Source organism: Anabrus simplex, chromosome 4, assembly GCF_040414725.1.
Source record: "Anabrus simplex isolate iqAnaSimp1 chromosome 4, ASM4041472v1, whole genome shotgun sequence".
Classification (NCBI taxonomy): Eukaryota; Metazoa; Arthropoda; class Insecta; order Orthoptera; family Tettigoniidae; genus Anabrus; species Anabrus simplex.
In genome coordinates this window covers 450,862,251-451,006,429 of record NC_090268.1, presented here as the reverse complement: position 1 = coordinate 451,006,429, position 144,179 = coordinate 450,862,251, and positions in this window count along the sequence as shown.

Below are 144,179 nucleotides of genomic sequence, written 5' to 3'. Positions count from 1 at the left end.
CGTGAGCCACCCGATCCCTGCTGTGAACGCGCCCGCCGTGATTTGAAAGACCGGCTTATTTGTGGTGTAAACCCTGGAAATAGAGGCCGTGTGACGAGTGGTGAAATGTTACCCATTTTGGATTACTATAAGATTTCAGCTGTGAACGAGTTCCCCAGGATGTCGGACTTGTGTGGACCAGGGATGAAGGACTGCACGCCCGCCTCCAGCCCCGGGGTCATGCAGCACTAAACTCCACCATGGGTCTCCCGTGGAAGGAAAAACAACGGCCACCAAACAGATGAGTGATGTCCAAATCTGATTTCTTAAGCAGGATAATGTAACCGGGGTTAGGATTAGCTTTATTTTGTAAATATCAAAATGTTGTAAGATAATGCATGTCCTAATATGGAAATTTTATTGATCTTTATAATGTTGAAGTAAATTCAAGGAAGCTGAATTCCCGGACGACCCATTTTTTTTCTTAGTGATTAGCTTATCGTGAGGGTTATATTTTTAGTAATATGTACAATGTCCTAGCAAATATGGGAACAAGGTTAGGAGAATATTTGAGTTACCCTTAGGGGTGGTTGGAACAATAATGCTGGCGAGCAGGGAAAACCATAAAATGTTGTTAGTTACTGTCCCACGTGGCTATCGTATATGCCGGGGAAACTCATGGGTCAGTCAGACAATGCATGCCTAGCTTACACATATAATCAGTGCATGTACAGCAAGAGAGAAGAAATCCCGACCGGGAGAGGTATATGCTGTGTTATTTAGGTAGTTGTGAGGGACCACGTGCAAGTCTCCCGTGATTTTTTATTAATTGGCCAGAATTGTTTGGAGTGTTTTTTATCTATAGCCGGGGTGAGACCCAGAGGCAGGAGTCTCTAATCTTTGGTCAAAAGATTTAAATATATATATTTCCAGTGCGAGGAGCGAGGAGTATGGAAAAAGTGGACTGAGGAGTCATGAGAGACCTATGCCCAAGGAAAGAAGATACGCGATATGAGACGTAATGAGAGGGCCGAATGCCCGAGGAATTTACGATGAGATGAGTTAGAAGTGATCGTGCCCACAGTCGGCGATCAGCGGTAATAATGAGAAGGGAGAGAATAAAAGTGTATTTCTTGGGAACTCAGCGGTAAGATGATGTAAACAAATGAAATGGGCCAGGGATATGTGCCCCGGCTGGCCATGGTAATTGAGAGGGGTCAGGAATCTGCCGTGGCTAATGAATGAGTGATGGCTGGAGCAGCGAATGACCTTCCCTTCTTTTTTGTTAGTATTTGCTCCTCGCCCCCTCACGACAGAGCTGGTCCCGCTGTGCTATTATAGTTAAGGTTTGAGGCTATGGGCTTCCCCCGTAAGTTACTGCTGTTTAACTGGTCCAACTAAAACACTGCCGGCAATGATAATATCACGCTGATTTAGAAGGTATTTAATAAATGAGTAGGGATCTCCCCCAGATATCCGGTGATATGAGACTGTAGCTAGTCTAGGGATTTTCAGAAATCCACAGTACCTCTCGGTCGGGAGTCGGCCAGTTCGATCCTGGATCAGGATGGCTCCCTTGGGCGAGCTGCTCCAAGCTTGCGCCTTGGGCCGGAAACAGTGATAACCATGCTGTTTCTTTCTAGGAATGGCTCTCCTGTATGCATGAAGTGTATATATATATATATATATATATATATATATACACTGACTGACAGAGCAAATGCAACACCAAGAAGGAGTGACCAGAACTTTATGCCAATTGCAGGGTAGACTGTCGTCACTAAGGTATGCTCATGATGTGAAATGCGCCGCTGTGCTGCGCACGTAGCGAACGATAAATGGGACACGGCGTTGGCGAATGGCCCACTTCGTACCGTGATTTCTCAGCCGACAGTCGTTGTAGAACGTGTTGTCGTGTGCCACAGGACACGTGTATAGCTAAGAATGCCAGGCCGCCGTCCACGGAGGCATTTCCAGCAGAGAGACGACTTTACGAGGGGTATGGTGATCGGGCTGAGAAGGGCAGGTTGGTCGCTTCGTCAAATCGCAGCCGATACCCATAGGGATGTGTCCACGGTGCAGCGCCTGTGGCGAAGATGGTTGGCGCAGGGACATGTGGCACGTGCGAGGGGTCCAGGCGCAGCCCGAGTGACGTCAGCACGCGAGGATCGGCGCATACGCCGCCAAGCGGTGGCAGCCCCGCACGCCACGTCAACCGCCATTCTTCAGCATGTGCAAGACACCCTGGCTGTTCCGATATCGACCAGAACAATTTCCCGTCGATTGGTTGAAGGAGGCCTGCACTCCCGGCGTCCGTTCAGAAGACTACCATTGACTCCACAGCATAGACGTGCACGCCTGGCATGGTGCCGGGCTAGAGCGACTTGGATGAGGGAATGGCGGAACGTCGTGTTCTCCGATGAGTCACGCTTCTGTTCTGTCAGTGATAGTCACCGCAGACGAGTGTGGCGTCGGCGTGGAGAAAGGTCAAATCCGGCAGTAACTGTGGAGCGCCCTACCGCTAGACAACGCGGCATCATGGTTTGGGGCGCTATTGCGTATGTTTCCACGTCACCTCTAGTGCGTATTCAAGGCACGTTAAATACCCACCGCTACGTGCAGCATGTGCTGCGGAGGGTGGCACTCCCGTACCTTCAGGGGCTGCCCAATGCTCTGTTTCAGCAGGATAACGCCCGCCCACACACTGCTCGCATCTCCCAACAGGCTCTACGGGGTGTACAGATGCTTCCGTGGCCAGCGTACTCTCCGGATCTCTCACCAATGGAACACGTGTGGGATCTCATTGTACGCCGTTTGCAAACTCTGCCCCAGCCTCGTACGGACGACCAACTGTGGCAAATGGTTGACAGAGAATGGAGAACCATCCCTCAGGACACCATCCGCACTCTTATTGACTCTGTACCTCGACGTGTTTCTGCGTGCATTGCCGCTCGCGGTGGTCCTACATCCTACTGAGTCGATGCCGTGCGCATTGTGTAACCTGCATATCGGTTTGAAATAAACATCAATTATTCTTCCGTGCCGTCTCTGTTTTTTCCCCAACTTTCATCCCTTTCGAACCACTCCTTCTCGGTGTTGCATTTGCTCTGTCAGTCAGTGTATATCTGTGTATGTGTAGAATTAATGTGCATATATTTTTGAGTTCAAACAGAACCTTTGTACAACGTTGCGTGGTCTTGGTGATAGATGAGGAAATCAGGGGTTTAGCTAAATGATATGTGTGTTTGTATGTGTATTATGCAAATGCTTCTTTTAATATGGTAATTATGTAGCGTAGGCCCCGGTTATTTTCGTGCTAAGAACAGGAAGTAATATGTGAGTAGGGACATCAGATCATCTCACGGTGTGATCGACAGAATAATATAAAAAATGTCATGAACGGTATGAACTAATGAGGAAAGATGAACGATAGAAATCGCAAAACCTCAATTACACCGTTATGCAGACGACGCCCAAGGGCGATTCATATTTTAAAGTGATCAATATTTTCTTTTCCTCCCATATGCGGAGAGTTCATTGTATAGAGTTGTATCAATTTCTTTAATATGTCATATTTCAATAAATTAGTATTCGTAACCCCTATTTTATGATTCTTGTCATTTGTAGCAGCGCTAAGCAGTATCCAGTAGGCATTTGAACCCAGAGATCCTACTTTCATATTATATACATAAGGCTCCATCTTAAGTATTTGTTTCTTTTTTTTTCTTTCTTTCGAACGTACCACTCCCCAAGTGCTCAGGCTGCCGGGCCAGCACAGAAAGTAGGAAGGGGAGCGGTTCGAAGCTCATTAAGCAATTCGACCCGCTCTTCAATCCAATTTCATCCGTAGGTGTTTACCCCGTTACGTGGAGGCATTCTTATGCGTGGGTCAACCATTCGAGGCCCGGAAGGGTGTAATACATACATACAAACAAACATCCATAAAAATGGTCTAGCATCCAAGTTTTAAGCTTGATGGTTTCCTTTTGAAATATGCCGGTCCTGACAGTGGCCATCTTGAGGGTTGTTTCCCCTAGTTTTCCCGCACTCCTTCCAGGAAAATCCCGGGATGGTACCTTATTTGAAGTCCTGGGGTACCTATTCAAATCCTATACCCTGGAAGCTAGTTATACACCGTAGGTTATCAGACAAATTCAACAAATACCTAAGTATACCTGGATGATGGCCAATATCACGCAAGCCCCTGAAATAAATTTAAAACAACAAACTTTAGATATATAAGATGGCCGGGCAAAGTAGCTCAGACTGTTGAAGCGCTGGTCTTCTGGCCCTAACTTGGAAGGTTCGATTCTGGCTCAGTCCGGTGGTATTTGAAGGCGATCGAATACGTCAGCCTCTGTCGGTAGATTCACTGGCACCTCAGAGAATTCCTGCGGGGCAATATTGTCAAGATATGCAGTTCTCATATTTTGACAACATTTTTGGAGAAGAATGGTGTATGACTTACAAGTAAATAGGCCTATTTGTTTCCTGCATTATATCGTACATTTATTGACTAGCTGTTTTGGTGAGTTATAGCCTACATGGGTTCCTCTTTTTCATCATAATGTAAATTATGTTACTTTTTAAGAATAGTTTTGTGAATGGTTCATCGCATTAGGTTTCATTAACACAGATATAGTTTGATATAGCCTGAGCACTTAGAAGTATTGAACAATTTTTTGTGTGTATGCTTACCCATATATACTAGTTGATATGTTTTACGGGTGTTAATTGAAAGCGTGTTTATTACAAGACTAGCTGATCGTGATTTTTATTTACGTCTCGTGTACATACAATACAATAATCTACTGTCAACTGTTTCGTCATTATCTATATCAACTGTCAACATACAAAAGTAAAATTCTCTAATTTGTACATGGTCATAATCTTCAACATCCTCCCCACCCTGGTCGGTCGATTTCTAAGGGAACGACCAGCTGCACTGGTCTTGTGACCATTGAGCGATCCGGGAGCTGAAGAATGACTGTTCGGATTCTGTCATCTCGTTCCTCGGTGCAGTTCACAAATTCGGCCTCGTTTCCACGCCAGTCTAGGCTTCAGATCCTCTTGTAAAAGTACTACATCACCTATCCGTAGTTCGGTTTCTTTTTTGATCTGCTTCACTTCGTGGTAACTCCTTAATTGAAGGAGGTATTCCCTTTTCCATCTTTGCTCAAAGTGTAAGATTAGCTTTTGTCTCTGTCTGTACACCTTAGTCAAATCTTGATAGATGGAAGTATCTGCTGTACTTGGAAGAGATATCAGCCTTTCTCCTATGAGGAAGTGTGAATGTGTCAGGATATCAGAGTTACTGTCATCTACGGTAATAGGGCGCGAGTTTAGAGTGGCCTCGATCCCCACCAAAATAGTATTTAGCCCTTCCTCGTCTACTTGAGCTCGTCCGAGTATCTTCTTGAGGCACATCTTAGTGGACCCTACCATCCTTTCCCAGAAGCCTCCCCACCATGCGGCTCTTGGTACTATAAATTTCCATGTAACATGGTGGTGTGCCAAGTGAGTTTGTACTCTTGAATTTTCTAATAATTCCTGGAGTTCGGATATTTCTTTGTTGGCGGCGTGAAACGTTCGAGCATTGTCTGAATACATGGTGTTCGGAAGTCCACGTCTTCCTACGAAGCGCTGAAAGGCAAGTAGGAATTTATCAGTTGACAAGTTAGTTGTAAGCTCGAGATGAATGGCTCTTGTCGTTGCGCAGGTAAACAACACGATGTAGCATCTCTTCTCTGCAGCTCCAGCCTTCACGAACAACGGGCCTGCAAAATCTACACCACAAACGGTGAATGGCCGTTGAAACTTAACACGGTCCATTGGCAAAGGAGCTTCTATCTGTTCACATCTCTTGGCGTGTGTTATTTTGCAGGGAAGGCATGAGTAAATGACCTTCTTGATTACTTGCCTAGCCTTCAAAATCCAGAATTCACGACGCAATTCTGATAACACAACACGAACTCCCATGTGATGAAGTCTTACGTGCGTTTCTTGTATCAATAATTTAGTGAAATGATGAGAGCCATCAAGAAGTAGGGGGTTTCGCTCATTCTCGGAAAGATCTGCAAACTGGAGCCTACCACCAAGTCGAATCAGGTTGTCTTCTAGAAGTGGATGGAATCGTGCAATCTTGGATGTAGCCGGTACCGGTTCCTTTCGTGTCAGGGCAGTAAACTCTGTACAGAAACATTCCTCCTGAACTCGGCGTATCCAGTAGAGGCTTGCAGCTTCTAATTCTGTGGTTGTCAAATGGCGTGGATACTCCACTCTTCTCCGTGTCACCTCCACGAAACGTAAAATCCAACAGGTGATATGTATTACCTTCCAATACGAACTATATCGTAAAATATCTATCAGTGATTCATTGGCACTGATTACAAGGACTTGAGGGTTTGCCTCCTTGGATTCGGGTAGTGATACCTTCTGACGTGAGATTTCCTGTGGCCAAGAAGTGGGAGCCTCAGCAAGCCATTGTGGTCCATTCCACCATAATGAAGAGGAATTTAGATCTGTCGCTAACATTCCACGCGTCAGAAGGTCTGCGGGGTTGTCTTCACTGGGACAATATTGACACTGAACCGGCGACAGATAGTCTTGAATTTCTGTCACGCGGTTGCATACGAATGTCTTCCAGCGATTTGGGTCACTCCGTATCCAACCGAGGGCCACCATAGAGTCCGACCATAGGGTAGCTCGCGTGCTGTCAAATCCTGTTGACTGGCAAAAATATTTCAAGAGGCGGGAACCTATGAAGGTAGCCAGAAGTTCTAGTCGTGGGAGTGTAATCCTTTTAACTGGAGACAATCTGCTTTTACTGCAGGCCAAGTGTATTGATATATTATCGTCTGTTACCGTTCTAGTGTACAATGCGGCTCCATATGCTCTCTCAGAAGCGTCACAAAACACATGGACATGCGTAGCGTTTGGCATCTGTTTACACATTCCAATCCACCTCGGGACGTTTATAAGTGACAGCTGTTTGATGCTCGAGATCCAAAGTTGCCATTTTAAGGCTATATCCTGTGGAAGAATCTCATCCCACTCTATGCCTCGACACCAAGTATCTTGGAAGATTAACTTTCCAACAATTGAGACGGGTGAGAATAACCCCAGCGGATCGTAAAATCGTGCTGTTCCTTGTAAGAGCTGACGTTTCGTGGTAGGAATGTGAGCTAGCTTTTCAGTAATTTCTCGATGATCGAAAAGGATACAGTCCAATTCTGTGTTCCACCTGATACCTAATACTCCAGTTTCTTGTTTGATATCTCGTCTCTCAGACTGCCATACGCTCTTAAGTGTTTCTGAGTTCGTTGCCCATTTATCCATTGGTAGTCGTATGTGCCTGAGCATGGAGCTTACTTCGTAATATAAGCTTATGACCCCATTGTCGTCGTCAGCACCAGCAACGAAGTCGTCCATAAATGTGCTCTGATCTAAGAGTTCTGCTGCTGTGGGGTATGTGTTACTGCACCTTGAAGCCAGTTCACGTAGAGTCGCAGATAGAAGGAAAGGACTGCACGTAAGACCAAACGGTAGCCGCGTGAACCTGTACGTGACAATTTCATCTGCTGTTTGCCAGTTACCATCTTCCCCCTTCTGGACGTGATACCAGAAAAATCTGGTTAAGTCTCTGTCTTTTTCATCTAGGTACAGTTGCAAAAAGGCTTGAGTTCCATCTCCGACTATTGCTTTTCGATATGTACGAAAGCGGATTAGCGTTGACAGAATTTCAGGAAGGAGGTTTGGTCCTGCTTCCAGAGCGTCGTTAAGAGATGGCGAGTCTCTCTCGTGTGACGAAGCGTCGAAAACAATCCTCCATTTGATAGCTCCATTCCTCTCTTTCTTGACAGCGTGGTGTGGTAGGTAGAAAACATCGCTTAGATTATCTTCTGCAGCAGTCATTTCAATATGACCCTTCTCAATATAGTCAGTCATTTGTGAACAGTACATTTCTCGAAACTCAGCATTGTCGTGAAGTTTCCTTTCAAGTGATCTAAAGCGATTCTTGGCGTTGACGCGGTTTGATGGTAAGATAACTTCCTGTTTTCTGGGTAGAGACACTACTCTCCGCCCCTCTTTCATACGAAATGAATCGTGAAACTGTTGAAGAATGGTAGCGTCCTTCCTAGAAAGTGTTCTACCTTGCTGCTCTCTTATTCCCATGGTCTCTAAATCCCAGAATTGTCGCATGCTGTCATCTTTAGGTTCAAATTCTTGACTAGTATGAACATGATTTATAGCGACATGATGGACTGTGATTCCTGACTTGTTTCCGCTAAGAACCCAACCCAAGTTAGACGGGAGAAGTACTATGGACTCAGAAAGGCGTATTGGTTGGCCATCTCGGATCACCTTCCAGTAGTGATCACCACCTATGAGAAGTTCAATAGGGAGGTCGCTTTTATTGTCCTTGGGGTCTGCTAATTGCAACGTTCCGGCGCATGATAAAGAATAGACATCGTGTGGAACAGCAGGATGCGGGGAATACTTGTTTTCGCTCTCGAAAGCTGTTATCATTATATTAGTTTTCGACCACACGCCACTGATGTTAAACTGGACAACCCTACGTGTTGTAACCGTGTGTCGATCACACTCAAATGCCGTAACAGACAGTTTCCTTTTTTCGACAACAGTAAGCTTGAGCTGATCCACGAGGCTTGTTTCGATAAAACTGGACTGACTTCCAGCATCTAAAATACACCGTGTAAGTTTGGTCAGTCCAGTCGGGCCAGTTATCCAAACCCGAGCCGTTTGAAGATACGTGAAGTTGGAGGGCGTGCTTACATCTATCTTGCCCACCGCTACAGCTTCTCTCTCATCTCCTCCACAAATTGACACGTGGTGTGTCTTCTTGCATATGGAACATGATACCTTATTCTTCTTCGCACAGTCTTTAGAGTGATGGCCTCGTCTAAGACAAAGGAAGCATCTGTTCGCTTTCTTCAGTTTTTCAGTTCTCTCCTGGTTGTTCGTTATTGTTTGACAATCTTGACCCCAATGACCTCGATTCTCACAAAAAACGCAATACGGTTCTGTGACTTGTTGGATATTCTTTCTCTTCGGCTTGTTAGGTCTGGTGTTAACATGGAGAGCCGCTGCCGTCGGAGTATAAGTAGTCGAAAATGGCCGCTCGCAACGTATCTTCTGCGTAGTCAAGGCACACTCCACCTCTTCGTTCAAAAACTGCATTAGACGCGATATACTGCTTTCCGGTATTTCCAACCTCTTGGCGTTAAGTAGCCATCGGCGACAAAGATCGTCAGGAAATGCGCGAAGAATTTTAGGGGCTAGCAGTTTTCCATAGACGTCTACATCTTCACCTAGTGCTGTCAGCGCTTGAAACCGTCGGTGGCACTCAATATACGTGGCATTGAGAATCTCAGGACTGTCGGAATGTGCAGGTTGCAGATGCTCCAAAAAATCCAGGTGGGATTGAATAATTCTGTTTTTATCCCCATAACGGGACTCCAGAATCTTCTTCACCTGTTCGTAAGTATCGGCCGTTACTGATATTCCATCCACCAGATGTTTGGGTTCACCGTCGAGATATCCTCGAAGGAATACATGTTTGTTTATTACCGATACCGCTGAGTTCTTGTCCACCGAAGCCTGAAATTGCTCCCAGAACCGTGGCCATGATTCTATGTCTCCTGAAAAGGTCTCTATTCTAATAGTAGGAAGCTTAACTTCGGAAGTAGCTATGGGTGATGTAGTAGTAGCTGAGCAAGCATGTGCGTCTTGTGAATTATTTGCCTTTATAAGTTTATTAGCCTTCCGCATTGCACGTTTAGCACTGTCTATGTAATTTTCACAGACTTGTATATCCTCGTCATAGTCGTCGTTCTCAATCAGATCGTGTATAGCATCATCTAGAACGATTAAGCTCTCAAAAGTGTCTTTAAGGCGTTCCAAGCAGTGTTCTACATCGTCCAGCGCCGCAGTATCGCTGAAATCATTTATCTGTTTAGTAAAACGTGTAACGTTGGAACGCTGAGTAGTGCGTTTCCTTTTTAGCTTGTCAAGCGAGGACTGAGACATTCTTTCTTGTTAGTCGGTTAGTGTAATAATGTTCCGTGAATTTTCTCGTGACGTGTGTGACAATGTGTTTTCTTTTGTAGTTACAGAAATGCTCAGGAGATAGCGCTAGTTGTCACCCTGTCGTTGTTATATTCTCCTAGAGATTATGACCTCTTTGCAGGTTATATGATAACAACATGGCGGCTAAAATATATTGCAATCAAATATAGTATTTTGAGATGATTGAAAATCAAGGAGCACTCAACCGTGTAAAAAACCAAATTTTTAGTGCTCTAACAACATTCAAAATAGTATTAAAACCGTGTAAGTACTTATCTGTTCCCTTGTCGTAGTGAAACGTAGGTTGACGAAGGGGCCGATAGGTACAGTTTCACAAGTTTTTCAATCAACACCTTATTACGTATTACACAAGATTAAAGATTGTTGTATGTTATTTTCTCCTGTATTCCGTATTCCCGGGGTTTCGGCACCATGATATGTTTTACGGGTGTTAATTGAAAGCGTGTTTATTACAAGACTAGCTGATCGTGATTTTTATTTACGTCTCGTGTACATACAATACAATAATCTACTGTCAACTGTTTCGTCATTATCTATATCAACTGTCAACATACAAAAGTAAAATTCTCTAATTTGTACATGGTCATAATCTTCAACACTAGTGGCTGATAACCTAGATATTAGGTTGTTGTGTGTGAGTTCATGCATGATAATGGCTGATAACCTAGATGCTAGGTCCTGTAAAACAATAATTATCAACATGCATGACTATATGGTACATCCAGGTCTATGAATAAGTGTGATGGTGGTGGGGAAGGTTGTTCTTAGGGGCAGAACCTTGAGGTTATCAGCTGCAAGTATTAGTACTTTCAAATTTTCTTTGACGATAATTATTCTAGGTGTAATGTGGCCACCTGCATAATTATCGGCCACGTTTCTCGATTTACGAGACTTAACCAGCTAAATAACAGAATTATTAAAAATGCAGGTTATTGTTATATTTTGTCCAATTTAATATTTCCAGAACTGTAAAAGTATTTTAAAAAGAACTATTTTAGACAAATATTACGGATTAAATTCAACTTATGACATTATAAGATAAGTAACTAAACTAGGTTAACCACGTAAGGCCTAATCACCCCCACGTATCGCTTAACTCATATGTATACACACCCAAATATCACACATATGACTTATAATGATACTTAACACTTTTCTACAAAAAAGAAAGGAAATATTCCAAGGGCATTGCGTTTATCACCATCTTCAATAGTTTAAATGAATTAATCATATGGAACACACTTAAACCCGGATTTAAGGAAGACCACCTTGTTTTGCCAAATATCAGCTGATCGCTCAGAGATTGATGTTGGTGCCACGCTTGCCCGGTTTGTATGCTCGAAGGTTAGTCTACACCAAAGTTATAATAAACAATGTTAACGAAACTAAGTTAATGAACAATGTTAATGAAAACGTAAACATGTTAATAAACTGTTGTTAACAAACTTCTTCAACGTTGTGTCCACATCAAAATAGCTGTTTGTGAGGTTGCAATGGACAGGGTGAAGAAGCAGAAAATACTTACAGCTGCAGTTTCCATTATTTTAGCGAGTACTATTAGAGGAAACGCAGACGGAAAGTGTGGAAAGGCTTATGTCAGAACTTTTAATTCATCATACAGATTATCGGAAAGCCGGCTCCACGAATGACAGGCAATATTTTATAGGCGCAACTCGTGACTCGGACATTTCAATTATACAGGGTGAAGGGTAATTCGCGCACTCGGGCGTCGCAGAGCGACTCCTCACATGCCAGCAATAAAAAAAATGTCTCTTACAAAATTTCGTCTTGCGAGTATATCCGGCGGAAAAACGACGTTGAAGAGTAGCAATCTGGCAACACTGTAACCAGCAGAAGTTAGTCGTACTGTACAGTTGGTGCAGTGGATAGAGTTTTGGGTTAGCATGCAGGAGGTCGAGTGGTCCATCCTGGGTTGAGGCGTTCGTTTGTTATTTCGTAAATGTAGTCCAGGTGGTATGGTATCTGACATCTTAATCGTCAACAGCGATTGCAGTGGGTCCTCTAGAAACCATTTGCACTTACATACTACGATCCTAGAAATGGACGAACAGTCGTTTTCATTGGTCAGCTTTGAAAGGCGCCCTTTCCACGTCGTGGGCGTGAATTTATTCGCACCACTTCATCTACTACATGCGAAACCTGTTGGTTTCAAGTAGTATAATTGGACAGTTCTGCGGCCACCACCACCACAGGCTCCCAGAGGCCTCCTCCACCACCACCACAGCCAGAGGCCTCCCAGATGCCTCCTCCACCACCACCACAGACAGAGGCCTCCCAGAGGTCTCCTCCACCACCCACTGGAAATTTGAATTTGTAAACAAAGCCACGTGCTTTTTGACAGCTATCATCGACAACAACGCATCGCTAAACTCAGTACTGCCATCTTGACGGGCCTAAACCTCAGTGGTACCAACTTAACCTAACTAGCGCGAGGTAAACAAATCCACGTGTTTTTTGACAGCCACGTGCTTTTTGACAGACAACAATGCATCGCTAACCTCAGTACTGCCATCTTGAAGGGCCTAAACCTCAGTAGTACCAACGTAACCTCACAAGCGCGAGATAAACAAAGCCACGTGCTTTTTGACAGCCACGTGCTTTTTTGACAGCTGTCATCCGCCATCGTTAAACTACAGAGCACCGTGCTGCCCTCTTTATCGCAGTAGCTGCAAATTCGTCACCTGTCATCCGCAGTGCTGCCATCTTGGCGGGATTAAAACCTTAGTGCTACCAACTTAACCTCACTACCTCGAGAAAAACAAATCCACGTGCTTTTTTGACAGGTGTCATCCGCCATCTTTAATCTATAGAGCACAGTGCTGCCCTCTTTAGCTACTTACCTTTGAAATGTGGTGGCGGATAATTTGAAAAGTGCTTTTTGACAGCAGCCATCTTTGAGCAACGTGCTGCCCTCTTTAGCTAGATACCTTTGAAATGTGGTGGCAGGCAATTCCACATGACAGCAGCCATCTTTGATCAAGAGAGCACCGTGCTGAACTCTATGTGGTGGCGGCAATTTGAAAAATTCTACATGCTCTTGTTTGGAAACAAACTCACGCGCTTTTTTGACAGCCGTCATCCGCCATCTTTAATCAACAGAGCACCGTGCTGCTATCATGCGGGGAATTTCATCACCTGTCATCCGCTATCTTTAATCCACAGAACACCGTGCTGCCCTCTTTATGACATGTAGTAGCGGGAAATTTGAAAAGTTCTGTTAGCTATCATCCGCCATCTTTAGTTAGATACCTTTGAAATGTGGTGGCGGCAAATTGAAAAATTCCACGTGCTCTTGTTTGGAAACAAACTCACGTGCATTTTTGACAGCTACCATCCGCCATCTTTAATCAACAGAGCATAGTGCTGCCCTCTTTAGTTAGATACCTTTGAAATGTGGTGGCGGCAAATTCCACGTGCTCTTGTTTGGTAAACATAGCCACGTGCTTTTTGACAGCTGTCATCCGCCATCTTTAATCCAGAGAGCACCGTGCTGCCCTCTTTAACGTAGTAGATGTAAATTCGTCACCTGTCATCCGCAGTGCTGCCATCTTTAGCTAGATACCTTTGAAATGTGGTGGTGGATAATTTAAAAAGAAAAATTCTACAGCAGCCCTCTCTCGACGCTAATTGCATAAGATGGCGGCTATACATGACCCCTTAAGGGTGCTTACGCAAGATGGCTGCTATACACAGGTTCTTATGAGACGTCCTTGGGATGCTTGCGCAAGATGGCAGTTATACATGGCTCCTTATGAGATGCCCTAGGGATGCTTGCGCAAGATAGCGGCTGCTATTATGGGACGGCTTAAGGGTCCTTGCACAAGATGGCTTGAGACGCCCTAAGGATGCTTGCGCAAGATGGCGGACACAAGATGGCGGCTATACACAACTCCTTATGAGACGCTTTAAGGGTGCTTGCGCAAGTTGGTTGCTACTCTCATGAAGAATGCTAGCTTAGAGGCTAGCGGCTCGTGCTAGTTCGATTCATTAAATTTAGGGCTTAAATGCAAAATGTTAAATATATCGAAAACGGTGCATCGTAGAGCAAAACGGACAAAATTTTTCTGCCTAATACCGAGGTTCGCAGTATGAGGAACAAGAAAACCATACTCTAATGATGGGATCAACGGTTCGGTTCCTACTTAGGCCCTTTGGCATTTGCTCTGTTTTAGCTTGTAATGAAGCGAGTCTTCGTAACATGATCAGGTCTAGCTATGGTAGAGAGTATAACGTACCGCGCTGGTTCGATTCATTAAATTTGGAGGCTTAAATGCAAAATGTTAAATATATCGAAAACGATGCATCGTAGAGCAAAACGGACAAACGTTTTCCGCCTAATACGTAGGTTGGTAGTATCAGGAACAAGAAGAAACATAGTCTAATGATGAGATCAACGGTTCGATTCCTACTTAAGCCCTTTGGCATTGGCAGCTATCTATTTCCACAAGATGGTGGCTGCTCTTATGAGACACAAGATGGCTTGAGACGACCTAGGGATGCTTACGCAAGATGGCGGACACAAAATGGGGACTATACATAGCTCCTTATGAGACAGCCTAGGGGTGCTCGCACAAGATGACGGCTACTCTTAAGAAGAAAGCTAGCTTAGAGGCTACTGCGCAAGATAACAGCTGCTGTTATGCATGCGGTGGAGGGCAATTTGAAATTCTATGTGCTTAATCAACAGAGCACCCTGCTGCGCTCTTTAGCTGAAATGTGGTGGCGGAGAATTTGAAAAATTCTTTTGACAGCTGTCGTCTTTAAACAATGGCGACTATACATAGGCTGTTAAGGCCTTATCTTTCTCCTCCTCCTCCTCCTCCCCCTCCTCCTCCTCCTCCCCCTCCTCCTCCTCGTCCTCCTCCTTCTCTACCTCCTCCTCCTCCCCCTCCTCCTCCTCCTCCCCCCTCCTCCTCCTCCTCCCCCTCCTCCTCCTCGTCCTCCTCCTTCTCTACCTCCTCCTCCGCCTCTTATGTCAAGGCATAGCTTTATATCGAACAAGTTTAAACCTGCATCGCGAAGGCAAGCGTGTGCAGCGATAACATTATTGTGCATGTTTAGACTTTCGAAACATAAGAAGAGTAGAATCAAACGCTGTACTCCATACGACATGTGATCAGAACATTGATTGATGCGTTCAGAAAAACAAAATAAGTGATCAAGACTAGAATCGAACCCTGTACTCAATACATCATGTGTTTAGAATATGTCAGGGGATACCCTTGTTCTAAGAAGATCAGATTGAAACATAACAAGACTAGAATAGAACACTGTAATCGATGTTGTTAACTTCAACATGTGATCAGAACATTGATTGATGTGTTCAGAACACAAAATAAGTGATCATGACTAGAATCAAACACTGTACTCGATACAACATGTGATCAGAACATTGATCGATGTGTTCAGAACACAAAACAAGTGATCAAGACTAGAATCGGACACTGTACTCAATACAACATGTGTTTAGAACATGTTAGGGGGTACTCTTGTTCTAAGAAGATCAGAATGAAACATAACAAGACTAGAATCGAACACTGTAATCGATGTTGTTAACCTCAACATATGATCAGAACATTGTTTGATGTGTACAGAGCAAAAGTACAATTTTGATGATTTGCTTAGTGTAAAATCAAAAACTATGGAAACACACTGTGCACATATCGCGTAGCTAACTCGCTCAGTAAGCAATATTGCAAAACTACAACTTCAATGATTTGCCTAGTGTAAAAATCAAAAACACACTGTACCCATACTGCGCAGCTAACTCGCTCGGTAAACGATATAGCCAAAGTAAAACTTCAAATTATTTACCTTCCATCATTCGTCTTGTGTGAAAATCAGTCGAACAACTTATCGCATAAACATGTAACATGAAATATCAGTCAATCTGTTGGCATGGGTTACAAGCATGTAGCTTATGCGGGAAGTAAAATTAAACAGAAAGCTAGTGCTATAAGAAATACTCTGCTTACATTTAAGTCCCTAGCTGTTGAACAAGTTATTACATAAATATGTAACATGAAATATCGGTTCGGAAACATATTGTTTCAATCTGTTGACATAGATTACAAGCATGTAGCTTGTGAAGGCGAGGGCTACTATGCAAAATGCTAAGCCGAAAAAAATGGTGATAGGGTATGGAACCCCGGGGTTACATCTTATCAGAAGGGCAAAAAGGATGAAAGGACTCTTCCTCCTCCTTACCGCACATTCCTTGTAGGGCTAATTGGCTAAAGTGCTAATGGGAAATAGGGCTAATGGGCCAAAGGGCTAATGGGCTAAAGGGCTAAAGGGCTAAAGGTCTAATGGGCTAAAGGGCTAATGGGCTAAAGGGCTAAAGGGCTAAAGGAGCAACAACCTCATCGATCGCTATCAGCAAGAACGCTTGTACTTTGTTAAGTGTAGAAAATTAATCTTTATTGGTAAATGGTTTTATGTTCAGAACAAGGAATGGAACCTAGGGGTTACGTCTTACATAATAAAATCCCTGAGGTGCGATGAGTTACGTTTTTATAACTAGTGTTTGGAACACTGAACTTTTCAAGATGGCAAGAGTGAGGTTAGCAATGTTCTGTTGTTGGATTTTAAATTCCGCGCTATAACATGCATAAGGTGTTGCGTGGTAGCGCATTCATCTCTCAATGTCTGATGAGATCATTGCTTTAAGATAGGAAAGAAATCTACGTGTGGTAACAGGAAGCCATAGATGGTTCTTTCCATTGTTTCCTCTTTGGTAAATAGGTCGATAATCTCGTTGTGTATTATTCCTACGTGACCTTTAGAGAAAGTGACTCTGTAGTAGGAAGCATGATATCTCTATCTCCCTGTACCACTGTAGTATTTTATCTATGAATATGGCGACTACAGTAGAATTAAACTAACTTTGTGGTTTTGACAGATGCGCGAAGGCATGTGTGCAGCATAGCCGACTGCAATTTATGGACAAGAGAACAAGGGAGGACAAGTTGGAACAAAAAGCTCATAGGTTGCTTTCGATGACTGCTCTGGTTACGTAGGCAACGCTTCACTTTCACGTGCATTCGGGCTGTCGCCGCTTGATATCAAGATCACAAAGTTAGTTTAAGAAAGCCGTAGAAATGTTTGACTTGACGCAGATCTTGACTGCCCTTTACTAGCTCACATGCTTTCTATGAAATAGATGTGAGGTATTCTAAAATAAAACATGAATAAATTTACATTAAATATAGTTTTCCCTTTCTTTTTCAGAAACTTTGCTATCTATTTCCTCCGCGTATTTAGACTGACTCTTACTACCAACAATTCTATGAATCTTTCTGTTTCAGACTGGCGGATTACTGTATCCCTTTTTATCGTGACATGCAGATAAAGGAGGAATTCATAAAAGTAGAATGCAGAGTGAATAATAAAGAAATATATAAGGATTATCATGCCTTTATCATTCCGAAGCCGGAGGTGGAAAAGCGTTGTAAAGAAGCTTTGTCGAAAAGTGGGGTGGATACAGGAGATCGACCAAGCGTGCTCATGTTAGGTCTCGACAGTGTATCACGTCTCAACTTCCACCGACAGATGCCACACACTCTCCTTCAACTCCGACAGCTGGGAGCCATCGAGATGTTAGGCTACAATAAAGTTGGTTACAGTTCCTTACCGAATCTAGTCGCTGTTCTAGCAGGTCTCAGTGAAAAGGAACTACGGAACTCGTGTTGGCCCAAGCAAACATCTTCGTTTGACTATTGCCCTTTGATATGGAAACGTTTTAGTGAGGCTGGATACAGAACTGGATTCGGTGAAGACGCTCCTTGGATGGGAATGTTTCATTATGAAATGGTCGGTTTTGTAAAGCAACCAACAGACTACTACATGAGACCATATAGTAAACAGGCCGAAGATGACCTTGGTAATCCGAAACATTATGTTTTGAAACTGTGCGTTGGTTCGAGACTGACAGCTGAAGTTCTTCTTGAATATACTCGTAAGTTCGCTCGTTCGTTAGTGTCAGTGCCGTCTTTTGGTCTGTTCTGGGAATCAAGCCTAACTCATGAGAATTTGAACGATGCTGGTTTAGGAGATGATCTATATGTCAAGTTCCTGACGGACATGAAACAGTGGGAAGTTTTAGAAAATACTGTGCTGATAGTGATGAGTGATCACGGTATGCGATGGGGTGGTATTCATGAGACATATCAAGGACGCATGGAGGATCGACAACCTTTTCTGTTTTTTGTTTTTCCTGCCTGGTTCCGCGAACGGTACACGGCAGCTGTGGCTAACGTTGAACGCAATGCCGAGCGTCTTACCACACCGTTTGACCTGCATGAAACTCTAGCAGATCTCCTTCATCCAGAGGAACTCCTTAATCAAGCAGCGATACGCCGTCGTTCGAACGAATTGTTATCTGCTGAAAATCCTCCACGGGGCATCAGTCTCTTTCTGCAGCTACCCGTCGACCGCACTTGTCCATTAGCTGGCATAGATGCTCAGTGGTGTACCTGTCAGCAGAGTGAACCTGTGAAAAAAGACAGTCCGCTGGTGCTAAGGTAATGTTTTAATGGACTTGCTTATGTATTTATTTATTTAATTAATTAATTTATTTATTTAACGTGCGTTGTGCCCTCTTTTGAGGTATTATTGGAGACCTACTAGACGACATCCATCCACACGGTACAGTAAATTCCCGATTATTCCAGCCAATGAAGGGCAGAACATGCATAAAAAACCGAAAAGTATAGATAATCCAGTGCAATAAAAAAGTATAGAATAAGTTCATCTGTATTCATGGATTCGGTGATAACTTCTTTCGCCTTCTTTATTTTTAGTTGAAATACTGTAGGAAACTCTTAGGCCGCGTGCACACCGAGCGCGTTTCACATAGTGTGTCGCGTGTAGCGTGAAATGCTGTGCATAGCGCAAGACGTGCTTGCTGATCACACCGAAAACTCTATCCGTGCTCTCAGCTTAGTTTGGAGCGAGGCGTTTTAGGGTGGTCACAGATTAATGCCGCTATCCAAGTACACTAGAAACAGTTTACTGATGGATAACAGTTATCTAAAATTGAAAATTAGAAAGAACAATCGAAAGTGGGTTCATTAATTTAATGAAGAACGAATTAATTTCGGAGAATTCCATCGTTTGTACAGAGGTGCAAGACTTTATCGCGATAAATTTTATGATTACTTAAGAATTACAAAAATACCTTTGACCTTTCAAACCCTGCAACTGCAATTTGGCGACAAGTAGCAGAGAAGTATTGGGAGAAATTCAATTTTCCCAATTGTCTAGGAGCACCGGGCAGCAAACACGTCGAAATTAAATTTCCGGCTAAATCACGCTCTTTATATAATAATTATAAATAGCATTCAGCAATATTGTTACACTTAGCATACACAATACCGTCGTAACAAAAGTGGAGTAAATGTGTGACAAATATAATTCATAAACAGAAATATTTACTTCCAAGCCCACTACTAGCCTGCAGAGTGATATTCTTCATGTCACCACCCTCCATTGGCAAAATTATTACCCGATGTTACAGAATCTGGGCGATTCTACGCACTTTGTCACAAAGTGTTCGACTACATGGCTAAATGGTTACCGCACTGGCGTTTGGTCACAGGAATCAAAATTTGTAAACTCCATTGGCACGGGGGCTGGGTGTATGTGTGTATTCATGATCATTTCATCCTCATCACGACGCAGGTCACCTACTGGCGTCGATTCAAAAGACCTGCACACGGCAAGCCGAACTTTTCCTCGGACACTTCCGACACTAAAATCCATATGCAATTTCATCCTGTCACAATGTTAAGCCCAGTAAAGTGTGACAGTAGAAGTAATATTACTGTATATGTTTACTGTAGGAATGCGATAAAACTGTTGTAGATAATTAAGTCCACTTATTTTGCAAAACGGTTACATTTTTATATTTTTGATGTCTTGGGTTCCATATTTCTTCTCTTTGAAACACTGCATGAATAATTTCTTCTTCCATAGCTTCAGAAGCAGCTGGGTAACGCTAAGCAATTAACTAACACTGCGCGTTGTCTGGCGCTTCGCTTAGCTGTGAGATATGCGTTCAGCGCAGCAGAGCGCGGACGTTATGCTTAGCGTTGAGCAACACACGACAAACTATGCGAAGCGCGCTCGGTGTGTACGCAGCCTTAATATCTAGAATTTTTAAACGTTTACGTTCTGACTAACACTGTTCCATATAAAATCCCCCAGGTTTCTTTTTCTTAAAATTGTAGACAGTTTATATTTCTGTTCCATCATCTGCCTTCTCCCTCTGTGTGTGGGGGGGGCGGTAGAATACATCCACGGTATCCCCTGTCTGTGTAAGAGGTGACTGAATGAGAGACCAGGGGCTGTTAACCAATAAATGCGCAATTTAATACTTCTTTCATTTTTTTTGCCATTCGAAAAGTAATGTAGAATATTTTAAAATGTTATTTTAAAAAGATTTGTCAGTTCAATGTAAAAAAATGAGTTTCGAATGCTTTGTATATACAAGTAGCTACCACACTTCAGTCTTGGGGAATGTCCAACAGTCACGGATGCACTGAGATGAACAACACTTCACTGTGGTTGATTACCGCGAAAAGTCTTGAAACAAAAGGTTCTAGTTTATCTTCAAAGGAGGAATAACGCACATGTTTACAAAGAGAATTAAAATGACAATGCTCAACTATCTATAGTAGGACCCATGAGAGTTGTAGTCTGACAGGTGAGCGGCGAAAGCTGTAACTACGAAGTACGGTGCGTTGTCATAGTTACCTCCATTTGCGGCCTAAGTGTAGGCCTAGGCCTAATGCAATTCATTTACCCTTGACCGGTTCCTAAGCTCGTGTTAATAATTCCAGCATTTAAGACAGAACACGACATTATCGATATATATATAAACGATTTCAAAATCACTAACAAAAACATCATTCTGACGATAACCTCGACAAATGAACATATTAATTACAGCATAGAACAACACTACCCACTTCGATAGCTTTTATTATTTAACGCCGATTGTTAACGGTACCTGCACGATTCAGGAATAAACTACGGTGTAATAAACACAATAGGAAGACGATACTTCATCGAGAAAAGAAATCAGTCAGAATATGAATGACAGTAATGGAATTAAGGAGACATTTAGACTTCCCCCGCTCAGAAAATAGCAATAAATTGCACAGACATGTAATGTACACAAAGCACTGAACCGAAATATTAGTAAAAAAAGTACTCACTGCTCTGCCGACAGCAATCAGTAATCTAGAAGGGGCTCTATCCCATCCATATCCTCTCCTGGTCGTTGTCACTGTCACCTTCACATTCATTTTCACTTTCACTGGAGCTTGAAGAACTGCCTAAGTGAATAATTAAATCATCCACTCCACTGTCAATACATCCTTCCCGTTTCTGCGCCTTTCTCTATTTCCACCTCTACATGTCCTGCGGCACCCTCGCAGTTTTCCCGGGTTACCTGACCCGACAAGTCTTGCGACCTCTGCCATGGTGAATGTTTTGTTGTTGCTGGCAACATAATCTTTTACTTGAGCCCATATGAGTTCTATGGGATTGAAGTAGCAGTGGTTAGGTGGTAGCCTAATGACATTGTGACCATGTTTCCTAGCAAGTTCATCGACATAATACCGAGGAATGACACTCAAAAGAAGTCCCTTCGTCATAGTGTGGTCTACTTCCATGCCATGCCTAACGAGCCACTCGATCATTTCATCCTTTCTGCACGACATTGTAGGTGCCTTGTCTATCTGAACAGAGTGCTATGGGGTTGTCCATTATAATGACACTGTTGGACTTTATGTTTGGCAGTAACTGTTGTTCGAACCACTTTAAAAACCTATCGTGGTCCATATCTTCATAGTAATCTCCAGTTCTTTTCGATTTAAATAGTAAGAGAGCGTTGGTTACAAAACCGTCACACGTCCCGGCATGCATGATTATAAATCTTCCTCCATTTCCGGTAGCACCAACCATAGTACCTTGCACCGTGCCGTCAGTCCATCCCTTTGACTTCGTGTGCCCAAGTTTCGTCAAGCCATACGATATCCCTAAAAATTTGCCCCGAATTTTCTTTAAAAGTTCACATCTTTTGGAAACAATGTCACCTCTTTCGAGTAAAAGAATTAATTCACCTGTACTCGAAACCGATTTTGTGTAATAATCTCTTCTTTCTCCGTTTCAGAGAGGACAGCGGGATATAATAAGCATACACACGGCGACGAATAGCATCCTCCTGGAATGAATCAATGTTCGTAATATTCGCGCACCTAGGCCTATTTTTACCTGGAGTTGTTAATTTCTCTTCTGGGGAAGTGAATTTCTGCTGTGAGACCCTCCAAACAGAACTTTTGCTAATTCCCATGGCTCTGGCAGTGCCTTCCTGAACTTTGTTTAAAGGTATTAGAGGAGATCCTGTTTCCTTAATACTGTGTGCTTCCATTTCAAAGAAATCCCGCACTGACATAATCATTTCTCTTCCCTGGCTTCGAACAGTCACACCTCGACCACTTGTATTTTTAGCGTTTCTTTTGACTTGGAAGTCATTGTTAAACACTCAAAAGAACCGATCAAGCAAAACTACACGGATTCTTAACAAATAAGAGAGTACTTCACACTAACACTATAGTCACAGTACAAGACCGCTAACATCTGCAGACGAAACAAAACTAGGAAAACTGAACAACTAGCACCTAACATAATATTCTGAAAACGAACACATTAAGCAGCAACAACTAGCACAGTACCACTGAGAGCAAGCCAACCACGTGGTGATAGCGTCCTAAAATGTTGCAACTCTGTTATCGTTGCCATAGCAACAGACCTTTTTCGAACAGCGTTAGTCAACTTCTTCTCGCCTGTGGCGCTGAACTCTCATGGGCCCTACTATAAGAGGTCCGCCTGCGTAGCGTAACGGTTCACATTATTAGCTGCCGTCCTCGGGGACCTGGGTTCGATTTCCAGTACTGTCACAAATGTAATAATGGCAGGAGAGCTGGTATGTGGTCCATGCAGCTCACCTCCAAAGGGGGTGTGCCTGAAAAGAGCTGCGCCACACGAGTTCACTCTACTTAACTATCTAAGAGGATGTACAGCATGAAAGTAAATTTCCTTTGCACATAATCAATGGTGCACATTTAAGGGTTAATTTAGTGTGGGCTAGTGACCTAGCCGAGGGGGCAGTGGACAGCAACAGGGGAGGCTTGAGCTCCAAGTGGCAGGTGCTCTTGCGCTCAAAGCCACGTTTCTTGCATCTCTGTTTTACAGAAATCGGCAGTTACAAGCCACCATCTGAAAGACCTCAAGTTCAATCTAGAGGAGGGAAGTATCACACCTTTTATGCTGAAACCTAGGAAGAAATTCCGGTGGCAGAAACGGTGCACTATAATAAAACCATATCAGAATAAAAGCTGCTAGTTTACACTCCAAGGCCCGAAATCTCTTGCGAAATCGCCAATTTAAATTACAGAAAAATGACACTTCAACTTATTGGCTGGACTGCTTACCTGAAGGTCGGGCGGGGAACAGGGAGAGTGTAAGAGATCAGCCAGGTCGGTTAGGAATCTAAGTGGTTGACATAAAGATAGCTATATATTGACTTTCAGTTAACCGCGAACGAATTTGTAATGCAAAATGTGAGGGTAGTTTAGAAATCGACAGGAGAGTCACTGTTCGTGAGCGAGAGGTTCTAAATCCTGTTAATAAAGTTGGGTTTGTGTTGAGGCATTTCCATGAAAAAGTGTTACTTCTACCGAAATATAATCTCGAAAGAGAAGGTAATAGGCTAAATATGTGATAGAACCCACTTGAAAGTAATTACTCAGGAGTTGACCTAATTGTACATGAGTAAGCCAATGAAAATAGCGATCATAAAGCAGGTGATATTGCGGGTTCGTGTGTGAGTTCCAGGCCACAACCTGGTGATACAAGCCAGTCACGCTGCAAATCCTCTAGTTCTCATTACGTTGCGAGTCCATTAAAAATATTAATGCATAATAATGATTACCGGAGGAACGCCGTGGATTTCCGGCTGAATGAACACGCAAGAAGCGACGTTCGTTATCTCATGTCCGCAGAAACGTGACAATGTTATTTTTTTTTTAATTCTGCTGAGTAGTTGCGTACGCTGAGTCCAAAACGTGGGTTACCACTAGACTTAGGGTTACCCTTTATTGATGATTGGTTTAGTGAATGTCAAGCCTTTTAAGAGTTTTGAGCTGCAGCCAAAAGCCAACGGAGTAGCCTGCTGCGTTATCAAGGCTGTCCTGGCCTCTGGTACTGTCAGTAGTCAAAAGCTGATTAGTGGAGATGGTAGCCTATGGTTTAGCGAATTAGAGTCAGGCTTTGTGGCTAAATGGATAGAATGCTTGCATTTGGTCCTATGGCCCAGATTCAGTTCTCAGAATCAATCCCCTCGTACTGTTAATTCCCCTAGCTGGGGACTGGGTATTTATGACGTCTTCGCCGTTCATTTCATCCTCATTAGGTCACCATCAAACCTATACAGATGCCATGCACCATTATTATTATTATTATTAAATACAAATTTTGAATTTTACCCCATTACCAGAGGTCGTACGTATTGTTCACTGATTTATTAACTTTCTCGGGAGATCAGCGGTGGTGTCCGACCCATGATCACGGGTTCGATTCCAACTAACAAAAGAGAACACTACACCTGAAAAATTGCATTTCATTTTATCAGATCTACCTCTAAAAATAAAATTATGTTACTCTTATAACAGCAGCCCTGTCGTGTTTTCCTACAAGGATATCGAAGTAACTGGAGTGAAATATCAGCATTGTGCTATCTATGAGTATATGTTGAGGAAGTATACACTACCGTTCATTAATTTCAATACACCCAGTAACTGAAATCTAGTTCTCTGAAGATAAGGTCTAATACCGTGGGTACGGTTGAGGAAGCGAAGGAATAGTGCAACAGTTGTACACATGTCATGATTTTTGTTTGTGGTCATCGAGATACAACAGTACCCAACAAGCAACGTTGTGTACGTATCGGATATGTTTGTTTACCTATTTGCCGATGGACGCCGCATTTGGTGCACCTGTGCTGTTCCCTGTAGTGATGTGATATCTGCAGCGAACGGCAAACATTGTTACGATACATGACATGTCAGTTCCTTCGTGACAGCTGAAGTGTGCACATCGCTAGTATGGCTCCACGAGTGAAGATATCCATAGAAAAACGTGCAGCAATAGTAGCAATTAGCCAAGCAGGTTTATCTATTCGCCAAATTGCGAAACAGTGCAGTGTGTCCATAGGGGGAGTGCAATACACCCTTCACCGCCAGAAGACAACAGGTAGCAATAAGGATATACCACGATAAGGACGACCTCGTAAAACAACTAAAAGTGATGACAAATATATCCGAATTACCAGTAACAGAAATAGATTCAAAACAGAGCCCCAAATTCGTGCAGAATTGGTAGAAATGAACACGACAACAATATCTGTTGCAACAGTAAAAAAGGAGACTGATTGAAGCCGGGTTGAATGGATGTGTCATAGCAAGAAAACCCCTTCTAAGGCCAATAAATAAACAGAAGAGACTTTAATGGGCTAGAAAACGTAGTAATTTTACATCGGAAGACGAAGGTGTTATTCACCGATGAATCGAAGTTCGAGACTTTTTGAACCAGAAGGAGAACATTTGTTCGCCAATTTGTAGGGGAGAGGGTAGCCCGGCAGTGTGTTCTACCTACAGTTAAACACGGTGAAGTTTCTATTATAGTTTGGGGATGTTTTGCCGCAGATAGAGTTGGCGACATTATGAAAATAGAAGAGTGTATGGATCAGAAGCAGTACCACCGAATACTTCAGTATCATGCAATACCAAGTGGATTGAGCTTAATAGGGAAAGGGGTCACCTTAAAACAGGATAATGACCCAAAACATCGGTTGGCATACTGTACAAACTACATTGCATCAAAGGAAAAGCAGAAAGTACTGAAAGATATGGCACGGCCGTCCCAAAGGGCGATTATAATCCCATTGAAATGGTCAGGGATGGAGTAGACAAACGTATCAGGGAAGGAATATCTCTGGAATATTGTTAAGGATGTGTGGAATCGTATAGATTCACGATACCTACAAAAACTGATTGACCGCATTCCTCGATTTTGTGAGGCTGCCATTAAATCGAAATGAGGATGCTTTGATGAAAGTAAAATATAATGATTGTGATTGTATTTGATTTGTGTTGTAAATCTGAAATACATTAATGAGCGGTGGCTGTTAGTTAACAGTGGCATGCCTATCCCTCCCGTCCCCGCACCTATCCAGCAAGGGCTGCAATATCTTTCTCAGATGCCTTACTCTCAGAAATACGTCCGACGTTTTATCGCATTGCTTTCAAGTTTTGTAAAAGGAACAGTGTGTCAGATGCTTACCTTATAATGTGCTTTAGATTTCCACCGTTCTCAATTGAGGTTTGGGCTTCACCAATAGCTTCGGTAGCCCCCAGTAGACGCCATTGCTGCTGAGTCATCTATCCTCGCTTTAAGGATTCTAAAAGAAGAAGACATGAGAGTAGGTCTTCGCATTTTCATGAGAACTCAGCAGCGAAAATACATTTCTTGTGCATCATAATCATGCTCGGATAAGTCGATCCAAGGAAAATAATATAAAATCAATAGCAGGAAAATTACGAAATTCGTATCTCGCTTCCATCGTCACGATTAAGTAGAAAAGGATAAGATTTCTTGAAGCTTTCGGAGAGCAATTCATCCGTTACACTCCCTCCGCTTCAGCACATACCTAAGACTACGGCCATACTTACGTGTTTTTCACGCAGCTGGATGACATGCAAGGGAGGTGGCCACACTTGCGGTTTGTTCACGCTGGATTTCTGCGTGTTTTTCACGCAGCTTGACAACGACACGTGGCAACACTTGCGTGTTTGTATGGCGTGATTTTATTAGTGTGTTGTATATTGTGAGTAACAAAATATCGCCATTGCTAGGCATTCCATTTTTAAATAACTCCATTGTTGCGTTATGTGCTGCGTTGGTTGTTCTTCGTCGTCGTCGGCGTCAGAGAAAATATTGGATCTATCCTATATTAAGAGACAGGTCATCCAGTGGACAATTTGTGCTCCTACCATACCTGCCAACCCTTCCGATTTACCCGGAAACTTTCCGGTTTTTAACTCGACTTCCGATTTTCCGATTTATTTTTACTTCTTCCGATTTTTGACTAATATAACCTCTAGTACCGCCAATACCCTTCCCCTTCGATGAAGGATAAATTCTTACGTACTTGTGTAATTTACGAAACCTTATTTTCAAGCGTATTTATTTGTTGCTTTATTTCGTGAGTGTTTCGTCCGTCGCCTCCGTGTATCGTGTTTCCTGCACACCACAACAGCGTGTGCGCTTTATGCAGCTGGGGATTCGGGGCGACAATCGTCCTGCAAGCCAGAGGCTAGCGCGCGCTAGCGACTCAGTTAATCGGGACGAAAGAACGAGTTTATTGTGCTGTTCGCGCGCTGTTGACATCTTTTCTGTGCACAGTTTCGTCGGAGTGGTAGGCCACGTGTTTTTCCCCCTCTCTGTCAAAGTCGTTTGTTAATAATGTATGGGACATATTGAATTGTTTTGCATGTGGTAGTTTCGCGTATTTAAGTGCATAATTTTAATGAATTTAATGTTTTTAAGGGGGTTCTTGTCGGTGACAGTTTCTGGCATTTTCTTTTCTTGTTATGGCCAAAAAATATAACAAACGTTATCTCCAAGTGTTCAGAGATACCTATAAATTTCCGTTCATTTTACCGTCTAAGGGAAACTACCGTATTTTTCGCGTAATTAACGCCCTTGCATAATTTACGCATCCCAATAATTTTTGGTCCAAAGTGGAGAAAAAGAAATGTTAACGTATTTGACACAACCACAACTTCGAACATCCATCACTCAGCTCCGGATGCGTTTCGAAATAAAGATGCCAACTACTCAAGTAGCAGGCTTCCTATCGCGAAGCAGGCATTCCACACATAACTTGCTGTTATTAGCCGTCAGGAAATCCCACTGCCCTAGTTTTACGAGTGTTTCGGGTACGGGACCTTCTGTGATCTCAAAATTGTTTGTCAGTACACAGTATTCCAGTAATACTATATCATACAAACTCGCGGTGATCATTTACGTCGAAACATACGGGAATAGAGCAGCAGGCAGCAAGTATTCAGTGCCCAAATGAAACGTACGCTACCCCGGTAACAGAAGTGCACTTCAAGCGGCCAACAAGTCTCCCAAACCATTTCGCGGACCAAAAAGCGGCAACTTTCTGCAAGTAGAGGATTATCTGCTTAAATATATGATTTTGTTGGGCAATGTTGGATAAGCCGTTTCTCACGAAATGCTGTATTTTAAAGAATGAGAAATAGCCGCGGCACATGGAATCAGTGTCTCGGATTTGAAGGTTAGCCGAGGCTTGATTAATTTTCTGAAGAGAAATGAACTTTCTCTTCGACGAAAGTAGTATAATAAGCGGGTTCGGGCGCCTCCTCCGCCGCCCGCCTCCTCCTCCGCCGCCGCCTCCGCCGCCGCCCGCGGGAATTTTGAATTTTGGCAGGAAATTTTAATTTTGGCGGGAGATTTGAATTTGTAAACAAAGCCACGTGCTTTTTGACAGCTGTCATCGACAACAACGCATCGCTAACCTCACTGCTGCCATCTCGACGGGCCTAAACCTCAGTAGTGCCAACTTAACCTAACTAGCGCGAGGTAAACAAAGCCACGTGCTTTTTGACAGCCACGTGCTTTTTGACAGATTTGTAAACAAATCCACGTGCTTTTTGACAGACAACATCGCATCGCTAACCTCAGTACTGCCATCTTGACGGGCCTAAACCTCAGCAGTGCCAACTTAACCTAACTAGCGCGAGGTAAACAAAGCCACGTGCTTTTTGACAGCCACGTGCTTTTTGACAGATTAGTAAACAAAGCCACGTGCTTTTTGACAGACAACAACGCATCGCTAACCTCAGTACTGCCATCTTGACGGGCCTAAACCTTAGTGGTACCAACTTAACCTAACTAGCATGAGGTAAACAAAGCCACGTGCTTTTTGACAGCCACGTGCTTTTTGATATATTTGTAAACAAAGCCACGTGCTTTTTGACAGACAACAACGCATCGCTAACCTCAGTACTGCCATCTTGACGGGCCTAAACCTTAGTGGTACCAACTTAACCTAACTAGCGCGAGGTAAACAAAGCCACGTGCTTTTTGACAGCCACGTGCTTTTTTGACAGCTGTCATCCGCCATCTTTAAACCACAAAGCACTGCGCTGCCCTCTATATCGCAGTAGCTGCAAAATTCGTCACCTGTCATCGGCAGTGCTGCCATCTTGACGGGTCTAAACCTTAGTGCTACCAACTTAACCTAACTAGCGCGAGGTAAACAAAGCCACGTGTTTCTGACAGCTGTCATCCGCCATCTTTAATCTATAGAGCACAGTGCTGCCCTCTTTAGCTACTTACCTTTGAAATGTGGTGGCGGATAATTTGAAAAATGCTTTTTGACAGCAGCCATCTTGCATCGCGAACCTCAGTGCTGCCCTCTTTAGCTAGATACCTGTGGTGGCAGACAATTCCACGTGACAGCAGCCATCTTTAATCAAGAGAGCACCATGCTGCCCTCTATGTGGTGGCGGCAAATTGAAAAATTCCACGTGCTCTTGTTTGAAAACAAACTCACGTGCTTTTTTTCTGACAGCTACCATCCGCCATCTTTAATCTATAGAGCACAGTGCCGCCCTCTTTAGTTTGAAATGTGGTGGCGGCAAATTCCACGTGCTCTTGTTTGGAAACAAAGCCACGTGCAGCTGTCATCCGCCATCTTTAATCAACAGAGCACCGTGTTGCGGGCAATTTCATCACCTGTCATCCGCCATCTTTAATCCACAGAACACCGTGCTGCCCTCTTTATGGCTACTACCTTAAGCACGTAGTAGCGGGCAATTTGAAAAGTTCTGCTAGTTATCATCCACCATCTTTAATCAAGAGAGCACCGTGCTGCCATCTTTACCTAGATACCTTTGAAATGTGGTGGCGGCAAATTGAAAAATTCCACGTGCTCTTGTTTGGAAACAAACTCACGTGCTTTTTTGACAGCTACCATCCGCCATATTTAATCAACAGAGCATAGTGCTGCCCTCTATGTGGTGGCGGCAAATTCTACGTGCTCTTGTTTGGAAACAAACTAACGTGCTTTTTTGACAGCTACCATCCGCCATCTTTAATCAAAGAGCATAGTGCTGCCCTCTTTAGTTTGAAATGTGGTGGCGGCAAATTCCACGTGCTCTTGTTTGGAAACAAAGCCATGTGCTTTTTTGACAGCTGTCATCCGCCATCTTTGAGCACCGTGCTGCCCTCTTTAGATGTAAATTCGTCACCTGTCAAACGCAGTGCTGCCATCTTTAGCTAGATACCTTTGAAATGTGGTGGTGGATAATTTAAAAAGAGAAATTCTACAGCAGCCCTCTCTCGACGATAATTGCATAAGATGGCGGCTATACATGACTCCTTAAGGGTGCTTACGCAAGATGGCTGCTATACATAGATGTCCTTGGGATGCTTGCGCAAGATGGCGGTTATACAAGGCTCCTTATGAGATGCCCTAGAGATGCTTGCGCAAGATGGCGGTTGCTCTTATGAGGCGGCTTAAGGGTCCTAGCACAAGATGGCTAGAGATGCCCTAAGGATGCTTGCGCAAGATGGCGGACGCAAGATGGCGGCTATACACGACTCCTTATGAGACGCCTTAAGGGTGCTTGCGCAAGATAGCTGCTGTTCTTAGCTTAGAGGCTAACGTGTCATGCTAGTTCGATTCATTAAATTTGGGGGCTTAAATGCAAAATGTTAAATATCTCGAAAACGGTGCATCGTAGAGCAAAACGGACAAACTTTTTCCGCCTAATACGTAGGTTCGTAGTATTAGGAACAAGAAAAATCATAGTCTAATGATGAGATCAACGGTTCGATTCCTACTTAAGCCCTTTGGTATTGGCAGCTATCTATTTCTACAAGATGGTGGCTGCTCTTATGAGACACAAGATGGCTTGAGACATCCTAGGGATGCTTACGCAAGATGGCGGACACAAAATGGTGACTATACATAGCTCCTGCATGTGGTGGAGGGCAATTTGAAATTCTATGTGCTTAATCAACAGAGCACCCTGCTGCCCTCTTTAGCTGAAATGTGGTGATGGATAATTTGAAAAATTCTTTTGACAGCTATCATCTTTAAACAAAGGCGACTATACATAGGCTGTTAAGGCCTTATCATTCTCCTCCTCCTCCTCCTCCTCCTCCTCCTCCTCCCCCCCCCTCCTCCTCCTCCTCCTCTACCTCCTCCTCCGCCTCTTATGTCAAGGCATAGCTTTATATCGAACAAGTTTAAACCTGCATCGCGAAGGCAAGCGTGTGCAGCGATAACATTATTGTGCATGTTTAAACATAAGAAGAGTAGAATCAAACACTGTACTCGATACGACATGCGATCAGAACATTGATTGATGCGTTCAGAAAACAAAATAAGTGATCAAGACTAGAATCGAACAATGTACTCAATACATCATGTGTTTAGAATATGTCAGGGGATACGCTTGTTCTAAGAAGATCAGATTGAAATATAACAAGACTAGAATAGAACACTGTAATCGATGTTGTTAACTTCAACATGTGATCAGAACATTGACTGATGTGTTCAGAACACAAAATAAGTGATCATGACTAGAATCGAACACTGTACTCGATACAACATGTGATCAGAACATTGATCGATGTGTTCAGAACAGAGCAAAAGTACAATTTTGATGATTTGCGCAGCTAACTCGCTCGGTAAACGATATAGCCAAAGTATAACTTCAAATTATTTACCTTCCATCATTCGTCTTGTGTGTAAAAATCAGTCGAACAAGTTATCGCATAAACATGGCTGAAAAAATCGTGATAGGGTGTGGAACCCAGGGGTTACATCTTATCAGAAGGGCAAAAAGGATGAAAGGACTCTTCCACCTCCTTACCGCACATTCCTTGTAGGGCTAATTGGCTGAAGGGCTAATGGGCAAAAGGGCTAAAGGGCTAAAGGGCTAATGGGCTAAAGGGCTAATGGGCTAAAGGGCTAAAGGAGCAACAACCTCGTCGATCGCTATCAGCAAGAACGCCTGTAATTTGTTAAGTGTAGAAAATTAATCTTTATTTGTAAATGGTTTCATGTTCAGAGTTAAGGAGTCTCATAAGGAGTCGTGTATAGCCGCCATCTTGTGTCCGCCATCTTGCGCAAGCATCCTTAGGGCATCTCTAGCCATCTTGTGCAAGGACCCTTAAGCCGCCTCATAAGAGCAACCGCCATCTTGCGCAAGCATCTCTAGGGCATCTCATAAGGAGCCTTGTATAACCGCCATCTTGCGCAAGCATCCCAAGGGCATCTATGTATAGCAGCCATCTTGCGTAAGCACCCTTAAGGAGTCATGTATAGCCGCCATCTTATGCAATTATCGTCGAGAGAGGGCTGCTGTAGAATTTCTCTTTTTAAATTATCCACCACCACATTTCAAAGGTATCTAGCTAAAGATGGCAGCACTGCGGATGACAGGTGACGAATTTACATCTAAATAGGGCAGCACGGTGCTCAAAGATGGCGGATGACAGCTGTCAAAAAAGCACATGGCTTTTTTTTCCAAACAAGAGCACGTGGAATTTGCCGCCACCACATTTCAAACTAAAGAGGGCAGCACTATGCTCTGTTGATTAAAGATGGCGGATGGTAGCTGTCAAAAAAGCACGTGAGTTTGTTTCCAAACAAGAGCACGTGGAATTTTTCAATTTGCCGCCACCACATTTCAAAGGTATCTAGCTAAAGATGGCAGCACGGTGCTCTCTTGATTAAAGATGGTAGATGATAACTAGCAGAACTTTTCAAATTGCCCGCTACTACGTGCTTAAGGTAGTAGCCATAATGAGGGCAGCACGGTGTTCTGTGGATTAAAGATGGCGGATGACAGGTGATGAAATTGCCCGCAGCACGGTGCTCTGTTGATTAAAGATGGCGGATGACAGCTGCACGTGTCTTTGTTTCCAAACAAGAGCACGTGGAATTTGCCGCCCCCACATTTCAAACTAAAGAGGGCGGCACTGTGCTCTATAGATTAAAGATGGCGGATGGTAGCTGTCAGAAAAAAAGGACGTGAGTTTGTTTCCAAACAAGAGCACGTGGAATTTTTCTATTTGCCGCCACCACATAGAGGGCAGCATGGTGCTCCCTTGATTAAAGATGGCTGCTGTCACGTGGAATTGTCTACCACCACAGGTATCTAGCTATAGAGGGCAGCACTGAGGTTCGCGATGCAAGATGGCTGCTCTCAAAAAGCATTTTTCAAATTATCCGCCACCACATTTCAGAGGTAAGTAGCTAAAGAGGGCAGCACTGTGCTCTATAGATTAAAGATGGCGGATGACAGCTGTCAAAAACACGTGGCTTTGTTTACCTCGCGCTAGTTAGGTTAAGTTGGTAGCACTAAGGTTTAGACCCGTCAAGATGGCAGCACTGCCGATGACAGGTGACGAATTTTTGCAGCTACTGCGATATAGAGGGCAGCGCAGTGCTTTGTGGTTTAAAGATGGCGGATGACAGCTGTCAAAAAAGCACGTGGCTGTCAAAAAGCACGTGGCTTTGTTTACCTCGCGCTAGTTAGGTTAAGTTCGTACCACTAAGGTTTAGGTCCGTCAAGATGGCAGTACTGAGGTTAGCGATGCGTTGTTGTCGATGACAGCTGTCAAAAAGCACGTGGCTTTGTTTACCTCATGCTAGTTAGGTTAAGTTGGTACCACTAAGGTTTAGGACCGTCAAGATGGCAGTACTGAGGTTAGCGATGCGTTGTTGTCTGTCAAAAAGCACGTGGCTTTGTTTACAAATCTATCAAAAAGCACGTGGCTGTCAAAAAGCACGTGGCTTTGTTTACCTCATGCTAGTTAGGTTAAGTTGGTACCACTAAGGTTTAGGCCCGTCAAGATGGCAGTACTGAGGTTAGCGATGCGTTGTTGTCTGTCAAAAAGCACGTGGCTTTGTTTACAAATCTGTCAAAAAGCACGTGGCTTTGTTTACCTCGCGCTAGTTAGGTTAAGTTGGCACTACTGAGGTTTAGGCCCGTCAAGATGGCAGTACTGAGGTTAGCGATGCGATGTTGTCTGTCAAAAAGCACGTGGGTTTGTTTACAAATCTGTCAAAAAGCACGTGGCTGTCAAAAAGCACGTGGCTTTGTTTACCTCGCGCTAGTTAGGTTAAGTTGGCACTACTGAGGTTTAGGCCCGTCAAGATGGCAGTACTGAGGTTAGCGATGCGTTGTTGTCTGTCAAAAAGCACGTGGCTGTCAAAAAACACGTGGCTTTGTTTACCTCACGCTAGTGATGTTAAGTTGGCACTACTGAGGTTTAGGTCCGTCAAGATGGCAGCAGTGAGGTTAGCGATGCGTTGTTGTCGATGACAGCTGTCAAAAAGCACGTGGCTTTGTTTACAAATTGAAATCTCCCGCCAAATTTCAAATTTCCCGCCAAAATGCTAATTTCCCGCGGGCGGCGGAGGCGGCGGCGGCGGCGGAGGAGGAGGAGGAGGCGGCGGCGGAGGCGGCGGCGGAGGAGGAGGCGGGCGGCGGAGGAGGCGCCCGAACCCGCTTATTATTCTACTGACGAAGAACAACATTATGCCAAAAGATGATGAATGATTTCAACCATTGTCATCGCTTTGTGATTGAGAAACGCGAAATGAAGGAATATTTGATCTCCCTTTATAGGAACCGCACGTCAGACGCCAATCAGTTTCCGTACGCCACAAAGTCGAAGAATCGATGAGAAAGGAACATATAGTGTTATCGTACGCGCTATCGAAAGCCAAAAACAACGATGTACTGCAATGCTTGCTGATGGCAGAAAGGTTACACTTTACATTGCTCTACAACGAAAAACAATGCCTAAAGCAAAATTTCCGCGAGTGATCCACGTTCGTATTCAACAGAAAGGATGGATGGACACATCACTCGTACAAGATTAGATACGAACGGTTTGGGGTAATGTAGCAGGGTCCCTTCTTCGATGCCCGGCCCTTCTCGTGTTGGATAGTTTTCTTTTTTTTTTTCGGTATGCCATTCAGGTCGTATTTTCAGCTCGTAATGAGAAGAATATTATCTAGTGTCGGTACTTGAAACCCACGTGTCTAACTTACCTGATGTACCCTATTTGACTTTTCAGAAAAAATCTCACGCCGGAATTTTACGCTGTATGACGATAATCGCAAATGAGTTGAACTAATTGTCTTTATATTATATTTGATGTATCTTTTAAACGTAAATGAATTATAAATAATTTGTAAAGATCTGAATTCCGTGAATAATTTACGCATCCGCAGTTTTCGCCTGTATTTTTCGTCAAAGAAGGGCGTTAATTACGCGAGAAAATATGGTATTATGGATTTTGTTGTGTGTGTCGGTGTGACATAAATATTATTATTCGTATGTAAGTGTCATAAATGAGAGTGATTAGGTACATTTTCTTGTAACCCTTTTTATGTTTTCTTAGTTTAAGATTTTAAATTTAATGATCAATTCGCATTGTAACTGTAGGTATGTATGCCTTTTATCCTGAGCTATTTTCACGTAGACTGTGGTGAAATATGCATGATGAAATCCAAGAATTAAAAAATCTTCCTATTTTTGTGTTCTAAAAGTTGGCAGGTATGTCCTACACAACAAACTAAAAGACAACCAAGATAAATTTCTTGAGTATTACAGAATGTCCGTGACCTCATTTGAACTGCTTTTCTGTTTGTTGAAAAATGCTATCAGCAAAAGAAACACAAGGCTGCGGGAATGCATTCCTGAGGAAGAAAAACTCGCATTGACATTAAGGTAAGTTTTTATTATTTTCAAATTCAAATTAGTTTATAAATGATAGGTAATGCTACATTACAAACATACTGTTTTTTTGTTTACTTATGACTGGTTTGGAGTCTTGGTCTTACAATTGAAAGAGCGATATGATTGAGTCCTCATCGGATATCTCTACGGAAGATGATATGCTGATTTGGTTGAGAGGTGAAGGATGCTCAATGTCGGCTAAAGTAGGTGAAGGGTGGGATTCGGCTGTAGATGTGTCGTAGCTAGGCGTTTGAGGTTCAGAAGGTGTTGTGAAGGACTGCAGAATTTGAATATATTCTATTTGGAAATGCATTTCATCGGAGGGTTTCAGCTGCTTAATTAGTGGAAGTTGAGACATAAGGAACATTTCATCCAGATGAGGCCTTTGTGGTGTGGGCTGACGGGCATTTTCTTTGAGGACAGTGAGGATATCTTGTTCAATAGTATCACGTCTTCGTTTGGTTGTGATACCTTTAGTTCGGACGTTGATCTATGTGATGGTCATCCGCCATCTTTAATCAACAGAGCACAGTGCTGCCCTCTTTAGCTAGATAGCTTTGAAATGTGGTGGCGGCAAATTCCACGTGCTCTTGTTTGGAAACAAATCCACCTGCCTTTTTGACAGCTGTCATCCACCATCTTTAATCCATAGAGCACAGTGGTGCCCTCTTTAGCTACTTACCTTTGAAATGTGGTGGCGGATAATTTGAAAAATGCTTTTTGATAGCAGCAATCTTTAATCCAGAGAGCACCGTTCTGCCCTCTTTAGCTAGATACCTGTGGTGGCAGGCAATTCCACGTGACAGCAGCCATCTTTAATCAAGGGGGCACCGTGCTGCCCTCTTTGTGGCGGTGGCAAATTCCACGTGCTTTACACACTCACGTTCTTCTTTCTGACAGCTGTCATCCGCCATCTTGCATCACAAACCTCAGTGCTGCGCTCTTTAGCTAGTTACCTTTGAAATGTGGTGGCGGCAATTTGAAATATTCTATGTGCTCTTGTTTGGAAACAAAGCCAAGTGCTTCTTGACAGCTGTCATCCACCATCTTTAATCAATAGAGCACTGTGCTTCTATCATGCGGGCAATTTCGTCAGCTGTCATCCGCCATCTTTAATCTACAGAGCACGGTGCTGCCCTCTATGTAGTAGCGGGCAATTTGAAAAGTTCTGTTAGCTGTCATCCGCCATCTTTAATCAAGAGAGCACCGTGCTGCCATCTTTAGCTAGATACCTTTGAAATGTGGTGGCGGCAATTTGAAAAATTCTATGTGCTCTTGTTTAGTAAACAAAGCCACGTGCTTTTTTGACAGCTGTCATCCACCATCTTTAATCAATAGAGCACTGTGCTGCTATCATGCGGGCAATTTCGTCAGCTGTCATCCGCCATCTTTAATCCACAGAGCACCGTGCTGCCCTCTATGTAGTAGCGGGCAATTTGAAAAGTTCTGTTAGCTGTCATCCGCCATCATTAATCAACAGAGCACCGTGCTGCCATCTTTAGCTAGATACCTTTGAAATGTGGTGGCGGCAAATTGAAAAAATCCACGTGCTCTTGTTTAGTAAACAAACTCACGCGCTTTTTGTCAGCTGTCATCCGCCATCTTTAATCTATAGAGCTCAGTGCTACACTCTTTAGGTACATACCTTTGAAATATGGTGGCGAATAATTTAAAAAGAAAAATTCTACATCAGGCATCTCTCGACGCTAATTGCACAAGATGGTAGCTATACATGACTCCTTAAAGGTGCTTATGCAAGATGGCCGCTATACATAGGTTCTTATGAGATGCCCTTGGGATGCTTGCGCAAGATGGCGGTTATACAAGGCTCCTTATGAGACGCCCTAGAGATGCTTGTGCAAGATGGCGGTTGCTCTTATGAGGCGGCTTAAAGGTCCTTGCACAAGATGGCTAGAGATGCCCTAAGGATGCTTGCGCAAGATGGCGGACGCAAGATTGCGGCTATACACGACTCCTTATGAGACGCCTTAAGGGTGCTTGCGCATGATGGCTGCTGCTATTATGAAGTAAGCTAGCTTAGAGGCTAACGTGTCGTGCTAGTTCGATTCATTAGATTTGGGGCTTAAATGCATAATGTTAAATATCTCGAAAACGGTGCATCGTAGAGCAAAACGGGCAAAATGTTTCTACCCAATATCTCGGTTCGCAGTATGGGGAACACGATATCACAAGAAAAACATAGTCTAATGATGAGATCAACGGTTCGGTTCTAACTTAGGCCCTTTGGCATTAGCTCTGTTTCAGCTTGTAATGAAGCAAGTCTTCGTAACATGATCAGGTCTAGCTATGGTAGAGAGTATAACGTACCGTGCAGGTTCGATTCATTACATTTGGGGCTTAAATGCAAAATGTTAAATATCTCGAAAACGGACAAAATTTTTCCAACTGATACCTAGGTTTGCAGTATCAGGAACATGATAGCATAAGAAAAACATAGTCTAATGATGAGATCGACGGTTCGATTCCTACTTAGGCCCTTTGGCATTGGCAGCTATCTATTTCTACAAGATGGCGGCTATACATAGCTTCTTATGAGACAGCTTAAGAGCGCTTGCACAAGATGGCTGCTGCTCTTATGAGACGCCCTAGGGGTGCTTGCGGGAGGTAGCAGCGACAAGACGATGACTATACACAGCTGCTTATGATACGGCCTAGAGGTGCTTACACAAGATGGTGGCTGCTCTGATGAAGAAAGCTAGCTTTGTATCGTGCAGGTAGTTTTACAGCACTATACCTCATACCTTTGAAATGTGGTGGCGGGTAATTTAAAAAATTCGACGTGCTTTTTCTTCACAGCGGCTATCTTTAGACAGTAGCGGCTATACATAAGCTGTTAAGGCCTCCTCTTATGTCAAGGCATAGCTCTATCGACAAGTTTAAACCTGCATCGGAATAGGTAGAGTAAGCACGTGGTGCAGTGATGACGTCATTAAGCATGTTTAGACTTGCAAATCACAGAAGAAACGTAACAAGGCTGGAATCGAAAACTGCACTCTATGCCGTTAACTTTATAATGTGATTGGAACATTGATTGAAGTGTTTAGAACACTAAATAAGTAGAACCGAACACTGTACTCGATACATGTGTTTAGAACATGTCAGGGGATACCTTTGTTCTAAGAGGATTAGTTTACCGCACATTCCTTGTAGGGCTAATACGCTAAGGGGCTAATGGGCAAAAGGGCAAATGGGCAAAAGTGCTAAAGGGCTAAAAGGCTAAAGGGCTAAACGAGCAACAACCTCATCGATCGCTATCAGCAAGAACGCTTGTACTTTGTTAAGTGTAGAAAATTAATCTTTATTTGTAAATGGTTTCATGTTCAGAACAAGGAATGAAACCTAGGGGTTACGTCTTACCTAATAAAATCCCCGAGGTGCGATGAGTTACGTTTTTCGAACTAGTGTTTGGAACACTGAACTTTTCAAGATGATAGCAGAGAGTTTAGCAATGTTCTGTTGTTGGATTATAAATTCCGCGCTACAACATGCATAAGGTGGCAGCCTTGAGGTTTACTGCCGTAGAGATGACAAGAGTGAGGTTAACAATGTTCTGTTGTTGGATTTTAAATTCCGCGCTATAACATGCATAAGGTGGCAGCCTTGAGGTTTACCGCCGTAAAGATGGCAGCAGTGAGGTTAGCGACGCTCTATTGTCCTTCAAAGTGAGGTTAGGGTTCGTCAAGAAGACAGCTGTCAAAAAAGCACGTGCCTATGTTTACCAAACAAGAGCACGGGGTCGTGACGTCACGGTCACGTAGTATGCTGCCTCAGCATGCAAAGTTCAATGTCTACACCTACGTAGTAAACATTCTGCTATATTCACAATGTTTTTTACACATAACTATTCTTTATGCGTAAAGTTCATGCACATAGGCTATGCTAAGATAGCAGCACAAACACATGCGAACTTTGTACATTCTAATGGAATAAGTTTAGTACTGCGTGCATCATGGATACATGATGTGTATACGCATTTAAACATGGCTATACTTAATGCTGCTGCTTTGCTTACAAGATTTTTATACATTGCTATTCTTTATGCTTTAAGTTCGTGCACACACAAGCTATAGTCGTACGCTCTGGCAGGAGAAGTTTAGAACGATATTCGATACATACATTATCGATAGGTGATGTGTACACGCTTTGGAACACAGCTCTTATTTGTGCTTTAAGTTCGTGCACATGGGTTAGGGATACACAAAAGCGATTGCTACATGCTCTAGCGGAAGAAGTCTAGTACGATAGTCGATGCATGTAAAATCGATAGGTTATGCTAAGATAGCAGCACACTTGCACGATTTTAGCACAATCTAGTGGAAAATGTTTAGTATGATAGTCGTTTCGTGCAAAATCATTAGGTAATGTGTACACGCTTTGAAACAAGGCTATTCTTTGTACTTTAAGTTCATGCATACAGGTTATGCTAAGATAGCAGCACAATCTAGCGCAAGAAGTTTAGTACGATATTTGATGCGTGCAAAATCAATAGGTGAGGTGTACACGCTTTAAAACATGGTTATTCTTCGTACTTCAAGTTCATGCGTATAGGTTAGGCTAAGATAGCAGCACGGTCTAGCGTAAGAAGTTTAGTACGAGGGTCGATGAATGCAAAATCGATAGGTGATGTGTACACGCTTTGATATATAGCTATTCTTTGTACTTTAAGTTCATGCGTCTTAGTTATGCTAAGATAGCAGCACAATCTACGTGAAGAAGATTTGTACGAGAGTCGATACATGCAAAATCGATAGTTGATGCGTACACGCTTTGAAACATAACTATTCATTGTACTTTAAGTTCATGGGTATAGGTTATGCTAGGATAGCAGCACAATCTAGCGGAAGAAATTCAGTACGATATTTGATGCATGCAAAATCAATAAGTAATGTATACACCCTTTGAAACATGGCTATTCTTTTTACTTTAACGTCATGCGTATAGGTTATGCTAAGATAGCAGCACAATCTAGCGGAAGAAGTTTAGTACGAGAGTCAATGCATGCAAAATCGATAGGTAATGAGTACACGCTTTGAAACATGGCTATTCTTTGTACTTTAATTTTATGGGTATAGGTTATGCTAAGATAGCAGCGCGATCTAGCGGAAAAAGTTTAGTTCGATGGTCGATGCATGTAAAATCGATAGGTGATGTGTACACGCTTTGAAACATGGCAATTCATACTGCTGCTCTGTTCCCAAGTATTTTAAGCATAGCTAATCCTAATGATGCTCTTAACGACGTCGAGCTAAGGATTGATTACGTGACCGTGACGTCACGATCCCGTGCTCTTGTTTGGTAAACATAGCCACGTGCATTTTTGACAGCGGTCTTCTGGACGAACCCTATCCTCTCTTTGAAGGACAATAGAGCGTCGCTAACCTCACTGCTGCCATCTTTACGGCGGTAAACCTCAAGGCTGCCACCTTATGCATGTTATAGCGCGGAATTTCAAATCCAACAACGGAACATTGTTAACCTCACTCTTGTCAGCTTTACGGCAGTAAACCTCAAGGCTGCCACCTTATGCATGTTGTAGCGCGGAATTTATAATCCAACAACAGAACATTGCTAAACTCTCTGCAATCATCTTGAAAAGTTCAGTGTTCCAAACACTAGTTCGAAAAACGTAACTCATCGCACCTCGGGGATTTTATTAGGTAAGACCTAACCCCTAGGTTCCATTCTTTGTTCTGAACATGAAACCATTCACAAATAAAGATTAATTTTCTACACTTAACAAAGTACAAGCGTTCTTGCTGATAGCGATCGATGAGGTTATTGCTCTTTTAGCCCTTTAGCCCTTTAGCTCTTTAGCCCTTCAGCCCTTTAGCCCATTAGCCCTTTAGCCCTTTAGCCCTTTTGCCCATATTCCCTTTTGCCCATTAGCCCCTTAGCGTATTAGCCCTACAAGGAATGTGCGGTAAACTAATCTTCCTAGAACAAAGGTATCCCCTGACATGTTCTAAACACATGTATCGAGTACAGTGTTCGGTTCTACTTATTTAGTGTTTTAAACACTTCAATCAATGTTCCGATCACATGATAAAGTTAACGGCATAGAGTGCAGTTTTCGATTCCACCTTGTTACGTTTCTTCTGTGATTTGCAACTCTAAACATGCTTAATGTCGTCATCACTGCAGCACGTGCTTACTCTACCTATTCCGATGCAGGTTTAAACTTGTTCGATAGAGCTATGCCTTGACATGAGAGGAGGCCTTAACAGCTTGTGTATAGCCGCTATTGTCTAAAGATAGCCGCTGTGAAGAAAAAGCACGTCGAATTTTTCAAATTACCCGCCACCACATTTCAAAGGTATGAGGTTTAGTGCTGTAAAAATACTTGCACGATGCAAAGCTAGCTTTCTTCATCAGAGCAGCCACCATCTTGTGTAAGCACCTCTAGGCCGTATCATAAGCAGCTGTGTATAGTCATCATCTTGTCGCTGCTACCTCCCGCAAGCACCCCTAGGGCGTCTCATAAGAGCAGCAGCCATCTTGTACAAGGGCTCTTAAGCTGTCTCATAAGAAGCTATGTATAGCCGCCATCTTGTAGAACTAGATAGCTGCCAATGCCAAAGGGCCTAAGTAGGAATTGAACCGTCGATCTCATCATTAGACTATGTTTTTCTTATGCTATCATGTTCCTGAAACTGCAAACCTAGGTATCAGGTGGAAAAATTGTGTCCGTTTTCGAGATATTTCACATTTTGAATTTAAGCCCCAAATGTAATGAATCGAACTGCACGGTACGTTATACTCTCCACCATAGCTAGACCTGATCATGTTATTTATTTATTTATTTATTTATTTATTTATTAATGTCTTTCTGTACATGGCGGGGCTCAGGCTATGAAGCCTGCTATTATGCCAAACCATATAATTATCCACCTGCATAAACATAATATATTGAACATTATAACTACTTAAAAAATAAGTTAATTATAATTTAAAGTTAATGTGAAATGTAATTTGTATGAAATGTAAAGCATTATAAAAATCATTTTAACATTTTAAAATTAATTTATAATATTTACTATTATTAAAGCTATATCTCGAAAAATATAAACTATAATGTTTTTAACCTTACATTGACATTTTATTCATTTAACTTAATAATCTAAAATTTAAGGGTACTTCTAAGAGTAAATCAATCTGAGTGTAGGTAAAATTTCCAGCACATTCTTCTGAATAGCTTTAGGTTGCTTCATTACAAGCTGAAACAGAGCTAATGCCAAAGGGCCTAAGTAAGAACCGAACCATTGATCTCATCATTAGACTATGTTTTTCTTATGATATCGTGTTCCCCATACTGCGAACCGAGATATTGGGTAGAAAAATTTTGCCCGTTTTGCTCTACGATGCACCGGTTTCGAGATATTTAACATTATGCATTTAAGCCCCAAATTTAATGAATCGAACTAGCACGACACGTTAGCCTCTAAGCTAGCTTTCTTCATAAGAGCAGCAGCCATCTTGCGAAAGCACCCTTAAGGCGTCTCATAAGGAATCGTGTATAGACGCCAACTTGCGCTAGCATCCTTAGGGCATCTCTAGCCATCTTGTGCAAGGACCCTTAAGCCGCCTCATAAGAGCAACCGCCATCTTGCGCAAGCAGCTCTAGGGCGTCTCATAAGGAGCCTTGTATAACAGCCATCTTGCGCAAGCATCCCAAGGGCATCTCATAAGAACCTATGTATAGCGGCCATCTTGCATAAGCACCTTTAAGGAGTCATGTATAGCCACCATCTTGTACAATTAGCGTCGAGAGATGGCTGATGTAGAATTTTTCTTTTTAAATTATCCGCCACCATATTTCAAAGGTATGTACCTAAAGAGTGTAGCACTGAGCTCTATAGATTAAAGATGGCGGGTGACAGCTGACAAAAAGCGCGTGAGTTTGTTTACTAAACAAGAGCACGTGGATTTTTTCAATTTGCCGCCACCACATTTCAAAGGTATCTAGCTAAAGATGGCAGCACGGTGCTCTATTGATTAATGATGGCGGATGACAGCTAACAGAACTTTTCAAATTGCCCGCTACTACATAGAGGGCAGCACGGTGCTCTGTGGATTAAAGATGGCGGATGACAGCTGACGAAATTGCCCGCATGATAGCAGCACAGTGCTCTATTGATTAAAGATGGTGGATGACAGCTGTCAAAAAAGCACGTGGCTTTGTTTACTAAACAAGAGCACATAGAATTTTTCAAATTGCCGCCACCGCATTTCAATGGTATCTAGCTAAAGATGGCAGCACGGTGCTCTCTTGATTAAAGATGGCGGATGACAGCTAACAGAACTTTTCAAATTGCCCGCTACTACATAGAGGGCAGCACCGTGCTCTGTAGATTAAAGATGGCGGATGACAGCTGACGAAATTGCCCGCATGATAGCAGCACGGTGCTCTATTGATTAAAGGTGGTGGATGACAGCTGTCAAAAAACACTTGGCTTTGTTTCCAAACAGGAGCACAGAATTTTTCAAATTGCCGCCACCACATTTCAAAGTTAACTAGCTAAAGAGCGCAGCACTGAGGTTTGTGATGCAAGATGGCGGATGAGAGCTGTCTGAAAAAAGCACGTGTGTTTGTAAAGCACGTGGAATTTGCCACCGCCACAAAGAGGGCAGCACGGTGCCCTCTTGATTAAAGATGGCTGCTGTCACGTGGAATTGCCTGCCACCACAGATATCTAGCTAAAGAGGGCAGAACGGCGCTCTCTGGATTAAAGATAGCTGCTATCAAAAAGCATTTTTCAAATTATCCGCCACCACATTTCAAAGGTAAGTAGCTAAAGAGGGCACCACTGTGCTCTATGGATTAAAGATGGTGGATGACAGCTGTCAAAAAAGCACGTGGATTTGTTTACCGATTCAAATCTCGCGCTAGTAAGGTTAGGTTGGTAACACTAAGGTTTAGGCCCGTTAAGATGGCAGCACTGCGGATGACAGGTGACGAATTTGCATCTACTGCGATATAGAGGACAGCACGGTGCTCTGTAGTTTAAGGATGGCGGATGACAGCTGTCAAAAAAGCACATGGCTTTGTTTCCAAACAAGAGCACGTGGAATTTGCCGCCACCACATTTCAAAGGTATCTAGCTAAAGAGGGCAGCACTGTGCTCTGTTGATGAAAGATGGCGGATGACGGCTGTCAAAAAGCGCGTGAGTTTGTTTCCAAACAAGAGCATGTAGAATTTTTCAAATTGCCGCCACCACATAGAGGACAGCACGGTGCTCTCTTGATTAAAGATGGCTGCTGTCATGTGGAATTGCCCGCCACCACATTTCAAAGGTATCTAGCTAATGAGGGCAGCACGGTGCTCTCTAGATTAAAGATGGCTGCTGTCAGAAAGCATTTTTCAAATTATCCGCCACCACATTTCAAAGGTAAGTAGCTAAAGAGAGCACCACTGTGCTCTATAGATTAAGGATGGCAGATGACAGCTGTCAAAAAAGCACGTGGATTTGTTTACCGATTCTAATCTCGCGCTAGTGAGGTTAAGTTAGTAGCACTAAGGTTTAGGCCCGTTAAGATGGCAGCACTGCGGATGACAGGTGACGAATTTGCAGCTACTGCGACAAAGAGGGCAGCACAGTGCTCTGTGGTTTAAAGATGGCGGATGACAGCTGTCAAAAAACACGTGGATTTGTTTATCCTACGCTAGTGAGGTTAAGTTGGTAGCACTAAGGTTTAGGTTCGCCAAGATGGCAGCACTGCCGATGACAGGTGACGAATGTTCAGCTACTGCGATAAAGAGGGCAGCACGGTGCTCTGTAGTTTAAAGATGGCGGATGACAGCTGTCAAAAAAGCACGTGGATTTGTTTATCTCGCGCTAGTTAGGTTAAGTTGGTACTACTGAGGTTTAGGCCCGTCAAGATTGCAGTACCGCCGATGACAGGTGACGAATTTGCAGCTACTGCGATAAAGAGTTCAGCACGGTGCTCTGTAGTTTAAAGATGGCGGATGACAGCTGTCAAAAAAGCACGTGGATTTGTTTATCTCGCGCTAGTTAGGTTAAGTTGGTACCACTGAGTTTTCGGCACGTCAAGATGGCATTATTGAGGTTAGCGATGCGTTGTTGTCGATGATAGCTGTCAAAAAGCACGTGGCTTTGTTTACAAATTCAAATTTCGCGCGGGTGGTGGTGGAGACCTCTGGGAGGCCTCTGGCTCTGGTGTTGGTGGAGGAGGCCTCTAGGAGGCCTCTGGCTGTGGTGGTGGTGGTGGAGGTGGTCTCTGGGAGCCTGCGGTGGTGGTGGCCGCCGAATCCCTGTATTATACTACTTTCTACCCATTTCTGATAATCGCAGCTATTCATTTCATTATGGTAATCTTGTGATTTGGATTTTGAGTCATAAATTAAATCTGCTCCCTCCCGCATGGAGCTCGTTGTCCTGGACTGTGATTCGTCATAACCCTTGCGACGTCTTCATGTTGCGAACATTTTTTTTACACTGTAGTGTGTGTGAACCCACGTTTCATCCGTGTACACTACTGGTTTATTTGGACCTTTCGCGTTATTTTTTTTATAGCTCGTGAGTAGTCCGCACGTCCAGCAACAATGTCTAACATTTCCTCGAGGATAGTTTTTATATTTTTACACTTCCGAAAATAAAACACCATTTCTTTTACAATTTTCTGGAAAGTTTCATTTCCTCCCTTAAACTGTATTTCATGTTTCGCAAGTACAAGCAGTTTCTGCAGTGTTGGAATTTCTTTCTTTTGTTCATAATACTCTAGGAATTTTCTACGAATACGACATTTATCGAAGTCATCAATAGAAATTACTTTTCCTTCAGACCGTTTTTTTTTCCGTGGTGTTGTAACCTTTTCACCGGTTTGCTCCGCCTTTTCAATGTCTTTCAAAATATTTCTTACGGTTTTTTCGGACCTACCTACCATATGTGCCGCCCTTAAAATTGCTTTTTGAAGAGGTATAATTACTTTGTTCTCTTTTTTCTCTTACTTACAAAACTGCACGACATTGTATATCATTTTCTTCTGCGCTGAATGAGTCCATTTCCCCCTTTTCTGTTTCGGCGTTTCCATTATTATTATTATTATTATTATTATTATTATTATTATTATTACGGTATTCGTACTATGTACTATTATTATGTTAAGGTTCATCTACACCACTGCTCAACGAACAATATAGTCTATTAACTGTTTTCACTTACGTACGTACTTATTTACGTACACGGGTTCACTATTCTACAACGCACAATGCACGACCCAGCAAGAATCATTCACTCACACGACATGCGATGAAGTTTAGCTGGCGACAACTGCACTTCTATCGCAGGCGTGTGGCTGGGCGGAGCGCGTTAGTTCCGATATCCGCCACCGGCAACAATTCGCTGGCTGGGTAATAAGAAAGCAAGATGGTTGCAGTTTCGATGATACACTGACCTGCACGCTGGAAAGTATTCCTGCACATGGAACGAGAGGAAGCAATAGTGGATCATTTTACTGATTACTTCTCTTCTGCTGAAGGATCTGTGGCGTGGCAATATTCATATAACCTCCTTGAAAAGTGAATTGTACTGCGTTTCATTAGGCCTAGTCAGGGGGTAGAGATACTGTTGTATGTATAAATGAATGAATTGTGATCCCCTCCTGTTGATAGGGAGTCACACATAAACTAAATTGTAGACGGTAAATTATATGTGTATTTCTTTTGCCACAAAATACATTTATGAACTTGTTATAGGCTGCAATGGAATTGTTTTTTCTTTTTTTTCTTTTTTCTTCAGCAAAGTAGCTACTTACGTTATATAAATTGATACTGTATTTCTCTATATCGAAATATTTGCAAAAGAACTTAAAAAGAAAAAGAAGAGGGAGGGTTACCATTACAGTATTAGAAACACACGAATAGTTAACTATTGCTACTTTCTATTATTATTGTTACTAGAACTATTCCAATGGGCTTACCCTTGTTATGTTTGGTATTATCAGTTAGGGTCTAATGCTATCGTATTAATACTGTGCAAGTTTCTATCGATTCTACTGCATTGTGTCTATTTTATTAAACTACTACACAGTTATCTTACTAGTTCATTTTCATTTTTCAGTACGTACAAATTCAAATCTTTGAAAGGAAGTCTGTCATTTTATTGGAGTTGTCGAAATATTCGAGTAATAGAACTTCGAATTATAGAACAAATGTAACATACAAAATACATACGATACCGTCGGAAAACTTCTTTTTTGCTAGTGGCTTTACGTCGCACTGTCTTATGGCGACGATGGGATAGGAAAGGCCTAGGAGTGGGAAGGAAGCAGCCGTGGCCTTAAATACGGTACAGCCCCCAGCATTTGCCTGGTGTGAAAATGGGAAACCACGGAAAACCATCTTCAAGGGTGCCGACAGTGCGATTCGAACCCACTATCTCCCGGATGTAAGCTCACACCTGCGCGCTCCTAACCGCACGGCCAACTCGTCCGGTCGTCGGAAAACTAAAATTACTTCGAGTTACCGAAAATTCGACGTATAGAAGTTCGACTTATGGAATTTCGACTGTAGTTCGTTGTTTAGTACATCGTGGTCAGCAGCCCCTTGTAATTCAGAACTTCTTTGTGTATTAAAATTAAATATTGGAAAATACACAGTCTCTCTCATACGTCATGGATAAGAATAAATAACTTAATACTAATGCTCCTAATAATAGACTAATATTAAACATAATAATAATAGGTCTACTTACCGATAGCTGTTTTCCTTTCTTCATCCATTTCATTCCACGTCTTCCCCAAAACAGCGCCCGTTACTGCTAACCAGGCATCTCTTTTCATTTCCCTGTTTTTGAAGTCTTTGGCCTTTGTGTCGTAAAGGCACGGGTACCTTTGCACTTCCAAAGTTATCAGTTCACTGTCTAACATTCTCCTAAGTTTTAAACACGAACAACGCAAGTGTGGCCAGGCACTGCTGAGCGGGAGAGGGTGAAACACGGCCCATTCTCGACCTTGAAGACGCGGGATTGCGCAGCACTGACATTCATGGGACACAAAGGCCAAAGACTTCAAAAACAGGGAAATGAAAAGAGATGCCTGGTTAGCAGTAACGGGCGCTGTTTTGGGGAAGACGTGGAATGAAAGGGATGAAGAAAGGAAAACAGCTATCGGTAAGTAGACCTATTATTATTATTATGTTTAATATTAGTCTATTATTAGGAGCAGTAGTATTACGTTATTTATTCTTATCCATGACGTATGAGAGAGACTGTGTATTTTCCAATATTTAATTTTAATACACAAAGAAGTTCTGGGGGCTGCTGACCACGATGTACTAAACAACGAACTACAGTCGAAATTCCATAAGTCGAACTTCTATACGTCGAATTTTCGGTAACTCGAAGTAATTTTAGTTTTCCGACGACCGGACGAGTTGGCCGTGCGGTTAGGAGCGAGCAGGTGTGAGCTTGCATCCGGGAGATAGTGGGTTCGAATCGCACTGTCGGCACCCTTGAAGATGGTTTTCCGTGGTTTCCCATTTTCACACCAGGCAAATGCTGGGGGCTGTACCGTATTTAAGGCCACGGCTGCTTCCTTCCCACTCCTAGGCCTTTCCTATCCCATCGTCGCCATAAGACGGTGCGACGTAAAGCCACTAGCAAAAAAGAAGTTTTCCGACGGTATCGTATGTATTTTGTATGTTACATTTGTTCTATAATTCGAAGTTCTATTACTCGAATATTTCGACAACTCCAATAAAATGACAGACTTCCTTTCAAAGATTTGAATTTGTACGTACTGAAAAATGAAAATGAACTAGTAAGAAAACTGTGTAGTAGTTTAATAAAATAGACACAATGCAGTAGAATCGATAGAAACTTGCACAGTATTAATACGATAGCATTAGACCCTAGCTGGTAGGACCAAACATAACAAGGGTAAGCCCATTGGAATAGTTCTAGTAACAATAATAATAGAAAGTAGCAATAGTTAACTATTCGTGTGTTTCTAATACTGTAATGGTAACCCTCCCTTTTCTTTTCTTTTTAAGTTCTTTTGCAAATATTTCGATATACAGTATCAATTTCTATAACGTAAGTAGCTACTTTGCTGAAGAAAAAAGAAAAAAAGGAATAAGAATTCCATTGTAGCCTATAACAAGTTCATAAATGTATTTTGTAGCAAAAGAAATACACATATAATTTACCGTCTACAATTTAGTTTATGTGTGACTCCCTATCAACAGGAGGGAATCACAATTCATACATTTATACACACAACAGTATCTCTACCTCCGTATTGTTCTTGTTCTTGAAGTTGATGTGGGCTCGTTATTTCACCCAGACACTATGCTTTATTATATTTGCACTAGTTCGACACTCGCGTACAATTCCGATAAAGTAGGACACCAATGCAGTTCACAATGTTCTCTGATTGAGAAGTACTTGAAGATTGAGTAAAGTAGATTGTGCAGTGGACGCACAAAATGGTTTCAAAGTACTTCAAATAGTTCATTAGAAGACGTAGCACCTAGACAAATGAGAGTGATTAAATTATGTACACAATACTAGGAGATATAGGAGAATCACAGGGACACAAGGTATACTAATCTTCACGCTAGAGTGGCCGATGTCAGCGACTTCTACAAAACATACAACACTGGGCCAACATATGAGGGATAAGTAGGAGAGGGCAGTGGAACTACGGAGGGGTGATTATATGTAAGAGTGTGGAACTTTGGACAGAGGGAAATTAATATCTGATCAACGTATTTGGGGGATTTAGAGAGCGGGGGGTCTTATTGAGATCGTAAACCAAAAATTAAGAGGGGTGACAGTGTGATGATATGTCGCCAAAGAAAATGCACACGCGATCGGTGGAGGGGGACTGATGACAATATACGGTAGCCATGTGGCTTGGTGTAAAGCAGGCGGGAGGGAGGACGTGAGTCACATGAGAATATTATGAAATAAGTAAGTGATGTTAATGTATTGTGGTAATGAGGGATTATAGTTGTAAATTAGAGTGATCTAAGAACTGATTTAATATATTGATTATTGTGTGAGAGGGCTTGTATACCAGACATGCAATGGGCGTGGGGAGGGGAAAATTGAAATGTATTAAGCTTGAGTACAGGCAGCGTCTAGAGGAGTTATACAACGGACATTGAAAAAAGAGATGATTGATATCGGCATCTACGGATCCACAATGACATAGGGGATGCTGTTGTAAATGAAAGCTGAATTTATATAGTGGCGTAAGAGCATGATTAAAGCGAAGCCGTAAGATATTGATAATATGCCGACGAGTGTAGGTCGCGTGTTGATACCAGAAAGTAGTAGGTAATAGTGGTTGTAGACTATGATAGAAATTGCCCTTCTGACGTGCAGATGTTGTCCATATGTGTTGCCATGATTGTTTTTGTTGTGATTTTAAGAGAGATATGAAATATGTGGCGGGAATAGAAAATGTAGCTGGGTTTGTAGATAATAGTGACGCCTTTTCATTACCTGGTATGTTTTTATGTGCCGGTATCCAAATGAGTGTAACTTGGACACCTAATTGATTTAAAGTAAATAGGATGTGCTTTACGTTATATACATACCAATTCAGCGTAAACTTGGTAGATTGTAGTGTTTGGAGCACGGAGAGAGAGTCAGTAAATATATTAGCAGATTGTATGGATGAATTTTTTATGTACAGTAACGTTTGTTGTATTGCAAGGAGTTCGGCAGAAAAAATGGAAAAGTGTGACGATAAATGAAACAATTCAGCATACTGAGTTTGTTCGTAGTAAAAAGCAGCTCCAACGCCACAAGAATTTTTGGATCCATCGGTATAAAAGTTGGTACATGCATTAGTGGGTGAGACACGAACTTTTTTAGAATATAGAGGAAAATATGAAAGCCGGTAAGGGAGCATAGAAAAGGAGGATTCTTTAGAATAAATAATAGTAGGAGTATATTGAATCACGTCATATGACACAGAATAGTATGGTAACACCTGACTACGAATAATATTAGGTTTAAAATGGGGAGACAGACTCTAATGCCCAAATTAAGGCAGGGGCTCGGCAATTTTGTGTGAGAGGGGATGGAAATGATTGAGCGAGTAGTTGCAGTTTGGGGAGAAGGTAATTGGAGATCACTAGAAGTCGTTTGAGAAGATACTTAGATGCTAGAAATCTGCGTCGAAGGAGAAGAGGAGGGTCACCAGTTTCTACTAATAACGCATTAGTAGGAGTGGTATATAATGCACCAAAACAAACTGGAGCGCTTGATTTTGTGTCGTATTGAGGGATTGAAGGGAGGATGGTGATGCAAGATCAATGATATGTGCACAGTAGTCGAAACGAGCACGGATAGTGGATCAGTATACTAATTTTGCTGTGACAGGATCAGCTCCCCAGGAACGACGTGTAATAGCTTTTAATGGGGTAATATATGTGGCAGTACTGTTTCGTAGGTGTTGTATATGGTGGGAGAATTGTAATTTACGATCGAGTATAATGCCAAGACATTTATGGTGCGAACGTATGGGAATTTCATATCTATCGAACAGTAAAGGCTCTGAATTATAAACACGCTTGGTAGTAAAAATTACCGCAGAGCATTTTCCAGGAGATAAGGATAACCCATGAGAGTGTAACCAAGACCGGACTTTAAGCAGGAGCTGTGTTATGCATTTCCGGGCAACATCTAGATCTTTATGGGAAAAATAGAGAACTATGTCGTCAGCATACATAAGAATTCTGGCAGATTGGAGGGCAAGTTGCTCAAGGTCGAATAAATATAAAGCAAAGAGTATTCCACTGAATATATCACCTTGAGGGATGCCGGCAGTAGCCTGACGAGGGGATTGTGTAGTGAGGGGAGGTTTGAAGATGAGAGTGCGATATATTAACATATGACGTAGAAGAGTTATGAAAGTAGTCGGGATTCCTTTTTGTAATAACACATCCCATAATATATTCAGGGGGACTGAATCCTAGGCACCTTGTATGTCTAGGAAGACAGCAATAGTGTGCTGTTTCCTCGATTTAGCTAATAATATGTCAATAATAAGCATATTGATCGCATCCTGAGCATTTCGACCTTTACAGTAAGCATACTGATACTTGGGAAGAAGGGAATAATACTCTAAGTACCACAGAAACCTTTGGAGCATGATTTTGAGAAATAGTTTGCGTAGACAAGATGGCAATATTATTCCCCTTATATTGTGAGGGGTGGTCATTGGACGACGAGGCTTTGGAACGGGCAATAGGAAAAAAGTGTTCCATTCCGGAGGAGGAGTCGTAGTGGTTAATACAAAATTAAAGTACTGAACAAGCACTTGTAGGGTTTTGATCGGTAATTGTTGTAACATAGCATAAGAGAAATAATCAGGACCTGGGGTGGACGATTTGCAGGAGTTAAGAATGGACGTGAGCTCTGGGAGAGTGATGGGACGAGAAAGGACTGAAGATCGACTAGTGGAAGCAGACATGGTTGGGGTATAAGGCGGAAGTACATAATCTGGAGTGAGGGACGTTAGAAATTGATTCAGAATATCCGATGTGATTTGAGGGCGTGGGACATGAGTGGAAGCCCGAGTGAGAGCACGGATAGCATTCCATAATTGAGATGCAGAAATATGGGTATCGAAAGAGGATATAAAAGTTTTCCAGGCTTGTCGTCGTTTTTGATTGAATACACGTCTGATATGAGCAATATGATGTTTGAGGTGAAAGTAGTGTGAAGGGGTTAAAGTTTTACGATATATGTTGAAGAGTCTCTTGCGTTTAAGGATTAATTGGTGACATTCAGTGTCCCACCACTTTAATTTAGAGGTACCAGTTGTTATGGAGTATGATGGTGCTTTAAAAGGATGGTAAAGGTCCAGATACTGTGTTATTATGTTGAGAATTGAGTGATAGGATAATTCTGTTACAGGAATGTCTCTAATTGGGTTACCATGAAGGACTTAAAGCACGAAGCATTGAATTGTTTCATGGAACGAATTTGAGCGGTTAAATGGTGGTTAAGAGTGTTTTTAGTAATATACCCATGTCCTTACGTAATGAGGATAGGAAAGTGATCACTTGTATGAGTGTCACTTAGTACTCGCCACGTGGTTATAGAGGCGATAGTGTTGCGGCAAAGTGATAAATCTACTGCACTAGGCAACGAACCAGGAGGAGTGAGCCTGGTAGGGGAACCATCATTAAGAAACAATAGATTATGTTGAGTTACAGCATGTAAGAACTGTGTGCGTTTAGAGGTGTCGAGCGGGGCTCCCCACTGAGTATGATGAATATTGACATCTCCCAAAAAAAGGAGTTGGTTATCAGATGGAAACTGATTAAAAAATTTGAACCACTGGGCGAAGGAGATGTAATTATCAGGAGGATTATACAAGTTTATAACATATGTGTTATTATATATAAGGCCGATGGAATAGGTATTTGGTATTATGTATTGTAGATGTAATGGAGTGTACGATAACGAATTATGTATCATAAGTGCGACACCATCAAATCCTGGTCCGTCATGGCGTTCAATAGAATAACTTGGAAAATAAAAGTTGGTGTTATGAGAAAACCAAGTTTCTTGCAGAGCGACTATATGAGGAGATGTTTCGTGCATTAGAATTTTGAATTCGTATTGTTTATTTTGTAGGCTCCTAGCATTCCATTGAAGGATGCGTACTACCATTATTAAAGATAAAGTGTAAACTTTCTCTAAGTTGACTAATAACTGGTAAGATATTGGGGTGATGCCCAATTAGTTGAGTAAGCTGCATGAGAAGGTTGAGAACACACTGTTGAACATGTTCTCGCTGTGGGAGTGTAGTAACTGTTTGGTGATGCTGTGCAGGTTGCAGAGGGATTGACGGGCTTGATGTCGAGGGAGTTGTCTGACTGGGTTGAATGGGGTATTGATAACTCAGAGATTGAGAGGGGCGAGAGGATGTAGTGGATTGCACTAGCTGGAGATATCCAGCTCTATCATATCCGGGAGAAGTCTTAGGTGGCAAATCCTTAACAATCACTTGTGTGAATTTGCGTTTGCGAGGGAGTTCTGGTATTGGAGAAGGACGTTGAGAGGGTAGAGGAGGAAATTGTTGAATGTTATTATACTCAGAATAAGTAGGTGGAAATAGTTGAGCAGAAGCTTCTGAAAAGGAGATGTTATCAGTGCACATGAGTTTTTTGACTTCCACTTGCTTCTGATGAACAGCACAATCAGATGAGCCCGTTTCGTGTTCCCGATTGCAATGTACACATAATTTGACATTAGCAATACAGTCTGAGGTAGCATGATTCATACCACAGTTGCGACAGCGAAAGTCAGTGGACTGGCAATTGACCATAACGCTGGCATTTGGGACAAATAATGGGGTAGAATATAAAGGGATTGACTTCTAACATTACGTGATAGATTGAAACATATTTGGGCAAAGTTTTAGAGCAAAAAACAATCTTTACGGAGCCGGTAGGTAGATATAGTGCCTGACCATCTTGGAGGGTTTTACGACGTAGGCGATGAACAGAATGAACTTTAATGTCACTCTTAAGTAAAGTAAGAATATCTGATTCAGTTAGATCTTTCTCAACACCGCGTATACTGCCTACTGGGAAGATATTAGAGTGAGGAATAAAGGCATGCAACTTGCGTGTATCAAGGAACTTATTCTGCAAAAAGTTATTAGCATGATTAGGAGAGTGAAAGTTTACCTGAATCCTGTTACGTCCTTTATACTGGATGGATTTAACAGGAAAGTTTCTTTCATGGAGTAAACGCCCAATAGCCACAGGGTGCAGGTTGCCAATGTTATTACCTTGTTTGGATGAAACAAAAACAAGATATGGTCCTGGGTGGTTTAATGGGTATAAATTACATGGCATAGTATTAGGAGGTTGAGCAGGCAGGTGAGGGTTATTATTGCATTGGGTCGAAGTTTGCAACGAAGGTGTAGTAGGAGAACTATCAGTCACGTTTGTATCCATTTTCACCTCTTCTTCCCGTTCAACATTACTATTTGACGCGGATGAAAGTCCCGAGTACCTCCACTATCAGAACTAACGCCACCACTTCACAATCACACGCAAGCTAGCACTCGAATGCAGGAGTAAGTTCTAGAAACTTCAGACACCGAACACGAAACCTCGAACACTACCAACCGTACAGTACGATGTCGCGGACGAGACTAAATCTCTACCTCCTGACTAGGCCTAATGAAACGCAGTACAATTCACTTTTCAAGGAGGTTATATGAATATTGCCACGCCACAGATTCTTCAGCAGAAGAGAAGTAATCAGTAAAATGATCCACTATTGCTTCCTCTCGTTCCATGTGCAGGAATACTTTCCAGCGTGCAGGTCAGTGTATCATCGAAACTGCAACCATCTTGCTTTCTTACAAAATTATGTGCAGTACGCAACAAGCTTGAATGATGACATCTGCCAAGTCCACGCTTACATCCATTGGACGATGGAAAATTCACCATTTATTCGCTAAAATGCCAAAAGAATATTCTATATATCGCCGTGCTCTTGATAGGCGGTTGTTAAATATTCTTTTCTCAGGAGTAAGATTTTTGCAGGGTAAGGTCTCAGTACATTTTCACTGATGGCAAACGCCTCATCAGCCACAAACACGTAGGGCATAGGTAATTCAGGAGAGTCATGTGCCAAACTTGGCGGTTGTGGGATACTCAAAGTTTGGCTGTAAATTTGTTTCCCTAATTCAGTTGCTTTCAAGATATTAGAGTCCCCTTCATGACCAAATGCCCCTACGTCTATGTATCGGAATCAATAGTTACTGTCTGATACAGCCATTAGTACAGCAGAAAAGTATTTTTTTAATTAAAATATTCGCTGCCAGAATTCCATGGTTTCATAATTCTTACATGCTTTCCATCGATGGCTCCCAAGCAATGAGGGAAGTTAGCTTTCCTCTCGAACTGTTGACTGATATTCAGCTAGTCTTCTGTGGTCGGTGGTTTCAAGTATTCTCCTTTCATAGTCTCCCATATGGCTGCTCATGTGTCACGAATAATAACGGCAATTGTCGAGCGACCGAGGCGAAATTCGAAATGTAGAGAACGAATCGAATTTCCAGTACCCAGATATCTGCAACATAATGCAACAGTACTTAGTAAACATCAAGATTGCAAAAATAATGTGTGTGTATTAAAAGTTGGTATTGTTTATTAATTTCGTTTCGTTCCAGGAAAAGATGTTCAAAAAAGATGGAAGAGTATGAAGGACAGTTACACGAAGTTCATTAAAAGCTAAGAGGGGAAAGGTGGAATGCAGGAAATTCTAAGAAACACTACATATTTCACAAACAACTGTCCTTTCTTCAAACCGTAATTCAACAACGAGTGTGAGTAAATATGTTTATGTTTTGCTATTTTTTGTAGATATAATTTCAGAAATTTTATGCACTAAATGTTTTAATTAGTTTCGTACAATACATTGTAATAGTATGAGTTGTTTAAAAAACGCAATAAGCCTTTCACTGGAAAAAATTATAAAACAAAATTTCATACAAATTACACAACTGACCTGGTTGACTCGCAGCCATAAGCTATAGGCTGGGGAGGACTCAGGAGACGAGTGGTTTGGTTTGAATCAACTGTCGGCCACCCTTGAAATGTGTTTCCGTGGTTTTCAATTTCCACTCCATGGAAATGTCAGGATGGGAACTTCGATACAGACTACAGCCACCTCCCTCCAATCCCTTCCGTCAACGTTGATCCTACAACCTGGTCACATAAAACAACAAATCACACTGTGTAACGGATAATTAGGCTACTTCAATGAACTGTACAAATTATCTTGCACATGGTGGTTGATATATTATTGTTTCAGAACTTCTGGAAACATGAATATTGCGACAAATGTCACCTCTGAAACCAGGGAACCATCACATAGATCAACGTCCGAACTAAAGGTATCACAACCAAACGAAGACGTGATACTATTGAACAAGATATCCTCACTGTCCTCAAAGAAAATGCCCGTCAGCCCACACCACAAAGGTCTCATCTGGATGAAATGTTCCTTATATCTCAACTTCCACTAATTAAGCAGCTGAAACCCTCCGATGAAATGCATTTCCAAATAGAAAATATTCAACTTCTGCAGTCCTTCACAACACCTTCTGAACCTCAAACGCCTAGCTCCGTCTACGACACATCTACAGCCAAATCCCACCCTTCACCTACTTCAGCAGCCGACATTGAGCATCCTTCACCTCTCAACCAAGTCAGCATATCATCTTCCGTAGAGATATCTGATGAGGACTCAATCATATCGTTCTTTCAATTGTAAGACCAAGACTCCAAACCAGTCATAAGTAAACAAAAAACAGTATGTTTGGAATGTAGCATTACCTATCATTTGTAAATTAATTTGAATTTGAAAATAATAAAAACTTACCTTAATGTCAATGCGAGTTTTTCTTCCTCAGGAATGCATTCCTGCAGCCTTGTGTTTCTTTTGCTGATAGCATTTTTCAACAAACAGAAAAGCAGTTCAAATGAGGTCATGGACATTCTGTAATACTCAAGAAATGTATCTTGGTTGTCTTTTAGTTTATTGTGTAGGAGCACAAATTGTCCACTTGATGACCTGTCACTTAATATAGGATAGATCACGGCCATCTTGATATATAGAGGCCTGCTACCAACAGTTGTGACGTCACGCGTATAGTGCTCACACTCCGTCGTCGCCTGTGATTCCCATATTGCTTTTATCATAATGTGACAAAGAGAATGCATTAATAAGCCCATAAACACATAACACCGAAGAAACACTATCAAAATAACACATAGGAATACACAAATATGTGCACTCAAGGTAGTACGGTATATTACATATTGTAAAATGTTCGACTGAAGGCTACTCACTTGGACTGTACGATGATAGTGACTAAGCGAATGTTTTTCTCTCAAAACAATGCCATTCTTTTATGCTTTTCTGAGCCCATGAATAAGTTAGAAAACGTATTTTCCAAAATATGACAGATATCTTGGTCACAACACTCATTAACTCAGCAGCACACTCGTCACAGGTTTTTCAACTTCCATTACGGAAACATAGAAAGAAACATCCCTACGAGTTCCACTGTATAAAACTACATCTCTGAATCAGATTCCAAGTCTCAGTAAATGTGTATCTTTCCACAATTTGAAAAGCAGTCTGATGGTCACTAGGCAAACCCGTTGCTATCTCTAAAATGCCATTATATTACACTTATTTGAGCACATAGTGTTATTAATGAATTATTTCTTCATGAATGACAATTAGGAAAAATCTTCGCCATGTTATGATAGATCTTGGACACAACACTCATTAACTCTGCAGCTCACACCCACACTTGTCACAGAAATTACTAGGGTTTTCAACTTCCATTATGAAAACATTGAAAGAAACATCCATACTATTTACACTGTTTAAAAATACATCTTTGAATCAGATATCAAGGCCTGAACTAACATGTAGCCCTCCATAACAAATCATTTAATGCTCACTAGGCGAACTGTTGTCTCTAAAATGTCATTATTTTATGCTTGTTTGTGCGCACAGTGTTGTTAGTTAATTTTGTGTAATATTTACTAAAAATGTGGCAGAGCTTGTACACAATACCACACACACACACGTATCACAGTATTTACCAGTTTCCTCAACTTTCATTTTCGAAAGGTTTGTAAAAACTTCCCTGTGACTTCCAGTGTACAGAAAGGAATCTTCAAAATCAGATATCACGGTCTGAAATAAAGTGTAGCCCTCCACAGCAATTTGAAAAACAAAATCTCTAGGTTCTTTCAACCCCCATCTGCACAGCATTAGCAAGTTTGAATTTGTTTCATCATTCAGTCCTACTGTTGACAATTCTTTGTCCAAAGTAATAAGTGTTTTAAAGTCATCACATCCTTTCACATGTCTTAATAAACAGTGTGAAATGTACCCTGCTATGTAAAACAATACAGATGCAGTATTGAAATCAATTTCTAAGTCCCTTGATTTACTGATAGCCAAATACAATTCATTAACTCATTAATACAGTCATCTAGAGTTAAGCACATATTTTTAACTTGTTAACTGTATCCCCTGATGTAGACGAGTTACTAAAAGCTTTCAAATGATTCAGTAAACACTCAAGTGCTGAACATGCGGTACACAGCAGACTATCTCCTAAAATCCAGCTATTTGTTTAGAAGGTACCTTGCAACCATTTAAGCAAACTTACACGATGAAAATTGTAACAGATATCTCGATAGTCGGAATGTCTCTGGCTTGCAGCTTGTAAAACAAAACTTTATCAACTTCAATTTTGATAGAATTCAAGTACATTTAGGGTTGGTAACTTACCAACAAGTCCTCATAATTTGATATCTTGTCTCCTTCACACCGTGTCTTGAAGTTTAGTTCCTCTCTCCTTTCTTATGGCGATTTTCGTTTGGCAGGTATTGCTTGAGACATATATGACGGCTGCCCAGGAAATATAGTTGGCACAGCATCTTCAGTTAATTTTGGTATTATCCTATGCACACTTAAAACGGAACCATCTGGTCGTTTTGCAGTATCAATTTGAATTATGTGATTTTCAGAAAAAAATGTTTAATACAGACACAGGCATATTTACTGGGTTCAAAATTAACTCGGTGTATAGCATGAATCCACTTAGCTCGCTTTTCCTTATCGCTCTTTATTTGAACGGTAATTGGATGTACATCCAGGCACACTACACTCATACATTATTATAATGACCATGATAAACTTTAGCGTACTTCAGACAATTCATAATAGCTCAGTGGGTTCACCTAACCTATCACATAACCTAGCAATACTTCCTAACATCAGGCTGCTCAAATTAGAATGCTATAGTATTTAACATACAGTATTGCTGAAAATACATCCTTTACTGATGCGTTTTCATTCAGTTATCACTTTTAAACACAACAAACACCCCTAATAACGTTGAAATAACAATAACGTGTTACGAAACCACCATGCCTCCGTATCGCTGCACTAAAAGACTGACGTCATCACTATGGAACTGTCATGTGTAGCAGGCCGGAACTTCGAGTTGGCCGTGGATAGATCCAATATTTTCTTTGAGGCGACGACGAAGAACAACCAACGCAACAACGGAGTTATTATTTAAAAATGGAATGCCTAGCAATGGCGATATTTTGGTACTCACAGTATACAACACACCCGCAAGTGTGGCCACGAGTCGTTGTCAAGCTGCGTGAAAAACACGCAAGTGTGGCCGTAGTCTAAACGGATTTGAGCGCAAAGTGCTATCAAAACAGACTACTTCTAAAGTATCTCAGTCACTGCATTAATAAATTCGTACACTATGCTACACTTTCTAAAAAGATTATTTAAAACCACTATCATTATTGTTGCTGCCACACACGCCGGTAATGTGGAAAAGGGAAAGTTGAAACAAAGATTTACAGAAGACTTCCTGCCCTTCTCTGAAGACAATCGTGCCCTAGTTTTCGATTCCTGGACTGCATACAGTGACACGAAAATATTTCTCCAGATAAGACCGTAGAGTTGCTGTAGATTCCTCCTGCTTCTACGAAAAATTCGTACCAGTGGATAAGTTTTCTATTTTCCGACAGTGGACGATCAGATGAGAACATTTATGAAGAGGTTTCCCAGTGAGGAAAATTGCCATGATTTTATCAGTTTTCATCCCGAAGGTTCCAGAATGTGATAAAATATTCCTGGTTTGTAAGCAAATACAGCCTACAACAATCTGACTTCCAGGATTTGTATTATAGTTCCTGTCAGCGTGCGAAATCGCGGTGGGGAAGGGAGGGATTTCCCCTCACCTACGATTTTATAAAAAATTCCCCCCCCCTACTAAAATTGCCCGGGGGCGATTCTTTCATAATAAAATTATGAGGAAAATTTAGAACACGAATAATTTATTAGTGACTTTTACTGTACATATTTTCATAAAAACATCAGCAGTAATTCAAATGACAATGCAGCAGTGGCAATCCGGACCTGACAAGTCCACTCCTTTGTCATTGCTCGAGCTGTGTTTCCGATAGGACAATATTCACGTAAGGAGTGAACAAACTGACAAAGTTGTTCAATCAACACTTAGCCCTGGTAGAGGAAGGTTCCACTAAAATAGCAATACGTCAGGACAAATTGCGACAGTCTCTCACAAACTTCTCAGCTGATCGGAATAACGTTCTAATGTTTATCATTCTCGTTATAACTACAAAATTAAACAAAAAGATCTACAATTTACATTTTTCTGGGAGAGGGAGTAATTAAATTACACGGGAATTGTATACCCCCTCCCCCCGCCTGAAGTAAACACTATCTTCCTTCTCCCCCCACCACTTCTTTCTGATTTCGAACCCTGGTTTCTGTGAAATAATGCCTGAAAGCAAAGCAAAGACAGTGTGGAGATCAGTGTGGTCATGGTGTAAACAGAATTTGCCTTTTAACTTCTCAGTTAACATTAGTCACTTTTCTTTTATCGCTAGTCGAAACCATGAGGCGGTCGTGTTACACCTTCATATCTCCGCTCCACAAGAAATAGGGATATCCAAATGCACTGCATAATGATTTATTGTTGCAGGATTCTGGCTTCGATTTCGGGGCCTTGCAGCTTAAAGTGACAGATATTAGTTTTAATGTAGCATTTTTATTTTCTGTCAAATACAGTCCATGTTTGTTTCGGCATGAAAGATGTGATACTCCTCTTGCAGCTCTGCCAGAACGGGTTCATTTATCCTCATGAGGATAATTCGGAAGTTATATATTTTGAAAAGTTTAAGACAGTCCTGTGCATTATAGCGTCCCATCATTTCAATAATTTAGTGATACTGTGTAGTCTATTATAATAATATAGGAGTAATTTATTATATACCTGTATTATTAATATAAGGGGCTGCCTAGCCAAAACGGTAAAGGCGTTTTCGCTTCACCCAGAAGGATGTGGGTTCAATTCCTCGCCAGGAAGTCGAAAAATGGAGCGGCACATGGCTCTGAGATTCACTCCACCTACACCGAAAATGAGCTAACCACTCTGTCCCACTAAGTACCGAAGTTACGGATAGTGGATGCCTTTACATCCTACTCTTCTGAAGGCCTTCCTTGCCTGTAGGGAAATTGTTTTGCGTTGCTTTTCTATTACCAATATAGAGAACCTACTGTCTGGCTAAATGTTTATCGTTATGACCTTTGTTTGTGGTGGCCCTGGATTCTATTTCCGGTCGGGGTGGGGATTTTAGGTGGGTGTGATTAAATCTTCTGAACTAGCAAATGGCCGCGTGGTTTGGGTTACGTTACTGTGAGCTTGCATTCTGGCGATAGGGAGTTCGAGCCCCACTGTCAGCAGCGCGGAAAATGATTTTCCGTGGTTTCCCATTTTTACTTCATGTAAATGCGCGAGGTGTACCTTAATTAATAATAATATATTTTAATATATTTATTGCAGCTAATTGCCATATACAAAGAATAAACAAAATCATTCAATGCAGAACTTAATTAGAGGAATTTTCCTTCCTTCACACTTTAGTACGTGATAGCGATCAAAGCACACATCCATCCCTCATTTGGCGAGTGATACTTCGCGTGGAGCACACCATGCACAGCAAGCCTTGTTGATACATGCCGTAACTCGTAGTTGGCTTCCTTCCATTTGTCATTCATCATCGCTTCCGTACGGTAGAAGTCCAACCAGATTTCCGATTTCTTTCTCTGATGTTCGCGAAATAAACTTTGGTACGCTGGAGTTGATGGGAGAGAGAATTTGTCTCGTATTGCCTCCAAAAGCATCATTTCCCTAGTTAGCTCATACACCAGTCTCGAAGAGGTGAATTTCGATAAACATAGGGCTCTCTTTAAAAATGTTGCTTTTATCTTCTCCACATCCTTTAAGTTTCTTACCGAGAGATGCTGCCAGATACTGGTTCTCTATCCAAATATATCACATCACTTGGTGCATGTCTGCCTCCTTTCCTAAAGGTCATACTCATGGTTTTACTTAGTCAGCCATCTTTAGAGCGGGGTTTTCGTTGCTACACGTCCGTAGGTTTAACCTCATATTACCCCTGGGTGGTGCTAAGAGAGCAACAACTTTGGCTGCTGGACCCAAAGCTCTTCTTTGTGGATATCCCAGCAATTCAGAGGATTCATCAACTCAATATGAGAGAAATGATTAAAATCGTAAATGGCCCTTTTCAGAGCCCCATGATCCTACTCTAAACATTCTGCAGCTCAAGTCTAACAAAAATACTGACTAACCACAAGGTGGATATTGTTCTATTGTGAAAACCAAGACCAGCTTTATGCCAGATGTAGGATTCGCGGATACAATCTGCTCAATGCAACGTTTCATAAACAGTACGGAACAGCAACATATGTAAAAAATGATATAGAGGAAGCTGAAATAATAAGCACAAATACTGATAACAACATGTTTGGCTCTAAAACAAAGATTGCAAATACAGAAATTGTAAACATCTACAAACCACCTTGTCAACCTTGGAGCGTAAACGAGACCATCCTGAATATACAGCACCCAGCCATAATCCTTGGCGATTTTAACAGTCAGAACACTAAATGGGGTTATAAGTATACCAACAAAGAGGGACAAGATGTGTCTGAATGGGCTGATGCCGAAGATCTTTCTTTGTAGTTTGATGCCAAATAAAAGGGCTCCTTCCACTCTACCAGATGGAATAAGGACTATAACCCTGATCTGTGTTTTGTATCAAAAGACTCTCTTGGAAGACCTCTACACTGTACTAGGAAAATTCTGAACAACTTTCCCCGAAGCCAACACAGACCAGTGCTTGTCAAAGTCGGCCTGGAACTACCTGCCATTAGATCAGTCCCACTTTCCCGCTGGAATTTTTCCAAAGCAACTGGTCTAAATTCACCAGCGAACTGGAACATAATGTACAGTGGATTCCTCCTACAACAGGAAATTACGAGCGCTTTGTCGAACTAACATCCGCCATCGCGAAAAAGCATATCCCAAGAGGAAGGAAGGATTATATTCCTGGATGGAACCCAAAATGCAAAGAGCTATACGAGGAATATATGCTCAGCAGTGACCCTGAAATTGCAGATGAACTAATCCAGTCTCTAGATTCACCCAGAAAAAGAAAAATGGTTCAATCTCATGGAAAATATGAGTTTTCAACATTCCAGTCGAAAAGCATGGTCACTTCTAAGGAAACTTGGCAACAGCACTCCCAAATTCGGTCCCAAGAGCTCTAAGATAAAACCAAACGAGGTGGCAAACAGATTAGTTAGCCTGACAAGAAAACCTGTCGGCACAAATAAGAAAGTGTCAAACAAGAATTCAACAAGAGCTAAAATCGAGGATAACCCAGGCCAAAGCAGTCTCTCAGTTTTCCTCTGATTTCACAGCTGCTGAGATCTCAACTGCGCTAAAAGAAGTAAAGTCAGGAAAAGCAGCCGGATTGGATGGAATATACCCAGAATTCCTTACACATTGTGGCCCCCGAACAACCGAATGGCTTGCCAAATTTTACAGCAATATCTTACATGTTGAACAACTACCATCAATACTCAAAAGAACAAAACTAGTAGCAATCCTTAAACCAGGGAAAAGTGGAAACAGTGCAGAAGATTACAGACCCATAGCCCTTTTAAGTGTCTGCTACAAACTACTGGAGAGAGTAATATACAATAGAAGAGTAATATACAGTAGAATCTCAGTCAAAATCCTAGAGCACATACCACTTGAACAAGCTGGCTTAAGACCAAGCTGCAGCTGTACCGACCAGGTGTTAGCCCTAACCACCCATATTGAGAGGGGATTTCAAGATCGAAAGAAGACCGTAGCAGTGTTCATAGATCTGTCATCAGCTTATGACACAGTCTGGCGGAAAGGAATGATCCTCAAATTCCTGAAGTTAATCCCTTGTAAGACGCTTGCCACTCTGCTGAATAATATGTTGGCTAATAGACTGATTGAAGTACACCTACACGGCAACATAAGTAAAGCTTACAAACTGAGTGACGGATTACTACAGTTTATGTACGCTGACGACATCTGTTTGGCAGCCCAGTCTGGTGATTTTGCTGGAGCAGAAACCACACTCACTAAAGATCTCTGCAGAATTGATCATTATTTTAAAACCTGGCGACTGAAACCAAACATAACAAAATCAGAGGTCAGCTGCTTTCATTTGAGCAACAGACAAGCCAATTATGTTCCTCAGGTTCAATTCAGAGGTCATGTACTGAAGTTCAATCCTCATCCAAAATATCTAGGCGTTACCTTGGATCGATCCTTGACTTACAGCGAACATGTATGAAAAACATCTGCCAAGATCAAAACCCGCAATAACATCCTGCATAAACTCACAGGAACAAGCTGGGGCCCATCTGCATCCACCCTCCGAACTACAGCACTTGCGTTAGTATACCCAGCAGCCGAATACTGCTGCCCAGTATGGCTCAACAGTGGCCATACAAAGAAGATAGACACTCAGTTAAACGATACAATGAGGACTATATCAGGAACCATCCAATCCACACCTTTGGATTGGTTACCAGTTCCTTCAAATATTCCACCTCCTCATCTCCGAAGACAAATGGCACTGAAGAAAGAATGGCTTAAATGCTGTGACAACCCTCTCCTACCAATACATCAAGACTGCCTACGTGAAGATCTCAGGCTGAAATCTAGGAACCCTTCTTGGTTACTAGGAAAGAGGCCAGCCCAAGATGAATTTCATACTAACACTGCCTAGCGCGATGGGTGGGCAGCTTCAAACCCTGACAGATTAGGTCTAATTTCGGATCCAGTTATGCAACCTCCTGGTTTCAACTTACCCAGAAAAATCCGGTCATCACTTAATCGGATCAGAACTCAACATGGCAGATGAAACTTCTGGAAACACAAATGGAAGATTACCAGCGATCCTTATTGCGACTGCTCTGACGTGCCTCAGACCGTTATCGTCACAGAGTGCCCACTCCGAAGATTCAGTGGCACAATGAAGGATATCCACGAGGCCAGTGATGAAGCAGTGAGTTGGCTAACAAAACTGGACATTCAGCTTTAGCAGCAAAGCAGATATTGATGCGCTCAAATGTATAAATATTGTTTGTTTATTACGTACTTGTTTGAGTGTATAGATGAAACTGTTTTTCGTATAATTGTACATATTTGTAAATAACTAAATTGTAACAACGTGTCCTCATGCCATACGAAATATATATATGGTTTTACTTCTGTTAACATGAAGGTAATTTGTTTTATGCCACTCTACGAGGCGATCAAATGCCAACTGCAGAGCAGGTATTGATCTGGACACTAAAACCATGTCATCTGCGTACATATAAATGTTCGTGCCTTCTGTCTTCGTTGCCTGAATGACATCATGTGTTGCGACGTTAAAAAGGAGAGGGCTTAAAGGATCACCCTGTAGTACAACTGTAGTCTGGTCTATTGGATCGGATATTGTGATCGAATCGTCTATTTGCACCTCATTCTTTGCCAGAATGTTTTTTCTAATTGCAATAGTGGATTATTTTTTCCTATGAGATCCTCAGTATTTGATATGACTTGTATCAAAGGCTTTCGAATAATACATGAATATAACATGTAGCTTTCCCTTCTTTAATCTAAAGGCTTCATGAATAGAATTCTGAAGGCATTCTATAGCCTGTATTGTGGACCGGTTTTTCCTAAATCCAAATTGCTCTTCTGGGAGACACTGATTTATGAAAGCATTCATCCTTTGCGTTAACAGTTTAGTCAATATCTTCAGTAATGTGCATTCTAGTGCTACTCCTCGATATGAATTAGGGTCTCCCTTCCCTTTATATAGGGTCTTTATCGTTGAAGTCCGCCATCGATCTGGTATTCTTCCCTGTTTAATACATTCGTTGAATAGGCTAGTAAAAGAACAGGAGCCAAACTCTTCAAATGTTCATTGTAGATCATGTCTGGCCCGTGAGCTTTGTACCTCCTGTATCTCCTGTGCGTTGAACATACCTATTGGTCCGTCCATTTCGGTGCTATCGTTGATTATGCGTGGTCTCGTGTCCTTAAATGTCAAGACCTGTGTGTAATGAGCCGTTCACGTGTTCATGGGAATATTACGAGGGAATGTTGGTCGTTTCGGCTTGATAACCATGTAAGGGTTGTTTTCTGACTCTTCTATCTGTCTTAGTGCTGTCTCTTCATAGTATTTCGCTTTAGTTTCCCTTATTAGCTTTTTGTATTCCCTTCCTTTCCAGGCGTACATTATTAGTGCTTCTTCTTCTAGCGTGTCTGCAGCAGTATGGAGGAGTTTGATTGTTTCATATCTAGCCTGGTAACAGGACCCGTTGAACCATGGTTTTTATCTCTTCTCGGTTTGACTATATCTTATAGCGCAATTTAGGATAATGTTTTGTAGTTTCGATACTGCACTATCAATATCACCATCTTGGACATGTAGGGACACCATATCTATTAGTACATTAGACTCTGATATTACCTGCATGTTGGTTTTTTCTTGATACTTCCATTGTTTTAGTGACGACTCTAGTTCTCTCTCGCAGCATCAGTGTTGTTGCCACTGGTAAGTGCTTCCTGGTTGCTGTGCGTAGAACTATCTGGGAAATCATTTCGACGTCCTTCATATTGGAAAATAACAAATCTACAGTGCTACTTCCATTATGACATATATATCCCTTTTCACTTGGTTCGTTAATAAGGCTCAACCCTTCTGTCTTGAGGTATTCCAGAAGTACCTCTGTTTCAGAGTTGCGAATAACTATCCTGCAATTCCGGTCTTCCGTGCGTATTACTAGATCCTGTGGTTGAATTCTATGAAGCCCAGCACTAATAATATCCGCAATGTCTTCTGCCTTGTATCGTGGTGGGAAGCATACGCCTACCACTGTGCATAGTTTTGTTTTGACTATTATCATCTCTGGTACTTCGTACAGCAATTTCAAGGGGGCCATTTTGAGTTTGAGAAGGCTGCTTCCTTCCCCTTCCTAGCCCTTTTCTGTCTCATCGTCGCCATAAGACCTTTCTGCGTCGGTGCGATGTAAAGCAAATAGTAAATAAAAAATAAAAATGTTCATGGTTATGGTTATGGGTTACTGTAGTCACGTCCTAGTTCGTGAACCATGGGCAACGGCTGAGTGGCCTAGTAAGTGGTCCTGAGAATCGGGATACAAGTTGCTATGGAATGGGAGTGGGCATCTCGGACATAGTCTGAGTCATGGCACTCCTTGTGCTCAGGCGGCTAGAACTATACAATTCACCGGTGGTCCATAACCCGTTAGAGGAGAGATCCTCACTTGGACTATATGCAAGTAGGGTAGCAACCTGCTTCATGAATTTACCGAGCACAGAATATTTTAAGCAGGCTTCGGACCTATGGGAGTAACGGAGTCCCACTCCCATTTGACAGGCGAGGGACTCTTTGGAAAGAACTTGGCGAACAAAATGGAATTCGGTGGGGAGCTATCAATATTAATGTGGCTTATGGAAGAAAGGCCGGCCCCGTGGTGTAGGGGTAACGTGCCTGCCTCTTACCCGGAGGCCCCGGGTTCGATTCCCGGCCAGGTCAGGGATTTTTACCTGGACCTGAGGGCTGGTTCGAGGTCCACTGAGCCTACGTGATTAGAATTGAGGAGCTATCTGACGGTGAGATAGCGGCCCCGGTCTAGAAAGCCAAGAATAACGGCCGAGAGGATTAGTCGTGCAGACCACACGACACCTCGTAGTCTGCAGGCCTTCGGGCTGAGCAGCGGTCGCTTGGTAGGCCAACGCCCTTCAAGGGCTGTAGTACCATGGGGTTTGGTTTGGTTTTTTATGGAAGAAAGAAAGTAGAACTGGCTGATTCAGCAAAAAGGAAGCATCTGGATGTGCTAGGAGTAAGTGATTTTCGGGTAAGGAGAGATAACGAGGAAGAAATAGGAGATTATAAAGTGTACTTGACGGGTGTTAGAAAGGGAAGGGCAGAGTCTGAGGAATGCCATTGCACGCAACATAGTTTCTGTTAGGCACGTAAATGAGCGAATGATGTGGGTAGATTAGTCAGTTGGAGGAATTAGGACTAGAATTGTCTCCGTGTATTCACCATGTGGGGGTGCAGATGAGGATGAAGTTGATAACTTTTATGAAGCATTGAGCGACATCGTGGTCAAGGTCAACAGCAGAGATAGAATAGTGCTAATGGGCGATTTCAATGCGCGAGTTGGGAATAGAACTGAAGGATACGAAAGGGTGATTGGTAAATGTGGGGAAGATATGGAAGCTAATGGGAATGGGAAGCGTTTGCTGGAAATCTGTGCTAGTATGGGTTTAGCAGTTACGAATACATTCTTCAAGCATAAGGCTATTCACCGCTACACATGGGAGGCTAGGGGTACCAGATCCATAATAGACTATATGTTAACCGATTTTGAATTCAGGAAATCTGTTAGGAATGTACGAGTTTTCCGGGGATTTTTCGATGATACAGACCACCATCTGATCTGTAGTGAACTAAGTATCTCTAGGCCTAGGGTAGAGAAAGTGAAATCCGTCTGCAAACGAATAAGGGTAGAAAATCTCCAGGACGAGGAAATTAGACAGAAGTACATGGATATGATTAGTGAGAAGTTTCGAACAGTAGACAGTAAGCAGGTTCAGGATATAGAAAGTGAATGGGTGGCATACAGGTATGCTGTATTGGAAACAGCAAGGGAATGCCTAGGAAAAACTGTGTGTAAAGATGGGAAATAGCGAACATCATGGTGGCATGACGAAGTGAAAGCAGCTTGTAAACGTAAAAACAAGGCTTATCAGAAATGGCTCCAAACAAGGGCTGAGGCAGCCAGGGATTTGTACGTAGATGAAAGAAACAAAGCGAAACAAATAGTTGTTGAATCCAAAAATAAGCCGTGGGAAGATGATGGTAATAACCTGCAAAGGCTAGGTCAAGCAGCAGAGAAACCTTTCTGGACAGTAATAACGAATCGTAGGAAGGGAGGGAAAAAGGAAATGAACAGTGTTTTGAATAATTCAGGTGAACTCATAATAGATCCCAGGGAATCACTGGAGAGGTGGAGGGAATATTTTGAACATCTTCTCAATGTAAAAGGAAATCATCAAGGTCGTGTTGCGAACAACCAAGATCATGGGAAGGAGGAAAATGATGTTGGTGAAATTACGCTTGGGGAAGTGGAAAGGGTGGTAAATAAAATCCATTGTCATAAAGCAGCAGGAATAGATGAAATTAGACCTGAAATGGTGAAGTATACAGGGAATACAGGGAAGAAATGGCTTCATAGAGTAGTCAAATTAGCATGGAGTGTTGGTAAGGTACCTTCAGATTGGACAAAAGCAGTAATTGCACCTATCTGCAAGCAAGGGAACAGAAAGGATTGCAACAACTATCGAGGTATCTCATTGATTAGTATACCAGGCAAAGTATTCACTGGCATCTTGGACGGAAGGGTGCGGTCAATCGTTGAGAGGAAGTTGGATGAAAACCAGTGTGGTTCCAGACCACAGAGAGGCTGTCAGGTTCAGATTTTTAGTATGAGCAAGGTAACTGAAAAATGCTACGAGAGGAATAGGCAGTTGTGTTTATGTTTCCTAGATCTAGAGAAAGCATGACAGGGTACCAAGGGAAAAGATGTTCGCTATGCTGGAGGACTAAGGAATTAATGTAGATTATTAAAATCAATCAAAGGCATTTATGTTGACAATTGGGCTTCAGTGAGAATTAATGGTAGAATGAGTTCTTGGTTCAAGGTACTTACAGGGGTTAGACAAGGCTGTAATCTTTCACCTTTGCTGTTCGTAGTTTACATGGATCATCTGCTGACGGGTATAAAATGGCAGGGAGGGATTCAGTTAGATGGAAATGTAGTAAGAAGTCTGGCCTATGCTGACGACTTGGTCTTAATGGCAGATTGTGTCGAAAGCCTGTAGTAGTGTGCTGTAGTAGTGTGTTTGTGAGAGTTCTAGAAAGTCGTCCTCCTCAGCAGGCTGCCCTTCCCGACGTCAGACCATTAGAATTAAATATATAGGGAGCACGTAACAGGTGTTCAACCAGAAGGCAGTACTTTTTTCTACACCAAACTATTGGGACTAATGGGATAGGGAGTGTTTAACAACCGTTATACTAGCAGGCTTCCCTTCCCTATACCAGGCCTTTAGGATTAATGACATAGGAGCATTTAACAGGCGTTCAATTAGCAGGCTACCCATCCCTATGCCAGGCCGTTAAGATGAATGCGATAGGGAACATTCAACAGGTGATTAAGGAGGTACTCAACGGATATTCAGTGAGGTGTTCAAAGGAGGTGGAATTCGGTATTTAAATACGACAGTTTTTCCTTAATATGTTTATTACAAATACATATACATCAGTGAAAAGCATATTGTACAGCATAATCTTATTTACTACATTATTAATCACTTTACATTATTGATAACACAGTATCTACAACAATGTTGTACAAGTACACCTCATCTAACAAAACAAAATTACCGTACATAAACTAAATGTAAACCTATGTGAAATAATAATGGTCAATGAGACTATTACCCCAGGCTAGAGTATCTGTTGAGTTAGGTATAATAAATCTCTTATTATCATCATTACTTAGAGCAACTTTGTTTATTAACTGAGTACAAAGCTGATGATTTATGCTTTTAAAACCATACATTTTCTTCATTAATACTAGTGAACTATTGGTAATACAGTTCTTATAATCATCTACACTCAAATCATTCTCAACAACATTCTTCTTAATGCCTTTCAGTTTCTTAATAACTTTATCATTTTCAGTTATAATGCTGTATGATTTAGCTTTAGTGCCTACAAAACTGTTAACGATCTTTCCTTTGAATTCATCTTTCATTTTCCCAAGAATTTTCTTGTTAACCCGTGGGAGGTTATAGACATTATTTTCTGGGTAGTCACTTGTATCAAACCTGTCTAGATCTGGCTTTATATCATTATAAATGTCATTTGTTTTAATCTCATATATGAAAGAATCAGTGTCTGTGTAGAGCAGCTTTACATTTTCAGCGTACTCCTTCTTCATATATTCATAGTGAAAATCGTACATGAGCGTTTTGGATAATTCAAGAACTGTAAAGCCTACATAGATTGGTTTGTCATAGGTTACTTTTAATCGATTCATTTGTATTGCAACTAAATCCTCATGAATAATAGCACAGCTATGGAAGTTTGGTTTACTTATTAAGTTGTTAGCACCATATCTTTTACCAACATTCTCCCATTTTGTAACTAATTTTACGTCTACTCTTTTATCAACATTTTCAATAGTTTTCCCGAAGACTGAATTAATCATGAGTTTGTAGAAGTCTTTCTCAAAAGCATTTGTAGACATCATTCTTAAATTAGTATTGAAATCGATGTAGGGTCTTAGTCATGGTGACTGGTGAAATTCTAGAACCCGATGAATTTTGGTAAGCTTCAACCCATTTTGCAAACATTGTTTCAAGTTGCGGTAGTGTATTACATACTTAAATTTATCATTTAAGTCTGCAATTAACATGTTCGATTTTGATGTGATATATGGAGATTTTATATACTCAGGGCAAAATGGATAATCATTATGAAATTCATGCAGCTCTTTCGGGTATTGGAGACTAACTTCAAGAATGTATCCTTTGTCAGCTTCGTCATCTATGTTTTGAACCTCTAAATTCTCAATTTCACTTTTTGATAGCCAGTGGATACTATTTAGTGGCAGATATTGACTCATAGCCCATCCGTACTGATTATTTGTTTTGGTAAGGACTTTACGTCGCACCGACACAGATAGGTCTTATGGCGACGATGGGATAGGAAAGACCTAGGAGTTGGAAGGAAGTGGCCGTGGCCTTCATTAAGGTACAGCCCCAGCATTTGCCTGGTGTGAAAATGGGAAACCACGGAAAATCATTTTCAGGGCTGCCGATAGTGGGATTCGAACCTACTATCTCCCGGATGCAAGTTCACAGCCGCGCGCCTCTACGGGCACGGCCAACTCGCCCGGTGTACTGATTATTTGCATCTAGATAAACGATATACTTCCTCCATACCACTCATTTTTCAATGTCATCGAATTTGTATGATCTCTGGCAAAACAGTATTATAATAAAACAGTGCCTTCAAGACCTGGCCACGGATTGGACAGAGCTACAGCTGTGTGGAAAGAATCTCTTGATCAGGTAGGCCAAGTGGAAATGTTATTTATTGGATATAGGCAAGTGGAGTTTATAATATAGTGACGGGATATTCGATTCATTTTAATGAATCCATTCATTTTATTCCGTTCACGTTACTGAATCGATACAGTGAGCCGATTCCCGGCTCATTAGAGTCATCGATCCTATTGCATCTTTGTAGTGTGAACTGATAAGACAGCAGCAAGAACATTCAATGCTTGCTGCTGCCATCTGGTCATCATTCTATGAACTGCTTTCCTATGCGTCATCTAACTTTCAGATTCAGTACTACACTTGCTTATTATATTACAGCACAAAATTTACTTAGTTAATAATAATAATAATAATTACTGATATAACTCAAATTTTATACACTATCTAATGGTTTTCCACAGTTCTCTGAAAGTCACAAGTCACATATACTGTATATATATAGAGAGAATTACATATAAAAATACCTGTGTCCACAATAAGTAGCCCACATATTAAATATAAATCAGACAATTTGCTTTACGTTGCACCAACACGCGAAAAAGAGGATAGAAGAGATAGGAAAGGGCTAGAAGTGGGAAGAAAGCGGCCGTGGTCTTAATTAAGGTACAGCACAAGCATGTGTCTGGTGTGAAAATGGGAAACCACCGAAAACCATTTTAACGGCTGCCGACGGTACGATTCGAACCCACCATTCCCCGAATGCAAGCTCATAGCTACGCGACCCTAAACGCACGGCCAACTAACTCGGTCATCTTCTTTTTCTCTCAGCAGAGGCTTTTTTTAAATCGTCATATTTTGTATAGGCTACAGGAGAAGTACAGTAGCCCACTGGTTTTCTGATTAAACATCATTTATTTAAGCTATTGCATCAGTCTACTTACATACTCACTGTCCACGTACACCGGAAACCTCGTGACTCGATTATTGAAGTATTGTGCAATGATGCGACATACAAACTAAGAGAATGCCGAGTGGTTCTTCCAAATATAAAACAGACAATTTCGAGTGCTCATGAGCATGATTCATAGTCATAGGGTAGGCTAAATAATAATGTTATTGGCTTTATGTCACACTAACCAATTTTATGGTTTTTTTTGAGACGTCGAGGTGCTGGAATTTAGTCCTGCAGGAGCTCTTTTATGTGCCAGTAAACCTACAGACACGAGGCTGAGCACCTTCAAATACCACCGCACTGAGCTCGGCCCTGCCAAGTTGGGTACAGAAGGCCAGCGCCTCAACCGTCTGAGCCACTCAGCCAGGCGTGGAGGCTAGAGAGCTGAGTTTATGTAATTGTCGAACGTCAACTAGTTATAAAAATACTGATTGATTAAACTAATGCGGTAATTAGAATAACCTAATTGCCTACAACCTAGGTACTTTGGAATTGTGGTCTATCTTTTTAACACTGCAAATGAATCCATCTATTATTTAAAACTCCCTGTCAGAAGAGAACAGTGAATGCGAATGGGTATTATTTTCAAATGAGCTGAGCTTGAGAGTCCATTATAGCATACGATTTTTTTTCAGTGTACCATGACTCTGTATGTACTGCTTCAGAGGAAGTTCGGCTCCCCGCCAATGTCCAGTGTACCGATAATGAACCGTGTGTGTGTTGTGTCTCACTGATCCGTGACTGCGTACGATTCTTTCAGTGTGCCATGATTCACTGTGTCTCGCTGCAGCGGAAGCTCGGCTCCCCGCCTGTGTCCAGTGTGCCGATAAGGAGTCGTGTGGCTCACTGAACCGTGATTGTGCATGAGCTTGCCGTTCCTGTGAATCGATTCACTCGGACACTTGAATGAATCGATACACTGCTTCGAATTACGCACTCAGTAGCCTACACTAGTACAGGTACATAGTTCATTACCATTAAGATAGATAGCGTTGTAAAGTAATTCGTCTTTACCATAATAATAATAATAATAATAATAATAATAATAATAATAATAATAATAATAATAATAATAATAATAATAATAATAATAATCGTATGGCCTCAGCTACCGTGTGCAGACATTTCAAGTTGACGCCATCGGGCTGTATGCTCGTCAATTTTGACGTACCGTTTTACTCTAGGCCCACTAGATGGCAGACCGAGTAAACCGAAACTCTCTTGGGCGTCTATGGCTGAGATTTAATTAATTTTGTCGGGTAAACACCAAATGTGTCACCAGAGGTCTTTTACATGCCGACATCATACGACATGAAGTGTCAAATGGACCTTTTTCCGCCCTTGAAAAATCCGACTACCTCTGCCCGGTTTGAACCCGCTATCTTTGGGATCCGGAGGCCGTCACTCTACCACTGATCCACAGAGGCAGCTGTCTTTACCATTAAATACATCGTCGTCGTACATGACTGAATTACTATCAATGTATCTTAGAGAAACTGTAATGTACATGAAACCGAAATTGAGTTTCATTTCCACGATACATTCCCCCTATAAAAAGGAGACAATGTAGCTTATCCACCTTCATTTCAGCCATATAAATATTCAGCAAAAATTGCAAAATCACATTAGAGGACAAATACACTTTTTTAAGTAGAAATAGTCCGGAACACAGATTAGTGATGTTGGACATCCTGCCCGTCGCTGTTGAACATACTGTACTTGCCAAAACTAGTAAGTTTCTATTTTACACAATAATAGTGAAATGTTGATGAAGACGACATACAGCCAGCCCCCGTGCCAGAGAAATTAACCAACGGTGGTTCAAATTCCCCACCCTGTCGGGAATCAAACCCACCCCCCTGTGACCAAAGGCCAGCACGCTAACCATTTAGCCATGGGGCCGTACAATAATAGTGAAAAACCACGTTCACTGCAGCTATTGTTGACTGGATATTTCTTCTCTTTAAAGAACAGTGAGTACTACGAATTAATATCCTGTTTTGTTGATTCCTGTAAACTTTGTATTTACAGTGTTGGTTCGCCAATTCCTAGCGTATCTACTGAATGAAAACTTCGTAGACCAATGGATTCAGTTTTATGTTTATTGCCTTCAGTCGTCACGACAGTGCTTTCAATGACAACAGTCGCTGAATTACAAATCCTTTCGAACCTAACCTAACCCTGCGACAATCAGTGGTTTTCGGTGGATCACAACCTAACCGGTCATTTTAATTTGTTTTCGGTGGATCACAACCAAACCTGTCCCTATCAGTGGTTTCCGGAAGAATACAGTGGTTTTGTCACAAGCCAATACAGACTCTAGAATCAATGTGTGAAAATGGGAAAGTGCAGAAAACCCTCTTCAGGAATGCCAATCTCGAAGTCCATAGTCTTTTTAGCGTTGTCACACAGCTGAAATTCACTTCAGAGGTAATTGTAAAAAGGCTTATGTATAGGCTCTACAGATACATAATACATTACAAATTCCATCTCCATAACTATGAGACGCATACTGCATAGCGGTTTCGCTCTATAGATAAATCATACTATAGTGATAAAAATTTGTTTAAAGAAAACATCTGTCCGGCATGAAGGTCCAGAAGGAAAATACTTTCATTGGAATTCTTATTTATGTGTTCACCACCCTAGTAGGTTTATATTAAATGATTCGCAGGACCCATTCTCGAATATGGATCTGCATGCTGGGATGCGTACAGAATGGGTTTAATAAATTCCCTAGAGAAAGTTCAAAGAAGAGCGATGCGTTTCGTAACTGGGAATAGGAGGAATACCATTAATTGGGAAAGTCTTGAATCTAGAAGAACTAGAGTTCGCCTATGTGGTCTTTATAAGAGCTATACGGGAAGGGCTGCTTGGAATTGTATTAGGAATATGTTAGAACCTCCCTCATACTTATCGAGAAATTATCATAAGCATGAAATTAGGGCCAGAAACCAGCATACGGATGTGGGCAAGTTTTCCTTCGTCAACAGGACCATAAGGGATTGGAATAAATTACCTGCAGCAGTCTTTGATAGATCCCCTTCTGTTATCAAGTCATTTAAGAAGACCATTAGTGTTTGTGTAAAGTGAAAAGTAAAAGTTGTAAATTACGGGCACTGAATTTGTGATTTTCTGCTTGGTTTCGATTGTGAAACTGGGAGGTTTTTTCTTGTGGTATTCTCTTTCCAGGGAATTGCTTGCTGTACTCATGTTTTTGTAATTGTTGTTGTTCTTGGTTGATTAACAAGGTTTTTAACTTTATTTTATTATCACTTGTAACGTTAAGCTAGTAGTAAGCTCAATCTATAGTTTTGTAAGACATAGTGGCAAGTTTTGGAAATAATTAAATTATGTATGAAACTGTACATGATGCTGGATTTAGAATGACTAGTAGTATTTCTTGTAAATTTTTTTCCATGGGATTCCTTTTTGTACTTGAGTTGTTGTAGTTGTTGGGTAGTATGTTTTAACTTTATTATCACTTGTAGTGTTAAGCTAGTAGTAAGTTCAATCTATAGTATTGTAATTTGTAGTGTTAAATACTGGAAATATTTAAGTTGTGTGCGAATTTGTATATGATGTTGCTCGATTTAGAATATTAAACTAGCAGTAATTCTTGTAATAATTTTCTTCCATATATCTGGTTCTTGTACTCTTGTTCTTAGTTTGTTTGTTTGTTTGTTTGTTTGTTTGTTTGTTGTAGTTGGGTAATTATGTTAACTTTATTATTACATTAGTGTAAGTGACCGTTGCCACTGGGATATTTCCCATTTGCAATTAATAATAATAATAATAATATTATTAATAATAATAATAATAATAATAATAATAATAATAATAATAATAATAATAATAATAATAATAATAATAATAATAATAATAATAATTGTACCGGGCGGTTCACCTCCACGCCGCTAGTTCAAATATTGCGCCAGTTGAAAACTCCTCTACAGGAGAAAGCCTGAACTTTAACAAACTGTATTACCTCAATAGTTTCTCCGAAGATGGCTCTGTGTGAATTTTGATGTGTTTTTTGTTTGTCATTGATCAAGAAGTGTGGACATTCTCTAACAGATGTCTCTACCCAAAACTATGGTAATACACTCTGGTGCAATGGAATGAACTTTCTTCAAGAAATTTTGTATTCATAAGTTTTGTCTTTACTAAATTTTGTTCTGTCATTTGTGGGTTGGCAATATAAATCCTTTCTTTCCGCCTGTTTTGAATATAGCCAATCAGGAATTTCTGTAATAAATTTCCACCAATAAGGTGTTTCTTCCTTGACTTGTGTATTAGGTTTTACTGTTATCCAATAAAACTTTGTGGGTGGGTCGTAATCATTCATGAAAGGTCTCGAATTTTCCGCGAGGGTACAAAACTGCTGATTTTCTGGTCTCCTGGCCACTTCAGTAACATCTAACTTAGTGTGTGGATATGTAGCAGGGGGCGGGAAGCGCCTCTTTCTTCAAGCAGCTGCTCTTCAACAAGGTAATGGCCTGTTAACATCCTTATTTCTTGCTAGCTCAGCAGTTTAGCTCTCGGGGAGGGTTCGAAACCTTTAATATGTAACCTACCACTTTAAAATGTAAATTCCTCTTCTGACTATGTAAAAACTACAATCATCTTTTACTGTAAAGCGGGGATAGAGAGTGCTGTACCCTCTCGACCTCCCCTTCATTTAGAAATTGAGGTGACTACGTTTCATAACCATTTCTTCTCTTCATTAATGTATTAAAGTTTTCTCATACGGGTCACCTCCATAGATTGGGATTAGCCCCTGTATTATCGGCCTAGAGCCACTTAGGTTTTACAGTGTAGATTTAGCAGTGCAAATTCACGCCTCCATCCTTTTGTTTTGGGCCATTTAAATTAACCTAGTTTTGCACACTAAGGCCCAGTAGGTTGGGTACGAGATACCCCTGTTTTTTTATCATGCCTTGATGGCAGTTTGTGTAAAAGTCCGTTATTGCCTTTATAGGCCTGAAAGATCGAGAGCGGGATAGCTCTTTATAGGGTTGTGGTAAGAGGCTTGAGATGTAAGGTTGGAAGCTAATGCTCCATGTGATTAAGGGTGTTCTGCCCTTTGGTATTTTGTTGTTGTGAGCTGAGAGCTCAGAAATTATACTTGGGGCTCGAAGCCCAGATTTTGTAATAACCCCCTAAATAGTGTGATTTCTTTGTACCTGATTTTGGCTTGTTATTGACTTGTTAAGTTTTCAAATTTTATGTAAACTTTTGTTAACTCCTATTGTCTATTGAAAATATAACCTTTATTTAAATTTTAAATTCCTCTTTCGGACTTGTAGTGAGACCTATTCCTGCCCGCACCTTCTTTCACCTCTTACTACCACGGATATCTCCGTAACAATAATAATAATAATAATAATAATAATAATAATAATAATAATAATAATAATATTAATAATAATAATAATAATAATGAGTGACAGGGGTTTAACGTAATTTGGAAGGAATGTTTTGCGTATGATAAATGAGTACCAGGTTAACTACGGGGGGGGGGGGGCAAAGGCGGTCATGCGTAGAGCTAACCACTCCACCCCACCAAGTGCCAACGTTATGGATAGTGGAAGCCTTCACCTTCCACCCTTCCAATGGCTTTCATGGTTTGTACGGAGATGACTTTGCTTTTTGCTTTTTAAATATTAGTGTTCATGTTTATTATGTTTGTTTATTCATACCCCTGCTTTGTAATTCAGTGACCATGGAATGACTCTAAATGTTGTAAATTATATTTATATGTATTTGTATTTATTTCCTTCTTCCTTATTGCACACGTTTGTTGTTATTATTACTACTACTACATATCGCTTAACATGTAAATAAACTAATATTTAATACAGTAAATAATGCTTATCTCTCTGGATTCATTCGTTGCATATTCTTTTTGCTATGACAACATGACTTCTTTATGATATAAATAAATATAAAATGAAAGTATTTCTTCCCAAACATATTTGTTATACGTGCACCAATTAAAGAACCAACTAGGGAAGTACATCTTACTAAGGTGCATAATGTTTTTGCATACATGTATAATTGAAGAATTGAAGATCCATATACAGGTAAGTGGGTCGCCCATGTGGTAGGCCTATTACGCGTCATAGGAAACTGAGTGAACTGGCCGTGCAGTTTGATCACATAGCTGTGAGCTTGGTTTCAGGAGATGGTGATGGATTCGAACCCCACAGTCGGCAGGTCTGAAGTTTTCTTTTTCGCCCGTCATTTTCACTTCAGGCTAGTGCTATGTCTGTACACTTATTTAAATTTTAAACATTTTAAATCCTAGCCCTCTTTCCTATCCCATTCTTGCCTCACAACCTGTCTTCATGTGATTTAAGCCAATATATATGTAAAAATCTGGTAATGTTGTTTGACTCATAGTGCTCCTGTACATTGGTTTCCGTAATGTTGTAAGCTTGAGATACACCAACTTGTAAGCTGAAAATATGTTTAAAATGCCAAATGCCGAAAACCGTAAAAGTACTTTGTGGGATGTAAAGCTGTTAGCATTAATATTAAAAGGAAGGACAGATATGTCTTATGTGGTAAGTCCTTGAACTTGCAGAAATCGCAATGAATTATACAATCTATATTCCCTCCCCCCTTCCTTTAAGAATGCAGTTATAGTAATGCATACAGCAGAATAAAGGCAGGAGATGTTTAAAATTAATTTAAGTGAGTGAAGGAGAGAATGTACTATACGCGCACTTTTCCTTGAGCCCGGAGCTCCCTAGTGCTGAATCGGTAGACCTCGGTTATCTTCGACATCCATATTGGCAACCGTTGAAACACAAACTATGAATCGCTTATTCATCGCTGTGCGATATCTGGCGTACACTTTGCAAACTAGTACTGTTGTTGTTTACACAGCAAAGCCAAACTATATAATTCATGCTAGTAACAAGATTCGCATTGAGAAATGTTAAATAATGTATGTGTGACACAATTGTTGACGTAAGAAAATAAATGTTTAGAAAATTCATATCGATCGATCATATTATCGATTCAATTCAGATTTCATTTCCATCCAGTTGGCAGTATAACCGGAACAGGCAGCACTCCCTCCTTGCTCCTCACACCGTAAAAATCGGGCTCAAGAAAAAGTGCGCGTATGGTATGACTAGCTCAGGTTGGCGGATTCGAGTTCGGCGTATTTGAAAGTGCTCAAATACACCAGCCTCATGTCTAGATCTACTGGTACACAAATAACTCTTGCGGGACAAAATACTGGCACCTCGGCGTATGTGAAAACGATAGAAGTAGGTAGTAGAACTAATATCAATTCTGCAGTGAGCTTGAAAGCTGACCTAATTTCCGTTCACGGAGCTTGGCACATTAGTATTCCTATATGTTTCCTGATAACCTTGAAGATATAACTAGCCTGCAGGCTGAAAATATGCCCAATAATCTCTCTCCTTACTGGTTACCGGTATTGAAGAGAGAAGGAAATGTTCGCACAAAAGAAAGGAAAGTCATTGGATGTCTGGAACGTTCGAAAATCACACTGCAAAGACTTATTAAATAAATTGCATCGTTTAACACGCCCCTCTTTTCAAGAATATGGTTATAGTATGCCTTCTGTATATCAAAATAAAGACATAAATATGTAACATTAATTTGAGTGAGAAAGGGTGTTTATTTCCTTAATTCCTCATTGAGCGTGGAAACAGACTTAATTATGAATATCTGGATTTGTTTCATCTTAACTTTTATCATTTACTAGGGTACGGAAACATTCATTATCGGTGTTTACATTGAGGTTAGTTTGTTATGGTTATGTCTGGTGATTTTAATATGTAACCAGGCAGGTCAGCCATTACAAAAAAAGAGAAAAGAAGAGCGTCGGGCGGCGATATGTACTTTCTGGAGGACGCGGCGATTACTAGAGATCATTCCGAAGGTGCTCAAGTACGCCAGCCTCGTGTCAGGCACGCAAAAGAACTCCTTCCGGGACCTCGGTGTCTCCGAAAAACATCAAAAGTAGTTAGTGGGGCGTAAAAATCAATCATTATTATGTGAAATTCGGATTTTAAATTTTTTAAAATGAAAAATAATCCATTCAGATCAATTGAATTTTTAAAAAGAGAAAACAACATTAAAGAATTAACTAGTTTGGACTTGGGTCTATAAGGAATATAAAAATTAATACATTTTTGAACGACTTATAAAATATTATTTTTAACTATTCTTCGCATTATTTATTAAAATGCTTTCGCGGGCCCCATTAAATGGCTTCGCGGACCGCCATTTGGAAACCCCTGTTCTAGACCATGGGGTCGGCTTTCGGTTACCTCTACAAATGCTTAATTTCTTTCAACTCTCTACAGAAAATAAAATTAATAATAATAATTACACAGGTTGACATCTGTGAATATCTTGCGATTATGAGAATTGATCATTTTCTTGTTCTCTTATTACAGATCAGCTGACTTTGTGGTTAAGCACTTGAATAAAATGCTGCAGAACTTCCGTCAGTGTGAGCCACTAACCTTAGCAGCCATACAAGATGCACAACTACAAGTACCATCGCAACATCTACGTAATGCTACCGAGGATAAAGGTATCCATGATTACCTTCTGGTAATACGAACTATACCAGGAGGCGGTATATTCGAAGCCACTATCCGTTACCAGGCCAAAGACTATAGTCCAAGTGTGGTAGGCATAGTCAGCCGTTTGAACACGTACGGCAACCAAAGTGCATGTGTTGCGGAATATCACCATAAATTATATTGTTTTTGTAGACCGTGACAGCAACAGTGTATAAATGTTTTTAGAAAGCACAATTCTGTACTTATACCACGATAGCTTCTGCGCACTCAAATAAGGTTCACAAATGTTCAAATATGTTTTACACATTGTATAAGTGGTTAGAATTTTACTATGAAGTGTTGCTAACTATTGTGATATGGTGATAATTTTCAGGAACATTTCCAGACCGGAATATATGTTTTGTTGAAGTTTTGTTTAGATGCAAGTGTTTCTTATTGGTCATTAGGGACACATAAAGTTGTTGGTCCTTTGAGACACAGAGAACAGCAACGTAAATGTTTTCAGACCAACTTGCATCATTGATTTTCTTGTCATAAGATTAATCTATATATAATATGTAATGGGCATATTTGCATTGTCCATGGATTAAGTATCTGTTAAGATGTATTTATATTTTAGACTAGGCAGGATATCATTCCGCACAATAAGCCAAATACTGAAGACACTTTGTATGAAGAAATTTATGTGTGCGAACACAATAGCACTCCAACACTGATAACAAAATGTCCGAAATAACCATTAATTTATCAAGAAATGTTTGTGGGTATATTGTTTGAGTTTGTGAAATAAATATCTTCCCACACGTAAAAGTTGATTGAGTTTTCATTGATACTGTTAGAGATTGACTAGACCGACTGCAATGAAACTTGGTAGTATAAGGAATTAAGACATCAGAAAATAATGGCAATAGTCATTCTGTCATAAAAAATATTCATCTACTCAAAAACTTAGTTCTTCTTTCAGTTTTTAATGGAACATAGTGTAGCAAAGGCAGCGATTACAATGAAATTCGGCATAATGATCAATTAAGCTATTAGAATATCGCTGCACATTTGTCTTTGTTACATAGGCTGTTCTCAGCATGACGAAATTAACAAGACTTGAAACTAAAGAAGCCTTTAAACTAGAAGTAATAACAGACTTACCGTCTGGTATCTTGAATACCAGAATCATACTGATTATCATTTTCTTATGTTGTGGATCTGATTTGGTTTTTGGGTTTATAGGGTAACAAAGGAGTGACTTACAACAAAACTGGCTCACATGTTCTGTGAGAAAGAAAGGCAAGAAACAAGCAGCCATGTTTGTGCCTTGTTTGGTGTTACCACTGTAGTAGAGGTAACATCCATTTACTGATATGTAAAATTTATAATTAGTTACTGGTTTATAATTTTAATGTAGGTTGGGTGAAGTTTAAGTTTAATTACCGTATTTGCGCGAATAATACCCGCATATTAAAAAAAAGATTTGAGGCATGAAATTGGGGTGCGGTTTTATTTGCTTGCGTCAAATGTTGACCCTTTTTTTTTTTTCAAAATGAGCCTGCCTAAAGTTAGGGTGCGGGGATTATTCGATTAAATACGGTGATTTATAAATTAGGCTTGGGTGGTGGACTCTGTCGAATGCTAGTTTATAATCAAGAATATTACAGTAATGTTTTGTGTTGGAAACCACATGTTATGTATTCTGTGACTCTGAGAAGTTGACTGCCCTGAGGCTGTGTTGTTCATTTATTAATTTATTATTTATAATGTTGACAATCCTGAGGTACAGCAGTCTATCAAAAATCTTAGCGATCATACTAAGCCTATAATTTTCAGGACATCTCGGATTTTTGCCAGGTTTGGCAAAACATTATTTTAGCAACTCTCCACTGTTGTGGGAAGTATTCGAGTTTTAGCATACTATTAAATATTAATGTTAGCAGATTAATAATATCTTTCCTTAAGTTTTTATTATGGGGTTTAGGACTAAGTCATCCAGGGAGCTTATTTATTACAGAATTTAATTTCCTCAGGGTTAAACGGATGGATAGTTAAGTGTTCTCAGAAAGTTTTCAGTAGTTATTTTAACGTGATTGTCGTGTAGATGGCTAATGAGTGATCATTAGGTTGAAAGTGTTCTTTTAGTGTGGAGGCGAGGGTTCGTGCTTTATCTTCGAGGTGGCAGAGTTTCCATTAGGTTTATTCAGTGGGGGGATGCCTCTTTCAGTTTTAGCAAATATTTTTGCTAATCACCCAAGATTATTAGGATTCTCATTTTTAGTGTTTTAAGTTAATTTAGTATTCCATTCAATGTTCCGGTATTTAATGATTTCTCTTTTATTTTTAGCATGGAGGCGGTTATCCTTGCCGCTACATTGCTACATGCGGGCTTCATTCATTCAATTTCTGACCCAGTTGAATGACTGGAAACAGGGTATGAATTTTTCCATGTAGGCGATTAAATTCTCTTTTATCTTGGAGGGATTTATTACGTTGATATTTAGACCTGGCTTTATTTTTATCTTGTATTATTTTAAGTATGTGATCAGGTAGTATGAGTGGATAGGGTGGTGTGCTAGCCCTGGTGACTGTGGGTATAATGTTTTTGAATGTAGTAACAGCCATGTCTGTCTGGTAGGTGGTGGTGTGTTCTGTGAAGGCACTTACCTCATACAGGATTTCTAGTTGTTTATTGTACCCTTCCCAGTCTATTAATGCAATGTTAATGTATTTGCAATTGCGCCTGTGTCGGATGTGTCTTCCGAGTTGTACGAGTACTGGTCGCTGGTTTGATCTCGGTGCTTGCATTATGTCAGTGGTGCAATTGTGTGGGATATTTTTAAGAAGGGCTATGTGGGTTAGAGTGGGGCGGTGACGAAGTAGTTATTATGTAAATTATGGTTGCGTATTATGTTGCCATTACTGTTTATTGCCTGTGTGTTTTGAGTTTAAGCCACCAGCTATGAGTTCTTGTGGATAAGTAAGGAGTAGATCAAAATTGTGTGTAATGAGGTCCTAGGTAAGTAGACTGAAATGAGTGCAGTGGTGGTGTCATCTTCAATGTTTTGTGTGGTGGGTAGGTACAGGTGTTGGTGAGAGATTTTATGTTTGATGGCAATGAGTTCATTTCTGTCAGTTCTGTAGATGTTGTATTTAGGGAGACTAAACCTTTTCCTGGGATTAAGCTTAGTCTCTAGGTGGAGTACTACATATATATTGTTGTCTGTAATGTATTTCACGAGTTCTAAATGTTTAGCAGGAGATCATTGATAGTGTTGGCATTTTATGTTGAAATACTTAGTTTTTGCTTACCCATGTTTCATTAATAGCAATTAACAGGTCTGTAAATAGTTTCTTATGGGGTGAGAGTGTTTATGAATTGATTTGTTATGTCTTGGAGTGTTTGTTGTAAATTAGCGAGTGTTATTTGTAGTTCATGAGGTAATGTTCGGTTCATTTGTGTGTGAATGAATGGTAATGGAGGTGTGCTTTGTGTGGGTGCTGTGGGATTGTTGAGATACAGTGGCTTTTGGAGGTTCGCCTTCTGCTGTGTTTTTGTAATTTGGTGGACCTGTTGTGGTTTGTACCCTAATTCTGTGGTCTCCGTCATTATTTCTTCTGGTGTGATGTCAGCTGGTACGTTTTTGATGAGTGTTTTGTGACTTTGCTGTTGGTTAGGTGAAGTAATTGATATTTAGTTCATTTAGTTTCATGATGAGAGCTGTTATTGGCTGTACTGTACCTCCATGCAGGGATGGTTGTAGTGTAATGTTGGTTTTTGACAGTTTCGTGTACCAGCTGATGCCAGTCTTTCCTAGTTTTAGAGGTGTATATTTGAATGATTGGAAGTTTTGGTTTGTTTGGTAGTTCCTGAATTTTGCCCATTTTACTGCTTTGTGTGTTTCCTAGATAAGCGGGAGGGTTATAGGGGCGGGTACCCTGGCGGTGATCTTGTTGTGTGTTTAGTTCCTATTTGTGGGTGAAAGCAAGTGTGTGTTTACAGTGCGGGGGTAGGGGGTGTTTACATTATTACGTTGGTACGTATCACACTGATTTACGAATGGTTATGTGGAAGCGAAGAGGGCGGTATATGTCATGTGACTGGGTTGGTCGCATCTGGGGAGGTGGTTTGATTTGGGGGGGTAAGGGGCCCCTTGTGAGGGGGGGCTTTGCCGGTGTTGTCCTACTAATTTCATCGGTGTATGTCATCAAAAGCTAAATTATTTACAATGGATCAGCAGTATCGCATGTGTGTGTAGCTCGGGTCAGGTACCGTTTTTAAAGTGGTTCATCCACTTCTGAGTGCAGGTAACAGACAGTGCCCAAGAAACAATGTGGATCTTTGCCCTTAGACTTACGCTCGAGTTCTGCAGTGGCGCCAGAGATGGTGGCTGCGCAGCCCACACAGGTGGAATGAACCCCAGAGAGCGTCCCCAGGCGTCGAAGGCAGGAGAGGCGGTGTCGGCGTAGTGGCGTGCTGAAATTGCAGATTACCCCCTGCGGGGGTCGAACCCAAGGTTTTCCAAGCCCAGGTTGAGTGGTTGCCAGAGCGATCGCTCGGGATCTAGTATGGCAGTGAGCACACCTAAAAAGAGCTTGCACGAAAGGAAGTAAGCAGTGGGGTGGACGGTGTCAGCTTCGGAGAACAGCATGTACATCCTTCCACATAGAGTTCTTACTCCAGAAACTGGCTGTGTAGTCTTTAGCTGCGAGTTTCAGTGCCCATTTTTGTATGTATTGTAATTTCTGTACTGCTGTCTTCGATAGAAAGCCTATAGCTGGTAGAGCGTATGTTAAAATGGGTCTTATGAATGTGGTGGAATGGGAAGTAAGGCTTTTTGCGGATGATGTTATTCTCTATAGAGTAATAAATAAGTTACAAGATTGTGAGCAACTGCAACGTGACCTTTATAATGTTATAAACGGGGTTAAAAGTCAGGTTGTGAGTTTCACAAATAGGAAAAGTCCTCTCAGTTTAAATTACTGCGTTGATGGGGTTGAAAGTTCCTTTTGGGGATCATTGTAAGTATCTAGGTGTTAATATAAGGAAAGATCTTCATTGGGGTAATCACATAAATGGGATTGTAAATAAAGGGTACAGATCTCTGCACATGGTTAGGAGGGTGTTTAGGGGTTGTAGTAAGGATGTAAAGTAGAGGGCATATAAGTCTCTGGTAAGACCCCAACTGGAGTATGGTTTCAGTGTATGGGACCCTCACCAGGATTACCCGATTCAAGAACTGGAAAAAATCCAAAGAAAAGCAGCTCGATTTGTTCTGGGTGATTTCTGACAAAAGAGTAGCGTTACAAAAATGTTGCAAAGTTTGGGTTGGGAACAATTGAGAGAAAGAAGAAGAGCTGCTCGACTAAGTGGTATGTGATACAAATTCTTGCAATTTTGTTAATCACCACCTATTCAATATAATAAAAACATAATAAAAACATATTTATCACAAGTAGATTTTCAATAGGACAAGAAATGAAATTTATAACCTGCAATAAGTGGTATGTTCCGAGCTGTCAGCGGAGAGATGGTGTGGAGTGACATTAGTAGACGAATAAGTTTGAGTGGCTTTTATAAAAGTAGGAAAGATCACAATATGAAGATAAAGTTGGAATTCAAGAGGACAAACTGGGGCAAATATTCGTTTATAGGAAGGGGAGTTAGGGATTGGAATAACTTACCAAGGGAGATGTTCAATAAATTTCCAATTTCTTTGAAATCATTTAGGAAAAGGCTAGGAAAACAACAGATAGGGAATCTGCCACCTGGGCGACTGCCCTAAATGCAGATCAGTATTGATTGATTGATTGCGCCACAAAATGTTATGGAAATCTTAATCACAACCCGGCTAGGAAGTTGCTAGCCATTTTGGAGGCTTTTGGAGGCATTTTCAACAGAGGAGGAGTACAGAAGGAGCTGCAATATAAATTTTAAGTGTTAAGTTCTTGACACACACACACACATTGTTTTTAGAGATTTTATCGGAATATTACCATTCATGCTTTCACGGCCCGTACTTATAGACATGATATAGACTTTTGGGCTTATGCCGTGTCAAGAAAATAAGATGAAATACTGTGCATTTTACAGAGAACTTTTCTCTGCATCTTCAGAAGAAAACTGGGCTGTTCACAAGGAAGGCTACTCCAAGTATGAAAGTTCGAATTTAGACTTTACTAACAGAAGTGTAAGTCACCGGATGGCTCACCGTACACGGCGGCACTATCAGAATCAGTCTGAGAGTGGGTCACGTAACAGGTGTACGAATATTATGGAAGTATGACACTGAGACAAGCATGGAATGAAACATCTGGTGATGAGGGAGGTACAAACGAGATGCATGGCAGCTCGGAGTGTATTACATCATCTCTGCTAGTGCAGTAGTTCCAACTGAGTGTTAGTGAAGTGATTAGCTAAAGCAAAAGGCAAAAATTTAATAAAATAAAATGCAACGCAAGGTGAAGCAAGTGCAAAAGGAAGCCATACTTAAGCAAGGAGAAACTTGGCACGCTTGCCAACTTCATCCGGGACCAGGTAACAAAGTCAGTTGAACGAATACGAGTGTAATTGAACAACTTAGCAGGATTATGGAGGAGCAGAACAAAACAATCAGTGATTTAAAAACCGAACTGAAGGATAAAACTGACTGTTTGGAACAGAGGGAATTCCTATGTGTGTTCGAGAATACTCACAACGTAGTTCTTGACATTGCAAAAGAAATCGGGGTCAGTCTTTCTGTGGATGATATTTAAGGGTCTAACAGGGTTGGGAAAACCCAGGATAGGCATCCGCGACCTATAATTGTCAAATTTGTATCACACCGCAAGAGAAACGTTATATTCACAAACAAGAAAGAAACTTAAGGGCTCCAGTAAAAGCATCCATGAGGACGTGACTCCAGCTTCTTCAGGAGGCAGTCACAAAATTTGCCATCCAGAACATTTGGTCTAGAGATGGGATCATATATGTAGAACAAGGGAACCGTAAAATAGCCGTAAGTAATCGCTCAGATATGAAAAATATTCACCAGTCATGAGTAGATTCTCTGCAATACAAGGACCGCCATAGTCATTTTAGTTCACTTAAGTTAGTTTTATAATTTTCAACACAGTTGTAGTTTTGATTTAGATACTAATCTTATAGTAGTAGTAGATACTTCTTACTATCACTTGTCATAATTTAACTTTCAAGTTGGAATAATTAGGCAACCAGGAAACAAATGTCTCTAATTTCAGCCTCCTTTCACTACTGTCACAGACAGGTCATTATCCCGTCATGCCAGCCCCCTAGCAGAATACTGCTAGCCATCTCAAAGACATTTCCCCACTACAGAGCATTGTCCCACATTCCTCAGAATTCCCCGAAATATTTTCAACCTATGTTCTACATGCTACAATGATTTCAGAGTCATGACTGCATCAGCCTATCCCTTCACCACTAGTTAAAATGAGTGGATACACTTTGATGCAAGTGTGATAAACAGTTATAACTTGAAAACAATATTCTCTCACCAATGGGTAAATAATGCAAGTATCGAGCTTGTATTATTATTATTATTATTATTATTATTATTATTATTATTATTATTATTATTATTATTATTATTATTATTATTATTATTATTATTGTTTCGTATAGGCCAGCTAAGGACCACGACATTCAACTATTGCGTTTTGGAATGGACTTTGATGTTTGCCCAGTAGTTGCGCATCCTCAGGCTGTGCTTTCCTTCCTTTCCTTTGTCTAAAGGGGGCCAGTCTTCTTTGTTGGTAGTCTTTCCTGGAACTTCTTATGTTTAAGCATCTTCCTGAGTGCTGTCCGATCCTTTAAGATTTCTTCTGTTATTCCCAGTTCATGTAGATCTTTATCCACTTCGATTAACAATGGTGACTTGGTCTTCCTATTTTGCCAGTAGCTGAGAATCCGGTTGGTCAACCTGGTAGGATGCATCCTGTAGGCGTGCCCGTAGAATGCTAGGCGTCTCTTCCTTGCTACATTCGTTATTCTTTCACAGTACTTGTAGAGCTCTTGGTTAGGCCGTCTTTTATAACTGTCACCTTCCTTGACTCGCCCCAGTATCTTCCTCATTATCTTTCTTTCCCGGATTTCAATTTTTTCCATGAGTCCCTTCCTGTCTAACGTTAAACATTCTGAAGCATATAAGGCTTCAGGGCGGATGACTGTCTGGTAGTGCTTCATCTTAGTATTACGAGAGAGACACTTTTTATTATACGTATTCTTCGTCAGTTGGTAGGGCATCTCAAGCCTGTTAACTCGAGTTGACTCCAACCTTTCTCCCAAGTACTTAAACCTGTTGGTTTTCCTGATCCCTCCCTGTTCCAGATGCAAAGTACAAGGACATTCACCGATGTTCGTGATGAATTGTGTTTTTTCGAGAGACACATGTAGCCCAAACTTTGCTGCTTGTTGTCTGAGAACATTTAGTTGTTTCACTGAAGTTTCTATTGAATTAGGTATAATGGCCAGGTCATCGGCAAACGCCAGACAGTCAACATTGAGCTCATTGCGCTTATGTCCCTAATAAATGCCACTTGGAATCTCCATTCTATTACTAGCTGATGTACCCGTGCTTCGCTACGGAATTTTACATTGTATACAAAATTCTAGGTTAGGTAGTGTACGCGTTGTGAGCAGGATTGTATTAAATTGCATAGCTCTTTTTTTTATTAGTTGCTTTACATGGCACCGACACAGATACGTCTTATGGCGATGAAGGGACAGGAAAGGGCTAGGAGTGGTAGGGAAGCGGCCGTGGCCTTAATGACGTCAGTAGGAATGGCACGATTCAGTTCAATGCCTTCATAAGAAATACTCGATCAAATGAAAAATCACACATTTTCTCACTTTTAACGAAAATGGGAAACCACGGAAAACCATTTTCAGGGCTGCCGACAGTGGGATTCGTATCCACTAACTCCCGGATGCAAGCTCACACCCGCGCGCCACTAACCGAACTGCGTGTTTCTGTGGTGATTTGTGGTGTACTGTGTTGTGTGAATATGAAGAGGAGAGTGTTGGGACGGACAAAAGCACCCAGTCCCCGAGCCAGGAGAATTAATCAGAAGCGATTAAAATCCCAGAACCGGCCGGGAATCGAAGCCGGGACCCTCTGATCTGAAGGCTAGTACTCTGACCATTCAGTCAACGAGTTGGACAATAACAATAAGTGATACTACAGCACATGTATGTTTCTGAACGACCTACACATGTATCTTTGCAATAAATTCTCTGGCAGTAATATTGTCATTATTTCGCACAATATTGTTACACGTTTTCCTACAAGGACGTCGCGGGAATAACATTTCATAGCTATCAACAAATCCCTGGTGGCTACTTCCATAATAATAATAATAATAATAATAATAATAATAATAATAATAATAATAATAATAATAATAATAATAATAATAATAATAATAATAATAATAATAATAATAATAATAATAACAGTAATAATAGAACGCTGCCGTTATCGACATTAGAAAAGGTCCCCACCACAGTGTGGAAATTGTCCCCATCCCACGCTCATCTTCAGTCCTACGTGTCTCTTTCAAATTGACGGTTTGTTAGTAAGTCATAAATATTTTGCCCATGATGATAATAATTATCGTAACAATCAAATTATTGACGACCGAGGACTCAATAAAACCAATCATCAGCAGCAAACATATTGCAATCCATATCACAAAAATATTATGTGAGTGACCCTGAATGCCGTGCAATCTAGTACAATAGATTATAGTTCTAAGACATTGTGATAGTACATATATCACACCCCCGAAGTATATGTAGAAGGTAGAGATATTGTCAGTATTCGATTTATTATTATTATTATTATCGGTATTTCATTTGTATGTTTTGTCATTTATATTTATAAGCTGGAAGATATCCACATATGTAGGTATGAGTAATTTGTTTTGCACGAGTGGGAAAACATTGCTTTAATAACTCTGGTAATTTGAATGAGTCATATGGCTACCCCAGTGTCTGTTGTGATGTACTTGTGTCAGGAAATTCCATTAGTCATGTATATATCCCAGCCTGATGAGATGAGCTTGTTGTTGTACCAGGGAAATTTGATGATTCATGTAAAACTCCCGAGAGTTTGTTTATAACTTGGGAGAAAGAAGAGGTTTACTCATGATTGGCTGGCAAGCACCAATCCAGACGTATCATCTGAGAGGGGGGGGATGTTGATGTCTATGAAGGTTGATCATGTGGCGGCAACCAGGGACATTGTAAGAAAACATTGTAAGGGTGATTGTAGAGATGATTGTAAAGGAACGAGAAGGAAGATAACTACAACTACAACTGACGCACTGTACGGGAAGGAAGGAGTGCTGATACACGGTACTGGAGTGACACGGCAGCAATGGACTGGACTTCAAACGTTCGTGGAGCGTAGTCTTGTTATGTTTGTGGAAAGTGGCTGATTGTGGAGAGTGCTTGCGCATTAAGTATTGTAGCACTTGTGGCGGCCTAGCATTATATGTTGGTGAAAGCTATCTCAGACTTTCCATAAATTTATATGTTGAGGATCGACAGACATGTGTATATATCTTTACAACAAGTGTTAAAATATGTGAACACAGTAGTACAAGGTACAGTATCTGTGTGATGTGATAACTGCCGATTATGAGAATCGGTAAATCGAATTGATATAGAGACAGTGAAGGGTATGTATCGTCATACATGTACATTGTTCATCGGACCATCTACAAATGGTAGCTTAGTTCTCGCTTTCGTTTTCCCACGGATTTCATTATTATTGTTGTTGTAAATATGGAGTCTTCCAGCAATATTTTATGTGTGTATTATATGTCTAATGTTGTATGTTGATGAGGTGCTCATGCACGGAATTTGTTCAGAATATAGTTAGCTATTTGAGAATCAGTGTTATTGATAAACCTAGGTGCAGTTCCTACCTAATTAGTCGTTTTCAGGAGGTTAGGTAAGGCCTGCAGCAGATGTACCAGTACGCAGCATTATGTACACGCCCTGGGATATAAAGTCTATCATGCTCTTATCTAAATTCGAGGGATCCATTCTGGTGAACTCTGGCGCCCATACTACGGACATTTCGGTTAATTATGCTTATTAATTTTATTAAGTTTTTGAGTAATTTTAATTATATATTTTACAATTTTATTTGTTAGTATTCATAAAAAGTGTTACAACATGTCCACAGATAGCGACACTAGGATGCTTGGACTCGAGTATGGAGTCGAGTATACCTATTCTAAGAGCACATTACTCGATTCTACTCGATTCCGTCGCTAACCCATCACTAGAGTAAATTTATAATACCAATATAAGTGGTCCGTTATTGGACATTATAAATTTTCCAGCTAACTAATTCCTGGTAGCCAGCGTTTCGCTCCCTTGTGTTAAGTTGTGCTCATTAGTAGGGCCGGGATTTTTTAAAAATGCATATGCGCATATGCAATTGCATATTTTGACATATTTTGAGGGTTAGTGCATATTCTAGACGTAACAGCATATTCCGGTATATAATGTCTGAATTTAAGGATAATTACAAGAACTACTAAAATAAATATGTTTTGTACATCCCTAGCTAGTTGCCTATTTTATGTGCATCCCTCGCTAATTGGTATTTTCGACTGTCTGTGTAACGGCACTTTACTTTCACAACTGACAATAGCAACAGATAGCTTAGGTGTGGGTAGGTAGGCTGGACTTCCCTGAATTCCTTTCTCTACCACAGCAGATAATAATCTCAGGGGGCTGGGCACTTGGTCAGGACAGAAGTATCTTCAGTTCACTATTTACGTTCCATTTTAATGCCCTGCATCTCATTTTTAAAAGTGTTAGTTTTTAAAAAATGCCTAAGGAAAAGAGCAGCAGAAAAGATTTACTAAATCAGTGGGTGTCGGGTAATAGTGACTATTCAACAGATGGTGTCATCATGTACTGCCAAGTTTGCTCAAAGGAAGTGAAATGTGAAAAGAAATTTCAACTTTAATAACATTCAAAAACAACTGCACATATTCAAACAAAGGAGGAGAAGAACAGTACACCACAACAACTACTTCTTACACAGGTAAAGCCCAAGTCCTGTAGTCTTAATACATTTTCAAATGATCTTTGTAGGGCTTTCGTATGCAGCAACATTCCAAGGAATAAATTAAAGAATCCAGTTCTGCGATCATTTCACAATCAAAAAATACCAGATGAATCAACTCTTAGGAAAAATTACCTACCTCCGCTATATGAATCTACCCTGGAATTGATCCGTTCTGATATCGGAAGGAACTGTGTCTGGATATCGGTGGATGAGACAACGGATTCGTGTGGCCGTTACATAGCAAATTTCGTGGTTGGTAAATTACATCCAGACGAACCCGGTAAGCCACATCTTCTTGCTTGTAAAGTACTAGAGAAAACCAACCATAGCACAATAGCAAGATTTGTAAATGATTCTCTGCGACTATTGTGGCCATCTGAAATTGAGACTAATTGTTGTAAAGTACTTGTACTGCTCACAGATGCAGCTTCGTATATGTTGAAAGCAGCAAAGGCCCTCCAAGTATTTTATCCAAAACTCATACACGTAACCTGTTTAGCGCACGGATTATACCGCATTGCAGAAGAAATACGCGCACAGTTTCCAGTTGTTAACAATTTAATTGGATGTGGGAAGAAAGCACCAGCTCGTGTCCATTTCTACAAAGATTGTCTACCTGAAGTTCCTTTGCCACCTGAACCTGTCCTGACTAGGTGGGGGACATGGTTATCTGCAGTATCATTTTATCAGGAACATTTTAATGAAGTGAAAGAAGTGGTTACAAAACTTGAAGATGAACATATTGCGTGTGTCCGTGATGCAAAAGTTGTGTTTGAAACCGCTACTGTTTATCAAGATGTGAATTTCATTCATGCACATTTTTCTAAACTTCCAAAAGCCATTGAGAGCTTAGAATCTTCTGGTACTCCCCTCCATGAATCACTTGATCTCGTTGAAAAAGCTGCATCTTCGTTGAATTACGCTCCAGGCGAAATTGGAGAGAAGATTAAATGCAAGTTAGAAAAGGTGTTGAATTCGAACCCACGACTGAAGAAGATTAAGTTAATTAGTCAATACTTGAGTGGAAGTAGGGTATCCTTGCCAGATGTATGCGCCGAAACGTTGGTGCCCATGTATAAGTACTGTCCAGTTACGTCAGTTGATGTAGAACGATCATTTTCAGCCTATAAACTCATTTTGACGGACAACAGACATAGTTTGTCTCCAGAAAACATTGAAAGACTACTACCTATTGTGATGCTTCTTTTTGCAATAAATGATACCTGTAAATAGGTAAGTGAATAAAACTGCATGTTTTTTAGAGCATATTTCCTTATTTTCCGCGCATATATTGCAACTTTTAGCGCATATTTGCGTGCATATTTTCGGGTTTTTTAGTGCATATAAATCCGGGCCCTACTCATTAGTTGGTAAATAGCAAACCTACCAAGACACAAGGCTAGTGCATACCATGGAGGCCACTGCGCAGGCTACTTGGAGCCACCGGACCACCTTTTGAGCAGACTAAAGCGGAAGTGACGTCATTGTCTCGTCACACTCGCCGTGGTTGCCAAATGAGCCGGCGCGCGATTCGAAGTTGTACTCCACCACTATAATACAGCACAGCTCACGGATTGAACATCGAATGAATTTAAAATAATTAATACATTAACGTATGCGTGTTAGAATCCCATACAGTTTTTTAACGGCTTACATCTTTAAACAATTAATTTACTGAATAACATTTTAAATGTGAAAACCTACAATCTGTTTTCCAGTCAATGACCGGGTCAGGGATGGCGAGGACAGGAATTGAGCCGGCTGCTCTGGGGCAATGATTAATGACTGACAGATGAAATTAAATGATAGTGGACCGGGCGAGTTGGCCGTGCGCGTACAGGCGCAGTAAGTTCGAATCCCATTATCGGCAGCCCTGAAGATGGTTTTCCGTGATTTCCCATTTTCACACCAGGCAAATGCTGGGACTGTACCATAATTAAGGCCACGGCCGCTTCCTTCCAACTCCTAGGCCTTTCCCATCCCATCGTCGCCATAAGACCTATCCGTGTCGGTGCAACGTAAAGCCCCTAGCAAAAAAAAGAAAATGATACTGGAGAGTGATGCTGTAATGAAAGATGACAGGGAAAACAGGAGCACCTGGAAAAAAACCTGTCCCGCCTCCGTTTTGTCCAGCACAAATCTCACATGGAGTGACCGGGATTTGAACCACGGAACCCAGCGTTGAGAGGCCGACGCGCTGCCACCTGAGCCACGGAGGCTTTCACAATTTTAATGTGCTAATTACAATTTCACAGTACAATTTCAATAAATTAGTTATTACAAATATATTTTTATAAACTATTCTTCTTCTCCTTCTTAATCTGTTTACCCTCCAGGGTTGGCTTTTCCCTCGGACTCAGCGAGGGATCTCACCTCTACCGCCTCAAGGGCAGTGTTCTTTAGTTTCAGACTTTGGGTCGGGGATGAAACTGGGGAGAATGACCAGTACCTCGCCCAGGCGGCCTCTCCTGCTATGCTGAATAGAGGCCTTGTGGAGAGATCGCCCTTCGGGCGGCGCTGGAGGGTAGCAAGCGAGTTCGGATCGCATCGGAAAGATTGGATGGGACAGACAAGAAAGAGGGAAGGAAGCGGCCGTGGCCTTAAGTGAGGTACCACCCGGCATCTCCCTGTAGGAGTAGTGGGAAATCACGAAAAACCACTTCGAGGATGGCTGAGGTGGGAATCGAACACACTTCTACTCAGTTGACCTCCCGAGGCTGAGTGGTCCCCGTTAAAGCCCTCGTACCATTTTTCAAATTTCGTGGCAGAGCCGGGAATAGAACCTGGACCTCCGGGGGTGGCAGCTAATCACGCTAACCACTACACCACAGAGGCGGACTATAACAATATTATTACATATCATTATTATTATTATCATCAATATATAATATATATATAATATTTTATTATTCACTATTATTATCTAAATATATGGCAGTAGTATAATTGGATGGTTCGGCCGACTACTCCTCCTCCCGCGGCGCGGGAAATTTGAATTCTGGCGGGAAATTTGAATTTTGGGGGAAATTTGAATTTTGGCGCGAGATTTGAATTTGTAAACAAAGCCACGTGCTTTTTGACAGCTGTCATCGACAACAACGCATCACTAACCTCACTGCTGCCATCTTGACGGGCCTAAACCTCACTGGTACCAACTTAACCTAACTAGATCGAGGTAAACAAAGCCACGTGTTTTTTGAAAGCTACGTGCTTTTTGACAGACAACAACGCATCGCTAACCTAAGTACTGCCATCTTGACGGGCCTAAACCTCAGTAGTGCCGACTTAACCTAACTAGCGCGAGATAAACAAATCCACGTGCTTTTTGACAGCCACGTGCTTTTTGACAGATTTGTAAACGAAGCCACGTGCTTTTTGACAGCTGTCATCGACAACAACGCATCGCTAACCTCAGTACTGCCATCTTGACGGGCCTAAACCTCAGTGGTACCAACTTAACCTAACTAGCATGAGGTAAACAAGGCCACGTGTTTTTTGACAGCCACGTGCTTTTTGACAGACAACAACGCATCGCTAACCTCAGTACTGCCATCTTGACGGGCCTAAACCTCAGTGGTACCAACTGAACCTAACTAGCGCGTGGTAAACAAAGCCACGTGCTTTTTGACAGCCACGTGCTTTTTTGACAGCTGTCATCCGCCATCTTTAAACCACAGAGCGCTGTACTGCCCTCTTTATCGTAGTAGATGTAAAATTCGTCACCTGTCATCGGCAGTGCTGCCATCTTGGCGGGCCTAAACCTTAGTGCTACCAACTTAACCTCACTAGCTCGAGATAAACAAATCCACGTGCTTTTTGACAGCCACGTGCTTTTTTGACAGCTGTCATCCGCCATCTTTAATCCATAGAGCACAGTGCTGCCCTCTTTAGCTACTTACCTTTGAAATGTGGTGGCGGATAATTTGAAAAATGCTTTTTGACAGCAGCCATCTTGCATCGCAAACCACAGTGCTGCCATCTTTAGCTAGATACCTGTGGTGGCAGACAATTCCACGTGACAGCAGCCATCTTTGAGCACAGTGCTACCCCTCTTTGTGGCGGCGGGAAATTCCACGTGCTCTTGTTTGGAAACAAATTCACGTGCTATTTTCTACAGCTGTCATTCGCCATCTTGCATCACAAAACTCAGTGCTACACTCTTTAGTTTAAATGTGGTGGCGGCAAATTCTAAATGCTCTTGTTTGGAAACAAACCTATGCGCTTTTTTGACAGCTATCATCCGCCATCTTTAATCCAGAGAGCACCGTGCTGCCCTCTATGTGGTGGCGGCAAATTCCACGTGCTTTACAAACCCATGTGCTTTTCTGACAGCTGTCATCCACCATCTTTAATCAAGAGAGAACATTGCTGCATTCTATGTGGTGGCGGCAAATTCCACGTGCTTTACAAACCCATGTGCTTTTCTGACAGCTGTCATCCACCATCTTTAATCTAGAGAGAACAGTGCTGCACTCTATGTGGTGGCGGCAAATTCCACGTGCTCTTGTTTGGAAACAAATACTACTCGCTCTTCAGCTGTCATCCACCATCTTTAATCAAGAGACCACCGTGCTGCCCTCTTTGTGGTGGCGGATAATTTGAAAAAATTCTTTTCGACAAGCAGACATCTTTAATCCAGAGAGAACAGTGCTGCCCTCTTTAGCTACTTACCTTTGAGGCGGTTAATTTGAAAAATTCTTTTCGACAGGCAGCCATCTTTAATCCAGAGAGAACAGTGCTGCCCTCTTTAGCTACTTACCTTTGAGGCGGTTAATTTGAAAAATTCTATTTAACAAGCTGCCATCTTTAATGAAAAGAGCATCGTGGTGCTATCTTGCGGGTAATATTTTACGTCACAGGTGTCATCCACCATCTTGCATTGCTAACCTTAGTGCTGCCCTCTTTAACTACTTACCTTTGAAACAAAAAATCTATTTGACAAGCTGTCACCCGCCATCTTGCATCGCAAACCTCAGTGCTGCACTCTATGTGGTGGCAGATAACTTGAAAAAATCTTTTTGACAAGCAGCCATCTTTAATCAAAAGAGCACCGTGCTGACATCTTTAGCTACCGCCATCTTACATCGCTTACCTCGCTGCTGCACTCTTTAGTTGAAATGTGGTGGCGGTAAATTCGAACAAGTTCAATCACGCATCGGGAAAGCTAGAGTAAGCACGTGCTGTTGTGATGACGTCATTGTGCATGTTTAAACCCGTTCGTTGACTAAAAGCTTTAGTCTTCGAGAAACAGTGATAGAGTGTGGAGTGCAAACATGACGAAAACATTAATAGTTGATGTGCAAGGCTTTAAAGTAAACGGAAACAAATTTGTGTTTAAAGAGGTGGCTGTGTTAGATTGCAGTGTGTTGTGGGCACCAAAACTTGTTAGTTTAGTATTTAGTCCACCGTTCCCTTACTGTTTGCAAACAGATGAAGATAAAAAGCAGACTCAGTGGATTGAAAACTATTTAGGTTTGAAGTGGGAAGAAAAAGGAATACCTTATCGTTTTCTACCTTTAATGATGAATGCACATTTGTCAAGAGCAGATCTTGTTCTTTTAAAGGGTTGTGAAAAGAAAGAATGGTTGCGTGAGTTTCTACCATCATCATGTGAAGTTATCGACATGCATGAATTGGGGTGCCCATCATTTAAAACTCTTCCGAAAGAGCATAGCAGAGAAACAAGTAAACAGTCTTTACAACATGTATGTATGCTCTTTGATGGGTTGTGTCGCAGTGCATGCCGGGAAGTGAACAACATATGTAAAGTGCAGTGTCGAAATAACCTTAGTGTAAAAGAAACATTTGTAGAGTAAATACATCATGTCATTTCTAACAGATACTAAGTGTAACGCAGTTGAAAAGGCGATCGTAAAATTTTATGCATGCAAAAAGAAACTAAACACTTTTACTGAAGAAGAGTTAAATGCATTACCAAAGGCATTTTTGGTTAATGTAGCTGCGAATGCTGTAAAGAAGATTTGGGAAAAGGTGCCTCGTGAGTGGACTCAAGATCCTGTTTTGTCAGAGCTTCAAACGTGTAGTTCACATCATGAACACGTGAGTTTAGCTAGAAGACCTTCTGTGAGACAGTGCCGTACATGTCAACTAATTAAACTGTATCACGGACCTAAAACTAATGAGTTGTCTTTGCTTATAAACACTTATCATGGCTGTGGAGAGAGTAAACAAGGAAAAGGTGAAGAAACGTGCTGGGAGAAAGATGAGGAAGCATGTTGGGCGTGGACTCATCAATAGAGTGATTGATCTTCTTTTCTCCGTGCTTCATCTCCTCTGCGGCCCTAGAACACGTTCGCCTGACACGTAGTTACATGCTGCCTGCATAGCGTATATCGTGTAGCTGTTAAAATCTGCTTCGTAAAGTTATGCTATGTGTGTGTGTGTGTGTGTGTGTGTGTGTGTGTGTGTTATCACCTAGTGCTTTAGCTGCTCAGAAGAATATAGCAGCACTTGTCGTTGTTGGTGCAATAAAACGAAAACTGAGTGACAAAGACCGTTAAATTAACAAAGGATAAAAATTTATATATTCTAAAATAAATATGAATTGTCAAAACATATTACAGGTGTTGTTTAATCCTACAGCATGTCCTAGTGACTTAGAAGAAAGGAAACGTAGAGGATTAAAAGAAAACACACATAAGATTTAAAGTACATCCTCTTTATTAATCCATGAATTAAAGCTGTTATTAAAACCAAGCCATTTAACATACAGTTTATTGCCACGACGTCGAATAACACGTTCAACTAAATAGTGATCAGGATATTTTGTTTTCCGCAGTTCTTCGATGTAGAATCCTCCTTCAATAGGCTGTCCTCTGAGATCGCGAAGTAAATACGTAACTGGATTAGTAAGCTTAACACTTCTGATTTGAAAAATTTCAGTGCTCCAGTTAGGTGTGTATCCTTTTGCAAAGATAGACTTGTGTTTGCTGATGCGAACGAAATCACCTTCTTTAAAGCGATGGCGACGTAGATCAGCTGTTTTAATTACGAGATGAATAGCATCTAGACGAGGTGTATTCTTTGTAACAAGACGTGGCTTTGTTCCGATAGTGCGATGAGGTGTATCGTTGTAGGTAGATAAAAGTCTAGGTAGCAGATCAATCCAACGATATGAACCTTGCGCTGTAAATTCTCGCCACATCATTGTTTTGAGTGTACGATTAAAGCGTTCTACAACACTTGCCTTGAGATTGCTGAACGTAGAGTAGTGTTGAATGCCAAGTAACTTGAGGTAAGAAGAAAAATCCTTGTTGTAAAACTCTTTACCTTGATCAGTTTGAAGAAGCCTTGGGCAGCGTTTCGATTCTTCAACAATATGTTTAAATGCTTCTTTAACTTGAGCTGCTGTTTTAGAACGCACGGGTTGTGCAAAAGCAAACTTTGAGTACACATCGATAACAGTAAGTAGATACTTATAGCCCTTATTACTAGAAGCATATGGAATCATTTCTACTAAGTCTGCTTGCCAGAGATCATCTTTTCCTCGTGTAATAACGCGTCTGCGACAGTAGGTGCGACGTGCTGGTTTATGTAACTCATGTGCGATGTTTACCTTTACAGGTGAGATCTTCTCTTGACGAGCCATTACAAAATAATACCGGCATAACGTAGTTCTCTCTCTATTTCTAGAATTTCTGATCCGTGACCAGTGTGACCAGCCTCTTGCGATGCTCTTAAAAGTTGTAATCGTTCAACGAGTAAGTTTGGGTCATTCCAGTATCTTACATCCACATACGGCAACAAAGGCTTGTAGATAACGTCTAGACTACGTGCAGTCGGAAACAGCTTAGAAATAAACTTACGATACTTGTAACTCTTATTCGCATTTACAGCTTCTGTTCTCTTGTAATTACGTCGTGTTGCATCAGTAGCAAAAAGTATTGCTTTATACTTTTTAAGATCATCTTGTAAAATTATATCCTTGTCAGGTATTCGTGAGAAAAGAAGTTCTAAGAGTCCTTTCGTAGGTTTATAGGTAACACCTTTTACAATGAGTTTGTTGTTATTAATCTTAACATTTGAATTTCCTATCCGGAAACAGTCATCTTCGTAGCGAATACCGTAGGTAGTGTCAGTTTGTCCTGTAAAAAGTTTTTCTATATAAGGTGCAAAGCGAGATCCATAGGTATATTGAATAAAATTTCTAAACTGATTGCGATACTCTGGTGTAATCATAACCTCAGACAAAGATGGTAGATTTTGCGTCGATGTAGTAGGTGTTTCAGCAATAACATCTGTAGTTAAAAACTCAACACGCTTAGATGGTGATGTATCATTAAGTTCTTCTTCTTCTTCCTTATCTTCCTCTTCCTCTTCTTGATCTACATCCTGCTTCTTCTCTTCCGTATCTTCTTCATGCTTTTCTTCTTCATGCTTCTCTTTATGATATTATGTTTGCATAGAAGCAAAACTTGAAGTAGACTGCGGTAATGAAGTAGAATTAAAAATTTCTTTGAGTGGTGTACTTAGTTGTGTTTTTAAAAATAAATCCGTGTCTGCTTGAATACGTTTAAGCTCTTTAAATTTCCGTCGAATATTGTTTCGAGCTTGGATGATATGTTTTGTGATCTCCTTGCTAGATGTTAACATGATGGTGGTTTTCAATCACGTAGTTACTGTAATTCTTTGTTAATGCATATAAAATGATCGAAACCCATGCGATATCGTCCATGCTGTACATCACTTTCTTTATCAATAACTAAAAAGCTGTAACGGTGTAATGACCAACATTTAGCACACATACGTTTAAAGTCATCGAATGTCATATCAGTGTTTACATGATCGTTATACACATGTCGCATGTTGCGCTCATCTTGCCGAAAAAGCACAATAACTTTTGCGTTGTCGCGTATCAACTGCTTAGGCACACGAGAATAGATTTGGCACAAATAAATGCAATCAACATATTTATGCCGACCCATACTAAAGAATGCACGAATAACGTTTTGCTGTTCTGTTGCGACATCATCAAAGATCATAAGAGAATTAGGAAGCACATCGTCTGGTGATGGTACTTGCTCATGTGAATTAAATTTAAAATATCTTATTCCATCTTTAACTAGATCGTGCATTACAGTTTGTAGAATAGTATATAGCGGCTGATAGAGTGACTTCGCGAAAACGTAAATATCCTCGAAGTGTACACCATTTACAGAAGTAATAAGTGTGAGTAAAAGATTTGTTTTACCGCATCTCGACGGACCTGATATTATACATCGAACAGTAAAAGAAAACAACGTTCCATGACGTTTTCTTGTAGTTGTACTAGAACTAGGTAAGAGATGTGGTACAATGTCGGTAACAGGTAGCGTGTCTTGCTGCTTTATAATCTTCAGGATAACTGAAGAGGCAACGGTTAGTTTATGATTTGCTCTTGACTAGTAAAGTCGTGTCCAGCATGGTGAAACAACGATATCCAAACGACATGAAGAAGAAGAAGAAAGTAAAAACTGTTGGATGGAAAGATGTTATAAAGGCTGCGCAAAAAGCTATTCGAGGGGAATACAATCCTCGTGTAGCTATTACTAAGGCGTTACGCGCAGCAAGAGCGAGAATTTCTCCAAAGTGCAGAGCAATATTTAGTAAACGTGCGCGAATTATTCCTGTACCAAAACGAGGAGGATTTCTTCCTGCGCTGTTTGCTGGCTTAGCAGCTTTAGGGTCATTGCTAGGTGGTGCTAGTGCTGTAGCGAGAACTGTCAAAGCTGTAGAAGAAGCGAAACAACAGTTGAAAGAGAGTGAACGTCATAACAAGACGATGGAGGCAATTGCGTTACGAGGCAAAGGTGTGAACATGAAGCTAGCGCCATACAAGAAAGGGCTTGGTATCTACATTTCTCCAAAAAACGTCTACTGAATGCACTGCCATATCGAGCTCTAACGCATGATGAAGTTTTTACGTTCGCTAAACAACTAGGAATTCATTATTTTCGAGGAGTGTATATGCGCGATCAACTACCAGTACGCCCACGTGAACGTGAAAGTGCCGTAATTAACTTGGACGACAGTCGTGGACCAGGAACTCATTACGTTGCTTATGTAAAACGTAAATCTAAAGTATGGTATTTTGATAGCTATGGAGATTTACCTCCTCCTTTTGAGCTCATACGTTATTTCGGAAGCAGTGCAGACATTGTTTACAATAAAAACCGTGTGCAAAACTTTAATACACGCATGTGCGGACGATTATATCTTATGTTCTTATATCAAACCCAGACAGTAGAGAAAGTGCATTAGTGTCTACGTGATGACGAACAGTGAAAGAACGTTTGCTGTACGTGGAGAAGGACCTGAAACAACCGTCTATTTTAATCCACCAATCGAACTTGGTTATCAGCCGCATAGTCTTGGACTAGTATCGTTTGAAAGCTACAATAAAATCTATAATGTGCGTGATGGTTTAAACAAGTTCTATTACGATGAGTATGTGCTAACACTACCCTCAGGTTGTTATACAGTAGATGATATTCACGACTATATTGAAAGTACGTTAATTGATCAGTTTGGGGAAGATAGTTTTAGTAATCATAATTACAAGTTCTCAATCACTATAAGCAACATTACACATAAATGTGTTATTGAATCATCATTTAGGATTGACATCAAATCGCAACCTGATTCGATTGGACCACTGCTTGGATTTTCATCGAGGGAGCTCCTACCGAACGTACGTTACGAGTCTGATCAACCTATAAAACTCTTCGATGATTATAATGTGAACATTACTTGTAATATTATTACAGACTTGAATAGTAATCTACGACCTTCGCACGTCCTGCACGACTTTATTGTTACAGAGGAACGTGGATATACTATTTGTGAGAAACCAGCAGTAGTTCTTTATCATCCTGTGTCTGTAAAACACATTAGCAACATTACTCTTAGACTTGTAAATAAACATAATCAGCTTATTCATTTAGATCAGCACGCGTACGTAGCTTACAAACTACATCTTAAACCAGTATGAAAACCATCTATAAAACACGGTGTACATTCCGAAGACATACTACATGTGTGCAGAGACTCATCGAGTTAACAGATACCCATAAGCAGATACTCCAAGATTTAGGATATACACTACTACAACAGAATGGAAGAAATGCTAGATATTACGAATACAGTAGAAAGTCGTGAAGGTGTAGTACGAAGTGAGCTTCATTCCTATCAACCTTTTACGTTTGGATTAAATAACAATGATGAAATTCATTTTATTATTAATCAACAAGATGTTTACACCTTACCACACGAAAGCTACCTCTATATTGAAGGACGACTAGAAAAGTCTGATGGAAGTGGACCAAGCACTTCACAACTAAACAACCATGCTGTAGCTTTTCTCTTTTCTGAAGCGCGATATGAAGTAAATAATGTTGAAATAGATCGAACGAAGAATGTTGGTATTACAAGTGCAATGAAACTCTACCCTTCTTTCTGTGATGAAGAAAGTAATCCTTTGCGGAGGGCTGGATGGTGTCCAAAAGCTACTAACAACTGGATGATTAATGAGGATGGTACTTTTACGGGTATGTTATCACTGAAACATATTTTTGGATTCGCAGAAGACTTTACACGTATTATAATCAACGCAAAACAAGAGCTTATTCTAATCCGTGATCGAAGTGATTACAATTCTCTTAAAGCAGTAGAAACACCTGTAGAATCGAAAATAACACTGTGTTGCGAACGACGAAACAATATATCGGCCGCACATAACAAAGTTCAGTTCCATAGGCGCACAAATACAATTTTGAAACAAATCAAATGGAGGACCAGACTGCCCCAAACGAGCAGACACAAACACATCACTCACAAGGTGACTCAAACATTTATTACACATGAATAAAACACTGCATATTTACACATTATGTACAACAAATTCGGAGGTACACCAAAACACGTGTACTGCTGCCGGTCGCCATATTCAGTGTCTGTCTATAAAACAAAAACGCAGCAGCACATTGCCAACTGTTACAAAATGAAATGCGGCAGGCGAGTACCAACACAAAAGCCGCAACATACTCCCCCCTTTGAGGGATCTCAACACTCAAAATGAAAGTCAAGTGTTCATGTTCATCACAGACAAATGAATAACAAAAGAAAACTCAGATGAACATATACAAATATACAACTATACAACATCCTTGGGCAATGGACACAAATTCACTATGGCACGGCGCAAAAGACCAGTTTTAGTCTTTACACTGACCACACGAGTAATATTGTCACAACCAGGATGGAGCTCCTGGATTATACCAGTTTTCCAAACCAGAGGAGGAAGGTTATCCTCCCTTAGAAGCACTAAATCTCCCACAGTTGGAGTCCACTTTCCTACAGAAGACCATTTGCGTCTTTGTTGAAGTGATTGTATGTATTCCTTTGACCACCTCTGCCAAAAATCGTGATAAAGCTGTTGCACCAAATTCCATTTAGTTAGACAGGAGCGGGAGCTGTTGGATATGTCTGGAGAGGGGATAGAGGTCAATCGTCTCCCTACTAGAAAATGTCCAGGTGTCAAATAGCATTGATCATTGGGGTCGTCAGTCATTGAACAGAGAGGTCTCGAGTTCAACACAGACTCAATTTGATACAAAAGAGTACTCAGCTCTTCAAAATTAAGAATGCATTTTCCTAGGGTCCGCTTTAAAAGTGATTTTGTGGACTTTATTCCAGCTTCCCAAAGTCCACCGAAATGAGGACTGGAGGGTGGAATAAACTTCCAATTCACATTAAAATTAGATGAATATTCCTCTATTTCAGTAGAACCATCCTTAATAAATCTTAAGAACTCATTGTTGGCTCCAACAAAATTTGTGCCATTATCACTCCAGATGAGATTTGGAAATCCTCTACGCGCCGCGAATCTTCTAAATGCGGCGAGGAAGTCCTGAGTTGTTAGACTCTTCACCGTTTCAAGATGTATTGCCTTAGTGACAAGACAAACAAAGAGAGCAATGTACGCTTTAAACTTTATCTTACTCCTCGGGTTATCACCTTTAATGATGATTGGGCCACCATAATCAAGACCAGCCTTAACAAAGGGTAATGATGGTTCAATTCTATACGAGGGTAACTGACCCATTATGTGAGTGGTGAGTGGAGGTTTGCTCTTGAAGCACTTGTAGCATGAATGGATCACACCACGAACAACTGCCTTCCCACGTGGAATCCAAAATCTGTTACGCAAGGAAAACAATACAGCCTGAGGGCCGGAATGCAATAGCATCTCATGTTCATGTTTAACAATCAATTTAGTAACAAAGTGTTTCGGAGGAAGAATGATGGGGTGTTTTTCATTGTATTCCAAATGAGAATTCATGAGTCGACCACCGACTCTCAACAACCCGTAATCATCGAGGAATGGATTCAAAGTTTTCAATGAGCTCGAAGAGGCAACTACATTATTAGACCTCAAGTCATGAAGTTCCTTTCCATACTCAATAGCTTGTATCAGACTTATTATTTTCATTTCACTAATCATCAGTTCTTCAGGGGTGAGTGGACCAATGACACGAGCATCCTTAGTGGAGCGAACATTGGTAATAAATCTCAGAACATGGCTATAAACTCGCTTAAGTTTGAGAAAGGACGAAAACTTCTCTAACTCAGGTGGGTGCATATTAACTAGCAAGACTCTCAAAGAGGGTTTCGATTCTGCATTCACAGCAGATGGTGTATTACTGGCAACAAAATCAGGGTACACCGGGAATAATTCGCGCAACCAAGATGGACCATGCCACCATACATCAAGAGAAAACATTTGTGAGGGTAAAACACCTCGAGACAAGTGGTCAGCTGGATTGCTGTGGGTCGGTACGTGTCTCCAGTCTGAGACTGAAGTGAGGGATTGAATTTCAGCAACTCTATTAGCGACAAAGGTTTTCCAACAATTGGCGGGTTTCTGTAACCAACACAGAACTATCGTGCTGTCAGTCCAGCAGTATGTTGAGAAAGGAATGTGCAATTTCAGCGATTCAGTTACCTTACTCATTAGGCGAGAAAGCAATAGAGCAGCACAAAGCTCTAAACGGGCAATAGATTGCTGTTTTAATGGAGTAACTCTCGATTTAGAAGTCAACAGGATCACTGATACCTCATCATTATCAGATACTGTCCTAACATACACACAAGCACCATAGGCAGCTTCTGAAGCGTCAGAAAAGCCATGGATTTCAATAACCTTATTCTTAGCAAGGGGCATTACATGTCTTTGCACTCTGAGGTCATTAAGCAAGGGGAGCTCACTGTAGATAGCATTCCAGATTTCAAGAATTTCAGATGAAGGTTCTAACACATCATCCCAATCAATTTTCAACTGCCAAAGAGACTGCAGGATAAGTTTACACTTAACTACGGCACATCCTAACAATCCAAGGGGATCAAATATGGAAGCAATGATAGTGAGAATGCTTCTCTTAGTGACTTTCTTAGGTGCTTTCTTCAAATTTATTTGAAACTGAAACTCATCACATTTAGGATGCCACACGATACCTAATGTTTTAATAGCTTCATCCTTAGTGAGGTTACAAGGTGACAACATTTCTCTATCCTCTACAGGGACATTGGCAAGAGCTTCTTGACGTCCATTTTCTAAGATGAAAATGTGCACTATCAAGCACAGAAGAGATTTCTGATTGAAGCTCCTTAGCTTCTTCAACTGAACTAGCACCTGTCAGCAGGTCGTCAACATAAAAACAAGAGCGAATGATCTCTGATGCAGTGGGGTGAGATTACTTGTGTTCATCAGCAAGTTGAACTAGACATCTCGTAGCAAGAAAAGGGGCGGAACTTGTACCGTATGTGACAGTAGTAAGACGGTAGTCCTTGATTTCTTCATCAGTAGATTCACGCCAGACAATTTTCTGAAGATTTCTGTGGTCAGGATGAATTAGCACACATCTATACATCTTAGCAATGTCAGCCGTAAGAGCAACAAAATAGGTTCTGAACCTTAAAACAATGGACAGCAAGTCAGGCTGAATAGTAGGACCAACCATTAACATAGAATTCAATGCTATCCCATTTGATGATTCACAACTTCCGTCAAAAACAACTCTCAATTTGGTTGTAGTGCTAGAATCCTTGAGCACACAATGATGGGGCAAGTAAAAGCTTAAAGAGTTAGAGGTCTCTGGAGGTGCAATTTCCATGTGACCCATTTCACTGTATTCACGCATGAAATCTACATACTTCCCTTTCAAGTCTGGAAGCTTAGCAAATTTATTTTCCATCTGTTTGAGCCTTCTAACTGCATTATGCTTAGACTCAGCCACAGGTGGCACTTCCGCACGAATAGGAAGTTTCACAACAAACCTACCAGAATCATCTCTTTGAACACTATTCACAAAGTGTTCTTCACGAGCCCTTTCTTCAGGAGTAAGAACTGGTTGATGAAGTTCTTCAAGCTCCCAAAACCTTTGGAGTTTAGTGTCAATAGAATCAAGTTTTACAAGATTAGCACGACGAGCCTTGGCATTATTCTTAATGCACGACTCAGGGAAAGTGCCTGAGAGCACCCAACCAAATTCGGTATCTAATAAGGCGGGATAACCCTTCTTATGCAAAATATTAGAAGACACAATTTCATAGTAGACATCAGCACCTAGCAAAATATCAATAGGAGAGGGCTGATTAAATGTCCTATCACTCAAAATATTATCATCAGGAATAACCCAATTGGAACAATCAATTTCCTGCGCAGGGAGTGGACTTGTGATTGTGTTCACGACTGCACAGTTCAACTTCAATGTATAATCTGATACATTTGAGAACAAAACAAGGTTACATGTGGAACTTACAGGGGACACATTCGAATTGCCTATACCAACAATAGGTAGACGACAAGACCTAGTACGGATAACAAGCTTCTTGACAAGATCAGAAGTCACGAAGGATAATTGACTCGCAGAGTCTAACAAAGCTTTAACTAGTATAATCTCTCCTGAGCTATTTTTTACTCCTACACACGCTGTGCTCAGCAAAACATTAGAACCTAGTCCTGAAACAACCTTCATGGCAGTGGGTGAAACAATTGCAGAACTTGTAGTATTCATATTATTATTGTTATTATTGGGACTTGCTTGTTCTTTGTGAACCAATAAGTTGTGGGGCCCATTACACTGGGAGCATTTGTTTTGCTTACAATGTTTAGAAACATGAGAAGCGGAAAAACAGAGATAACAAAGTTTATTTTCCCTCACAAACTTGCGACGGTGATCAATGTTTGCTTGTTTGAACTTTCTACAATCAGAAATGCTGTGATTATCAAGTTTGCAAAACCTACAATTCAAGGAAGTGCTATTGTTGGCAATGTGAAGGGCTTTTAAGTTGGATTTTAAGTCTCGTTTTTGCTCAATAACAGGTTTCTTGCATTCTGTTAGCTCTAGTGTTTGACATTTTCTTTCCAAGAAATCAATCAAATTATTTAGTGTGGGATTATCAGTAGAGGCAAATTTGTTTTCCCATTCACTTCTATGGTTGGACTTGATCTTACTTAGAATCAATTCCTGTAGCAAAATTTCATGTAGTGGAACCTGACCCTCTAAATTGTCAACAGCACTAAGATTAGATTTTACTTGGTTTATCAATTTGCGATATTCAACGGAAGATCCACTAGTACAATTATGGAGATTGAGCAAATGTTTTACATGCTGTGAAACAATCAAGCGTTTGTTATTGTACCTTTCATCAATTAAATTCCAAGCAACAGTGAAATTATCAGCACATATGGATAGGTTATCTAACAAATCCCTAGGTTCGCCTTGAAGAGACGACAATAGGTAGTGTAGTCTTTGCACATTGTCAATGCGGGTATTGTTAATAACTAAGCTTTGAAAGGTGTTCCTGAAACTCAAGTATTTTGTCAAATCTCCTTTAAAAACAGGCAGTTCAATGGGAGGGAGCTTCAAGCTACGGCTAGATCGAGTAGGGTTATCAGAGACAATGGATGTGTTACTAGGACTCCTGGGTCTTTCAAATGAACGAAGCAATTCTTGAATCCTACCAACTATTGTATCATACCTGTTTTCAAATTCATCATGCTCTCTAAAGTGAGTTTCGCTAGATTTTGAGTCTAATTCACATTCTAAATACTCCCTAACTGCGCTGAATTCCTTCCAAATTTCTGGCAACCTATTCTGTTTGGAGATCAGTTCGTAGTGGTTGATATTATCTTGCTTTAAGTAATTTTCAAGGTGAGTTAATGACCTTTTAAGTAGACCACGTTTTTGAACAGCCTTTGCTTCGGATTCAAACACCATGATGAATACCGGTAGTTCAGGTAATCAATTATTGACAAGATAATAATAGAAATCAATCCTACAACTATGGTGACTATAAAAACAATAAGCCCTATAATCAGTGCACTGCATTCATTTGCATTGTTAGAATGACTGACAGTCTTTGAATGGAACCAACAATGTAGGTAGATGCACAAAAGCATGAATTAACGTATAATAATCCACGTACGTTCTAAAATATGCAAAATACACAAAGCGGCCCAACAAATTATTAGCACGAAATCGTATAATGCCCATGAGAAGTCAAGACAAATCTGTTATTCTATACACGGAAAGTGCTAGCAGTAGGGTTAGGATATTAGGCAGGATGTCCACCCTAGTCAAGATAGGAACAATAAAGACAAATGGAACAGACTTACAGTACATGGCGGTGCTGTATCATCAATCATCACTACCACTGGAAACACTCCTTGGCTGGAATCACATGCCCAAAGTGACTGGAAAGTCCAAAGGATGACGTCTGCGATGTAATGTTCACTGGAGTCCAAATTGCAAGTAGCATTTAACATCTCGAACATCAGGGTATCAGATACAAGCTGGCATAAATAGCTCACAAGAACAAATGCAATAAATAGCACGTGGTAACTTCCACAGATTGTTAACGTGCGATATCAAAGCAGTTCAAAAACAATGTAAACTTCGTTGAAATCTCAATATGACGAATTCAAACATTCGTAGTAATTAGCCTTAAGCACGACATCCTGGTGCTTTTATACAATAACTGTTCACGATGCTTTTCGCGCCAAGCTCATTGCTATGTTCAAACGGCGATTGCAGGCAGCAATTCATGACGATAACAATTTTTAGGTGACTAGCACAATGTTCAAAGTTCACAATGATTCTCATCGCGGCCCGGAAGGACCAAAATTTTATGTTGCGAACGACGAAACAACATATCGGCCGCACATAACAAAGTTCAGTTCCATAGGCGCACAAATACAATTTTGAAACAAATCAAATGGAGGACCAGACGCCCCAAACGAGCAGACACAAACACATCACTCACAAGGTGATTCAAACATTTATTACACATGAATAAAACACTGCATATTTACACATTATGTACAACAAATTCGGAGGTACACCAAAACACGTGTACTGCTGCCGGTCGCCATATTCAGTGTCTGTCTATAAAACAAAAACGCAGCAGCACATTGCCAACTGTTACAAAATGAAATGCGGCAGACGAGTACCAACACAAAAGCCGCAACACACTGCATCGTATACTGTGGCGGATTCCACATGTAACCTTATCTGATCGTGAAAAACTTCGATTGCTCAAGATTGTAGAAAATGATACACCATTACCTATACGTTTTAGAAGTTGGGAGCTGCATGAAAATCCTGTGTTACCACCTACAAACAAGCATAGCTGGGCTGTTAAAACATCACGTTTTACTGAGAAGCCCTTGTACATTATTTTTGGATTTCAAACTAATCGTAAATTCAATCACGAAAAAGATAGCTCACTGTTTGATCACTGCAAATTAAGACACGTTAGACTATATCTCAACGGAATTACGTATCCCTACGAAAACATCGACATTAACTTTGAAAAAAATAAGTTTGGGATGCTCTATGACATGTTTTGTAAATTTCAATCATCGTATTATCAGAAAGAAGATCGTCCGCTATTTACACCTCAAGAATAAAAAAAAGCACCGATTGTAGTTATAGACTGCTCTTATCATGAAGAATCTATAAAAGAATCTCCAGTTGATATTCGTTTAGAATTTGAAACATCCGAAAACATTCCTGCTAACACAGCAGCCTATTGTCTTATTATTCATATGAGTGATGTTACTTACCATCCGCTAACGAATATTGTTACGAGACTATAAATAAGAATAGATCTTTATCATTTTCATTAGTGTGTGCTTCGACATCGTACGCTATGGAACAAAACTGTAAATGTGCATGCTGTTTGCATGCTCATACGCAACATCTTATTTATCTTTCACGAGTGAGTGAGGCTATTAAGATGTTCTATAAACATAGATCGTCGATGCCGAAACATCTTATTCAATACTTACCACCAGGATTTTTATATACGTACGCTGCCTCTTACGTACATAATTTTTGGGACATCCTTCCTCTACACAGTAAGATGTCAATCGAAGTAGCTTTATGCAGAACTTGTGAGCGACATTACAAGCATCGAGGAGAAAATGGTGATGATGATTGGGATGGACCAAATCCGAGGATTGAACACTGTACACAGTGTATGAATGAACTTTCTCTAGTACCTCATGATGATGATGATGATTCTGAAACGAAATAACAGCAAGGTAAGAAGTATATGATCTTCTCTGTAAAGCATAACATACTTAGTATAATAAATTTCTAAATGCTTTGTTTAATTTGAATGTTGCAGGAGGCATTTCAGAAGCATACGTTGTTAAGAAGCACACCAACCTTGTCAGCAGCAAAAACGAACACAGTTGTAGTACATTTGTAAATAAATATTTGATCGCATTCAGAAAATGTTGTACTTATTGCATTGCTTTACACCGACTTACTCTTAAGAAAAACGATCAGGTCTAAACATGCACAATGACGTCATCACAACAGCACTTGCTTACTCTAGCTTTCCCGATGCATGTTTAAACTTGTTCGAATTTACCGCTACCACATTCCGTTACACCGACTTACTCTTAAGAAAACGGACAAGTCTAAACATGCATGATGACGTCATCACTGCAGCTCGTGCTTACTCTAGCTTTCCCGATGCGTGATTGAACTTGTTCGAATTTACCGCCACCACATTTCAACTAAAGAGTGCAGCAGCGAGGTAAGCGATGTAAGATGGCGGTAGCTAAAGATGTCAGCACGGTGCTCTGTTGATTAAAGATGGCTGCTTGTCAAAAAGATTTTTTCAAGTTATCCGCCACCACATAGAGTACAGCACTGAGGTTTGCGATGCAAGATGGCGGGTGACAGCTTGTCAAATAGATTTTTGTTTCAAAGGTAAGTAGTTAAAGAGGGCAGCACTAAGGTTAGCAATGCAAGATGGTGGATGACACCTGTGACGTAAAATATTACCCGCAAGATAGCACCACGATGCCCTTTTCATTAAAGATGGCAGCTTGTTAAATAGAATTTTTCAAATTAACCGCCTTAAAGGTAAGTAGCTAAAGAGGGCAGCACTGTTCTCTCTGGATTAAAGATGGCTGCCTGTCGAAAAGAATTTTTCAAATTAACCGCCTCAAAGGTAAGTAGCTAAAGAGGGCAGCACTGTTCTCTCTGGATTAAAGATGTCTGCTTGTCGAAAAGAATTTTTTCAAATTATCCGCCACCACAAAGAGGGCAGCACTGTGGTCTCTTGATCAAAGAGGGTGGATGACAGCTGAAGAGCGAGTAGAATTTGTTTCCAAACAAGAGCACGTGGATTTTGCCGCCACCACATAGAGTGCAGCACTGTTTTCTCTAGATTAATGATGGTGGATGACAGCTGTCAGAAAAGCACATGGGTTTGTAAAGCACGTGGAATTTGCCGCCACCACATAGAGTGCAGCACTATTAAAGATGGCGGATGACAGCTGTCAGAAAAGCACATGGGTTTGTAAAGCACGTGGAATTTACCGCCACCACATAGAGGGCAGCACGGTGCTCTCTGGATTAAAGATTGCGGATGATAGCTGTCATAAAAGCGCATAGGTTTGTTTCCAAACAAGAGCATTTAGAATTTGCCGCCACCACATTTCAACTAAAGAGTGTAGCACTGAGGTTTGTGATGCAAGATGGCGGATGACAGCTGTCAGGAAACATCACGTGAATTTGTTTCCAAACAAGAGCACGTGGAATTTCCCGCCGCCACAAAGAGGGGTAGCACTGTGCTCAAAGATGGCTGCTGTCACGTGGAATTGTCTGCCACCACAGGTATCTAGCTAAAGATGGCAGCACTGTGGTTTGTGATGCAAGATGGCTGCTGTCAAAAAGCATTTTTCAAATTATCCGCCACCACATTTCAAAGGTAAGTAGCTAAAGAGGGCAGCACTGTGCTCTATGGATTAAAGATGGCGGATGACAGCTGTCAAAAAAGCACGTGGCTGTCAAAAAGCACGTGGATTTGTTTATCTCGAGCTAGTGAGGTTAAGTTGGTAGCACTAAGGTTTAGGCCCGCCAAGATGGCAGCACTGCCGATGACAGGTGACGAATTTTACATCTACTACGATAAAGAGGGCAGCACAGCGCTCTGTGGTTTAAAGATGGCGGATGACAGCTGTCAAAAAAGCACGTGGCTGTCAACTAGCACGTGGCTTTGTTTACCACGCGCTAGTTAGGTTCAGTTGGTACCGCTGAGGTTTAGGCCCGTCAAGATGGCAGTACTGAGGTTAGCGATGCGTTGTTGTCTGTCAAAAAGCACGTGGCTGTCAAAAAACACGTGGCTTTGTTTACCTCATGCTAGTTAGGTTAAGTTGGTACCACTGAGGTTTAGGCCCGTCAAGATAGCAGTACTGAGGTTAGCGATGCGTTGTTGTCGATGACAGCTGTCAAAAAGCACGTGGCTTTGTTTACAAATCTGTCAAAAAGCACTTGGCTGTCAAAAAGCACGTGGATTTGTTTATCTCGCGCTAGTTAGGTTAAGTTGGCACTACTGAGGTTTAGATCCGTCAAGATGGCAGTACTGAGGATAGCGATGCGTTGTTGTCTGTCAAAAAGCACGTGGCTGTCAAAAAACACGTGGCTTTGTTTACCTCGCGCTAGTTAGGTTAAGTTGTTACCACTGAGGTTTAAGCCCGTCAGGATGGCAGCAGTGAGGTTAGCGATGCGTTGTTGTCGATGACAGCTGTCAAAAAGCACGTGGCTTTGTTTACAAATTCAAATCTCGCGCCAAAATTCAAATTTCCCGGCAAAATTCAAATTTCCCGCCAGAATTCAAATTTCCCGCGCCGCGGGAGGAGGAGGAGGCGGCCGAACCATCCAATTATACTACTTATGGCCTGATTTCTGATTGAAATGAGTTGCTACTCACGAGCGATTTATGAAAGAGGGAGAGAAGTGAGGATTATACATGGGCCTACTCGTACTGGAGTTAACTTGGAACTGACAGATGAAGTTGGGGATCCAGGCAATAACCTGTCCCACCTCCGCTTTGTCCAGTACAATTTCAAAAAATTAGTTATTAAAAATATATTTTTATAAAAATATTATTACATATTATTATTATTATTATTATTATTATTATTATTATTATTATTATTATTATTATTGTACCGGGCGGTACCCCTCCACGCCGCTCATTTAAAAATTGCGCCTGTTGAAACTCCTCTGCTGGAGGCAGTCTGAACTTTATCTACACTATTAATTCTCTACTTTCTCAGAAGATGTCACCACGTGGGAAATTTTGAATTTTTGAACTGTGTCATTTTTGATGTGTTTTTGTTTCGCTTGAAGTAAGAAGTGTGAACTTTCTCTTCTAGAGGACACTACTGAAGATCAACAATAGTGCAACCTAGTGCGGAGTTAAAGAACTATTTTGTTGGAGAAATTTTTATTTCAAATGTTTGTTCTTTGCTAAATTCCTCTCAGTCATTGGTTAAGTTGGCTATATTAACCCCTTCTTTCCCCTTGTTTTAAATCTAGCCAATCCCGAATTTCTTAAATTAATTTTCCACCAATTGTGTTTCTTTTTAGTATTGTGTAGGGGGTTTATTGATGAACCAATAAAATCCTCGTGGGAGGGTGTTCTCATACCCCTAACGCCTAGAACCTTCCGCGAGAGTATATAAACTGCTGATTTTAGGGTCTCCGGGCCACTTCTGTTCCATCTTTCTGTGTGCAAAGTACATAGCAGGGGGCGGGAAGCGCCTCTTTCTTCACCAGCTGTTCTACACCAGGTAATGGCCTCTTAATAATTTCTTTTCTTACTAGGTCGGCAGTTTGACTCTCGGGGCGGGTTCGAAGCGTTTCCACCATGTAACCTTTTCCTAAATGTAACTACTCGTTTCATCTATTCTCTTTTGAAGCTACATACTGGGATAGAGAGTGCTGACCCTCTCGAGCTCCCACTCATATTGTTTTGAGGTGAACTTTTTTTTTAACCTATTCTTCGTTAACGTAAAACAAATTGTTCTCTTCTTAAGTCACCTCTTTAGGATGGGATTAGCCCTTGTAATAACGGCCTAGTGCCAAGTAGGTCTTAACCAAAGTGTATTAGGAGTGCAGATCGCCTCCTCTCAAATTGTTATTTTAGAGGTCATGTAATTACCCCTTTTCATTTAATAGACCTCAGTAGGTTGGGTATTTTACCCCTGTGTCTATGTCCAGTGAGGACAACTTGAAGGTGGAGTTTGGTGTGGCCTTTGAGAGGCTTAAAGTTGAGAGCGAGTGGCTCTTTTTGAAAATTGAGTGTTGTATGCCTCGTGGAGGCTTTTCAGTGTAATTTGGAGCAAGTGCTCCTAGGTATGAATGGGGTTTTCTGCCCCTCTATTAATACTTGTGTTTGGGGTAAAGCTGAGCTAATTGCTCAAGAATTGTGAGACTGGGGCTCGAAGCCCAAATCCTGTAAATTTTGTAATCGTATTCTTATTGCTTTGCTACCTTGTACCTGCCATGATTGTTATTTCTTCATTTTTGAAAAGAAAATATAACCTTGTTAAATTTTAAATTAATTTTACTTTAGTAGCTTGAGACCTGTTCACCACCCCGCACCTTCTTTCACGCATAACTACCACTAAAACGCGGTAACAAGTGGTAGCAGAGCGTGGTTTGAATGGGTCTCAATTTAGCCCCTTTTGACGCCTAAACATTGCTTTGTTCCGAACTCTAACGATTTTCTCTGTTGCTGGAAATTTTTTATTTTCTCTGTTTCAAAATTTTTCTGTCATCATGCCCGGCCCTCGCGATGTTCTCCACCTTAACTATTGCGCAAAGAGGAGTTGATCTATGAATTAACTATTAAAAATGTGCAATCTGGAGGCACGGTTGCTGTCGATACTAACAAGCTTAGAGAGTCCCTTGATTTGCCCATTTCTATCCCCACCTTGGGAGAGAAAGAAATTGATGACTCTCTTTCCACGATCGTCGAGAATATTACTGGGCTAGCATCGGTAGTTAGTTTTCTTGATGAAAATGATCCGTCACCTAATCAAATTAAGCGTGTGCAAGCCAGGCTGTTTCATTTTTCAAATAGAGTTAACGATCTGTTGTCTCTAAAGTTGAATGACGTTCAGAGGAAGGAAGCTAGTACGCTGCTTGAAAATATTTCTGATTTGTCTAGTAAGGTCACTCAATTGTTAACTGGCGAAGTTCCTCCCAAAATTGATCTACCCACCACGGTGAATGTAGATAACGAGGACCATCCTCCTAAAGGAGATGTGAATAGGAAAACCGTTGCTGCTCAAACTATATCTGCCCCATTGGACAACGAACCTGAACGCCGTGTATCGCTGAGTAACATCCGTTCTGAATTAACTTCCTTGCCGTTGAAACCTTTACCTACTATGTCACCTGGGTTCAGCAGCTTGCCTCATCCATTGGCAATGCTGCTCAGAGGTATATCGAAGTTTTCCGTTAATACCACCAGTGAAGTAATTTCATTTTTAAGATTTCTAGTTGAATTTCAGGATCATGCCCTTGTGTTTTCTCTTTCTCCATGTCAAATTTTGCAAATTATCTATCCGTATGCTATTGGTATTCTCTCAGATAAAATCGTAAGAGCCATTGCCGAGCAATCATCTATTGAGGATTTCCATGCCCACTTGCTAGCTAACTTCATCCCGGCTAGGGCCAGGTCCTCCCTTATTCAGAAGTACTATTATCGGGTACAGCGCTTGGATGAAAACTTGGCAGACTTCATACAAGACATTAAATTTTATACTAGGGTGTTTGCACTTCATTTTCCGCAAGATCAGATTGTACAAGCCATTGTGGAAGGAATATCACCACCTTATAGGTCATATTTGTGTTTCGCGGCGTGCCCGCAAACTTTCTCTGAACTTGAAGCGTTGGCCGTCTCAGAGGAAGGAGTGAGATACGCCGATTCCTTGCGCGTCGCGAAAGAACCCCCGCCTTCTTTTAGTAATTCTCGGCCTCCACCTCGCCGACCAGTCAATCCCCGTAAATGTTATGCTTGCGGGTCGCCTGACCATCTTCGCAATAAGTGTCCACTGATCAAGTCGAGTGGGACAAGGAATGGGGCTGGTTCATCACAAGGCTGTTTTAAATGTGGGGCTTTCTCACATATCGCCAAGAATTGCCCAAACTCGAATACCACCCCCTCCTGCTCAACTTCTAGTGCAAATTCCACCTATGCCAATAATAAAAAAGTGACTAGTGGCTTCGGCTGAGTCGACTAATTCATCTTTCCGAGGCTCAGCCCCTGGTAAACAGATCGAAAATTCAGGGAACGTTCAATCTGCTAATCCGTCTTTTGAATGCCCCAAAGAGTGTCTTAGGATTGCGGCGGATTCCCCCGCACCTGTTCCTTTTCTTAAGATTGAGTTAAATAACGAGCCTATAACAGCTCTCTTAGATTCAGACAGTGTTTGTTCGATTATTTCGGCTGAATGGTATTCTAAATTGAAATCTGTTTGTAAACTACCTGACTATGTCTCATCTCCTGTTCAATATGTGTCGGCTAATTCATCCCCATTAGAAATTCTAGGTTCCTTACTGGTCAAAATTCGTATTTTTAAATTTACATGGAAAATCAAACTGTTTGTGGCCAAGCACTTGTCTTGCCCCATTATATTGGGAGCTGACTTTATTTCTCACACTGGTCTTGTGCTCGATCTTCAGAGTAGGTCTTGCACTTTCAAATTTGCCTCTAATTGTAAAATCCCGCTATTAAAGTGTAATTCTGCATCATGTTCTTCTATTTCGCCTACCCAGGATGAGATGTTGTTAGACCTTAGACATCTACCTGAGGAGCAGGCTGATAGTATTCGCAAATTGTGTCAGTCATTTCCAGAGGTGTTCTCTGATACTCTTGGTGTTACTGACCTTATTGAATACAAAATTGAGGTCACGGATTCGATTCCAGTCCGTTTTCTACCATATAGGCTTTCTCCACCTAAAATGAAGGCTCTGAAAGAAATCATCGATCAGATGTTGAAGGATGGTATTATTAGGCCCTCTAAGTCAGCGTATTCTTCGCCTATTTTTCTAGTCCCGAAACCCCAAGGAGGCTTCAGGCCTGTCATTGATTATAGGGCTCTCAATCGGAAGGTGGTGTTGCAATCTGTGCCCCTTCCTGACCTTCATTCTTGTTTTTCATGGTTTCGTAAGGCCAAGTTCTTTACTATCTTGGACTTGAATCAGGCCTATAATCAAATTCCCCTTGCCGAAGAGTCTAAACATCTTACAGCGTTTGCCACGGACTGGAACTTATACGAATACAACCGCGTGCCTTTCGGGCTCCCCACGGGAGCAGCTGTACTCACTAGGCTACTAGATAGGGTCTTCTCCGACATCAAATTTGAGTACTTATATCACTACTTGGATGATGTCGTCGTATTTTCAGAGACTTTCGAAGAACATCTAGATCATCTGCGAGAAGTTCTCAATCGCCTTCGTAAGGCTGGGTTAACTGTTAAGTTGTCCAAGGTTGCCTTTGCTAAGCCCTCTATGTCATTCCTAGGGCATATTGTGTCACCTGATGGTGTAGCTGTCGATCATTCTAGAACACAGGCCATCCGTGATTTCAAACCTCCCAAGGACATTAAAGGTATCGCCAGGTTCATTGGTATGGTGAATTTCTTCAGGAAATTTATTCCTAACTTCGCTAATAGAGCGGCACCCTTAAACCTTCTCCGTAGGAAAGGCATCAAATTCGAGTGGGGACCTTCCCAACAAGCCGCTTTCGAAGATCTTAAATTAGCTCTCTGTAATGCCCCTGTTCTTGCTATGCCTGATTTCTCGAAGAAATTCATCGTACAAACCGACGCGTCGTCGTCGGCGGTAGCTGCACTCCTTCTTCAAGAGACTGAACTAGGGAGGCGCCCCATCGCCTATGCATCTAGGACTCTCTCGGCTCAAGAAGCAAAGTACTCCATATATGAGCTCGAAGGTTTGGCAGTCTTATTTGCCTTAGAAAAGTTCCGTCTTTATCTGGAACATGTCAAATTCGATCTGGAGACAGATAATCAAGCCTTAAGCTGGGTCTTAGGTAGGCCGCGTCGTACTGGTCGTATAGCCCGTTGGGCCATCCGTATTTCTGCCTTCCAGTTTGATGTTAGACATATCAGAGGTACCGAAAATATTGTCGCTGATGAACTCAGCCGTATGTTTTCAAACGACGTTGAGAACCAGGAACCGGTCGACAGTTCATCACCTCCCGAGTCTGCACCATCTGATGTTAATGCCATCTTAACTGATGCTCCCATGCTCTTTAGGGATATCGAGATATACCAACGTGAAGATCCGACGCTGGCGCCGATAATGGAAACCCTTTCTTCTGGGGAACATGTTGATCCTTATGTTCTGAGGAATGGTGTTCTATGTTGCCCTTCGAGGCATGATAAAATGATGAAAGTTGTTGTTCCAGCTGTTCTTGTACCTATGATCTTCAAGTATTATCATGAGACCCCATTAGGAGGGCATCTTGGTATCTTTAAAACTCGTGAAAAGATTCGTGAAATGTTCATCTGGAAAGGTATGGACGGTGAAATCCGTGAACTAGTAAAAGCTTGTAAATCGTGTTTGCTTAGTAAACCTACCATGTCCACTAAGGTAGGCCTTTTGTCTTCGCATCAAGCGTCGCGCCCCATGGAACGCCTGTATATTGATTATGTAGGACCCTTCCCCCAGTCAAAGGGTAATGCTAACAAGTTCATCCTTGTGTGTGTAGATGGTTTTACAAGATTTTCCTGGTTATTTCCGACTAAGCTGGCTACCGCTCAGTCTACCATTTCTTGCCTAAATTCTATTTTTGCTTCTTTTGGTCCGTGCCAATATATTGTATCTGATAATGCTAAGGCGTTCACATCAAATCTTTTTCGTAAATTCTGTTTTGACTTGTCCATCTCTCATGTAACTACTTCTGCTTATTACCCTCAACCATCTTTGGCTGAACGGGTTAACCGTAATCTCAGGACCGCACTTATTGCCTATCATCATGATGATTATTCCAGGTGGGACACGTCCCTGCATTGGATAGCTTTTGCTTTGAATTCGGCGGTTCATGTATCTCACAAGTTTACTCCAGCTTCTTTGATGTTTAAGTTCGTTCCCAACACGCCGCTCTCGAACCTCTGGTCTCTGAGTGACATTCTACCCGAGACAATAGATCCGGATAATATTAAAGATCTTTGGAAGAAGGCTAAAGCCAATCTTAAAGTGTCTCATGAAAAGGTTAGGGAAAGGTATGATCTTGGACGGAGACCCACCCCTTTGAAGGTAGGTGACCAGGTAATGGTCAAAAATTTTGTTCCCGCGGGCAAGCTTGCCCCCAGATTCCATGGGCCGTGTATCATTCTCGATTTCCTTACGCCGGTTACCTTATTGTTAAGCAATCCAGCCACCGAGAGGATATTTAGAGTTCACCTGTCACAGGTGAAACCAGTGTAAATTGTGTGTTAATTCGCTTCATATAATTTGAAAAGAATAGGAAGGTTATATTTTTTTTGAGTTTTACTTGTAAGGCATTCTGCCCCTTTTATAGTATTTTGTTTCATATGTAAGCATTTTTGTGAAACCTGCCCCGACCCGTCAAACTGCCATCCTGTCCTTACCACGGCCATTACCACGCTCCCGTCTCCTGCTATACACACTGGGGCTTGATTATAGGAAATGCCATGGATATCTACACGCCGCTGGCCCCTCAACCTCTCCACAAAGCCTGTGCCCTCCAAACGATGATGGTCCAACACAATTCTGCCGCCTAGCTTTAATGTTTCAGTGCCCCCGCAGCCGCGCGGCGCCGTGCAGCGACTGGGGCAGAGGACGGGCCCCCTCTTCTCCAGCGAGGACGTCATGTGCACGGCGAGCCGGAGCTCTCCTCCCGGCCAAGGCTGATGCGCGGCGCACGACCTGCTACTGGCCCGCAGCCTGTATATGTTCACCGCGGGCGCGGCGTGTTTCAACACCTCTGCTCCCCTCATAGTGCGGGCGAGCGGTATCTCAGGGTACTTGAGGGGTCCGAGCGGCCTCTTTTGGACGCAAGCTGCAACGGCCGGTCTGGCCAGCCAATTTAATCAACATCAACTACATGGACAGTTACGATAAGCAATGACTACACTTGGGAATTCAACAGCAATATTTGGTGGCAATTGCAAAATTTTCTTCACTTCTAAGTATTAAAAGTTTATCTTCAGAAATTCAACTTCTACAAACATAAAGACTTTACTTCACCTGCAACAACAAAATTTTGAAACTGAATCAAACCAAATTTAGAAAATCTTATAAATGCTTCTGCAATCAATCTTCATATCCACATCATAACTTGGACCTTGTTTCAAACAGATTTCATGGGTCACCCCTGGAGGAACTTTTGGGGGGGGGGGGAGGTCTGTACCGGGCGGTACACCTCCACGTCGCTAATTTAAAAATTGCGCCTGTTCAAACTCCTCTGCTGGAGGCAGTCTGAACTTTATCTACACTATTAATTCTCTACTTTCTCAGAAGATGTCACCACGTGGGAAATTTTGAATTTTTGAACTGTGTCATTTTTGATGTGTTTTTGTTTCGCTTGAAGTAAGAAGTGTGAACTTTCTCTTCTAGAGGACACTACTGAAGATCAACAATAGTGCACCCTAGTGCGGAGTTAAAGAACTAATTTGTTGGAGAAATTTTTATTTCAAATGTTTGTTCTTTGCTAAATTCCTCTCAGTCATTGGTTAAGTTGGCTATATTAACCCCTTCTTTCCCCTTGTTTTAAATCTAGCCAATCCCGAATTTCTTAAATTAATTTTCCACCAATTATGTGTTTCTTTTTAGTATTGTGTAGGGGGTTTATTGATGAACCAATAAAATCCTCGTGGGAGGGTGTTCTCATTCCCCTAACGCCTAGAACCTTCCGCGAGAGTATATAAACTGCTGATTTTAGGGTCTCCGGGCCACTTCTGTTCCATCTTTCTGTGTGCAAAGTACATAGCAGGGGGCGGGAAGCGCCTCTTTCTTCACCAGCTGTTCTACACCAGGTAATGGCCTCTTAATAATTTCTTTTCTTACTAGGTCGGCAGTTTGACTCTCGGGGCGGGTTCGAAGCGTTTCCACCATGTAACCTTTTCCTAAATGTAACTACTCGTTTCATCTATTCTCTTTTGAAGCTACATACTGGGATAGAGAGTGCTGACCCTCTCGAGCTCCCACTCATATTGTTTTGAGGTGAACTTTTTTTTTAACCTATTCTTCGTTAACGTAAAACAAATTGTTCTCTTCTTAAGTCACCTCTTTAGGATGGGATTAGCCCTTGTAATAACGGCCTAGTGCCAAGTAGGTCTTAATCAAAGTGTATTAGGAGTGCAGATCGCCTCCTCTCAAATTGTTATTTTAGAGGTCATGTAATTACCCCTTTTCATTTAATAGACCTCAGTAGGTTGGGTATTTTACCCCTGTGTCTATGTCCAGTGAGGACAACTTGAAGGTGGAGTTTGGTGTGGCCTTTGAGAGGCTTAAAGTTGAGAGCGAGTGGCTCTTTTTGAAAATTGAGTGTTGTATGCCTCGTGGAGGCTTTTCAGTGTAATTTGGAGCAAGTGCTCCTAGGTATGAATGGGGTTTTCTGCCCCTCTATTAAAACTTGTGTTTGGGGTAAAGCTGAGCTAATTGCTCAAGAATTGTGAGACTGGGGCTCGAAGCCCAAATCCTGTAAATTTTGTAATCGTATTCTTATTGCTTTGCTACCTTGTACCTGCCGTGATTGTTATTTCTTCATTTTTGAAAAGAAAATATAACCTTGTTAAATTTTAAATTAATTTTACTTTAGTAGCTTGAGACCTGTTCACCACCCCGCACCTTCTTTCACGCATAACTACCACTAAAACGCGGTAACAATTATTATTATTATTATTATTATTATTATTATTATTACTATTATTATTATTATTATTATTATGCAGGAGGTTTCAGCGTCAGCTTACCTTGTGCGGCAGTAATTAATCTGTGTCACTATCGAGTGGCTGCACACCCAAGTCGGAATCAGAACCGGGGTCAGCACACGAGGTAAACTAATCCCGCCGTCAATACTGTTCGCTCGGAAATGCTTATAAACAGACAGAATCATATTTTTTCTCGCCGGAAGTAAAAATCTTGCGTTTCTTCTTCAACTGATAACAGTCTGGTGAATTTTTGTTCGGATCCATTGCACAATAATATCCAATAACGAGTAAGAAGAAACCTACAAACGTACAAGAGACTACAAGAATGATGAATTAGCACACAATACGTACATACACTGTTTTTGTAAAAGCGAAGCACACTGATAAAATTCTCTCACTGATTTTTTAAACAGACTGTGATTGACACTGCACCCGCGTGTTCAGGACATCCACTGAGTGAGCAAGTATGGTAGCTCCGTATTGACTGCTCCGTTGCCAAAACTCGCTCTGAGTAGCGCACCCCCCTTGCCCCCTCACATACAGTGTGACAACACCGAAGGCGCTGCCCCTGTCGCCCGCGCCTTCCCCTGGTCTATACACTCACTTCCGCTTTAGTCTGCTCAAAAGGTGGTCCGGAGAATAATAGGAGAGACTTTGTCTCATCACCAAAAATTGATGCCTGCCTTGCCATCAGATGATATAGATGTTGATTCCCATAGGGAAGCTGAACTATTTGTTCTCAATGAGTAAATGTATAATACCGATATAAATGCTCCGTTATTAGATATAATCATTTTCCAGCTTACTCATTTATGATGTCTAATAATGGACCATTTATATCGGTATTATAACGGGACTGTTCCCAGATTACTACCGCCTGTGTCCGACTCGTTAGCTGAATGGTCAGCGTACTGGCCTTCGGTTCAGAGGGGCGTGGGATCGATTCCCGGCCGGGTCGGGGATTTTAACCTTCATTGGTTAATTCCAATGGCTCGGGGGCTGGGTGTTTGTGCTGTCCCCAACATCCCTGCAACTCACACATCACAAAGAACACTATCCTCAACCACAATAACACGCAGTTCCCTACACATGGCAGATGACGCCCATCCTCATCGGAGGGTCTGCCTTACAAGGGCTGCACTCGACTGGAAATAGCTATACGAAATTTAAAAAACTACCGCCTGTGAAGTCTCACCATCTAGGGAGGGTAGTGGGAGCAGCGGACGGGGTAACCTATCCCATCCAAGGACAGACTAACCTAACCGCTAAATGTATGAGTATGTATATTGTAATTTACGTTGCAGTGATTCAGAATCTGACACCTGACATCCATGGGCGCCCGCAGGATCTTTACCAAGGGGGGCACATTGACAATTTTCTTGAATATAAATACCAATATAACGTCAGCAACATTAAATTGTTTACAGAAATTTGCGAATATAACAGATGCTAGATGACTGTCAGTAAATTCAGTTTATGAAATAATCTGGTATGATATTAAACAAATGAACATCAACTTTTTAGAATTCCAGGGGGGAGGCAAGCGCCCCCCCTTGCCCCCCTTGCGGGCGCCCATGCTGACATCATATTAGATCATGACTTGCTGGTGGAATACAAGGTAATCCTAGACTATGCAGCTCATGAGGTCTTTTTGGGAAAAGACAGATGTCTGAGGGTCGCCTTGCAAGGACACGGAAGTCGACGTAGACCTGGAAGATCTCCAGTTAACACATCTTCGACCGAGTGAAGAAGAGAATATATCCACAAAGATGCACACGAGATGTTGTCAGTTGGTACAATTAATTTTATTCACACATATTCACAAATTAACACACACATAACTTTAATCACAGTATCAAAACACTTCACTTTGAGAATATCAACAAAGCCGCCATTATTAAAAACAACTGCCAACACTTCAATATGGAGGTTACAACTTTGAAACACAAATAAAACAGTTGACTGCTTAAAAGCATGTCATCCACCTGGTCACAGGTATAAGGTTGCTACACCATGACTCTTCAACCAATCATTTCCAAACTATAACTCAGCAGTAACTTCACCGTCAAGATCGTTTCTTTATTAGGTACCTGGCCAAGCTTCTACAAAGTTACATTACAAAATATATCTTCGTGAAAATTCTGGATGGAATATTCTCAATCGTCCTTGTGCCTATATCATTCTGGAAGTTACAGTGTGTTTCACAATTGTAGATTACAATTTATATATACAGGTAAAAATACATTATAATATTAATTAATTAATATTAATAATATTAATTTCCTCCTCTGCGAACCATGTGACCTTGCCGCGGTGGGGAGGCTTGCGTGTCCCAATGATGCAGATAGCCGAGCCGCAAGTGCAACCATATCGGATGGGTATCTGTTGAGAGACTAGACTAACGAATGGTTCATCGAAAGGGGGGTAGCAGCCTTTCGGTAGTTGCAAGGGCGGCAGTCTAGATGATTGACTGATACGGCCTTGTAATAATACTCAACATGGCTTGGCTGTGTTGATACTGCTACACGGCTGAAAGCAACGGGAAACTACAGCCGTAACTAACTCCCGAGGACATGCAGCTCACTCTGTATGAATGATGTACTGATGATGGCTTCCTTCCGGGTAAAATATTCCGGAGGTAAACTAGTCCCCCATTCGGATCTCCGGGTGGGGACTACACGAGAGGGGGCGATCATCAGGAAGATGGATACTGACATTCTGCGAATCGGAGCGTGGAATGTTAAAAGTTTGAATCGTTGTGGTAGGTTAGAGAATCTGAAAAGGGAGATGGATAGGCTAAAGTTAGATGTAGTTGGTATAAGTGAAGTACGTTGGCAGGAAGAACAAGATTTTTGGTCAGGCGACTACCGAATTATCAACACAAAATCAAACAGGGGAAATGCAGGAGTTGATTTAATAATGAATAAGAAAATAGAGCAGTGGGTAAGCTACTACGACCAGCATAGTGAAAGAATTATTGTCGTCAAGATAGACACCAAACCAATGCCCACCACAATAGTTCAGGTCTATATGCCTACTAGTTCAGCGGATGATGAAGAAATTGAAAGAATATACGAGGACATAGAAGATTTAATACAATATGTAAAAGGTGACGAGAATCTCATTGTGATGGGAGACTGGAATGCAGTGGTAGGCCAAGGAAGAGAAGGTAGTACAGTAGGGACAAAGGAACGAAAGAGGAAGTCGGCTGGTTGAATTCTGCACTGATCATAATTTAGTCCTTGCCAATACCTGGATCAAACACCACAAACGACGGCTGTATACGTGGACGAGACCTGGAGACACTGGAAGGTATCAAATAGACTTCATTATGATTAGGCAGAGATTCAGAAACCAGGTGTTGGATTGCAAAACTTCCCCAGAAGCAGACGTGGACTCTGACCACAACTTGTTGGTCATGAAATGCCATCTGAAGTTGAAGAAATTGAAGAAAGGAAAGAATGCAAAAAGATGGGATCTAGACAAGTTGAAAGAAAAGAGTGTGAGGGATTGTTTCAAGGAACATGTTGCACAAGGACTAAATGAAACGGCTGAAGGAAATACTATAGAGGAAGAGTGGAGAGTCATGAAAAATGAAGTCAGTAGGGCTGCTGAAGAAATGTTAGGAAGAAAGAAAAGATCAACTAAGAATCAGTGGATAACTCAGGAGATACTAGACCTGATTGATGAACGACGAAAATACAATAATGCTAGAAATGAAGAGGGCAGAAAATAATACAAGCGATTAAAGAATGAAGTGGACAGAAAGTGCAAGGTAGCTAAGGAAGACTGGCTGAAGGAAAAGTGCAAGGATGTCGAAGGTTGTATGGTCCTAGGAAAGGTAGATGCTGCATACAGGAAAATCAAGGAAACCTTTGGAGAAAGGAAATCTAGGTGTATGAATATTAAGAGCTCAGATGGAATGCCACTTCTAGGGAAAGAAGACAAAGTAGAAAGATGGCAGGAACTTATCCAACAGTTGTATCAAGGTGAAGATGTAGGGAAATTGGTTCTGGAACAATTAGAGTCTGTTGATGCTGATGAAATGGGAGACCCAATTTTGAGGTCAGAGTTTGACAGAGCTGTGAGCGACCTAAACAGGAACAAGGCACCTGGAATTGATGACATTCCCTCTGAATTACAGACTGCCTTAGGAGAAACCAGCATGTCAAGGTTATTTCATTTAGTGTGCAAGATGTATGAGACAGGAGAAGTCCCATCCGATTTTCGGAAGAATGTTGTTATACCTATTCCCAAGAAAGCCGGTGCTGACAGGTGTGAAAACTACCGCACTATTAGTTTAGTAACTCATGCTTGCAAAATATTAACGCGTATTATTTACAGAAGAACGGAAAAACAAGTTGAAGCTGAGTTGGGGGAAGATCAATTTGGCTTCAGAAGAAATGTAGGAACACGTGAAGCAATCCTGACTTTACGTCTGATCTTAGAGGATCGAATCAAGAAGGGCAAGCCCACGTACATGGCATTCGTGGATTTAGAAAAGGCATTCGATAATGTTGATTGGACCAAGCTATTTATGATTCCGAAGATGATAGGGATCAGATACAGAGAACGAAGAATTATCTACAACCTGTATAAAAATCAGTCTGCAGTGATAAGAATCGAGGGCTTTGAGAAAGAAGCAGTAATCCAGAAAGGAGTGAGGCAAGGCTGCAGTTTGTCCCCTCTCCTTTTCAATGTTTACATAGAACAGTCAGTAAAAGAAATCAAAGAGAAATTTGGAAATGGAATCACAGTCCAAGGAGAGGAAATCAAAACCTTGAGATTTGCCGATGATATTGTTATTTTATCTGAGACTGCAGAAGATCTCGAGAAGTTGCTGAATGGTATGGATGAAGTCTTGGGTAAGGAGTACAAGATGAAAATAAATAAGTCCAAAACAAAAGTAATGGAGTGCAGTCGAACGAAGGCAGGTGATGTAGGAAATATTAGATTAGGAAATGAAGTCTTAAAGGAAGTAGATGAATATAGTTACTTGGGTAGTAAAATAACTAACGATGGCAGAAGTAAGGAGGACATAAAATGCAGACTAGCACAAGCCAGGAAGAGCTTTCTTAAGAAAGGAAATTTGCTTACTTCAAATATTGATATCGGTATTAGAAAGATGTTTTTGAAGATTTTCGTGTGGAGCGTGGCATTGTATGGAAGTGAAACATGGACGATAACTAGCTCAGAAAGAAAGACAATAGAAGCTTTTGAAATGTGGTGTTACAGAAGAATGCTGAAGGTGAGATGGATAGATCGAATCACGAATGAAGAGATACTGAATCGAATTGGTGAGAGGAGATCGATTTGGCTAAATTTGACGAGAAGAAGTGATAGAATGATAGGACACATCTTAAGACCCCAGGACTTGTTCAGTTGGTTTTTGAAGGAAGTGTAGGTGGTAAGAACGGTAGGGGTAGACCAAGATATGAATATGACAAGCAGATTAGAGCAGATGTAGGATGCAATAGTTACGTAGAAATGAAAAGGTTAGCACAGGATAGGGTGGCATGGAGGGCTGCATCAAACCAGTCTCTGGACTGATGACTCAAACAAACAACAATATTAATTTACATTAACGGAACTGATATAAATGTCTATGTTCATAATATAACCTCACACACAATTAAATCTTATCGTAAAAATAATACAAATACTGACTGGATGTGACACTTCACCGCTATACATACAAGTAATAATAATAATAATAATAATAATTGTACCGGGCGGTACACCTCTACTCTGTTTATTTAAAAGTTGCGCCAGTTGAAACTCCTCTTCTGGAGGAAGGTTGAACTTTATCTATTCTATTAATTCTCTACTTTCTCAGAAGATGTCACCACGTGGAAAATTTTGAGTTTTTGAACTGTGTCACTTTTGATGTGTTTTTGTTTCGCTTGAAGTAAGAAGTGGGAATTTTCTCTTCTAGAGGACACTACTGAAGAATTACAATAGTGCAACCTAGTGCGAAATCAAAGAACTATTTTGTTGGAGAAATTTTTATTTCAAAAGTTTGTTTCTTGTTAAATTTCTTTCTGTTATCGTTTAAGTTGGCTGTATACCCCTCTTTTTCCCCTTAGTTTGGATCTAGCCAATCCCGAATTTCTTTAATTAATTTTCCACCAATTATGTGTTTCTTTTTCCTCTATGTAGGGGTTTCTTTTCCCGAACCAATAAAGTTTTTGTGGGAGGGTGTTTTATTTCCCCTAACGCCTAGAATCTTCCGCGAGAGGATATAAACTGCTGATTTTGGGGTCTCCGGGCCACTTCTGTTCCATCTTTCAGTGTATTAAGTACATAGCAGGAGGCGGGAAGCGCCTCTTTCCTCGGCAGCGATCTACTACCAGGTAATGGCCTATTAATATCTTCTTTTCTTGCTAGGTCGGCAGTTTAACTCTCGCGGCGGGTTCGAAGCGTTTTCCATCATGTAACCTTTTCCTAAAATGTGACTACTCTTTTCTTCTTTTTCTTGTAAAGTTACATATTGGGATAGAGAGTGCTAACCCTCTCGAGCTCCCACTCACATTTGTTTTGAGGTGAACTTATTTTCTCAAACTTTTCTTCGTTTATGTAATGTAAAGTGTTCTTCTCTAAGTCACCTCTGTAGTATGGGATTAGCCCTTGCGTTAGTGGCCCAGAGCCAGATTAGGTTTTAAAAGCAAAGTGTATTAGGAGTGCAAGTTCGCCTCCTCTCAAGTTGTATTTTAGAGGTCATGTATTAATCTTTTCTCACCTAATAGACCTCAGTAGGTTGGGTATTTTACCCCTGTGTATATGTCCTTTGAGGACAACTTGAAAGTTGAGTTTGGTGTGGCCTGGGAGAGGCTTAACTTTAAGAGCGAGTGGCTCTTTTCTAAAACTGAGAGTTGTATGCCTCGAGGAGGCTTTGCTGTGTAATTTGGAGCAAAGGCTCCAGGGTTTGAGTGGGGTCTTCTGCCCCTTTTGTTAAAATTGGTATATCGTAAAGTTGAGCTAGTTGCTCAAGAATTGTGTTTTCAGGGCTCGAAGCCCAAATTCTTTAATCCCTGTAATTGTACATTTCAAGTTGTATTTCGGCTACTAAGTACCTGTTCTATTTGTTGTTACCTAATTTTGAAAAGAAAATATAACCTTGTTAAATTTTAAAATTTAATTTCTCTTTAGTAGCTTGAGACCTATTCACCACCCAGCACCTTCTTTCATGCTTAACTACCACAAAAACTCGGTAACAAGTGGTAGCAGAGCGTGGTTGAATGGGTCTCAATTTAGCCCCTTTTGACGGCTAAACATTGCTTTGATTCGAACTCTAACAATTTTCTCAGTTGCTGGAATTTTTTGAGTTTTTCAAAATTGTTCTGTCATCATGCCCGGCCCTCGCGATGTTCTCCTCCTTAACTACTTGCGCAAAGAGGAGTTGATATATGAGTTAACTATCAGAAACGTTCAATCTGGAGGCACGGTTGCAATAGACACTAACAAGCTTAGAGAGTCCCTTGATTTGCCCATTTCCATCCCCAATTTGGGAGAGAAAGAAATTGACGACTCTCTTTCCACGATTGTCGAGAATATTACTGGGCTAGCATCGGTAGTCAGCTTTTTTGATGAAAACGATCCATCTCCTAATCAAATTAAGCGTGTGCAAGGCAGGCTGTATCACTTTGCAAATAGAGTTAATGATCTATTGTCTCTAAAGGTGAATGACGTTCAGAGGAAGCAAGCTAATACGCTCCTTGAAACTATTTCTGAATTGTCTAATAAGGTCACTCAATTGCTAACCGGCGAAGCTCCTCCCAAAACTGATCAACCCGCCACGGTGAATGTAGGTAACGAGGAAGAGCCTCCTCAGGGAGAAGTCAATAGGATAACCGTTGCTGCTCAAACTATCTCTGCCCCATCGAACAACGAATCTGAACGCCGTGCGTCATTGAGTAACATCCGCTCTGAATTAACTTCCTTGCCCTTGAAACCTTTAACGACTATGACACCTGGGTTCAGCAGCTTGCCTCATCCATTGGCAATGTTGCTTAGAGGTATCTCTAAGTTTTCCGTCAACACCACCAGTGACGTAATTTCATTTTTAAGATTTCTAGTGGAATTTCAGGATCATGCCCTTGTGTTTTCTCTTTCCCCATGTCAAATTTTGCAAATTATCTATCCTTATGCTATTGGTGTTCTATCTGACAAAATAGTTAGAGCCATTGCCGAGCAATCTTCTATTGAGGATTTCCACGCCCATTTGCTAGCTAACTTCATCCCGGCTAGGGCCAGGTCCTCCCTTATTCAGAAATACTATTATCGGGTACAGCGCTTGGATGAAAACCTGGCAGACTTCATCCAAGATATTAAGTTTTATACTAGGGTGTTTGCTCTCCACTTCCCTGAGGATCAGATCGTGCAAGCTATTGTTGAAGGGATTTCACCACCCTACAGGTCATATTTGTGTTTCGCGGCGTGCCCGCAAACCTTCTCTGAACTGGAAGCATTAGCCGTCTCTGCGGAAGGAGTTAGGTATGCCGATTCCTTGCGTGTGGCGAAAGAACCCCCGCCTTCCTTTAGTAACACTCGGCCTCCACCTCGCCGACCAGTCAATCCCCGTAAATGTTATGCTTGTGGGTCGCCTGACCATCTGCGGAATAAGTGTCCTCTGATCAAGTCAAGTGGGACAAGGAATGGAGCTGGCTCATCACAAGGCTGCTTTAAGTGTGGGGCCTTCTCACATATCGCCAAGAATTGCCCAAACTCAAATAGCACCCCCTCCTGCTCAACTTCTGGTGCAAATTCCAGCTATTCCAATAATAAAAAGTGACTAGCGGCTTCGGCTGAGTCGACTAATTCTGCTTTCCAAGGCTCAGCCCCGGGCAAAAGGGTCGAGAATTCAGGGAATGAGCACTCTTCAAATTCTTTTTTTGAATGCCCCAGAGAGTGTCTTAGGATTGCGGCGGATACCCCCGCACCTGTTCCTTTTCTTAAGATTGAGTTAAATAACGAGCCTATAACAGCTCTCTTAGATTCAGGCAGTGTTTGTTCCATTATTTCGGCTGATTGGTATTCTAAATTGAAATCTGTTTGTAAACTCCCTGACTATGTCTCTTCTCCTGTTCAATACGTTTCGGCTAATTCATCTCCATTAGAAATTCTAGGTTCCATACATGTCAAAATTCGGGTTTTTAAGTTTACATGGAAGATCAAATTGTTTGTGGCCAAGCGTTTGTCTTGCCCCATCATATTGGGAGCGGACTTCATTTCTCACACTGGTCTTGTGCTCGATCTCCAGAGTAGGTCGTGCATATTCAAATTTGCGTCCAATTGTAGAATTCCCTTGTTAAAGTGTAATTCTGTATCATGTTCATCTATTTCGCCTACCCAGGATGAGATGTTGTTAGACCTTAGACATCTACCTGAGGAGCAGGCTGATAGTATTCGCAAACTGTGTCAGTCGTTTCCCGAGGTGTTCTCTGATACTCTTGGTGTTACTGACCTTATTGAATACAAAATTGAGGTCACGGACTCGATTCCTGTCCGTTTTCCACCGTATAGGCTATCTCCACCTAAAATGAAGGCTCTGAAAGAAATCATCGATCAGATGTTGAAGGATGGTATTATTAGGCCCTCTAAGTCAGCGTATTCTTCGCCTATTTTTCTAGTCCCGAAACCCCAAGGAGGCTTCAGGCCTGTCATTGATTACAGGGCTCTCAATCGGAAGGTGGTGTTGCAATCTGTGCCCCTTCCCGACCTTCATTCTTGCTTTTCATGGTTTCGTAAGGCCAAGTTCTTCACCATCTTGGACTTGAATCAGGCCTATAATCAAATTCCCCTTGCCGAAGAGTCTAAACATCTTACAGCGTTTGCCACGGACTGGAATTTATATGAATACAACCGCGTGCCTTTCGGGCTCCCCACGGGGGCAGCTGTGCTCACTAGGCTACTAGATAGGGTCTTTTCCGACATCAAATTTGAGTACTTATATCACTACTTGGATGATGTGGTCGTATTTTCCGAAACCTTTGAAGAACATCTAGATCATTTGCGAGAAGTTCTCAATCGCCTTCGTAAGGCTGGGTTAACTGTTAAGTTGTCCAAGGTTGCCTTTGCTAAGCCCTCTATGTCATTCCTAGGGCATATTGTGTCACCTGATGGTGTAGCAGTCGATCATTCTAGAACACAGGCCATCCGTGATTTTAAACCTCCTAAGGACATCAAAGGTATCGCTAGATTCATTGGTATGGTGAATTTCTTCAGGAAGTTTATTCCTAACTTCGCTAATAGAGCGGCGCCCTTAAACCTTCTTCGTAGGAAAGGCATCAAATTCGAGTGGGGACCTTCTCAACAAGCCGCTTTCGAAGATCTTAAATTGGCTCTCTGTAATGCCCCTGTACTTGCTATGCCTGATTTCTCGAAGAAATTCATCGTCCAAACGGACGCGTCGTCGTCAGCTGTAGCTGCAGTCCTTCTTCAAGAGACTGAACTAGGGAGGCGTCCCATCGCCTATGCATCTAGGACTCTATCGGTTCAAGAAGTCAAGTATTCCATCTATGAGCTCGAAGGGTTGGCAGTCTTATTCGCCTTAGAAAAGTTCCGTCTCTATCTGGAACATGTCAAATTCGACCTGGAGACAGATAATCAAGCCTTAAGCTGGGTCTTAGGTAGGCCGCGTCGTACTGGTCGTATAGCCCGTTGGGCCATCCGTATTTCTGCCTTCCAATTTGATGTACGACATATCAGAGGTACCGAAAATGTTGTTGCTGATGGACTCAGCCGTATGTTTCATAACGACGTCGAGACCCACGAACCGGTCGATAGTTCATCACCTTCCGAGTCCATACTATCTGGTGTTAATGCCATCTTAACAGGTGCTCCCATGCTTTTTAGGGATATTGAGAAATACCAACGTGAAGATCCGACGCTGGCTCCTATAATGGAAACCCTTTCTTCTGGGGAACATGTTGTCCCTTATGTTCTGAGGAATGGTGTTCTATGTTGCCCTTCGAGGCATGATAAGTTGATGAAAGTTGTTGTTCCAGCGGTTCTTGTACCTATGATCTTCAAATACTATCATGAGACCCCATTGGGGGGGCATCTTGGAATCTTTAAAACTCGTGAAAAGATTCGTGAAATGTTCATATGGAAAGGTAAGGACGGTGAAATTCGAGAACTTGTAAAAGCTTGTAAATCTTGTTTGATCAGTAAACCCACCATGTCCACTAAAGTAGGCCTTTTGTCTTCTCATCAAGCGTCGCGCCCCATGGAACGCCTGTATATCGATTATGTGGGACCCTTCCCCCAGTCAAAGGGTAATGCCAACAAGTTCATCTTTGTGTGTGTAGATGGTTTTACAAGATTTTCCTGGTTATTTCCGACTAAGCTGGCTACCGCTCAGTCCACCATTACTTGCCTAAATTCTATTTTTGCTTCTTTTGGTCCGTGCCAATACATTGTATCTGATAATGCTAAAGCTTTTACATCAAATCTGTTTCGTAAATTCTGTTTTGACTTGTCCATCTCTCATGTAACTACATCTGCTTATTACCCTCAACCATCTCTGGCTGAACGGGTTAACCGCAATCTCAGGTCCGCACTTATTGCCTATCATCATGAAGATCATTCTAGGTGGGACACGTCCCTGCATTGGTTAGCTTTTGCTTTGAATTCGGCGGTTCATGAATCTCACAAATTTACTCCAGCTTCTTTGATGTTTAAGTTCGTTCCCAACACGCCGCTCTCTAACCTCTGGTCTCTGAATGACATTCTGCCCGAGACAATAGATCCGGACAACATTAAAGATCTTTGGAAGAAGGCTAAAGCTAATCTTAAAGTGTCTCATGAAAAGGTTAGGGAAAGGTATGATCGTGGACGGAGACCCACCACTTTGAAGGTAGGTGACCAGGTTATGGTCAAAAATTTTGTTCCCACGGGCAAGCTTGCCCCCAGATTTCATGGGCCTTGTATCATTCTCGATTTTCTTACGCCGGTTACCTTATTGCTAAGTAATCCAGCCACCGAGAGGATATTTAGAGTTCACCTGTACCAGGTGAAACCGGTGTAATTTCTGTGTTAACTTGCTCCATATTATTTTGAAAGGATATGAAGGTTATATTTTTTTTGAGTTTCACTTTTAAGGCATTCTGCCCCTTCTGTAATATTTTGGTTTTAGATGTAAGCCTTATGTAAAACCTGCCCCGACCCGTTAAACTGCCATCCTGTTCTTGCCACGGCCATTACCACGCTCCCGTCTCCTGCTCCACTCTACACAGTGGCTTAATGAATACCATGAATATCTGCACGCCGCTGGCCCCTCACTCTCTCTACAAGCCTGTACCCTCAAAGAAAATAATTGTCCAACACAATTCTGCCGCCTAGCTTTAATGTTTCAGCACCCCCGCAGCCGCGCAGCGCCGTGCAGCGACTGGGGAGGGGGATGGGCCCCCTCCTCTCCAGCGAGGACGACATGTGCACGGCGAGCCGGAGCTCACCTCCCGGCCAAGGCTGATGTGCGGCGCACGACCTGCTACATGCCCGCAGCCTGTATCTGTTCACCGCGGGCGCGGCGTACTTCAACACCTCTGCTCCCCTCATAGTGCGGGCGAGCGGTATCTCAGGGTATTTGAGGGGTCCGAGCGGCCTCCGTTGGACGCAAGCTGCAACGGCCGGTCTGGCCATCCGACTCAATCTACATCAACTACATGGACAGTCACCATAAGCAATAATTACATTTGGGAATGTAACAACAATATTTGGTGGACATTGCAAAATTTTTCTTCACCTTTAAGTATTAAAAGTTTATCTTCAGAAATACAAATTCTACAAACATAAAAACTTTACTGCACCGGCAACAACAAAATTTTGAAATTGCAACCAACCAAATTACTAAAATCTTATAAATGCTTCCGCAATTAATCTTAATATCAACATCAAAACTTGGACCTTATTTTGGAAACAAAGCTTATGTTCTTCTGTGTTACCCCTTGGAGGAACTTTTGGGGGGGGAGGTCTGTACCGGGCGGTACACCTCTACTCTGTTTATTTAAAAGTTGCGCCAGTTGAAACTCCTCTTCTGGAGGAAGGTTGAACTTTATCTATTCTATTAATTCTCTACTTTCTCAGAAGATGTCACCACGTGGAAAATTTTGAGTTTTTGAACTGTGTCACTTTTGATGTGTTTTTGTTTCGCTTGAAGTAAGAAGTGGGAATTTTCTCTTCTAGAGGACACTACTGAAGAATTACAATAGTGCAACCTAGTGCGAAATCAAAGAACTATTTTGTTGGAGAAATTTTTATTTCAAAAGTTTGTTTCTTGTTAAATTTCTTTCTGTTATCGTTTAAGTTGGCTGTATACCCCTCTTTTTCCCCTTAGTTTGGATCTAGCCAATCCCGAATTTCTTTAATTAATTTTCCACCAATTATGTGTTTCTTTTTCCTCTATGTAGGGGTTTCTTTTCCCGAACCAATAAAGTTTTTGTGGGAGGGTGTTTTATTTCCCCTAACGCCTAGAATCTTCCGCGAGAGGATATAAACTGCTGATTTTGGGGTCTCCGGGCCACTTCTGTTCCATCTTTCAGTGTATTAAGTACATAGCAGGAGGCGGGAAGCGCCTCTTTCCTCGGCAGCGATCTACTACCAGGTAATGGCCTATTAATATCTTCTTTTCTTGCTAGGTCGGCAGTTTAACTCTCGCGGCGGGTTCGAAGCGTTTTCCATCATGTAACCTTTTCCTAAAATGTGACTACTCTTTTCTTCTTTTTCTTGTAAAGTTACATATTGGGATAGAGAGTGCTAACCCTCTCGAGCTCCCACTCACATTTGTTTTGAGGTGAACTTATTTTCTCAAACTTTTCTTCGTTTATGTAATGTAAAGTGTTCTTCTCTAAGTCACCTCTGTAGTATGGGATTAGCCCTTGCGTTAGTGGCCCAGAGCCAGATTAGGTTTTAAAAGCAAAGTGTATTAGGAGTGCAAGTTCGCCTCCTCTCAAGTTGTATTTTAGAGGTCATGTATTAATCTTTTCTCACCTAATAGACCTCAGTAGGTTGGGTATTTTACCCCTGTGTATATGTCCTTTGAGGACAACTTGAAAGTTGAGTTTGGTGTGGCCTGGGAGAGGCTTAACTTTAAGAGCGAGTGGCTCTTTTCTAAAACTGAGAGTTGTATGCCTCGAGGAGGCTTTGCTGTGTAATTTGGAGCAAAGGCTCCAGGGTTTGAGTGGGGTCTTCTGCCCCTTTTGTTAAAATTGGTATATCGTAAAGTTGAGCTAGTTGCTCAAGAATTGTGTTTTCAGGGCTCGAAGCCCAAATTCTTTAATCCCTGTAATTGTACATTTCAAGTTGTATTTCGGCTACTAAGTACCTGTTCTATTTGTTGTTACCTAATTTTGAAAAGAAAATATAACCTTGTTAAATTTTAAAATTTAATTTCTCTTTAGTAGCTTGAGACCTATTCACCACCCAGCACCTTCTTTCATGCTTAACTACCACAAAAACTCGGTAACAATAATAATAATAATAATAATAATAATAATAATAATAATAATAATAATAATAATAATAATAATAATAATAATAATAATAATAATAATTATAATTATAATAACAATAATAATAACAATTATAATTGTACCGGGAGATACACCTCTACGCCGCACATTTAAATCTTGCGCCAATAAAACCTCCTCTACTGGAGGAACAGTGAACTTGGAACTAGACCTCCTTAAACATTTCCTCAGAAGATGTCACCTCCTTAATTTTGTGATTGTGAAGTTTCCAGTACTGTATAATATTTTACGTGTTTTGTTTACCATTTATCAAGAATATTGGACTTTCTGTAACAGATGTCACTACAAAAACTATGATCATGCACCCTGGTGCGAAGTGAAAGAACTTTTTTGAGAAGTTTTGTATTCATAAGTTCTAAATGATGTTCTTTTATTTCTGGGTTGGCAATAGTTATATTTTCTTTCCGCCAGTTTTGAATCCAGCCAATCGCTAATTTATTTAATTAATTTCCTACCGATCACGTATTTCTTCTTTTATTTTGAGTGTAACTTTTGATGTTAACCAATAAACCACCGTGGGTGTGTCTTGATCATTCATGAAAGGTCTCGAACTTTCCCCGTGGGTTTATAAACTGCGGATTTTCACGTCTCTTGGCCGCTTGATCAACATCTAACTACGTGTGCGTATGTGAAGCAGGAGGTGGGAGGTGCCTCTTTCATCAGGCAGCAGGTCTTCAGCAAGGTAATGGCCGTTTAACATCTCTATTTCTTGCTAGCTCAGCAGTTTAACCCGCGGGAAAGGTCCGAAACTTTTACCATGTAACCTACTTTCCTAAACCTGTAATTTCTTGCCGGCTTATGTGAAAACTTCGTTAAATCTGTAACCGTAGTTCGGGGATAGAGAGTGATTCACACTCTCGAGCTCCCCTTCATCTTGGTTTGAGGTATCGCATTGGTTTCAAATATGTATTTAAGTTATCTCCATCCGTGCAACCTCAGTAGTTTGGGATTAGCCCCTGTTTCGTTGGCCAAGTGTGGGAGCTCAATCATTGACTCAATTCCTGTTGTACTTGGGCCGTTTATTGAACCTGTTCTTTTTCACTATGGCCCCGTAGGTTGGGTACTAAATACCTCTGCGTAATTATATTGTTATTAGAAATAGTGCCTGGTAATGCCAGTAATTATTAGATTTTCACATTGTGTTGCCTTGAGTAGGCTGGGAACACTGAGAGACCATCAGCTCTTTTCAAGTATTGTAAGAATGCCTCTGGGAGGCTTGATATTGTAATTGGGAGCAAGTGCTCCATGTATTAGGGGTTTTCTGCCCTTTGAACAAATTGGTGCTTTGTTAAAGTTGAGCTACGAGCTCAAAATTGTAAAATTAGGGCTTGTAACCCCAAGAGTGTTTACATTTTGAAATCTTGGATTGTTCTAAGTCTTGGTTCTAAATTGCTATACCATTGTTATCTCACCTAGTGAAAAGTTGTTGAAGTTTTTTTATTATTGATTGTTGAAATTCAGAAAATATGACCTTTGTTAAATATTTAAATTTGACTCTGTAGTTAGACCCATTCATCCCGGCACCTTCTTTCACCCCTGCTGTTCAGCCAAACCACGGTAATAATAATAATTGTACCAGGTGGTACACCTCCACGCCGCTAATTCAAACATTGCGTCAGTTGAAACTCCTCTACTGGAGGAAACCTGAACTTTAACAACCATGTTAATTCTAAAGGTTATCAGAAGATGTCGCTATCTGTAAATTTTGAAGAGTTCTGAACTGTGTCTTTTTCGATTTATTTTGTTTTCTCTGTAGTGAGAAGTGTGAACATTCTCTTCTAGATGGCACTACTGAAGAACTACAATGGTGCACCCTAGTGCGAAGTGAAGGAACCTTTTTTTTTGAAGAAATTTAGTATTTATAAGTATGCTCTTTATTAAATTTCTTTCAGCCATTGTTTAAGTTGGCAATGTTAATACTTTCTTTCCGCCAGTTTTGAAATTGGCCAATCGCAAATTTCTGTAATTAATTTTCCACCAATCCTGGTTTTCTTCTCCAGTTTTGACATGTAATCTTTTGACCATCCAATAAAAAGCTTGTGGGCGGGTGTTATCATTCATGAAAGGTCTCGAATGTTCCGCGAGGATATATAAACTGCTGATTTTCTGGTCTCCGCGCCACTTCAGTAACATCTCTCACTGTGTAATTATGTAGCAGGGGGCGGGCAGCGCCTCTTTCTTCTGGCAGCAGTTCTACCATCAGGTAATGGCCGTTGTTTGCTAGCTCAGCAGTTTAACCCTCGGGGTGGGTTCGAAACCTTCCTCATGTAACCTAAATTTAAAATGTAAAAGACACTTGGTCTATATTCTTTCTCTTTAACTACAAATTGGGATAGAGAGTGCCTAACCCTCTCGAGCTCCCACTCATATTGTTTTAAGGTGACTACGTTTTTATAACTGTTTCCCTTCTACTCGTAATGTCATAGAATTTTCCTATCGTGTCACCTCCGTAGTATGGGATTAGCCCTTGCATAAGCTGCCTAGTGCCCAATAGGTTTTTTATAAAGTGTATTTGGAGTGCAAGTTACGCCTCCACTCAAGTTGGTATTTTGGGGCCATGTAATTGTCCTGTTTCTCTACTGAATA